Here is a 144,179-nt window from a genome sequence, read left to right as displayed (position 1 = left end):
TTTTTTTTTTTAGTACAAAAATTATTTAAAATATTTTGGCATATCCATCAAAAGTAATCCTTAATCAATTATAATGTACAAAGGAGAATCAGATTTATATCAGATACCCATTATAAGAAAATATATTTCTAGATGATGATGAGGTTTTTTCTGTATTAAAGTGTAGGTTATATATGTTATTACATTAGTTCATTTATATGCATTACAATACGACCACCATGGTAATCTAGCTACCGTCCATCACCATGCAGAGTTGTTATATTATTATTAACTGTATTCCCTATGCTGTTCATTAAATCCCTAGGTCTTACTTATTTTATGAACGGAAGCTTCTATTTTTTAATCTCCCCCCATTTCTTCCTTTTTTCTACTTTCTTGACCCACCCCCCCCTCTAGCAACTACCTTATTGTTTTTGTATCTATGAGTCTCTTTCTGTTTTATTTGTTCACTTATTTTTTTATTAAAGATCCCACATAAAGTGAAATCATACAGTATTTGTTTTTTCCCATCTAACTGATTTCACTTTGCATATAACCCAATGATCCATCCATATTGTCACAAGTCGCAAGATTTTGTTCTTATTTTATGTTAAAGAGTTTACTGCTTATGTTTTCTTGTAGGAGTTTTATGGTTTCCAGCATTATACTTCAGTTTTTAATCCATTTTGAGTTTATTTTCATATCTGGTGTAAGTAATGATCCAGTTTCATTCTTTTGCACATAGCAATCTAGTTTTCCCAAGACCATATTGAGAAGAGTGTCTTTCCCCATTGCATATTCTTGCTTCCTTCATCAAAGATTAATTGACCATATATGTGTGGATTTATTTTGGAATCTCTATTCTGTTACACTGATTTATATGTCTATTTTTATGTCACTATTATACTGTTTTGATTACTATAGCTTTCTAGTATAGTTTGAAATTAGGGAACATGTTACCTCAAGCGTTGTTCTTTTTAAGATTGCTTTGGCTATTTGAGATGTTTTGTGGTTTCATACAAATTTTAGAATTGTTTGTTCTTGTTTTGTAAAAAAAAATACCATCGGTGTTTTGGTAGGGATTGCATTGAATAAGTATAGATTGCTTTGGATAGTATGGACATTTTAACAATTAGGATTCTTCCAATCCATGAGCACTGTATATCTTTCCATTTGTTTTGTGTTATCTTCAATTTCTTTCATCAGTGACTTACAGTTTTTAGAGTACAGTTCTTTTGCCTCCTTGGTTAAATTAATTCATAGGTATTTTATTCTTTTTGATGCAACGGTAAATGGAATTGTTTTCTTAACTCCTTTTTCTGATAGTTCCTTATTAGTGTATATAAATGCAACAGATATATGTATATTAATTTTGCATTCTACAAATTCACTGAATTTATTTATTGCTTCTGTTAATTTTTAAGTAAAGTTAAGGGTTCTCTATGTGTAATATCATGTTGTCTGCACAGTGACAATTTATTTTACTTTTCCTTTTCCAATTTAGAGTCCCTTTATTTCTTTTCTTCTTGTCAGATTTCTGTGGCTAGCACATCTAATTCTGTGTTGAGGAAAGGTGGCAAGAGTGGGCATCCTTACCTTGTTCCTGATATTAGAGTAAAAACTTTCAGCTTTTCAACATTGAGTATGGTGTTACCTATGGGTTTGTTATATATGAGCTTTATTATGTTGTGTTATGTCTTTTCTATATCCACTGTTGAGAATTTTTAACATAAGAAGATGTTGAAATTTATCAAATGTTTTTCTGCATATGATGGGTATTGTTGATGGTTTAATAATCTCTTAGAAAAATAGTAAACATGCTCATGCTCACTTGTTCTTTCAAATAAATCTTTTATTATTATGATGATGTTTTATTTATTTGGGAGGGAGCAAGCATGAGCAGGGGCGGAGAGAGAAGCAGGCTTCCTGCTGAACAGGGAGCCCAAATGCAGGGGCTCAATCCCAGGAGCCTGGGATCATGACCTGAGCCAAAGGTTTAACCAACTGAGCCACCTAGGTGCCTTTAAAATCTATAAAAACAAACAAGCAAAAACCTTAAAACAACCTAAGTCTTTGATGAAATTAACAGAACCAAGCCAGACATATCAGCAAGATGAACCTCACAAACACAAACCTGAGAATTTAAAAGGTTGTAAATAAAACCATGGCATATTAAACTATTTGAATAAGCCATTAAATGTCTAATACATCACCATCCCTTTAAAAAGGTACCTATGATATAAAAAACAGATGTGTATATATCATTAAATATATAATTTAGCTCCAACTCAATGAAAATAATTAAGAATTTAATAATTTAATAATTGTGCTTATTTCCCACCCTCCCTCTCTCTCTCTTTCTCGCTCTTTTCTAGTTATGGAAAGTACATGCTAAGAAGCATTGAGTTTAGAGAAATATAATTTTGCATTGAATACCAAGTCAAAAACTTCATAAATGTGTAGTGTTAGGCTAATTACATGACCTCCATGAACTGTAATTCCTTCATCTGTTTCTTCAAAAGTACTGTGGAGTTTAAAGGAGAAAATGAATTTGAAGCTGCTAATATAGTGTCAATCTAAGGGCAGATATGTCTCTTTCAGATATCTATTTTTATTCCATAAAAATAATCTTTGGTTATTAGTTGTAAAAATATAATTAAGCAAGCTCTAGAAATTCTACATCTTAATATTTAATTTAAATACATTAATTAAAAACTGACAATATGAATTGCCTGCTTTTAAACAGTTATTCACTGCTAAAATTTGGATATATGATTGTTGCTAATTCAATTTATTTCCTAGTCTGAACTTTTATTTCACTTATTATCTCTTTGTTATTCTCGCAGGCAGAGAGTTTCTGTTTTGTATCTTTTAACTGCAATTTAAATAAAACTGGTTCTCTCTGCTTTCTTTGTTGAATGAATGTGGATTAAAAATAAAAGGGCAAGTACATTAAAAAGCCTATTTCTTCATAGCTTTTGAAAGATTTCTTGAAAGTTATTATTTCACATATTCTTTCATTAAGGAACTGATAATATAAAGGGTTTCTACTCTGTTACTTTGTTAAATGCCATAGGAGATACAAAGCTGGGTAATTCAACTCCTGTCCTCAAAAAACTCAAGCTCCAATTTGATCAGCAGTGGACACAGCTAGGAATTCACACCACCAAGCCATGTTCTCAAATGACTAGTAGGTCACTTTGCATATAAAATAGCGATTATTATAGCCAAACTCACTGCCCTTTTAAATTTTTCCATTCTAAATGTCTGTTCCATTCAGGAATTTTTATCTGTTCTGTTACTGTTTTATCTCTCTATAGTGCCAATGAAAATGACTGTTATAGATTTGATGGATTAATGAACAAATGAATGAAGAGTGAATGAATATGTTTATTTCTGTTCAAGGACAATTTACATCTTTTGGTGCTTTTTAGTATATTTTGCTAACAAAAGTACAGATTTTTTTTTCTTCTCAAAAGGCTGCTGACTCTTCTTTTATACTTATTAAAAAACCTTCAAAATCTTTACCAAAAGTTTACCTTCAAAAACTTTGTCCAAAAGTTTACACTTTTATTTCAAATGAAATTTTACTATGTTTTAAGATCAATAGGAAGCTATGTGCTCTTTTAAGTACATTTGTTAGTTTTTTAACTACTCAGAACAAACCTGTGGAATAGGTTACTGTTTTTTCCCTCTGTGTTATATATGAGAACATTGGGGCATGTGAAAGTTAAATAATTTCTCTCTTAGAATAGATTGACTCTGTGATCTGAACCATGAAGTTTCTCTTCAAACTTTATATTCATAACAGCTGCACTATTTTTTCTCCATACAAGATTATGTGTCTCTCTATAAAGCTGATATATACATATGTATTATAAAAACGGAATAAATAAAATTAAAAATGGGTGTACAGAACACATATATGACATAAAAACTTAAAGGTGCACAAAAATATGTACATGTATGTGTTATATTTATTTTTAAGTTTTTACATTTTTATTAAATTGTTCTAATTGCAAAAGAAATCTTGCATTGCTGTCGACCTTAAGAGAGATTATCCAGGGAGACTACATCTAATCAAGGAGCCTCTTTAACAGCAGAATTTTCTCTGGCTGGTAGCAGAAGAAAAAGTCAAAGAGATCCAAAGCTCAAAACTAATTCACGTACAGATGTTAGTTTGATGCTGGAGGAGGCAGGTGAGAAAGAATGTAGGCATCCTTTAGAGGCAGAGTGGCCCGGCTGACAGGAAGGAACGGGACTTATAGCTTCCTGTTACAAAATCTGGATTTTGCCAACAACTGGTAAGCTTGGAAGAATTCCAAGTCCCAGATGAGAACTGCAGCCTTTGCCTACACATTGTGATATGTTGAACAAAGCAGCCAGCCAGCCATGCCACCCCAGGTCTGCCGTAAAGAACTGTGAAATCATAAGTGAATCTTGTTTACGCCCTATAATTATGGGGATTGGTAAGCAGGTGTAGAACACTGTGCATTCACTTTACCTTTGTGGTTATTTCTAAAATAAATGAAAATCACAGAACAGGTACTAGCCTCTTAGACTGATTTGAATATTTGTTTAGTTAAGTAGATTCTCTTGTTTCTACCTGTGGATATTGATTATGTCTCTTCTGTATCTCTAACTCCTTTTCATTGTCTTAAGAAGTTAGTTCCTGTGGGCACTTGGTGGCTTGGTTGGGGGGGTGGTTAAGCCTCTGCCTTTGGCTCAGGTCATGATCCCAGGATCCTGGGATGGAACCCTATATTGGGCTGCCTGCTCTGCAGGGAGCCTGTTTCTCCCTCTGTCTCTGCCTGTCTCCCTGCCTACTTGTGATCTCTCTCTCTCTCTGTCAAATAAATTAAATAAAATCTTAAAAAAAAAAAAAGAATTTAGTTCCTGAAGAACAATACAAAAAATAGCAGTAATGAAAGGGGGCTTCGCAATTTTTTTCTTCACATTAGTAGTGATACTTTTATCACTTTATTATGTTAAGTATTGATATTGAGGGATGTATGTTATCAATAAAATCATGATACATTTGCCTCCTTTTCAAGAATTTAATCACAATTGCTTATTAAACATTATCAAATGCATTTTAGTATCTTTTGAAATATGTAAATGGTCTTCCTTCTTTTAGTCATTTTTAGAATTGAATTATGTTACTAGTTTTCTTAAGAGTAAAACACCCTCATCTTCCTTTAATGACACAACCATTATTATACTGTTTTCTGTTTTGTCACTGTATTTGTCATACTTAATATCTTATTAAGTAACTGTGTGTCTATATTTGCATAAATGAAATGAATCCATTGTGTTCTTTGAGGGAGCAATGATGTCTGATAAAGTTGTAAATTTTATGCTACATAAAAAGAATTATAAAATATTTTCTATTTTTCTCTGTTTTGGAACACATAGAACTCTTTTTCTTTTCTTTTCTTTTTCTTTTTTTTTAAGATTTTATTTATTTATTTTCGAGAGAGAGAAACAGCCTCCCTGCCAAGCAAGGAGCCCACTGCAGGACTCAATCCAGGGTCATGATCTAAGCTGAAGGAAGGTGCTTAACCATCCGAGACACCGAGGTGCCCCAGAACTTTTTTTCTTTTTAAAATATGTTCTAAGCTTCATTTCATTTAAAGCCTATTCGTGTTCAGTAATTCTTGTGATTGAACATTAGCAATTTTTTCTTTAAAATTTACATCCTTGGGGGCAACTGGGTGGCTCAGTCATTAAGTGTCTGCCTTTGGCTCAGGTCATGATCTCAGGGTTCTGGGATAGAGCCCTAAATCGGGCTCCCTGCTCAGCTTCTCCCTCCCCCATTCCCCCTGCTTGTGTTCCCTCTCTCTCTGTGTCTCTCTCTGTCAAATAAATAAAAAATCTTAAAAAAAAAAAATAAAATTTACATCCTCCATTCAGTTTCTTTCAAATTTGTTGATAAAAGTTTCTGTTGTTTATAAAATTTGCTTATGTTTAATCACCTCTGAATCTGTCAGTGTACTCTTTTTAATTTCTACTGCTTAATATTTAGGCTCAATTATCTTCTAACATATGCCCTGATCATGTTACACTTGAACACAGTCTTCCTTTTAATTATCTACAGGCTTTTGTTTTTCATCTAACTACTGTGGTTTTCTTAATTTTTTATGTTCACTTTCTTTGAAAGTTGATATTCTAGCTTCTTAGTTGGAAATCGAATTAATTCATTCTTAGACATGCTTGCATATATATATATACAGCTTTAAATTCTCCCAGCATTGCTTTGAACCCACCCATTAATTGTGACAGGGTACTTTTGGTCGTTCAAGTTTTACTGTCTTTGTGCAGTAACGTATCACCTGGGTGCATGCTAGTCACATCTCAGATGTTAACTTCTGTGACAGCGTGTGAGGAAATAGTCTTTGGTCTTCCAGTAAAGTCTTGGAGCAGAAGAGGCAAGCCCCTTTCTAAGTCAACCTATATTAGCACAGATAGCTGATAATGGCCACACAGACCTACCTGTGGCTACATGTTGTCCTTGGTGTTCTCCGAGATCCTCTTGAATGCTCTCTGGGGATCTCTTGAGATTTTTTTTTTTTTTAAGATTTTATTTATTTATTTGACACAGAAATCACAAGTAGGCTGAGAGGCAGGCAGAGAGAGGGGAAAGCAGGCTCTCCACGGAGCAGAGAGCCCTATGTGGGACTAGATTTCAGGACCCTGGGATCATGACTTGAGCCGAAGGCAGAGGCTTAACCCACTGAGCCACCAGACACCCCTCTTGAGATCTCTTTCTCCAGGGGATCCTTCTTTCTTACACGACTGGATTCTCACTATTGGTTTCCTGTGGCCAAAACCCATCAAGCAAATGGGTGTGCTATATAATAGCAATTTCCCCAGATTCGTAACCAGGGCTTAGGCTACTGAGTTTCAAAGTTTACATTACATATTATTTTTATTAAATAAAAATAATGGCAGGCATCTGAGTGGCTCAGTCAAGTAAGCATCTGCTTTCAGCTCAGGTAATGACCTTGGGGTCCTAGGATTGAGTCCCTCATCTGGTTCCCTGCTCAGTGGGAAGCCTGCTTTTCCTTCAACCCCTCCCCCTGCTCCTGATCTCTCTCTCGCCGAAAAATGAACAAAATCTTTAAGAAAAATTTTTAAAAAGCAATGTGTTGGTCATTGAATCCCACTACCAGAGCAATTCTTATACTTTCCCTACTCATTTGTTTTTTTCTTCTTTCCTTTTCAAGATGACACTGTTCAGGGTCATCTAACACTGTTGAAATGGGGTGATCCCCTTCAGTTTTGCTTTTCCCAAATTCAGTAATACAATAATATTGTCTGAACTATCATACCATTAAAATACATTACCTTGGGGAGTAAACACCTTTTCTTATTTTGCATAAATACCACTTTGGGCCAGTTAGCATCCCTAGGTTTTTAAACACAAATTATTTCAGTTTATAATTTTAGCTTTGAAATCTTCCGTAAGAAAGCTATGATATGAAAAAGAAATTGTGTGTGTTGGCTTTGTGGTCATTCTGGTATTATTATTTTAGAAAGTTTTTTTTTTTTTAAGATTTTATTTATTTATTTGACACAGAGAGAGAGAGAGAGAGGCAGCGAGAGAGGGACAATACAAGCAGGGTGAGTGGGAGCGGGAGAAGGCTTCCCGCTGAGTGGAAAGCCTGATGTGGGACTCAATCCCAGGACCCTGGGATCATGACCTGAGCGGAAGGCAGATGCTTAACAACTGAGCCACCCAAGCGTCCCCCCCCTTTTTTTTAAGATTCTATTTATTTATTTGACACAGAGAGAGATCACAAGGAGGCAGAGAGGCAGGTGGGTGGGGGGAGGAGAAGCTGGCTCCCTGCTGCACAGAGAGCTCAATGTGGGGCTTGATCTCAGGACCCTGAGATCATGACCTGAGCTGAAGGCAGAGGCTTAACTCACTGAGCCACCCAGGTGCCCCTGTTTTATTTTTATTTTTATTATTAAAGTATGCTTGCCATGCATTGTTTAGTTTCAGGTGCACACAGAGTGATTCAACAATTCCATACATTACACAGTGCCCACCACAATAAGTCACCATCTGTCACCATACAGCATTATTACAATATTGACAATAGTTCCTATGCTGTACTTTTTATCTCCATGAGTCGATTGTTTATAACTGGTTTGTACCTCCTTTTTTTAAAATTTATTTTATTTAAATTCAATTAGTTAACACATAGGTAGAATTCAGTTATTCATCAGTTGTATATAACATTCAGTGCTCATTACATCACATGCCCTCCTTAATGTCCATCACCCAGTTATCCCATTCCCTGACTTACCTCCACTCCAGTAAACCACAGTTTGATTCCTGAAGTTTGTACCTCTTAACCCCTTCATCTATTTCATTCATCAAGTTGTTTTCATTTATATTATCATATAAATGATATATATAAATGATATTATATTATATTTCATTTATATTATCATAATTTCCTTTTTGTAAATGTCACAGTCTTCTGCAAAACTTCTACCCTATAAAGTAATAAGTGAACGGATATGTATGCATATGTGTATACTGATTATAGTTCTTTGCCTATTAGAAAGAAGAAATCGGAGGTGGATATGAGGCCAGGCAATAATTCCTTTTGGATATATGGAAACTTGATTTCTGGGTTTAAGAGTTTATGCGTTGAGGAAGACCACATATTACCTGGAGGCACTGCTTCATTTCTCCCAGCAAGCCCTCAATCTGGCAGCTTCCTCTGGTAGATTCTTCTGTCAACTTGCCTTGGGCTTTGAGTTTAAAACAAACACTGAAGTCAGCATTCTGAGAATCAGGAACAAGAGCAACAAAGTAATTTAGTAACTGTATTAAAGACCCATTCCCTTCCCTTTTACCAGATTCTTTAGCCTCTGACAGTATAGATACTCAAAAATTCTGCTGTGGAATCTGGATTTTCTGTCATCCTGATTCTCACCTATATGTCTTTGAAAGATGTTCAACACTTTTATCCTTTTATATTAATTTGATTTCACCTGCTTTATGTTTTAATTTCTCACTGTTTTGTTCCATTATTAACAAATGTCCTGATCTGCCTTACACGATAAGCACTCTTATTTTACATTCCTTCAATTGTTTCAGTTGGATTTGATGAAGGAATGGAAGGAAACATTCATTTACACTTCATGAACTAGATTTCTATTCATTTGTAAGACATCTTAATGGAAAAGAAAGTATTGTAATTATACATAAAATTATGGATGTTTAATTATGATTATGCAAGTTATCCTGACAGGTGTCAAAGAAACTTATGACAGATTTAAAGATACTAATAATAGAAACATAGCTGTTAAAATTAAATTTCAAATCTTTTTATCACCAGCAACATGACACCCAGAGTAAAAGAGCTGTCTAAAAATCAGCAGAGTGAACCACACTGAGGCAGAGTCATGCACTCATATTTTAATTTAGAAATTATCCCACACTCTATTTTTCCAGTCCCACTGAAACAAACTCATCAGTTAAAGATGTAAAGCTTTAGTCTCTCTTACTGGCCATCCTGGGGTTTTCTTTGTTTTATTATTTATGTTTTTGTTGGTTGTTTGGTTAGTTGGTTCTTGATTCATTAACCCAAAAAGAAGTTAAGAAGGATTTTATTAGTATGTGTGATTTGGTACTCAAATGAAACATTTCTAAATCATTTTATAACCATCCTGAAGAGAGTGGTCCCAAAAGTCTGTCCTTTAAACCATGCATGATCATCAGAGATGAGTATCCTGGTAGAAGTAACATCTCATGTAAGGAAGGAGGCTATTTATATGGATACCATGTGTCAAATCTTTCTTGGAAGAGAAATATTGGTCCCTATTGTTGTAAGGACTTTTGTTAGCGTTTCAGTGGAGCCATGTTCTAGACAGAGGATGGGAGTCATTTCTCTGTAATGTATTGAATTGTTGATGAACATCAACCAAAGCTTGAGCTGCCTTTTTCAGACATCTGTGAAGCCCGTGGGACTCATGTGCAATGTCAACAAGCACAAAGATGCCTGTCAGGGTACTTATGATTTTTCTTTCTTCCCCTTCTTGTCTGATGTGGTCTTTAACTATATTTCATTTAAACTAAGAATTTTTCTTTAAGATTGTGGGGTTTCATTCTGATCCTTATGAAGCATATTTGCCACAATAGAATTCTTCATGAACGTTTCAACTAAAAAAAATATAATTACTGAGAACAGAGACCGGACTTTGGTTAAGAATTGTGTAATCTCACAGACCTGTACCCCTGGGGATAAAAATATATTATATGTTTATAAAAAAAAATTTAAAAAGAAATAATGTTTATGATTCACAACAAAAAAAATACATAATTGTGTTTTTATGTGACTAAAAGTCAGCAAAATTTAAAAGACAACTATATGTATATGTTATTGTACATACCTGAGTAATTTGTTAATGGATCAGCAATTAGATGAGTAATAAAGTAAAAAACATGTATAATTCAAAAAAAAAAAAAAGAATTGTGTAATCTGACTAGAATCATCGCCTGCCTTCCAATATTCTTGGACATAGCTACCTCACCACTATATTCAGTAATTCTCTCAACACATCTGACATCATCTATGGGCAGTTTTTGACATGGTAGAACATTTCTTCCTCGTTAGCAAGCTTTTCCCACTTGACTTCTAGGGTGGCCCTTTCTTTTTTCCTTACTGGTTTTTCTTTCTTCTTTGCTTCCTTTGGACATATCCCTAAACTTTTAACTTTCGCATGTCCCCAGAGCTCTCAGTTTTTAGATCTCTTTTAGTTGCCATCTGTAGTCATCTCTATGGCAAGCTTTTATGGCTTTAAAATTCATGTAGATACTGAACACTCCCAAACTTGTATCTCAGACACTAGCCTCTTCTCAGAACTCCAAGTGTATATCCAAATGCCTATCAGATATGTCTTCTTATATCTTTAATAAATATTGCACTCAACTGATCTGATCTTTCCCTGAAACTTGCTCTATCACCTTACTCCTCACTTTCAGTTGAAGACTCCACTCTTCAATTTGTTCTGTTGGAACATCTCCAAGTCTTCTTTGATTCAGTTTTTCTCTCAATTTTCATTCAGTTATTACATACAAATCTTGTTGCCTGTAGCTTCTGAAAACTTGCCAGTACTTTGCTCAAACTCTTTCAGTTCTTTCTTTGCTCAAACTACCTCATTTCTTTTAAAGAACTGATGACCTCAAGTCATACAAGTTATGTATATCCTACATGGTATATACTTTCACTCTCCCCATAACTCTTGGCTTTAAACCCATGATATTTTTTCCTCTCATTCCTCTGTGGTCATGCTGGGCTATTCTCTGAGTCTTATATGTACTAGACATTCTTCCATCCCTGGTCTACGTTACCAAATTCTCCCTCTGCCTAGAGTGTTCCTCTATAGATAACCAGACGGCTTATTCTTTCATTTCCTTCAAGTGTTGCTGATATGTCACTTTTTAGTCTAGGGCCGCCTTGGCCATCCCAATTTAAATTACTATCCCAATATTCTTCACTCTATGGAAATATTTGCTGTAACTTTATTTGTTATAACTTTTTCCCATACTTTCACTTTCTAATATGCTATATCACATATTTTTAAGATGTGTTTCTTTCCTCATTAAAAATGGTCCTAGCTGGGCACCTGGGTGGTTCAGTTGGTTGAGCAGCTGCCTTTGGCCCAGGTCATGATCCCGGACTTCCAGGATCGAGTCCCGCATCGGGCTCCTAGCTTCTTGGGGAGTCTGCTTCTCCCTCTGACCTTCTCCTCTCTCATACTCTCTCTCATTCATTCTCTCTCAAATAAATAAATAAAATCTTAAAAAAAAATGGTCCTAGCTCTAAGAAAATCACTTTTTCACTGGTATATCCCAGTGCTTAGAGGACTGGATATGATATATTTGTTAAGTGAATGAATGAAGGAATTGATAAATGAATAAAAATAAACTACATATAGCTATATGGTGCCTAATTTTATTTTATTTCCTTCATAGATTTACTCACCTGGAATAATCCATTCAATCTTTGTTTCCTTGCTAAACTTTAGCCATAATTCAAATATAAATATATATTACACACACAATTTCTCTGGTTTTACTTTTTTAGGTTAAATAATTCTGTACTGAAGTGTGCAGTAATGAATTTTTGATTAACTAAAGAAGTGATGATGAATTTTTGATTTGATGAAGTTTTACAACCCAAATACCCCCATGAAATTACAATCTTGGTGAGGGGGATGTGGGAGTAGTAACAGTTTTCCAAAAACCTCTCTCATGCTTTACTCCAGTAATTATTACTTCAAGAAAATTAACCTCTGACATCATAAATTAGTTTCTTGTTTTAAAACTTTATAAAATTGAAATTCTTCTTAATGTACTCTTTTATCTCTGGATTCCTTTTATTTCTCCAGATCTTTTGTGAGATTCATCAGTGTTGTTGCATGTCATAATAATAGTTCTTTTGATTGTTCTATAGTAATATATTATAAATTATGTCTATTCTAATTGTTCATAAGCATTCAATTTTTTCTCATTTTGAGATGTTGTAAAATGCTTCATAGATGCTGCTTTGAATATTTTGTTCATTTTTTTGGTGCAAATATTCATATGATTAGGGGAGTAATAACTGAGTCACAGAGTAGAAATGTGTTCTGCTTTAGTAAACAATTATGAACCCAGGTAGATATGGCTATTAATACTTCCATCAGTAATATCTAATAATTTTTAGTTACTTTAAATGTTTGTCAAATATGGCCTTATTAGTTTGCTGTTAGTGATGATGTTGCTGCAATTTTACTTATTTACTTATTACTTTTCATTGTTTTTATTTTTGTTGGGAAGGAGGCTGTTTATAGTTCTTTTTGTATTTTTCAGAAAGCTAATGATGTTGAGAAATTTTCCATAAATGTATATGTTATCTGGATTTTTTTTTCATTCTCTATTCAAACACTAAATTGAATTTCTGGCTTTTTAAAATTAATCTCTATGTTCTCCACAAACTTTTATATATATATATATATATATATATATAATCTTATGTATCATATATATTTTATATATCAGGTATATAATATGTATTAATATAATATTTATGATATGTAACATTTAATACATACCACATATGTAACATATAATATATAATAATATATATTTATATATCACATATATCATATAAATACCAAATACTTCTATTTTGAGACTATGTTTTCTGTACTTAGATGAAAAAATAATATATATATATTCTTAATTATAATGAGGTCTAATTCATCAATCTTTATTTCATTTTGGTTAGTACTTTGTATCCAGTTTAGGAAATAATTTCCTCCCTAGTGTGAAAATGATTCTTTTTTTTTTTTTTAAGATTTTATTTATTTATTTGTCAGACAGAGATCACAAGCAGGCAGAGAAGCAGGCAGAGGGAGAGGGAGAAGCAGGCTCCCCGCTGAGCAGGGATTCCCAGGACTCTGGGATCATGACCTAAACCGAAGGCAGAAGCTTTAACCCACTGAGCCACCCAGGTGTCCCATGAATGATTCTTGATATCTACCACATGCCATAAACAAAAATTAATTCCAGTGAATCATAAACTGGGTGTAACTGGCAAGATTAGCTTTTAAAAGATAAACACTAAGATATTTTTAAATATATCAAATATTCTATGTAACATATTGTACATATTATACATAATGTGCAATATATGATATGCTGTATGACAATATATGATACATAATATGTTATGCATATGTATAATGATACATAAAATATATTTAAAGATTTTCTAGTGTTTATCTTTTATTTATTTTTAAAATTTTATTTATTTATTTGTCAGAGGTGGAGGAAGAGAGAGAGAGACAGTGGCAGGCAGAGGAAGAAGCAGGCTTCCTGTTGAGCAGGGAGCCCAATGTGAGACTCAAACCCAGGAACCTGGGATAATGACCTGAGCCAAAGGCAGACACTTAAATGACTGAGCCACCCAGGCATACCTAGTGTTTATCTTTTAAATGCCTTATTTTCCCATCCAAATATAGGTCTATTCTATAAATCATTATAAATTATAAATATGTATATTATGTATTATATGTTATTATAAACCATATTATAAATAAAGCAATAATATAGATTTTATATGACATAAATCATGATATACTATATATATTGCACATTATGCACTATGTATATTATATATTATAGTTATAATGTATTATTCAGCTCATTTATTATTACATTATACAATATATTATGTTCACCTATCATTTTCAGTTAGTTTCTTAATACATTTTTTAGTTTTTAATTTTGTTTTAAATATGTACTTTTACTACTTCTAAAAAAATGCAAGGTTCCTGCATAACTTAACCTCTCTTTACTGTATTCCACATATTTCCATTGTTTTGATAAATTTTAATTTTTCATACATTTAAATCTCAAAAGGTTATGGTTTTAAAAATTGTATAGACCTTAATATTTACCAACACAATGTTGTCTAATGCTTTTAATTTTTTCTTATACTGGTGTAACTCAGTTAACATCATATACCTTGGTTTACTTTAGTATTTCTTTTAGTCCAGGCCTCTGTCAGAAAATATCTGTTTCTATTTGCTGAATTTTATTTTATTTATTTATTTATTTTAAAGATTTTATTTATTTATTTGACAGAGAGAGATCACAAGTAGGCAGAGAGGCAGGCAGAGTTGGGGGAGGGGAAGCAGGCTCACTGCTGAGCAGAGAGCCCGATGTGGGGCTCGATACCTGGACCCTGGGATCATGACCTGAGCCGAAGGCAGAGGCTTTAACCCACTGAGTCCCCCAGGTGCCCCAAAGGTTGTACTAATATTTGCTGAATTTTAAAAAATAATTTCATTGATGGCAGAATTCTAGGATGACATTTGTTTTATTTCAACACTAAAAGGTAATATTCTTTTGTTTTTATGCTTTCATGGTTTCTTTTGAGAAATGAAGTCTCAACTTCTTTAAAAAGAAGGTGTGGTTGTTCCCATATAGCAGTTATTAGTATTTTTTGTTTGTCTTTGATTTTCAGCAGTTTACTAGTTGTACTCAACATGCTTTTCTTTGTATTTATCATGCTTGGGTTTTATAGAGTTGTTTAAATATGTAGTCTGATCTCTTTCAACAGTTTTTAAAAATTCTCTGCCTAGGTCTTTTCTTCTGTAATTTGAATTATGTATATATACTGTACTTTTCTATTTTGTTCTATAGTGGTATTCCTGCATTTACAATCTTGTTTTCATTTTAATTCTTTAATCTGGCTGTTTTGTACTGATCTTTCACTTCACTAATCCTCTTTTCTGTTGTGTCTATTCTTTTTTTTAATCCCATGTATGTAGTACTTAACCTTAGTATCTTTAAGTTCTATGATGTCTTTTTTTTTTTTTTTTTTAGGAGATTCAAGTTCTCTGGTAAGATTCTCAATGTTTATCTACTATACTTAATATATTAATCATAGTTATTATTATAATCATAATTTTTTCCTTCCATAGTTAGTAAGTTTATATTATCTGCTTTCCAATTTGGTTTTATGCTATTTGGTACTCTTTGCTAGCCAAAATTCATAACTAAATATTTTAGGTAATTTTTGATGAAATGCTTGTCATCATGTATGGTAGCTTGTACAGTCTGTGGCTTTCCCTGCAGAGGATTGAATAGTTTTGTAACAGTCATAGGCTTTAAGTTGCAGCTTTGTATCAGTCCTCTAAGCCTCTGACACAGAAGTGAAAATACGGGTTTGAGGTTAGGGCTCATTTCACTGCATTTGTCTTTTACCTGACATCTTAACATATCATAGTCTATTTGGTTGATTTCTATTGTCTTTTGTTTGTTTCTGTTGAGGTAAATGGACATATAATATTAGTTTCATGTGTACAATACAGGGATTCAGTATGTGTATATGCTGCAAAAATGATCACCATAGTAAGTCTAGTTAACATCCTTCAACACATATTTACAAAAAATTTTGTGTGTGTAATGGTGACATTTAAGATTTACTTCCTGGGACGCCTGGGTGGCTCAGTTGGTTAAGTGGCTGCCTTCGGCTCAGGTCAAGATCCCAGCGTCCTGGGATTGAGTCCCACATCTGGCTCCTTGCTTGGCAGGGAGCCTGCTTCTCCCTCTGCCTCTGCCTGCCACTCTGTCTTCCTGTGCTTGCTCTCACTTCTCTCTCTATGACAAATAAATAAATAAAATCTTTAAAAAAAAAAAAGATTTACTTCCTTAGCAATTTTCACATATGTATTACAGTATGATTAACTACAGTCACCATGCTGCATATTATGTACATGTAACTTCATTTTGTATCTGAAATTTTATGACTTTTGACCCCCTTAACCCATTTTGCCCACCCCATCATCCTGATCTCTGGCAACCACCAATCTATTCTCTATCTTTGAGCTATATTTTAAGTTATTCCTATTGTGTTTTATGCATTCTGCATGTTATCTTTGTTGCAAAAATAAGCTTTAAAAAAAAAAAAGCTTTAAAGCTGCTACCCAGCCATTTTTTCATATACATAAGTTGAACCACACTCTATTTGCACATTTTCCTGATCTATACCTACTTCCATGGTGTTTTGAGGGAGTATGACATAATGCGCGTAAATCTCTCAACACTTTTCTCAGATACACTGACTCTCAGTGAAGAGTTGCTAGCATTGTTATCACCATTTTCATGAAGATAATAGTGGTCACCATGTTAATAATCATTATCACATACAAACTTTACAAACTTTAACAAAGATTAAGACTTTACCCTTTGGAAATATTCTGCAGAAGTCTCAACTTACTGGTTTGTAAAACAGGAATAGTGATGCAACTATAGTGGAAATTTAGTGAATGTCACTGATCATCATTTTTTACCCTGATTCTGATTATGATACTCATTTCCTTGAGCTATTGATGTGTTTCATTTCTGAACATTCAGCACCTCACACGGGAGCAGAACCATTATAACTGTTTACTTAGAAATATTTTAGAATAATTGCACATGTATATTAAAAATTACTGCATTTTATTAAAAATTTACCATGTCAAGTATGCTCATTCAAAATCAAATTATTTATTACTTCCTTAAAATTTAAGAGGGATGCCTGGGGGACTCAGTTGGTTAAGCATTTGGCTTTGGCTCAGGTCATGATTCCAGAGTCCTTAGGATCAGCCCCACATTGGTTGGGCTCCCTACTCAGCAGGGAGACTGTTTCTCCCTCTCCTTCTGCCTCCTGTTCCCCCTGCTTGTGCTCTCTATCAGATAAGTAAATATTAAAAAATAATAATAATAAAATAAAATTTAAGAGCATATATAATATATAATAGATACCCAAATAGAGCAAAGCACAACAGAATGGGTTTATGCTAAGAACTGATGAAACATTGGATGTGTAATTCAAAACTGATAAGCACATGTAAGTCCGGATGCTTATCTGAGGTGTACCAACACTCTCTTTAGGTTTTATGATCATGTTGACAACCACCTCCTTCCTGTGACATTTTCCTATTTCAGGAGAGTCAAAGAATGCAATTTCTCAGAGCCAGTTAAACTGGAAAGGGCAATGTTCCAAAAAATAAAATTTAGGAAATAAATCTCTTCCAATAAAATATTAATCAAGGGATTTCTTTGAAGTAAAATATTTTGTAGAAGCAGATATAAAATTGCTTTGACCTTTCAGGTACAATACAGAACAACCATTTGCATTTACAACAATAAAATACCTCACCCATCTTAGACAGAGGGGTTTGGAAATCAGGAGAAAGTTCAATTAAAGTTTCTCTTAGGTCTCAGTCCTGAATGCTAATTCTAGTTATTGTTAGTAGGTGTTCCACATTATATATTTTTATTAATATAAAATGGTAGATTTCTAACACAGATATTCAGTAATGAGAAGCAAAAATGACCCTTCCTGCTATTCAGTTATTGAAGTTATAAACAAGAGGACATTTTGGTTTTGTTTGGTTTTATTTCATTTTGTTTTTATTTTATTTGGGTTTTTGATGAGTAGAGGGGTTGGGTGTGGAGCAGAAATCTGAGGTGGCAGAGAGGAGGAAGGACAGCAGAAACAACATTTTTATAGTTTTATAGCCTTGCCTAGGACTGGTCTTTGTCTCACATAGTTACTTCAATTTTCTAGTAATTTATAGGTGTGCTGTTATTGTAGACATTAACCTTAAATTTCCAGAGGAAAATAATGAAGCAAGAGAAGTTAGTGAAAATAGGTTAGTGGCTAGACATAAACGTGGCTTCTGCATTTTATGCTCACACCAGTGTATTCTACTTTAAATTTCTGTAATTTCCCCCCACATTTCAACGTGGTGGAAATTATTGGCTGTCCTTCTGTGTAGTTAGTACATTTCTTTTGTGGGGAAAAAAGTTTTTTTATTTTATTTAATTTTCTATATGATATAAATCATATATTACATTGTGTAAGTTTAAGGTACACAATATGTTGATTTGATACATGTGTATATTGCAGTTAGATTGGCACTGTAGCATTAGCTAACACCTCTACCACTTCCTACAATTATTTCTTTTTCTTGTGGGAAAATTTAATATCTAGTCTTTTCACAACTTTCAGGTATATAATAATATAGTATCTCTTACTATAATCAAAATGCTGCTTGAATCTCCAGAACTTACACATGTTCTAATTACCAGTTTGTACCCTTTGAACAATATCTTCCAAGTTCCCCCACACTGCAGCCCCTGAAAACCAGCATTCTACTCTGTCTCTGAATCTGACTTTTCAGAAGCTGCTATAGATGATAAAATACAGCATTTGTAGTTCTCTGATGTATCTCACGTAGCATAATGCCCTCAAGGTTCATCCATGTTGTCACAAATGGAAGGATTTCCTCCATTTTTATGGCTGAATATTTTCCTATTCTCAATCTCTCTCTCTCTCTTTATATATATGTGTGTGTATATATATATATATATATATATATATAGGAAAAGACATATGAAAGGGCATATATATATATATATATATATAGAGAGAGAGAGAGAGATCTTTTTTTTTAAGATTTATTTATTTATTTATTTTATAGAGATCACAAGTAGGCAGAGAGGCAGGCAGAGAGAGAGAGAAGAGGAAGCAGGCTCCCTGTGGAGCAGACAGCCTGATGTGGGGCTCAATCCCAGGACCCTGGGATCATGACCTGAGCCAAAGGCAGAGGCTTTAACCCACTGAGCCACCCAGGTGCCCCTGAAAATATATTTTATGCTGAAAGTAATTTGTAGACTCTGAGAATGAGCAGCCAACCAAACAATAAAACCTCCATTGATAAATTACAACTGAAAACCTGGTAAGAATATATCAGTAATGAAAATGACAATGTGAACTGAATACAATTAAAATTTTCTTAACCTTAAAGCCTGATTGTATACATCCAGATAGCTCTATACCCAGGGGAGGGGCAGAATATAGGGATAGTGAAAAACATATACAAATTGGGTAGAATAATACTCTTCTCTATTGATTCAGTTATGTTTGTGTGTGTGTTTGTGTATGTGCAAGTATGTGTATATATTTATATAGTGTTTGTGCATATTTTATATGGGTATGTAGAAGTTGAGTGCATCCCTTAGGTTTATTCCTTAAGAATAACCTTAATAATATTAAGAGTCAACTCAGGACCAAGCTTAGACTTTTTGACATTTTGAAAGTCTTGTAATTGAACTAGGTGGAAATACCAATATTTAAATAAAAAGAAAGGATATTGCCTCACAGGATCATTAAAACTTTACTTAGGAGCTCTCCAGTTATTCAATGTCAAGTTCATAAAACTGAGCTATTTTCAACCCAACCTTTCAACCTAACGTTCTAAATAAGATTAAACATTTTGTAGTGTATTTCTTGGTGAACTAATGAATGGAAAAGTCAGGATCCAATTCCTGTTTATTTTTCTTATTTCACGGTGTCACAATATTTATATAATAATTCCATAGTCACTACTTGTTTCTTTATCTGATACTTACTTCTATCCTAAGTATCTTCTATTTAAAATAATAATTACTTTAATTCAACATTGAATAGAAGGATCCAACACAATGTAGTGGAAAGAGCATAGGGATGAGAGACGGGAAAACTTAGGATTAATCCTCTATCCAATTCTAAAAATGTTGATTAGTCTTTCTCATGTAATACACACAGTTTCCTAGACTTAATCCCTCCAATTAGAAAATAAGGGTTTATTTTGCCATTAGGATATTGTTATGTACTATTTCTGTCATCTCTAAAAATTTTATACAAAATTGCATCCTTATTTATTTATTTATTTGTCTATTTATTTATTTAATGGTTCAAGTTTTTATTTAAATTCTAGTTAGTTAACATATAGTGTAATATTGGTTTCAGGAGTAGAATTTAGTGATTCGTCACTTACATACAATACCCCATGCTCATAAAAAGTGTTCTCTTCAGGAAAGAATATTAGAACTGCGGAGAGTCTAGAATATAATGTTCAGAGATCACTTACCTTGCTTTAGAACTTTATGGTACTGAGGAAAAGGCACTGAATTAAACTCTATGTAAGATATTCCTAGAAAGCTACTTATCATTCTCCGATCATCATCACAGGGAAGGATCTATAGGACTTAAAGAATATTTCCCTTCTAAAATTAAAACTAGATCTTGAGTGACAAAAATGTAGTTCCTTCAGCTATAAGGCACTTTCTCGTGGCTTCTTTTTAATTTCTGTTCTATCGTTAAGTCATGAACAGTTTACAATTGCAAATTAAATTAATATAAACTTATTATGTAACAAAAATTTAAAAGAAGCTGTATAATACAACCATAAAAGATAATACAAATCTGTTACATGATTTTTCAAATATACTAAAACAGCTGTCATCATTTAAACTTTAGAACTGAATGAAACTCAATGTGAATACTACACATTTTGTTTTCCTTTAAATCTAACAATTGATGAGTCTCTGATTTAGAGTTTACAGGTCAAAAATGCTGCATTTTATTTGTGTTGCTGTTGTTGTTTTGTTTTGTTTTGTTCTTTTAGTAATTAGAATTCAATTTTCCTCCAATAAAGAGAATTAATTGCTCATGGAAATTTAAAAAAATCTATATTTCTTTCACTGCAGTTTCCTCAACTTAAATACTTAAGTGAGAATGCCTTACTTAAAGTAACATTTTTCATTTTGATAAGATAGATTAAAAAAAAAAAAAACCAGAGATTCAGGTATAATGCTGTTTATTCTCTGAAATGATAAAACTATAGTTGCATAATAATAAATATTTTAATGAAAGTTAGAAAAAAGTCAGCTAATTATTATTTAGATAGCATTTATTTTCAAATATTTGGAAATGAAATGCTTACTATTCTTAACATGGTATATCTCCCTGGATTTTATTTTCATGCTTCTAAAGAGACCTTTATTTTTTACACTTTGCTGTTATTGAGGAAAAAAAAAAAAGATTACATTCTAGAGAGGAAATAAAATAGACCCCCTTTTGTAAAGGGGGTGCATGTTCTAAGATGTCGAGCGGATGCCTGAAACTGTAAATAGCACCAAAACATATATATATAGTGGTTTTTTTTCTTATATGTATGTACCTACTTGTGACTTTACAAATTAGGTACAGTAAGAGATTGAAAATAATAATAATAAAATAGAACAATTATAACAATATCCTACAACAAAAGTTATATTTCTCTCTCTCTCTCTCTTCCCCAAAATCTCTCACTGTACTGTGCTCATCTTTCTTGTGACAATGGGAGATGATAAAAGGCCTACATGGTGAGATCTAGTAAGGTGAATGACATAGGTGTCGGGACGTAGTGTTAGGCTATTATGGACCTTCTGACTATTTGTCCAAGGTTCATCTTCTTCCCCCATCCTTGAAGGCAGGTAACTGAAATCACAGAAAGGGCCGGAGCAGATAAAGGAGGATTACTGTAAACCGCTAGGTCATCCTTCCTCCATGTCTCAGGCCCAAGGTAAAATGTTTCTTTTCCAAGAATTGAAAAAAGCAAAACAAAAAACACATATACACACATACAAACATTGAATCACATAAGAATCAAGTGGTAGAGTTATTCCAACTAATCTTTAAAACTTATTTTACTGGGGCGCCTGGGTGGCTCAGTGGGTTAAAGCCTCTGCCTTTGGCTCAGGTCATGATGCCAGGGTCCTGAGATCGAGCCCCACATCGGGCTCTTTGCTCAGCAGGGAGCCTGCTTCCTCCTCTCTCTCTGCCTGCCTCTCTGCCTACTTGTGATCTCTGTCTGTCAAATAAATAAGTAAAATCTTAAAAAAAAAAAAACAAAACTTATTTTACTATTTGTGCCGTCTCCTCTTACTAAATACAGAGCTATCCAGATGTTCAGGCTGAGTCTTTAAGAAAATTTCTACCAAAAAAAAAAAGAAGAAGAAGAAGGAGAAGAAAAATAAAAAATAAAATATACACACAAAAAGAAAATTTTTTCATTATATTAAGTTGATATTCAGAATCATTTTTTTTGTATGTCCTAAATTTCCAGTCATAAGGAGTTGAGAAGAGGATCTACAAATCTTTTAAAAGTAATGATAAACTCTACCACCTACACATTGAGGCACAATTATGACTGATATTTTTGCTTGACCTTAAAAAACACAATTTGTTATATTTTTTATAACTCCTATTAATTTTTCCTTCCATAATGACACATAATAACAGTTGAAAATTAAATGAGTAAACCATCGTAACTTAACATATTGACAGTACAAACTTACATATATTACTGTATTTGGTTTTTTTCCTCAAAGAAGTTAGCATTTCACTCCAAAAAGCCTTAATTATTGATAGACTCTCACTTTTACCAGTTAGTTATTTATTTTTATTATGTTATTTTTGTCACCATACAGTACATCATTAATTTTTGATGTAGCGTTAACATGATTCATTGTTTTCATATAACACCCAGTGCTCCATGCAATCCATGCTTTCCTTAATACCCACCACCAGATTTACCCATTCCCCCACCCCACTCCCTTCTAAAACCCTCTGTTGGTTTCCCAGGGTCCATAGTCTCTCACGGTTCGTCTCCCCCTCCAATGACTCCCTTCATTTTTCCTTTCCTTTTCCTAATGTCCTCCATGCTAAACCTTATGTTCCACAAATAAGCAAAACCATATGATAATTGACTCTCTGTGTTTGACTTATTTCACTCAGCATAATCTCTTCCAGTACCATCCATGTTGATGCAAAAGTTGAGTATTTATCCTTTCTGATATTCCATTGTGTATATGGACCACATCTTCTTTATCCATTTTTCTGCTGAAGGGCATCTCCTTCCTTTCCACTTTGGCTATTATGGATATGGCTGCTCTGAACATTGGGGTACATATGTCCTTCTTCTCACTACATCTGTATCTTTGACATAAATACCCATAGTGCAATTGATGGGTCATGGAGAAGCTCTATTTTTTTTTTTCAGTAGTTCTATTTTTAATTTTTTGAGGATCTTCCACACTGTTATCCAAAGTGGTTACACCAACTTGCATTCCCACCAACAATTAATAATTGAAAACTAAGTTATTGGGGCATCTAGGTGGCTCAGTCATTAAGCATTTGTCTTCACGATCCCAGGGTCCTGGGACTGACCCCCGCATCAGGCTCCCTACTCAGCTGGAATCCTGCTTCTCCCACTCCCACTTCCCCTGATTGTGTTCCCTCTATCACTGTGTCTCTATCAAAAAAATATATAAAACCTTAAAAAAATTAAGATTTTTTATGTTTGGTAATTTTACATTTTGAAAAACCTTTCACATATGTTATACTTTTAGGCTTCAATTCTGCTAGTGGAAAAATACATATGAGTTTTTCTTTCTAGAATACGGCAGCCAAGGGGCGCCTGGGTGGCTCAGTGGTTTAAAGCCTCTGCTTTTGGCTCAGGTCATGGTCCCAGGGTCCTGGGATCGAGCCCCACATTGGGCTCTCTGCTCAGCGGGGAGCCTGCTTCCCTCTCTCTCTGCCTGCCTCTCTGCCTACTTGTGATCTCTGACTCTCGAATAAATAAAATCTTTAAAAAATAAATAAATAAACAAATAAATAAATAAATAGAATATGGCGGCCAAATAAAATCTCCAGAAACAACTGAAATATATTAATGATATCATATGAATAAAATAGTTTATAAATTTAAAATATCATGGATATGATATTTTAGAGAGCTAAGAGTTCTCAGTACTGATAATTCTTCACAAGCTTTTCTCTATAACAGAGATCTGCACAATGTTCTGCATGTTATTAATATGATACTCCAAGTAACTTAGTACAGAGTGGAAGGATTTGATCTTACAAAATAGAATACACAAAAAATGAAATATATGTCTCTCTTTGTCAATTAATAAAGTATTGAAAATTATCCTTATATTTTGAAATGTTTCTTTTTGTATCACTCATAATTAAACAATTAGTCAAGTTCTTTCTTCATCAAACTGAGTCCCATTGCAAGAATTTTTGGAGGTTTAACATCAAGGAGAATATAGAAGCCCAGCAGCCAAGATTTTCACTATGAATCTTTTAGAAAATCAGTTTCTTGACCTGTATGCACTCATCTGTTTCCCTGATGAGTTTATGTGTAATTTCTGGAACTCTCAGTGATACATAAACAGGCTTACAGGATCTAAGTTATTCTTAAGATATTAAACACAGTTATAGTTACAGTATAATTGTTATTAATACATTGACAACATGATTAAAATGCTTGTGGGTATAATATTTAAGACGCAATTATTTAACATTTTATTAGATTATGGTTCTGTCTGAAAATGTTTAAAAATGTATTTTTCCTTCAGATAACTGAAAATAAAATAGATTCAACCTGATACAGACCTGTTAATGTTTGCTATTTTGGTCTCTTTTATGTGGAAAAATATTAAGGTATGAGTTTTTTGCCTGAACTATTTTAATGGATTAGATCTTTGGATATTAAAACACAAGAACAACATTAGAGTAGTAGGCATTCTATGCTAAGCACATTCTTACTCTGTAACAGCTTGTCACCCTTGCAAATTACCCATGTTATCAAGTGGTCTTCTCTGTAAAAAAATAGAAAATAAAATCACTTAATTTTTCTCAGAGACTTATAATTTTTGAAGTTTTTAAAAAAAATTTTAAAGATTTTATTTATTTATTTTACAGACAGATCATAAGTAGGCAGAGAGGCAGGTAGAGAGAGTGAGTGGAAGCAGGCTCCGTGCTGAGCAGAGAGCCCGATGTGGGGTTCAATCCCAGGACCCTGGAATCATGGCCTGAGCAGAAGGCAGAGGCTTAACCTACTGAGCCACCCAGGTGCCCCTGAAGTTTATTTTTAAGTTGAATCATGAGATTTAACTGGTTGCTCTATGGAAGTGATCCTATGGATCTCTATGGAAAGTGATCCTGAGAACTCTGAGACAGAAGTCAGGTCGTATCAGGATTGTGAGAGGATGACAGAAAGAGAACTACTCCCTCGTACAACCTTTTAAGTCAGTGCTCCATGGGCCTCTGGTCATGTTTTACTTTTACATTATGAGTAAAGATCATTATTAACAACGAAAATATCACTAATTTATTCTTTTCTTAGTGTGTAGCTAATGAAGAATCTATCCTTTTTACAGAATAAATCAATGATTTTGGAGAATTTACAGGCCAGCGCTTCTGTTAAGGTGCTAATATCCAGGTCCATTAATTCTGTTGCACCAAGTTTTGCAGCAACCCCCAAGCTGTGAGTCATTCTGAAGACTCCAAATGACAGAGAAGATCAAAGAGCTATATGAAAAAACTCCTTCAGAAATTTTTAAAGGTTAAGTTTTCATAAAGAGTGGAAATATTATAACATTTTATTTAGGGGAAATATATTTATATACTTGAGGAAGGAATGGGAGACTCTGAGGTTTAAGAAATGTCCCTGAGATGATCAATCAAGAAGGCACACTGAACAGACTTAAAATATTCTCTGTCCCCCTTCTCAAAAAAATAACATTCGAAATTAATCATGGGGGGGAACTCTGTCTACTAAAATTAGAAGGGAACTTGAAGCTATGCCTTGCTTCTCTTGGTTTTTATTCCTTCTTCTAGCATAGTGACATATATATTTATAGACAAATAATAAATACTTGTGGATAAGTAAATTAATGGAGACTCTGCTTCTCCACTGGTAAAATAAGGGTAGGGTAGGAAGCAGAATTAAATGGAACCTGAAAGTTTTTTTCTTCTCTATACTCTTATATTCTAAAATACAATTTCTATAGCTAAAAATAAATTATGGCTATCAATATTTTAAGATTTAACATAAAGTTTAAGGGAAGTATGTAATTAATTAAATCCTACTAAAGTTTTTATTCTCTTGGCTTACATCCCTTACAAAATGTTAAGCAAAACCTATCAACCTTCAAGTAAGGAAGATTTTAATCCTCATTTCATCCTCTGAATCTTAATGCCTGGTCATATTCCAGCATTAATTGCTTTATCTCCAAACTAATGAGCTAATTTGCATTTTTTACACAGTGTACTTGCTGTCAAAACATCTATATGAAACTGAAATTTAGTCAATCATCCATATATGTATCCTCATGCTTCCAAACATCTGGCTATTTAGAAACTGCAGGATGTTTGAAATAGCATCTTAGCATTCATCTGGAGTATTGTTCATAAACTTTTGGGGTCAAAGGACTGTTTGGCAATAGATGATAGCTATCAGCCTAATCACTGAGGAGAAATTGCTTATTCACACACTCAGAAGATTTTGCATGCAATTTCAGAGACTTAAATCATTTGAAGCCTGCCCATAATCTCAAGGCTAATTATCCCTGATCTTGAAGTTTACTGTTTTACAGTCAATATTTTAGGATAGATTATGTTGGTGTTAGGAGAATTTCAACCCCATCTTGTTCTGTACTCAAATCTTTTCAAATGTCTATAAACTATTACATATTTAAAGTATCTTTACATCATTATTTGCTTAATATCTACCTACCAACTCCCTGAGGTCAGTTATTCTTAATCTTGCTTAACCATTTACCATCATCACCTAAGATATTTCTTATTCCAACAGAGAGTGGTTGTTGAACTAACCGAATGGTTTATGAGTGGTTCAATTATCTATGCTTGATAATATTTATATATTTGGTAATATATTGATAATATTAAACAACAGTTTCAATGCAAGAACAACTTTTCTTTCTCTGTCTCTGTTCCTCTGTCATTCTCTCTCTTTGTCCTATTTTAAAATCCACAGTTTCAAACGCAGCCTAGTAGATATCTGTCACAGAAGAAAAGCAGAAATAATTTAAAATCTCTGTTTATACTGTGAAGATTCAACTGAAGCTGTTTTAGAGAATATGAAGAGGCTGAGATGGAGAAATTGACATGCGTCCTCTGCATCTTCTCCATATATTAGATTTTCTTTCTGTACACAGACACCATCTATTTAGGTTACTAAGATGACAGGAGGCATCTTGATCCAAATCCTGGTTAAGGTAAATGTTTCTTAGCATTTGAAACAACATATTACTCCTTTCTGATATATTCCCTTTGCTAGGTGTTTTGGATCTCACATCCTCCTGTCTCACTGCTAGCTCTTTTGCTGCTTCCTGCTTTTATCCATGAATGTTAATGTTGAAGTGCATCAGAATTGAGTTCTTATTTTCCCTCTTCTTTATCTATACTCACTCTTTTGGTAATCTCTTTCTGACCAAGAGGGTTTTTTTGTGTGTTTAGTATTGCTTTGTTTTGTTTTAAGATTTATGTATTTATTTGGGAGAGAGTGTGTGTGTGTATGTGCAAGCAAGGGGTGAGTGGGATGGGGGGAAAGGGGCAGATGAAGAGGAAGAAAGAAAGAATCTCCAGCAGACTCCCCACTGAGCTCAGAGCCCAACATGGGGCTTGATCTACACTAGAATCAAGAGTTGGGTGCTTAACTGACTGAGCCACCCTGGTGCCCCTAAATGTTTTTAATTACTGCCTGCAAAAGAAAAAAATAATCTGAAATGTATGTCTCTACCCTTCTCCTTCCCAAACTCCAAACTCAAACTGAGTAATTAAGATATCAAATGTAATACATTCAAGATTAAATTCCTGATTTTCTGTTAGTCTCTTCCCGACCTCATCTTTTCCTTTCCCTACCGGTAACTTCATTAGGTCAAAAATATTGGATTCCTATAGGACTCTTCTTCTCCTTTCATACTTGATGCTTTAAACCCCACACTCAATCCACTGTAGAAAAAGAAAATGTTGGTTCTACCTTTATAATATATGCAGTATCTGAGCACTTGGCATTGCCTCTGCTGCCAACACCGTGGTCTGTACTAATAATCTCTAACTTGGATGGCTGGAATAAGCAGATCCTGCTTTCATACCTAAAGTCTGCACTTTATACTGAGGATGGAGTCATTCTTTTAAATAGAAGCAACATGATGACATTCCATTTCTGTAATCTTGCATAACGTAGTGTAAATGTCAAAAATCTAAATGATGGCTAAATCCCCACATGAGCTGGCTTCACACCCCCTGTCTGAATGTTTCTCTTTTTACTTTTTCCTTGGTTTGCTCCACTTCAGTCAGTCTGGTCTTCTTCTTGTTTCTCAGATACTCTGGGCACATTTCTGCTTAGGGTTTTTATTTCATCTACTTATAATCTACATCTACTTCTTGGTTATCTCTCAAAGTTTTTGCTCAAATCTTAACTTTTCAATCATTGGCCTATTTAAAAATCTCAAATATTTGCCTAGATACTCCGCCAAAATATTCCTTATTTTCTTTATCTTGTTTTTTTTTTTTTTTTTTTTTCATTTTCTTCTCCCATAACACCATTACTTTCTGGCATATTAGACAATTTGCTCACAACATTTAGTTCAGCACATAATCATCTTTGCATGAGTAGACTTTGAGAATACATTTTTTGATCTCTGACGGACTACTTCTTAGAAATTTTGTCATTTGGGACCCAAAAAAGTGATTAAATCAAGGTACACATAGTTGTGTAGACATTGAAGCATCAACCAGAATTAAAGGATGATTTGTTTTTACTGGAAAATAATGTAGTGACTTATTTATAAACATAATCACAAAACTGTCAAATTGGATGTAAATATAAAATTGCAAGGAAAAGACATAGTGATTTTAAAAAAATCTATGTTAGTATATAGGAAAGAAGATCAAGAGTAACAGGATATTAAGGTTTTAATTATGTTTAATTTATCATGCTTAAATGAATACTGGAAAAATGCTTGTAGTTGTGCATTTTATACAGTTATTCCCAAGATATCCATATGCTTAAGGAAATAAATTTCCCCCTCTATAGGATTGAGTCCATTTGTTATACTGAAAAAGAAACTGTAGGAGTGAGGTATGACATGAAGAAAAATGAAAACTTTTTTAAAAAGGACTACTAATCTAAGGGCAAAACTGCCTTTATTTTTCCTTGATTTGTGCCAAGATAAAGAGGCCTAATGGAGTCAATGGTTGGTCAGACATTTGGGAACCACCATTATCCTATGCATTAATAAATTTCCTTTATTATATAAAACTTCCATTATTTCCAACAAAAGCCCTATTTTCCTCTAAGAAATAGATTATAGAAAGAATAACAACATAAACACACAGACACACACATACACGATTTTCCTACCAATGATGTTGGCTTATTTTTACTTAAAAAAATAAATTATTGCCATGAAGATGTTTTAAAAAATGAATTTAAAATAATACTCTAGTTTATAGAGAAAACTTGAAAGTGTAATGAAAACATTGTTTTTAAAGGTGAAATGTTTCATTTAAAGAATTCACATAGGTATCTACTTGATATAATAAAGAATAGAAATATAACGTCTTCCAAAGTAAAATTTCCTTTAGAGTTTTGTACCAGCTTTGTCAAATCTGAATCTCAGGGGGATGATAAACTTAGAATCTTTTGGGTTGTTTTAAGAGCCTTCACAAATGGGCCATGGGTGTAAGGATCAAACAGTACATAATAGAACAGTACATTTTAAAATCTCAACATTGAAAAAAAAATAAAATCTCAACATTTCATGTATGTAAATATTGTATCAATTAAAAAAAATAGAGAAATGATAAGAAAAACATATTTGGTGAATACTATGTTTGACTCATAGTAGGCTCTTATTTACTACTAGTTAATTGAATATGCCTCATACATCATAATCCACAATATAGCAGCTTTCTAAATGCTTCGGGAGTAAACATGGGGTACAAAAACTTGGTAAGATGTGGCTTTCTAAATTACCAAGATAGTTGCAATAACAATGCATAACAATCTTGCAATTATATTTGAGTGACTTATGAAAGAATGTGCTAATAGAAGACTACATACTAGATGAATGATTTGACAGGAGAATCTTGCCAACTGCTCCTATTGTCACTATTTCCCCCAAAGCCAATCTACTTTGCAGAGTTCTCACTAAATCCTATTTGATCGGCTAGTATATGTGAGTAGGTATTAAACTCATTCTTCTGTGCCTGGAACTCACTGTCTTGAAGGACTGTGGATGACCCGTTGCTTCCTCATTTGGAACCAAGTCTATACTTCCATTTTGGTTTGTCTTTGATTTTCCTTCCTGTTTATCCCTCAGACATATTAGGTGGTTGAATTCCTGCATCAGAATCACCACACACCTATTTCTGATGCGAGAGTGGCTGACCGCTTCCTATCCTAAATTTTACGGTGTAAAGTTAGTGTATTTCCATCTTCGGTAAAGTCCAATAAGGGTATTGACTTAATTTCAACACCTTACACAATAAATATACCCTAGGATGTTCATTCAGCATGTACACCGTAAAATTTTTACAATATAGACCATTTTTAGTCCTTATTAGCAACTTTTCTAAAAATTCCCTAGTTTTCAATTTCTCAAAGACTTTTCCAAAGAAACCTCATCAATGTCTGGGATACACCCAGAATTAGAATCCTTCTGAACCGAGCAGGGATATTCTATATTTCAGGTAGAAGTATAAGCTAAGGAAACACTATTTAACTAGAGAGAAGAAAACAAATGAAAATCATGATCCATAAGAATAATAGAGCAATGTCTTCTGGGTAACATATGTACAATCTATCCATTGATGAGGTAGATAATTGTATGTGTTAGACTAATTTTGTATTTCTAGAATTCTCTGGTTTTCTTGCCATTATTTGTTCTTTCTTTGATTATATATAAAAATGATATATAAGAATGTAGATGCCTTTCTACATTGATTTTAGTCCATATAGAATATAAAATTTGAAGAAACCGAGCAACGGAAAAATGCCTCATTGAAAACAGACATATTTTTAAAGGACGGTTTTTAAATGTGATTAATAAGTTCTTTCTCATATAAGCTGTAGTTTGTACATGGTGTATTATAACTTTCATTAAATCACTTTTAATCAACATGGTTTTAATCAGAACATTTGTTGATGAATCTGTGAGTGGGTGTAGCAGAGGAAACAAGCAAAAGGATATGATGAGAAAAAAGTAAAAGGTTAAAACACATTTAATCTAAATTTCATGATTTATTATCTTTGGTTTATTATTCTTTCTTAACGTTATATTCTAAAGAATATTTTAACCTTAGAAGAACAAGTGTAATAATTTCATCATTTAAATTGTTATTAAAATCAATAAAATTGCTTTATTATACTTTATAAAATTACTAATTGTTTTTAAGTAGGATATAGTATATGAAACACATTGGAAAAAATAAAAGGCATACAAAATAGAGATTTATCTCAATAACCCCATTTAAATACATAAGAATTATTGACATGTCATGTATTCCATCTGTCCATGATCTATCTATTATCACTCATCTATCCATCCACCTCCCTGTCTACCTAAATATCTAGTTGTATAGTTACTATCTCTAAATAATTATATTTTTATGCATTTGTTCTTGTTTAATATTCCTTGGATTCTTTTGTAACATTATGGAAATAGACATCAAGGGCATTATCATTAACAGTTTTAAAGATACCTTCCTTACCATCAAAAATATGAAACTTCATGATTGTGTAATAATATATAATAGGCTTACAACTTTTGCCTGAACTGGTAGTATGAAGATATACTGGGACAGAATTATAATTGTGGAGTTATATTGCGCTACACAAAGGCACCACATTCAACAGGTGTCATTCACATCAGTGATTATTTTATTTATAATGATAATTTTCCAAATGATAAGAATAAAATATCTTGAGGAATTGTTGTTTCTGTTGTTTTTTGTTATTTTCTTTTCTTTTAAAATTTTATTTCTTTTTAATTTTCACAAAATTTTCTTGGGCTAGCAATGACCTTTAGACATTTTGTTTGCTTAGACACCTACATGAAAACTATCACTGAATACTTCAGATGTAATACTTCAGGACACTAGCTGGTCCTTTTATGCACCTTGTCTAAGTTATTTAGTGGAAAAGTAGTGCGTCTTGATCATTTGCATCTTCTCTACACTTACTTAGAAATTATGAAAGCTGTAAACTATGACTACTTCATTAATGCCACAGGAGTGGTATGGTAAAGAAAGAAGGATATAGCTATATTTTCATGATGCCATGCAAGAGTGACATGATGTAAGATCAAAAGCCTTACAAGAGTTTTATAGAAAAACAAAAGATCAGTACAAAATGCATCTCTTTGGTATTATCTCAGGCAAGATTGCTTCTTTGGAAGTGAGTTATTTTTAAGTGATCAAAAGGTTAAAATATAAAAATCACAATTAGACTAAATACTAATTTTTACTTTCTTGTGTTTTTCTTCTTAAAAAGTTAATAGTATCATCTGTAACCTATATCTTAATGAACATGACATTTGTTAAATCTAGAAAATAAGTAATTTTAATAATTTCAAAAGATTTCTCCTTGTTTTATCTTTCCTAATTAAACAACTTAATCTTCTTTAAAATAGTAATACAGATAAATCCTAGAGTTACTAGAGTTAATAATTAGTAGCAGTTAATAAACATTAACTCTTAAATATCAAATTTAAGGAACAAGGAAGTTTTTTGGATATTGCAAACATCAGTCTACATGGTGAGCATAGTGAACAAACCAATATGTGAGCATAATCTCAACACCTGTTGCACTTTTGGGAGGGAGTAAATGGAATTAAAACTAAAAGTCCTTCTGTATTTGACATTTGTCTTCCAGAGTGACAGTCAAATATGCTCTATACTGAGTTAACTTGACATTTTTGTTGTTCTTTTGGATGTAGCTAATCTGTAGTAATGCAGAGTACCTAGTGCTAAATATTCAATATTTGTAGGAAATTTTTCTGGCTCATAATATATTAAAAAATGAGTCATTTGCCTACTAGCACACTAGAAGTATATATATATATATATGCCTGTGTGTTTATGTGTGTGTATATATATATTTTTTTTTTTACTCAAACTCTGACTAAATTTGCACTCTGCTCAACCTTCCCACACAGAGTCCTGAATAAATTTTAAGAACATAAGAAAATGAGAACAACCTCCCCTTCATATATTTAAAGATCGTTAAATTTCCTAAATGAAATAACAAAGCTTTTGAGTACTTTTAAAGGAACTGCTGAAAAGAGGCTTGACAAACTGGTAAAAAATTAAAACAAATGAATGGGCAGCAATAATAGCATACTGTATAGTGTATTTTTGTATACACTTGCATAGTGTATAGTGTATTTTTCACTGATGATCAATTACTGAATGGTACACATGTTATAGTTTTCAAAATCATACACATACATGGAGAAGCAATACCTTTTTTTTGTAGTGAAAATAGCCAACATTTGTTGAGAACCTACTATTCTCTCAATTTTATGAAATCAGTACTCTTTCTTCTCCAAAGTATAAACATTAAGTAAATTGGCTAAGGTATTTAAGCTTCAGAGTCCATCTGTAGGAAAAAGATTTTATAGTTCACTTGCTGTGTTATATCATGTTTCAGTACAGCATAATGGTGTCAAACATCTCAAAATCAATGTTATAAAGTCAATGAAAGAAAATAGAACACATATAATAGGATCTCTACATGTCATCTGAACATTTGCATTAATGTCTTTCATTTTTTACCATATTGTTAAATTAATAACTGAATGTTAATTATTTGCTAAAATTAATTAAGCCTTACTCTTATGATTAAACAGTAGGATCTAGGAAATATACCAAAGGGCCTCTGAACCAAGAATTAGTCAAAAGAATTTCTAATCAAATCCTAGTTCATCAATAAAAATAATGTTAAAACACATTTCTAATTACTTTTGACTTTATATAAATAAATTCACATGAAAACGTTTTAAAATTTTGAATTATGGCAAAATATTCACATACTTTTAAAGTTTTCTCTATATATATATATATATTTTTAATTTCTATTAACAAAACTACATTGGATTCAGTTGTATTTGTAGACCTAAAGGCAGGAGAAAAAAAGCAAAAATAAGCAAATGGGACTACATCAAACTAAAAGGCGTTATGAGATCTAGTAGTTTGAGGGTGGAGTATTTTGGGTTTTTCATATAAAGTATCATGTCATCTGTGAAGAGAGAGAGTTTGATTTCTTTGCCAATTCAAAAAATTTTATTTCTTTTTGTTGTCTGATTGCTGTTGCTAGGAATTCTAGTGCTGTGTTGAACAACAATGGTGAGAGTGGACATCCTTGTTGTGTTCCTGATCTCAAAGGGAAGGATTTTAGTTTTTCCCCATTTAGGATGATATTCACAATGGGTTTTTCATGGATAGATTTTATGAAGTTGAGGAATGTTCCTTCTATCCCTATACTTTGAAACGTTTTAATCAGGAACAGATGCTGTATCTCGCCAAATGCTTTTTCTGCATCATTTGAGAGGACCGTGGTTCTTCTCTTTTTGATTTGTTCTATCACGTTGATTTATGAATGTTGAATCACCCTTTCATCCCATGGATAAATCCCACCTGGTCATGGCAGATAATCTTTCTAATGGACTGTTGAATCCTATCAGCTAGGATCTTGTTGAGAATCTTGGCATCCATATTCATCAGGGATATAGGTCTGAAATTCTCCTTTTTGGTGGGGCCTTTGCCTAGTTTGGGGATCAGGGTAATAATGGATTCATAAAAAGAGCCTGTAAGTTGTCCTTTATTTCTATTTTTTGAAACAGCTTCAGGAGAATAGATATTATTTCTTCTTTGAATGTTTGGTAGAATTATCCAGGGAATCCATCAGGACCTGGGCTCTTATTTTCTGGGAGGTTTTTGACCTCTGCTTCAATCTCATTACTAAATATTTATCTATTCAGGTTGTCAACTTCCTGATTCAGTTTGGGAAGTTTATTGGTTTCTAGGAATGTATCCATTTCATCTAAGTTGCTTAATTTATTGGCATATGACTGTTGATAATAATTTCTGATGATTATTTCTATTTCCTTAGTCATGATCTCTCCCTTTTCATTCATAATTTTATTAATTTGGGTTCTCTCTCTTTCTTTTGGATTAGTTTGGCCAATGGTTTATCGATCTTATTGATTCTTTCAAAAAACCAGCTTCTAGTTTCATTGATATGTTCTACTGTATCTCTAGTTTCTATCTCATATAGCAATTCAGTAGTGTGGCAGGATACAAAATCAATGTACAGAACTCAGTTTCTTTCTTATACACTAATAATGGAAATATAGAAAAGGAAATTAGAGAATCAATTCCATTTACTGTAGCACCAAGAACCATAAGATACCTGGGAATAAACCTAAACAAAGAGGTAAAGGATCTGTACTCAAGGAACTACAGAACATTCATGAAAGAAATTGAAGAAGACACAAAAAAATGGAAGAGCATTCCATGCTCATGGATCAGAAGAACAAACATTGTTAAAATGTCTATGCTGCCTAGAACCAGCTATACTTTCAATCCATCCCAATCAAAATTCCACCAGCATTTTTCAAAGAGCTGGAACAAACAATCCTAAAATGTGTATGGAACCAGAAGAGACCCCATATAACTAAGGAAATGTTGAAAAAGAAAAACAAAACTGGGGCATCACATTGTTTGAATTCAAGCTTTACTACAAAGCTGTGATCACCAAGACAGCATGGTACTGGCACAAAAACAGACACACAGACCAGTGGAACAGAGTAGAGAGCCCAGATATAGACCTTCAACTCTATGGTCAAATAATCTTTGACAAAGCAGGAAAAAATATACAGTGGAAAAAAGACAGTCTCTTCAATAAATGGTGCTGGGAAAACTGGACAGCTATGTATAGAAGAATGAAACTTGACCATTCTCTTACACCATATGCAAAGATAAACTCGCAATGGATAAAAGATCTCAACGTGAATCACGAATCTATCAAAAGCCTAGAAGAGAACATAGGCAGTATCCTCTTCAACATCGGCCACAGCAACTTTTCAAGACATATCTCCAAAGGCAAAGGAAATAAAAGTGAAATCAAGCTTTTGGGACTTCATAAAGATCAAAAGCTTCTGCACAGCAAAGGAAACAGTCAACAAAACAAAGAGGCAATCCACAGAATGGGAGAAGATATTTGCAACTGACATTACAGACAAAGGTCTGATACCCAAGATCTATAAAGAACTCCTCAAACTCAACAGTCAAAAAACAGATAATCACATCAAAAAATGGGCTGAAGACATTATCAGACACTTCTCCAAAGAAGACACATTGAGTTATCATGAATCCTAAGTATTTGACCTCTTGTCTACATAACTGAGCCTTTTTCCAAAATGCTCAATATCCTCTTTTTGATAAGTGATGTAGGAAGTCGAGTGTTGCTCTGTGGCAGGTTTCCTTAGTTGGGCTGGAGACAAGAAGGTCATCAACATACTGGAGTACCATGCAGCCAGTTCGTTCCCTGGGGAAGTCAGCCAAGTCACAGTACAGGGCTTCATTAAATATTGTTGGTGAGTGTTTAAACCCCTGCAGAAATCTGGTCCAGGTGAGTTGCATCTGGCATCCTGAGTTGATATCAGTCCATTCAAAGGCAAAGAGAGGTTGACTTATAGGGGCTAGGCAAATACAGAAAAAAGTGTCCTTTATATCGAGGCAGGTAAACCAGGCAGCGTCCAGTGGGATCTGGCTTAAGAGGGTATAGGGGTTTGGAACCACCGGGTGTAGAGTCTGAGCAACCCAGTTTATGACACACAAGTCCTGGATAAGTCATCATTGGGCTTTTTGACTGGGAGCAATAGAGTGTTCTAGGGAGATTGGCATTTGACTAGAATGCCTGTTTCTTTTAGTCGCTCTGAGTGGGCCTGTATGCCTACTTGGGCTTTCCCAAGTGCAATTGGATACTGCCTTTGCTGTTGCAGCTGTGTTCCAGCCTTTAGTTCTATAATGACTGCAGTTCTTCAGATGGCAAGTCCAGGAGGGTTATCTTCTGTCCATACATTGGGAACTGCAGTCCAGTAGCCCTCAAGGTGTTCTTGTTCATATGATCTCCATTCTTCATCCTGGGCTGTGCTGAGGGACAAGATGAGTTGAGGTACATCAGGGTTTAGACTCACGGTGGCCTGTTCAGAAGATTTGAAAGAGATTTGTGCTCCTAATTTTGAAAGCAAATCTCTTCCCAGTAAAGGGAGTGGGCAGTCTGGAACATACAGAAATTCCTGGGACACAATGTGTCCACCTAGCTTACAAGTTCAAGACTGGCAAAAGGGTTGGCTTGTGGCTTGATCCCCTGTGGCACCCATGATGGTTACAGTTCATCCTGTAAGGGTGTCACTGGTGCAGTTACTACCAAGTGTTCTGCCCTGGTGTCCACTATGAAAGTGATCTTCTGGCCCCCCACATTTACATTAACCATGGGCTCCTGGGGGCCTAACATTAACAAGCCCAGTCCCCATCAGTCAGAGTCTATGTTGGCTAGTTTGATAAAGTCTGGATCCTGGTCTGCCTGGGTTTCAGGTCGGGTGGAGGATGTGGATGGTTTTGGCCTTCGATTTGGGCATTCATTCTTCCAGTGCCCCATTTCCTTGCAGTATGCTCGTTGGCCCTTTTTGCAGGTTCTGCATTGTTGAGGCTGTTCTCTTAACTGTTCTGTCAGTCCTTGTAGTTGAGAGTTTTGTTGAAGGGCTGCGGCCAGCAGGGTGACTTTTTGTTTCATCTTCTTTTCAGCCTTGTGTTTTGCTACAGTCTCTCAGTTTTAATAGACCTTATTGGCCATTTTTAGTAGCTGGGTGATGTTCATCCCGGCAAAACCCTCAAGTTTTTGGAGTTTGTGATGCATATCAGGACCTGACTGTGCCATGAAGGCTGCATTTACCACCCATTGGTTCTCGGGTGCTTCTGGATCAAATGGAGTATATATGCAGGAAGCCTCACAAAGCTGCTCTTAGTAATTACCAGGAGTTTCTTCCCCATCCTGAGTCACATCAGCTGTCTTTGACCTGTCGGTAGGTTTCTTGGCACCTTGTCAGAGACCTCACAGGATGGCTTCCTGGTAATGCTTGATAGCATTACGGCCTTCTTCTGTGTTGAAGTCCCAGTTGGGCTGATTATCTGGTACAGACTCCTCAGCCCATCCCTCGGCATTCATAACGCCTCCTGGAGCCACCTCCTCGAGCCACTTATACATCTCCTGAAGGGTTATTCTCTCCTTGGTGTTGAACAGGGTGCAAAAGAGCTGTTGACAGTCTTCCCACATTGGTCACTGGGTTTGGAAGATGGATTCCATGAGATCAGTCATTGCCTGTGGTTTCTCTGAATAAGTGGGAGTATGATGTTTCCAGTTTAAGAGGTTGGTAGTGGTGAAAGGCTAATAATAGATGATGGGCCAACGTGGTTGGGGGGTGTCATCTGCACCAATCGTATTAGGACCTCAGGTCTCAGGGAAGGGCATTTGGTAAGTTGAGATCTCCCATGTTCAGAGACGACATGTGGTGTTTCAGGGTTCAGGTTCTGGGGAGGAATCCCCATCATGAGTAGTTGGTGGCGGTGCAGAGGCTGGTAGTAAAACCATGGACTTTTGGGGAACCTGAAGTGGCAGGGAGACTTTGGCTGTTGGTGGAATCAGGTGTTGGAGAGGCTGCAGTTGGTGCTGGAATGGGGGGAGGCAGGGATGGAGCCAAAGGCAGCGGGGAGACTGAAGGTGGCAGGGTGCTAGATCCCACTTCAGAAGCAGTCGGGGGGCCAAAAAAACATACAGTGGTGGGAGCTCTTCCTCTGAGTCCCCCTGATGTATGGCTTTATTCTGAGTATTTCTGGTTGGTTGAGCAACGAAGATCCTACATTGTCCCTTACTATAAACACAGAACAGTACTCATGGGGGAAGTGTTCTAGCTATTTCTAATCAGGAGTCAATATATGGAAACTGATCTGGGTGCCCTGGGTTTCCTGTGACCACGCAATAAACACGTCTGATGGTGGGCAAATCTAAGGTTCGTTCTGAGGGCCATCCAACATCAAAACTAGGCCATTCTAGCTCGCAGAGGGTCCTGAGTTGTCCCAGGGTCATAAGAACCCCATAGTCACCGCTGAAGCCCTTTTTAAAGTTTTTAAGCACGCGGTCTAAGGCAGTGGGTTTACTGGCTTTCCCTCCCATTGGGAATGATGTCACAGACAAAGGGAGGGGATTCTTTCAGGTGCTGCCCTGCTCGTGTCCCTCACGGGAACTAGGAATGTCTTAGCTAAGGTCTATCCGAATAAGCCCCAGACCAGGCTACTCCATGGAGTAGATGACCGTTATGACATATGATGCTCCACAAGACTCAAGGTGCAACCCACTCCGTAGCTGAAGCAGCGGATCCGTACAGACAGATTCACAGAGTCAGGCACTCTTCATATTCAATCAGGTTGGACGCCCCCTTCTCTGGGTATTCCTCACTAATGGGAGGTGATCAGTCTCCCTTTCCATCCTCAATGGACGGGTCTGATTTTTGGTGTCATTTGAAGAAAAAAGCTTTGAAAGAAAAATAATAGAAGGGCACCTGGGTGGCTCAGTGGGTTAAGTCTCTTGTCTTTGGCTCAGGTCATGATCTCAGGGTTCTGGGATCTGGTCCCACATCAGGCTCTCTGCTCAGCGGGCGGCCTGTTTCCTCCTCTCTCTCTCTCTGCCTGCCTCTCTGCCTACTTGTGATCTCCCTCTGTCAAATAAATAAATAAAATCTTTAAAAAAAGAAGACTTAAAAAAATATTTTGTCTTTGGTTGCATGTGCTTTTGGTATGACATGTAAAAGCTTTTTCCTAGCCAGGTTTACTAGGAGATGCTCTTTCTTCTAAGTCTTATAGTTTTAGCTCTTACATGCTTTCATGCTTTTATATTTTTGTCTTTCTGGCAGTATGACAATGTGCTCATTAAGAAAACTTTATAAATAACTCCTAACTTCTGGAGATATAGTTTCTTTTTACATTCTTTGTTAGATTCCTGCACATCTTTTAAAATATTTACTCACACATAATGGGTACTTTTTATGCTATCATACTTGACATTGTACTTTTAAGATACTTTCTAGCTGTGTGATGCTAAAATATAATTTTCTATATTGTACATGTATCCATAAACTTACTAAATGTACTTATTGTAATAACTTTCCTTTAGGTTCCTTTATATTTTCTATATACAAAATCATTTCAACTGAAAATAATGATCTTTCTTTCTTTCTACTCATTAATCATTTTATTTCTTATTCTGGACTAATTTTGTGAGCTAAATCCTGCAGTACAATGATGAATGGAAATGGTGGTAGTGACCTTTCTTGTTTCCAATTTCAATATTTCACAATTCTGTAGAGATTGGCAGAAACTCTTAAGTAATTAAGTTTCATTCTCTTCTAAATGAGCATTGAGCTTTTCAAATACTTATTATATTGATAAGATCACATTTTTTTTCTGTTTCAATCTCTTAATGTGGTGAATTATATTTTATGATTATAAAATGCTAAAACAAATATGCTTCCTTAGTATAAACGTCATTTGGTTATGTAAGGTATCTTCCTTCCTGCATAATGCTGATTTATTAACTGCTTCAGGTTATGTTTATGAGGGAGATCAGCCAGTAATTATATTATAGCATACAATTGCAATATCTTATAAAAGGGAAGAATGTGAGAAGAGAAGGTGTTTAAAACATATTTTAGGGTAGGAGCAGATGAAAAGTTGTTTTTTTTTTTTTGAGAAGTTTGTTTATTTAGAAGCCTATTAAATCAAAGATTCTTATTTTTTATCCAAGAGAAGATGCCAAGTAAGAAATTGGATGTATAAGTCCAAAGTTCAGAAGTGGTGTGAGCATTAATGTTTGAAACTGGAAATTTGACAGTTGTAGGTATTTATGGTATTTAATGCCAGGAGACTGTTCACTCACAACACAGACAAAGAAAAAAGTCCAAGGACACATCCCCAATAAGATAACCCTTTAAAGTTCAATGAAAGGATAAGGGAACCGTTTTGTTCTAACTGTAAGGAGAAAAATGGTGAATTGTCTAAAGGGGATCTAGAGATAACAGGAGACCTTGTTTTCAATTTGCTTTAGTTAATATAGCCTATTTGCATGCCAATTACTCCATAAAGAGGGAAAATTACAAGATTAGTGACAAAAGGGGATCATTGTTGATTTGTAATCCCTGTGTGCTCAAGAGTAGATGGGATCCAGGATCCAGTGAATGAGGTGGCTAAAAAGTCAATTTTACAAAGTATTCAACACCTACCTAAATTTTGCATTAATTAAGCTTTGTTCAATATTATACAAATGGTCCAGGATTTATGATATTCTGACTTACAGCTTTTTGACTTTATAATGGTGCAAAATGATGGGTTTTCAGGAGAAACCATATTTCAAATTTCAAATTTTTATCTTTTCCTGGAGTAGCGATATACAATACCATCCTCTCTCCTGATGCTCGGCAGAGAGAGAGAGCCAGAGCTCCTAGCCATCCCTGTGACCATGAGGGTAAACCACCAATGCTCTTACAACCATTCTGTGCTAGGACAAGCATGCTGATGTTCACTTTCAGTAGAGTCTTCAATAAATTACTTGGGATATCAAGATGTTATTATAAAACGGGTTTTGTGTTAGATGCTTTTGCCCAACTGTAGGCTAATGTAAGAGTTTTATAATGTAAGCTTTGAGGAATGAAAAGATAAATAAGGGAAAATGAGTATAAGTCACAAAGAAAATGTCTCTATATCTCCTCAAAACAAGTATCTCATAATTAAAGTTGTTTTAATCAAGCATTCATGTTATAAATAGAGGCATAAAAGAACCTAAAATTAATTTTGTGATCTTAAGTATATATTAAATATACATAACTACAGCTTAATCATTGGAAATTGCGTAGAGATTGTAAGAAAAATTTGAGGGAATAAATAGCTCCTAAAAGAATACAGGCATTGCATAAGATGACAGTGGTATTTAGAAAATGTTTATAAATATACAAAAAACTGGGGCACCGGGGTGGCTCAGTTGGTTAGATGTCAGGCTTTTGATTTTGGCTCAGGTCATGATCTCAGGGTAATGCTGTTTATAAAATATACTGAATTATCATGTTTGGCCATCATCATATGTAATTAATAGTAATTATTTTTCCTTGAAAAAATCCATATAGATTTAGAGATTTTAAAAACCTATTTTAAAATAAAAACTATCTTTTTAAAATAAAAGTAAGCATTTAAAAATGTTTAATCTCATGCAAAACTCCTTTTATGATTCTTTATTATAATTTTATTATAATTATTTGTTAAGTACCTGATAATGCATGCCCAGGTAAGATGCTAGATGTGCAAAGTATATGGAAATGAATAAGACAATTGCTTATAAGGAGTTTTAAAGAACTATAGTGTGTGTTTGTGTGAGTGTGTATAAGTATATGAGCATGCACATAAGGAAAACTCACAGGCATATAGTATATTCATTAATAGATTCTTCTGGTGATAAATACCCACCATCCTTTTGGGTATTCATAGAGGAAAAGTACAGCAAGTTGTAGATAAATTCAGAAGAGGCTTCATAACAAAAAAATAATTTGAGACTGATACTTTCGATTTGATCTTGACAACCAATGACGGGGGTAGGGAGTAGAGGAAAAGGCATTCTGAGTCATGTGATTAAAGTCACAGAGGTAGAGTTGGACAGGTGTCTTTGGCAAGCAGACAATCCAGTTTTCATGATAATTAAATCATGTGGATTGTCAAGTTTGTAATCCCTCTCCCATATACACTGTACTTCTATTCACTTCCTAATTCCACAAGCAGGTATTGATCTTCTATTATATTCGAGAAGAAGCAGTACAATCTAAGAATACAAAGGTAGAGAAAACCTAACTTACCACAAAGAAATAGGATTTAGTAGGCAAAAATGATTCATTAACAATGTATTGGCATTTTGTGTGACAACTACCATTACAACCACAATATTGCAGTTAGAATGGCAGCATAACTAGAGGAATAAGGAGGGTGGTAAAATACATCCTGATTTTTGGTCCTGAAATTGAGTAACACCTTGTACTATTCTAAATATAGAATCACCAGCTCTCTGTTAACTATGGGAGTATCCTTGAAAGCACACTGAACGGGGATTTACAAATCCACAATTCAAATCACAGCTTGTTTATTTATTAGTTAAATGAACTCACCCAAGTGACTGAGAGGTCAAATTGTCCAAGAACAATTTCTGGGTTATTAAATCAGATCCAAGAAGAATTTTACTTGTTTTATTAAATCTGCCTTATTAAATCAGAGGTTAAAAAGTCCAGAAAGAATTTCTGTTTTATTGAATCAACAATTGGAATTTTAGGGCTCTGGAGTTAACAAAGTCACACTTTACACAAACTAGTTCTATTTAACCCATTCACAGACTCTCTGAGGGCATAGTAAGTACCATCCAGAAATGTGTGTCCTTTCATTTATGGTTTTGGAGGTTTTACAGGGCCTCATTTTTAATCTCTGTAGTTATAAATTAGTGTAAGAAAATCAATAGAGCTATTTTCATGACAGTTCAAAATTTTAGCTCTGGAATTAAATTTTAAGATGGCTTTATGAATTTTAATACTAATTAATACTAGAAAAAACACATTTATCTTTATGTCCAAGACCATAATATCATACCAGAATTTTTATATGTTTGCTAAGAGCTCAAATATTAACACAAATAGAATTTTAAAAATCTTATATCTGGTAAGATTCTATAACATAATTGGAGTCTAATGTTCTTCAATTAATTTTGTATTTCAAATTTATGTCTTAAAAATACCATTGTAGGAAGTCCTTTTTTGTTAAAATTTTGTCTACCTTCTATTTTATTTTATTTATTATTTTTTAAAGATTTTGTTTATTTATTTAACTCAGAGAGAGTTCACAAGTAGGCAGAGAGGCAGGCAGAAATGGGCGGGGGGATGGGGAGCAGGCTTCTTGCTGAGCAGAAAGCCTGGTGTGGGGCTTGATCCCAGGACCCTGAGATCATGACCTGAGCCGAAGGCAGAGGCTTAACCCACTGAGCCATGCAGGTGCGCCTCGACCTTTTATTTTCAGCCTATGAAATTTGTATTTTATTCAAGAACAAATGGTTACATTGAAAAATTATCTTTTCTATAGAATACAGGTGTTTGTATCTCCAAATTATCATGTCAATTATGTATATTTTACTCCTTTTCATTCAAATTTGTGTGCTATTTCCCCAGTACACTTTAGATCAAGTCATTAATATTGATGATTAAGAAGGCACAGGCACAGTCATCTATGTAGTCTCAAACTATGTAGACACACAAAAAATATTAACTAGAACTGTATCTAACTTCACCAACTCTTGAAAAAATAATATATTTTTGTCAGTCTTTAATTTGTCTTTAGTAACATAATTAATGATATTTAAAAACTGGAATCAAAATGAATTCTAGTTATTACTTTTGTGTTAAAACATGAATTCTGTTTAGCTCTTCATGATAGTGAATTATTTTACTGTTTTCAGTACCTTTCTCTAAAAGAGGTTACATTCTAAATGACTTCTTTTGACTTTCAAAGTTTTCTATCTGGTGAAAAAAAAAAAATTTACATCTCTCTATTTCTGTGCATATGTCCCTAGAGGTCCCCTGCAGCATTTCATGCACTCAGTCCCTAACCAAAAGGTGACATGAAATACATTTTTGTTGTTACTTCACTTTTTCACTCATGTGGCTTGGAAAGAACAGTACAAATCCCATTCCTAACTTTATTCAGTTGTGAGAATCAAATGAAATAGTATCTGAAAGTACTTTGAAAACTATAGAGCATTGTGAAAATATAAGGCATTGTTATGGGTATTAAGGGAAGGACATTTTTCAGCCTTTATTATTTTCCCCTTCATCTTGGAAAGTAATTACTTCCACTTGTATTCTTACTACCTCTGATTTGTATTTGTCATTGAAAATGTGCATTGGATTGAGAGCAAATTTGGGGAAAAAAAATCTATGGCTCTTTTATTTTCTGTTTCATGTGCAGTGCTTACAGAGTTTTGTAAATTGCAGTAGAGAAAATTGAGCAGAAGTTTAATGAACTTTCCTCAGTTTGATCTATTTGATTTAGCAATCTTTACAGAATGTGTGTATTTGTGTCACCTGAGTGTTTGGTCTAATATAGAATCCTGGGATCCCTAGGATCTACTGAAACAAATTCTTAGGAGTATATGTTTCTTAAGGTTCCCAAGTGGTTTTTTTGTTTTGTTTTGTTTTGTTTTGTTTGTTTGTTTGTTTTAGGTTAAGTGCGAGAAATTTTGTGCTGGGGAGTTAGCGTTGAATAGTGTGAAAATAAGCATTTAGTACAAGCCCAGGTTTTAAATAACCTGTAGGTACTTTCTGATTAAACATATTTTTAATGGCAAAATATGTTGAAGTATGTTTTGTAATATCAAAATGAAGGAGTTAAAACTATGTTTATTGAAAATAGATTTTAGCAAATTAAACTAAATAAAGGCATTACAAAAATTCCCTGGATCTTAGCATGATTGTTTTCATTTGAAATATAGTCATCGGTTTGGTCAATGGTAATCATATTTGGAGGTCATATTTTAAGGATTGCCTAAATAACAAGGGATACAGAATGGCAAAGTAGTAAAACGCAGGATGCTACAGCCAGAGGGATGTTCCATATCACTTTAATAGTAATATTATAATAGCCATGAGTACAGAATGATATAGACTCACTGTGGAATGATAGACTCATTCTTTCCCTAAAAACTAGAGCAGAATCAATCGTTATGTTTCCTATTCTTTTCTACCCAAAGGCACAGCTATATAATTCAGAGCTGAGATGCTATAGAAAACTGATAAGAGTTTTGAACTGGGGATATTGGTATTTGATTAGAGAGAATCAGAATGACTCTGAACAAAAGAGAATAAGGAATGTATTGCACATGCAATGCCTTATGTGGATATTGTTTAAGTATCTATGTAAGAGTGTTTTTTCTGTATCTGGTGTTGGACTTGAACCAAGCAGAGCCAGAAGTTGAAAAGGCCATAAAAACTGCAAGACTAATGACACAGTGAAACTCACAATGACAATCTGGAAACAAAAGAACACATTGTAATATGCATCTATCTCTCACTATTTCAACTCTTGTGGTACAAATGATGCATAAACTGGTACCCTTCCCATTGAGCTGCCCATGTACTTGGCCCACAATTTTAAAGAAGCCAAATCTGGTGGGAGCTACCAATTTGTGAATATGGCTGTTACCAATAGTTGAGTTGGCAGATGAGTGACTGCATGGAACTGCAATAGGCTATTACAATCTTCAGAATGTAAAAAGATGCTACTTCCCTTTCACATTCCAAACCTCACACCAATTTCTACTGGACCAATTCTAACATAGGGACATGTGAGGAAGGGAATTCTGGGAAATACAATTTTAGCATAGCTAACTGGATGATGTTCAAACCCACTAACATCCTTGTCAATCTGACACCAATACCCAGCACTTTCATCCATACCTTAATGTTCGAATCAGGAAATAGAAAAATTATACTTCTGCTAACAAGACACAGTTTGGCTACATCTAAACAAAGATGCAGTAATCCACTCCCCAAGAAGATACAAAATTTTGTTCTTCTCTCTAAGGGACATTCAGATGTTCATTCCTTTGCTGAGTTATACTCTCTACTAATAGCCTATAAATTAAATGCTGGACATAAAATTACCTAAAATTTACAGCTCTAAGTGACTTGGTAGAAGGAAAGAAAATAAAAATAGGGTTTAGAATATAAGTATACATATGTATAATATATGTTCTGATCAGAATACGGAGAAATGTTCCTAACAATTACAGTCATTTCTGCAACTGGGCACAGGATCATAGCTGATATTATTACATTCTTTTTTTACTACTCAATATATATTCCTTTGCCCTCAGCAAGTAACTCAGTTGTCATAAATACTTGCTTAGTGGACTGATCCAAAACTCCCTTCCTAAAGAGTCTGGGCCATTATCTGCACTCCTCATAGTGGGTTGTTGCACTTTCCATTTTCTCTAACCACAGGATATAGTATTATTTAGAGACACCCCGTGGATCATCTGCATTCCAGACATCCTTCTCATCTTCAGTGTGTAGTAGCAACTCAGCTTCTTTTCAGTTAAATAAGTTGCTCTGTCTAGTACAGTGGCCAACATTTTGCCTGTTGGAAAGGGGATGTGGTCAGAATGTATCTTGTCTTTAAGTTTAATGGAACTCTTGCTGAATCTCCTGATGGAATCATTTGGGAAACTAAGATCTTTAGACCAACAGACTTAAAATGAAAAGATCCATTTAAAGAGTGGTGAAAAGATATGCTCTAATTTCTACTTCTTGACTCATTGTCATCTGAATTCTGGCTCTAAGAAAAACATCACATATATTAGTGCTAATTTTTTTACAACATCCTAGAGGATCTTACTTCATGCTACTTAGGTTTTTGCCACCCAGCTGGTATGTATGAGAAAAGCTGTTTGATTATTTTATCAGGATAGCTACTTTATGGTAATGGGAACATAATAAGACCAGTGAACTCCAGAGTTATCAACCCCATTACCATGCTTCACTTGCTGGGAGATTATTTTCTTGGTCAGAAGTCATACTGTGTGTAATACTAAGACAGTGAATACGGTATATTGTAAGTCCACCGATTTTGCTTTCAGCAGAAGGAATAAGTAAGAGAATGCAAATCTATAACCAGAGTAAGTGCCCATTTCAGAAAGAACGATGCTCTGTCTCTTCCATGATAAAACCACTGTTATCAACCTGCCACAGAAGCTGGCTGATTTTACTGGGGGACATCAGAGTATGGGAACTTGTTATTGTTTTCTGATATTGGCTAGTTGGTCATGAGGCTGTGGTTGTAGCTGAGTAGGCCTTGGTGATTAGGACTCATTTTGCTCAGTCCTTATGTAACATCCATCTTTGCCTCATTGGCCATTTTCTTTTTCCTTTTTTTTTTCTTTTTTTAAAAGATTTTATTTATTTACTTGATAGAGACAGAGAGATCACAAGTAGTCAGAGAGGCAGACAGAGAGAGAGGAGGAAGCAGAGCTGAGAAGCTCTCCCTGCTGAGCAGAGAGCCTGACACGGGGCTCCATCCCAAGACCCTGAGATCATGACCTGAGCCAAAGGCAAAGGCTTTAACCCACTGAGCCACCCAGGTATCCCTCACTGGCCATTTTCTATGTGAGTCTACTAGGCAAAGAAAAAGGATAGCTGGAGAAAATCTGATTGTCATCCACAGGGTGATTTATTTTATTTAATTGTTAATCCTTCTTGATCATTTACCTGGAACACAAATATCTTTATCGTTTCTGCCCCTTCTGAAAGGGCTATGTACATATCTCTTTGCCAGAACTCCTTGTTACCAAGTTTCTACCAATTTACTGCCAAACAATTAGACCTATACCTCTGGCCATCTCTCCTTCTAGGTAAAATGAACAACCAGATACACTGCCCAAACTTGTCCACTAAGAGGGGAGAAGCTGGTACTCTTCATTATGGAGCTTCACGCATGCTTAGTTCAGGGTTAAAGGGGCTGATGGAAAAGACCTGGCCATTTCTGGAGAATGTACACACCAGCTGCTGACCCACACCAACAAGAACTAGCAGATCAGTTATACTGTGTAAGTCACAAGCACTTGGCATAACACTGGCCTTCAGTGCATAAAAATAGATGTTTAACTGTTTCTGATTTCCAAATCTCACAGAAATTGTGCTTGTAGGCAAAAGTTACTTGTAAACATTCAGTGAAGAGAATTTTGGGAAACAAAGTTCAGTTTAGCTACTTGACAAGCAAAAAGCTATCACCTAGGGCAAGGATATTATGGATGAGGAGATGGAACACATTTGAAAAATGTAAATAAATTGGAAGTGGTGATAAGGAAGGTAGCTGTCAATTGTGATTTTAGCTCATATCATTGGGTGAATGGTCATATCACCAACTGAAATAATAAAGAGGAGAGAAATCCCTATCTTATCTCTTATAGGTTACATTTCCAATATAACCTAAAAATCCAATTCTTCCAACTGAAATCAGAGAATAGTTCCATTGTAGCATCACCACTATCTTCTCTACTATAGAAGGGTAGCCCTTGCAGAGATTTGGAAGTGTGCCAGTGTTCCTATGACTAGTTCAGTTTTAATATCTTGGTCAAAGGAATGTCCTAGGGGGCCCACCCATTGTGGTAAAAGGGTAGTTGAGCTATTTGCTTATAATAGATTTAGTCCAAAAATTTCATCTAGAGCATTCAGACTCCATCCTCTACATAGGATGTCAAGAGTATTAGAAATGTACACTCAAATGGAACATTTGTAGATAGTTTAAGAAAGCTATTTTTACATAGCTCTGTGGATGGCTTAAGGAAACCAAAACATTTTGGAACACCAGTGCCAATATCTGAGAAGAACAATTACCAGCCTATGATGGTTACTTTTAAGTGTCAGTTTGATGAAGCTAAAAGGATGCCAAGACAGCTGGTAAAACATTGTTTCTGGGTGTGTCTGTGATGGCATTTGTGAAAGAAATTAGCATTTGTGTAAAGATTATATTCACCAACACAGGTAGGCATCATCCAATGTGCCCAGGGCCTGAGTAGAACAAAAGTGTGGAAGAAGGGCAGATTTGTTCTGTGCTTAACCTGAGACATCAATCTCTGCTCTCAGACATCAGTACTTCTGGTTCTTGAGCCTTTGGACTTTGACTGGGATTTGGGCTTAGATTGGGACCTGTATCATCAACTCCCCTAGTTCTTGGGTCTTTGGACTTGGACTGAGTTATACCCCTCACTTCTCAGCTTGCAAATCACAGACAGTAGGATTCCTTAGCCTCCAAATTGTGTGAGCCAATTCTTATAATAAATCTTATATATATGAAACTGATATATACACAGATACGAAACTGATACATACATATATAGCTACTTATATCTATCTCTGTCTTCTATCTCTTTACTTACCTACCTACCTATCATCTATCTATCTGTCTATCTATCTATCTATCTATCTATCTCCTATTGGTTTTGTTTCTCTCAAACCATAATACACAGTCATAGGCCTAAAACAGTGGTTCTTGGAAGGGAAAGCTTTTGGCACCAGGGGACATGTGGCATCTGGAGATATTTTTGATCATACAGCTGGGGCGGGGGGTTGCTCTTGGTATATAATGTGTAGAGGCCAGGTACGCTGCTGAACATGCGGCAATACACAGAATAGCCTTCTCCCAGAGCAAAGAAGTATGTATTCCCAAGTGTCCATAATGCCAAGTTTGAAATACTGTGCCTCAAGATGTAAAAGGTAGGGGAGATTACTTTAAGTAAGGGTAACCTAGAGTTATTTGAAGAGTAACTCTAGAGAGGAATGCCTGAAAAGATCAGTCATTCCAAAACAACCCAACATTTTAAGAGCCCAGAAGATAAAAACCTGATAAGACTGCTTTCGTGCTTTTTTATACCCTGCCTATGCTTCCAGTGAGATGAATCCGGCTGCATATCTGCTGACAAATGGGCTATATGACACTGACTGGAAAATTTAGCTCCTTAGGGCATCGAGAAAAGAGAAGTTAGGTAAAGCGTGCATCTGGAATGGCAAATGGAGGATACCTACGTGATGTGTATAACTTGAGAATATACATGACTATCTAGGAGAAGACTGTATATAGAAAAAATATATATATAGGATAGGACACTGAAGAACCATATATAAATGACGAGGAGAGGAAATGAAACGTTCTAAATATCAAATAATGAAGAAAAGAGATAGGAGAATATATGAATAGCTTTCTTCTTCTTCTTTTTAAAGATTTTTATTTATTTATTTAAGAGAGAAAGTGAGATAGAGCATGAGCAGGGGTGGGAAGAGGGAGAAACTTGGAGCTCAATCCCAGGACCCTGGGATCATGACCTGAACTGAAGGCAGACACTTAACTGACTGAGCCCCTCAAGTGGCCCCAAATGGCTTCTTTAAATGACATCACAAATTCAGATCTGTAGTCCAAATGGAAAGAAATGTATTTCAGTTTTCTCTTACTTTCTTTTCTTTAAGTTTGGCTGCATATATTACCCAGTAGTCATCACATGTTGCCTTGTTCAGATATTTGGCTTCTTATTAGTCAGTAGCTTTCAAAGTGTTTTCACTAGATAGCAAAGCACTTTGTATTGAAGACTCAAATCATACTTTCTCCTAAAACAAATCAAAACATTATCAAACAAGCTCTACTTTAATTTGTAAGATTTTTATGGGAAGAAATATCTCAAGGCTAAATTTTAAAAAATAGAACATCCACATTATTTTTGTTTGTTTGTTTCACTCTTTGGCTAAAAGTTTTAAAACCATAAAGAGACATCATTTGGATGATATCTATGTAGAGCACTTGTGGTTTTTGAATTTAATATTCCTGGAAGCATTGGATATGCCATAAATATAGGAAGAAAGAAAAGAGCTGTTTGCAAAACAAATTTTGTTTCTATATTCACACCTTGAGAGTAATAAGGCAACTTTCAAAAGTCAAAATTTAAGGACCGTTAGATCATTTTAAAAAATGTGTGACAATAATAAAACATATTTTCAATATCTTTGGAAATTAAAGGCACTCTGCAAAATCAACTTTATTAACTTTTTAGTAGTATTGATTTTGTGTTTGTACACACTTTGCATTTGCTTATGACTTTGGGCAATTTTAGTAAAATGGTCTCATTTATATGCATGTCCACCATTTACTTGCAAATGTGAACTAAGGAATCTCATAAACATCTGAACTCTGTATTCAGGGGAAAATAACATCTGTTTTAAAGAAAAAGGTTTCACAACTGTTTCAAGGGATTTAAGGTTATATCGTCTTGTGGTACTTCACAGAGTCAACAGTTAAATTACATGTGTGTCAATGGGAGATAGTTTTGTAGATACTCAATATTATAGAAGGAGAGACAGAGAGAGAAAAGAGATGAAAGAAGGGCACTTGCATAAAAAAGCAAAACCATTATATTAACACAGTATTTTATTTTGTTTTTATTAAGTATGATAATGGGGGAAGCACTGAGACATAAAAGGAGTACTGAGATTTCTAGAATTAACTAATCACTATAAATTATTTAGCTATGACTTCAGATGTGTGTAGAATTCTTTAATAATATTAATTCACCATGGAAAATTCTCTCTATAATTTTGATTATGCTGAGAATTTAAGCTGTCTATGGAACATGATGCTAGTATTTTTTTCCAAGAGATTCTTGTCCAGGAGGATTAGACTATAAACCAGTAAACAAGTTCATTGCTCACTTTGGGAATTTCCTAAAATCAATTTATCTGACTGTTTAAATAGCAACATTCTCAGGGCAAAAGGTTGATGGTGTGCACAAATAGCATACTTCTCAGAACAACAGATCACTTAAGTGGGCAAACCATTGACTTATCAAAAACAGTTTATTCAAACAAGAGTCACAACCCTGTGTCCATTAGTCCTAAACTCTGTGGCAAACTTTATTCAAATTACAATTGCATCTCAGCATGAAAATACCTAACTACAGCTGCCATCATGCAGAACAGTATAACCCTAGAATGTATCCTGCGAATGTTTCTCTTCTGAATCATTTTAACATTCTGTCAAATTGATGTTCCTCCTTATGGTAGGAAATAAACTCAGTTTTTCTTGATCAATAAGTTATTCTTGTCAACTTTTAGGGAGTCAGCAGTTGAAAAAGTCAAGGTGTAAATGGTACAGCAGTGTAGTATTTTTACTTATTTGTCTCTGTGGTCATCTATTATTTTTTGCTTATGGTTTATCAATGCTTTAGAAATATGCTATATAATTATCAGCTACACATCATTGAGTTATTTGTTTTTAGCGCAAAAATTGGGAATGAATTTCCCTTACTCAGAGTAAATTTCAAAATTGCCAAGATTATTCAGGTAGCTGTGTATGCTCAAGGAAATCAAACAAATGTTATCTAAATTTGAGCATAATTAGGACTACAAAACTGTTACCGGAAAAGTCAAATGAAAGTCTTGTGGATTTTGACCCATTTCAGATTTTGCAGGAAACTTTCACCTCCTTCCACTGTGTGGGAAAATTCTGCCTTGTACCTAGTTTCTGGGAAAAATGTGAAGGTTCAGAAATCATGAAGCAAACAGTAATGGAAAGTATGAAAGCAAAGATATTGAAAAACACCTCTATAAAAATGCAACATAAGAAGCAGTTTGGTATGTGTAAATCACCTTAGTTATTGCCTGAACTTATCAATTTGAACTTAAAATGTGTTAACAAAATCAGAATACAGAATGTTCCCCAGGCATCTGACAGAGACAGCCTTAAAGTTCCCCTCAGCTTGATTAAATTTCAGACGAGCTTCTTCCAGACCACAGGCCCCTGATCTTCCTTTTCTGTAAAGCACTTACTTGAGAAAACTTTGAATAGTAAATTCTTTCTTTGTGCTTCAAAGGTAGAAATCTTCTCCTAGACCCTTGTCAGTTCAAAATCCCTTGTCTTTCTCATTAGCCTGGAAGTCATCCCTTTGAAATGTAATCAACAACCTGTGGGAGGGTAGCAACCTACTTTCCATAAGCAACAAATTGCAAATATGGTTGGCCTTAATCACAGAGAAAAACATTTACAAACTCAGGCATAATGACAAGATTAACTGCAAGTCAGTGTTTTTCTTTTGTTGAGTTGATAACATTCTACAAGAGGAAATTTTCTAAAACAAACAGTAGAAAGTTAAGACTCTTCTAGGCATGGTGAACATTCAAAGAAACCCAACCTGATGAAGTTCTAGAATGTAGGTGAGGTTCGATGGGGTGAGGTCCGGAGCCGATGACCAAGAAAGAATTCTTGAGACATCTTTGGTGCAGAATGGTGGTTTATTAAAGCAGGGGGACAGGACCCATGGGCAGGAAGAGCTGCTTCCCAGGGATGTGAGGAGTGATCTATTATACACCTGTAAATTAGGGAGGGGATTGATGGTGTAAGTCTCTAAGGAATTTTGGAAGCAAGGTTTCTAGGACTTTGAGGGGCTAGTTATTGTCTGGGGAAAAGGTTATTCATTACCAGTAATAAAACCTTCTCGTGAGACCCTTTAGAGGTGTATCAGTGGGCCATAGGCTTGGGAATGATTGTTGACACTATCTTGGAGGTTTAGAGATAAAGTTTCTTAAAGGAATTGTTAAAGTAGACTTACAGGATCCTGGTTGGGAGTAGGTGGTTGATCAGGCTAGGAGTGTCCTTTGCCCTTAGCAAAGCCTTAAGGTGGAGGTCACTCTGCCTGCTTTTAAGGGCTTGTCAGTAGGTAAGGAAATTTAATAATTATTCTTCTGCCTCTGTGTCCCACATCCAAACCCATATCCAAAATATTCTAAAAAAATGGAGATTGTTCATTAATCAGTACATGCCATGGTGACAGTAGATGAAGGAATTGGATTGTATACCTTTTATAAAAGTCCACCATAAATATATTTCCCTCTTTACATCTTTTTCTAAAAACTATTTTAATTCTCTCCTGCCTGGCATTCTTTCTAACTCCTGTACCCCCCACCCTCAGCTCCTTAAGAATAATTATTTAAGGCATGCTAGTCCTTTCGTACGTAAATTTAACAATTTGCCACTTTGCCTTTCCTTTATTTTACTGATCAGATCAACATGATATAAAAGTGAAACAAAACATCCATCTTGGAATACTTTGGACTCATAGCACAGCAAATAGTTTTTCTTAATATTTCTTCTTAATAGTTTTTTACTTTATCAAATGATTAATTTCTCCGTCCTGAATGTTCACGAAATCAGTTCTCATAAATAATATTATTTATATTCACAATTATTACATTATAATAAGCTTAATTAGTGGTTTATAATCCTACCATCTCTTTTATAGTATAGTGACAATATGGAGATACCAAAATTAGGAAGGAATTCTGGCAGTAAGAAAAAAAATGGTAATTAAAACTACTATGAGGAAATAAATATGGACACACTTGGGTGCTGTATTTTTTAACCATTTAGAACCTGATCCACCATTATACCCAAGCTTCTAGTGATCTCAATTCCAAAAGCCTTTCCTTATTGCAGGACATCTTCCTCATTGAGACTACTGAATTTGGTGCCAGTGATATTTTCAAAGCACAGCCCACAAACCATGATTTCCCATTAAAAATAAGTTATGATGCATCAAGGTAATAGAATATAATAAAATACTTTAAAACCCACATTTAACAGAATACTTAACAACAGGAAACATGCTACTAATATTTCAGTAATTTAAAAAAGTAAGATGACAATAATGTAGTTGATGCAATGACAGTTTCTGTTGGAAGAAATGTCTGTAAAATGTACACAAAAATAAATAGCCCTTCCTGTGCTTTTAAGTGGTATTTATTTTACTCTGTATTCTCAAATATGCTTTCCAATTTGTCCAGTAATCATGTATCTTACAACCAGAGCCTTCATTTTTTTCCTGCAATAAAAATCTCAATACACACTAATAAAAATTAAGCAATGCGCAAAAAAAAAAAGAAGAAGGGAAGAAGAAAAAGAAAGAAAGAAAAAGAAAAGAAAAAAATAAAAGAACTAACAAAGGAAACTAAACCAAACACAAACTTTGGTGACCACAGAAAAATAAATAATAAAACATTAGTGTTTATAAAAACATTATTATTATTATTTTTTGTATTCATACAGAATGTATACTTCTAACTTGGTTTTTAAAACTCACACTGGGCTTCAGCTATAAATAGGGCCATGTCAAAAAGAGTTGCATGTATATGAGTTGTGGAAATAAATGAAGATAGCTGAATTGAGGAAAAAAAAAAAAAAAAAAACCAGAAACTGTTTATTCAGTTTGCTATAGTGAGGTCATCAGCCACAACCACTATCACTTGCATTTGGCAGAGACTCAAAGGCAAGCAGGAGAGTGGAATAGTTTATAGTGAAAAAATTAAAAAAGGGAATGGCTTCAGATATATTCTGATTAGAGGTGATTGGCAACGAGTAGCCAAAGATGGGTTAACTAGAAATGGGGCATCTTAGGTGATTAGTTTTAAGAGGCTATGTGGCTTTCTCTGGTTAGTCCTGACTTGGAAGCTATCTCCAAATGAAGTCACAATGAGAGTTGAGGTTTTCAAAAACATGAATTTTGGGAGGTTGGCTACATCTCAGTTCACAACCCTGGGTGTATGTTTACTCTCTATTGTTTAGAGAGTTTACAGTCTCTGATAAGTGCTATGAATTCTTCCTTGTAGGTGGCCCTTACCTCAGGTGGAGGATTGTATTCTAAATGACAGTTTAAATGAGCATATTCTGCTTGATAACCTCCAGTTTCAGTTTTGAGGTAGGATCCGTACATAAATAATACTAGATCGGGATTCTTAACGAGAGTCTGTAATAAAACTAGATTAGGTGCAAAAAGTTTCCTGAGGTCAATCATATATTTCCCCAACTTCTGATTTAGGGGAAAGCTAGTGTCAGCATTCAGGGTGTTGGGGTGGTGAATAATAATGAGAGAGGGAAAAAGTAACAGAATATTCTAAGAGGTTAATTGGCTGGCTAAAAAACTGTTGTGGGGGGGCACCTGGGTGGCTCAGTGGGTTAAGCCTCTGCCTTCGGCTCAGGTCATGATCCCAGGGTCCTGGGATCAAGCCCCACATCGGGCTCTCTGCTCTGCAGGGAGCCTGCTTTCTCCTCTCTCTCTGCCTGCCTCTCTCTGCCTACTTGTGATCTCTGTCAGATAAATAAAGAAAAAATCTTAAAAAAAAAAAATGTTGTGGGTTCTCAGTCAGTAGTAATGTCTGTACTGAATGACGAACCATGAGATGAAGCGGGGAGCCTAGAACTAGTTCAGCAGAAGTACCAGGAAGTCTTACAATGGCAACTATTGCCCAAAGAAAAGGATGTAAGTCTTTGCAATCAGGTCAATGGTGAGGCTACAGTAAGTGATGGGTATTAGATGGTTTAATTAAAGTTGAGTTGAAACTCCAAGGGCTTACCATATTTCTAAAACACAAATGACTAAGGGGCTTCCTATTGTTTATGATGGCTAAGGAAGTTTTCTTTGGGAATTAGAAGCCCTGATCTTGTTTTTCTTATCAGAGGAAAAGTTGTCTAACTGAAGACTGTTGATTCATAAAGTGGCATTGCCATCTTTGAAAAATTTGCTACTCATTGTCTGTAATATACAGTTAAACCCATAAATCTTACTAACTAGTATTTTATGAGGGATCTAAGATACATTTGGACAAGCTTTAGTCTGATGAGAGAATGCTTTTCCCTCCTTAGATATGTCATACACTAAAAAGTAGACTATGTTTTGGCTAAGTTATAATTTGTTTTGAAAGTTTCATGTCCCTTTTCTGCTAAGGCTGAAAGCAAAGTTAATGGAAAGCTTTTTAAGACTACCTTGTTTTCTGAACAAACTAGAAAATCATCTACATATTATATCAGAGCTGCCTCACAAGGGAAATTTAGATGCTTTGATTTTTGATAGGAGTCCTAGGTAAAATAAGAGGATATTTCAGTGAACCCTATAGTCGCGATTGTCCAAGTGCATTGCTGTCCTCCCCAAGTAATGGCAAAAGATATTAATTGTCTTCTTCTAGAGACACACTGCCAAAGTCGAGAAAAAATCAGAGTGAAGCAGTAGCTTCATACGTAATTGTTTTCAGGATGGTATTTGGTTTAGGTACTGCCAGTGAACAGGAGAGAATGATTTTGTTGATGGCCCTGAAGTCTTGGGAAAAAAAAAAAAATTAGTATCCTCCTCTATTTGGTTTCTTTCCAGGCAAGACAGGAGTACAACCAGGACTAATGCAACATAGGAAAAGATCATTGGATATAAGGCTTTTAACTTTTTAATACGGTTTAAGCCCTTCCTTTGCTTCTTTCTTCAATGGATATGAGAAAAGCTTTGGTAAGAGCACCTGGGTGGCTCACCTGACCTCTGCCTTCAGCTGAGGTCATGATCTCCAGGTCCTGGGACGGAGCCCCACGTGGCTCCCAGCTCACCTGGTTGTTTGCTTCTCCTTCTCCCTCTGCTCCCCCTGCTTGTGATCTGTCTCTCTCTCAAATGAATAAGTTTTAAAAAATTTAAAAAGGTAAGTTTCAGTAATAGTTTCATAAGATCTATCTAACCTTTAATAGATCCTGCTTCAATTATTTTTCCTATGTCATTAATTCCTATGTCAATAATTTTTTTTAAATGTGATTTTAGAACACTTTTAGGTTTACAATAAAATTAAGAGGAAAGTACAGATTTTCTTATATACCCCCTGCTCTTATGTGCATAGGTTTCTCCATTATCAACACCGTTCACCAGAATTATTTATATATATATGTATATATATATATAATTATTATTATTATTACTAAAAATGAACTTGCATTGTCACATCAGAAGCATTCCATAGTCCATAATTTATCGTAGGGTTTACTCTCAGTGTTTTACATTCTGTGGGTTTGGACAAAAGTATAATGATCAACATCCGTTATTATAATTCATGCAGAGTATTTGCAGTGTCCTAAAATCCTCTGCATTCTGCCTATCCATCCCCAAACCCACACCCATAGCAAACACTGATCTCTTTATGTTTCCATTGTTTGCTCTTTTCCGGAATGTCACGTCATTGGAATCATACAGCATGGACCTTTTCAGACTGTTCTTTCACTTAAGCCTTTCCATTTTCTCTTAGTCTTTTCATGACTCAACAATGCGTTTTTGTTTTAGTTTCTGTTTTTTTAAGCACTGAAAAATATTCCATTGTCTCAATGTACTGTGGTATATTTGTCTGTTCACCATACCAAAGCCTACTCTTGGTGCTTTCCATGGTTTGGAGATTATGAATAAAACTGCTATAAATATAATTGTTCAGGTTTTTATGTGAACATATGTTTCCCTTTCCTTTAGGTAAATACCAAGGAGCACAACTGGTAGATCATATCTTGTTTACCCTTGTGAGAAACAGCCTAATTGTCTTCTGATGTGGCTATCCCATTTCTGCCTTTCTACCACCGTTATATAAGAATTCCTATTGCTCCATAGCCTTGCCAGCATTTGGTGGTGTCCGTGTTTCAGATTTTGGTCAATCTAATGGTGTATATGGTATCTTATTGTTTCAGTTTGCATTTTCCTGATGACATATCACATGGAGCATCTTTTCATTATTTGACTAATAGTCCTTTCTCAGCTGTGTCTTTTGCAAGTATTTTCTCCCCAGATGTGGCTCATCTTCTAATGTTCTTGATTTTTGTCTTTGCATAGTAGAAATTTCCAATTTTAATGAAGTCCAGATTGGCAATTATTTCTTTAGTGAATCATGCCTCTAAAAGTCATCATCCTATCCAAGGTAATCTAGATTTTCTCCTATGTTATTTTCTAAAAGTTTTATAGGTTTGCATTTCATATTTAGGTCTGTGATCCATTTTGAGTTGCTGTTTTGTGAAAAGCATCAGGTCTATGTCTGGTTTCACTTTTTTTGCCAGCGGATGTTCAATTTCTCCACCACCATTTGTCATAGAGCTTTTCCTTTGAAATTAGAATAAAATACGAACTTTTACTTTGCTACCAAATTCCTGTATGATTTCAGCCTTTTTCCTTTTCAGATTTCACATCCTACTCTTCCCTCCCTGTTCACTAATATTCAACCACACTAATTTATTTCTCTTTCTAGATCAAACCAAATTCATTCCTACTTCACGATCTTGGCACTTTGTACCCCATGACTGTTAATGAGCTAGTCTTTTTCGCTACTCCAGTTTTACTGCCATAGAGAACATACTTTTGGCCAACCCATGGGTTATTTTCTATCACATTTAGCTGTTCATTTCATTTGTGGCCTTGATCAAAATTTGAAATTATCATTTTAGTTTTGTGTTTTCATTTTTATTGTGTGTTTCTTAAGAACACATTGACAAATTTATGAGGGAACTTGCATTATTTTTTATAGTTCTGTTCTCAGTATAACACCTCAATAAGTTTTTATTTAATAAAAGAATGATCATTGTTGTCAATAGCGTGAAAAACAAATCTCACAACGTCCCAAATAACTACATTATGTAACAATGACTAATGTTTAGCAGATAGCAAAAATTGCTATATCTATTATTTTCACTTCCAATAGAAATTTGAGCAAGTCACACTTTTACTAAAGTCACACTTGTGAGAAACAATTGAATAGGTATTAGCAGAGACAAGTGAGATAGAAACTAGCAACCCTGAAATCTATACACAACATTGATTTTTAAATGGTGCCTAAACTACATGCAATTCTCCTTCACAGGATAATTATTCAGACTGAATGATTGATTGTTCACTGAATCAAAGTCTATTCATATGTTCCAAATGCAATGGCTTTAGAAATGATTTTGAACATAGTTACCGAGAGTCAAGAAAGGGAAAAGGAAAGCAGGATTTCTGTCATAATGTTCAAAGCATTTCTAGCTCTACTGCTGCCCACCCCTCCTCCTAGCCTAGGCTGAGTTTAGAAAGAAAAGAAAAAGGATTCACAGAGTTAACAAATACACATTTTCATCATTCTATAGCAACCAAGTGAAACGTGTAAAGATCAATTGTGGTTGATTTTTTTTTTTTTTCTGCACAAAAGAAGTTGATAAATTTTATAGATTGCTTTTTGTATTGCTTTTGAATAATTCACAGTGGCAATATGGAGTAGAGCCACCATATATTTAAGGTTTACTCTGGGCCACTAACTTTTCTCATTTAATCCTGACAATTATTTAATGACATTGATTAGAATAATCAGTTTTACAAATGAGACCCTGAAGTATAGAAAAGTTAGGCAACTCATTCAAGGTTACACAAGTCTGAGTAATAATGATGGAATATATTTTCAGATCTGACCAGATAAAGCCAGTGTCTTTTCCACAAACAATTATCTCATATTTTCTCACCTACTGACACATACCTTTTTGTCCTTATTTATCAAATCCTTTTCTCTTTCTAGTATTAACATCACTATTTTATCTTATTATTTTAACAGAGGCTTTTATCATTCAGTTTCACAAACCTTTATTTTAGAATAAAATAATGTTAGAAATGAAAATGGACCTTCAAGTTACTCTCATTATAATCTGCTCATGGGTGAGTACACTGGTGGGCTCTAACTGGAAAAAAATACATTTTAAAACTTTAAAATATATTAACTGTCACAGAATATCAACTTCTAGAAATACCATCTTAATGAAAACAATCCTAGGGACAAATGAAATATAATCATATGGTATCCCAATATATGAAACAAGAATTATGAAAATCCAAGAATAATAAACTAAGTAATAGAGGGTTTGTTAAATAAATGAGGACATGTTATGGTGCCATGGAAATTGTGTTTTTGAGGAATATTTATTAACATGGAAAAAAGTTCACAAAATATTTGATTACATGGGAATGCAATCAAATTCCCAATCTCTGTAGAATATGTGGAACTGTATATTAGAATGGAAAGAAATCATTATTAAAGATGAATTCTCTAGTCCAAAAGAAGAATATAGATCTGTGAGTAGTTTTTGTGCTTTTTTCTTGGATGAAGAACCTTTACACAAAATCACAGAGTAACAGAGTTTCTAAGAAACCTAAGTAAGCATTAATGTTGCCTCAACTCTGCTGAGACAAAGTGGGAATGTCCTGGGTGGATCCTCGGCCAAAGAGAAGAGCTGAGTTACTACTTCGAAGCTAAGCAGAATCTAATGCCTTCCTGAGCTGAGAAGGGGCATGGGGATTGGTGTTAAGTTTCATAGGTATCTTTAGAAAGATGAATTCTATCTGTCTGATTAAATCAAGGGCGAGCAACTCCATCAGGACATTTTAGCAAAGGCTGCTCCAGATGAAAGGAAAGGAACCATGTTCTCAACCTATTCTCTTTTTTCCCCAAACACAAAGTGACCTAAATGGACCAGTTGAGCATCTCTCTCTGACCCTTTTCATAACACTAAGGCATGTAGGGGGCAAACACCTTTTACCTTATAGAGGATGAGCATTTTAAAAAAGATATATGTATGCATAGAAATACATAGGGAATCTAAATATCTCCTAAACTCTATCTATCTACACACACACACACACACACACACGATAGGGACTATGCCTCTATTCAATGTTAGTTAGGTTCTGATGATGACAAGACATAACACAGTGATTCTAGGATTGATAAAAAAATTATTATTATTTACAGCTTTGGAGGAGGGAAGGCTGCCACACTGGGTCATAGGGGGTTTGCTCTGAAGAAAGGGCTAAGAGCAGGCTGGAATTGTAAGAGGTGGTTTAGGTGTGACAAGCTGGTTTCCTACAGATTGGGTGTTCTGTGTATTTCCATGGGCCTAACAAAGGAGTGCCTGTCCCTAGATGTTTGGCATCTAGAATTTATGGCAGCTGGGTATGTGTGTTGTAACCCAGGAGTTGAAGTCTATAAGGGAAGTGGCTGACAGGCAAGCTTAGCAAACTCATTCAAAGTGGAATTGAGACTCGTTTTTTAGCCATGATCTCAAAACTGGATCAAGACAGCCCCCATGAAATATGGTAGTATTTGTCTCTCCTAGAACCTATATTTTTTAAAACACAGTCAGTAATATACCAAACATAGGTCTGATTCCTAAATTCAAACTGTTTTATTGCAAGCAAGTTGCATCTGTGAATCTGTAAGTGTGCGTGAGTGAGAGAGAGAGCGCGCGCGAGAGATCCTTCATTCTTTAAGCTGCTTTAGAGGCAATTATCAAAAAGAAGCGAGTTGTTTTTTCAAAGAAGCTATCGGGAAGAAATAGGCTAGGCCCCAGCAATTGATTATTTCAAAGTCTTTTTATAAGGACACTCACTGATAATGTAATGTTAAACTTAAAAATGAAACAGCCAGTTATTTTACTAGCAAAATGAGTTTGTTCCAGAATATCAGAGGAATTACAATTTGGTTCAAGCAAAGTATGGTGAACCATAGCAAAGTCCAAAGAGATGAATGGAAGGTCAATTTTGGTTAGGTGTTAGGTGGGAATTGGAGAGAGTTTGAACAAAAGTTCATTGGAGAACAAGAGTTAAGAAATTGTGATGGTTTCTCATCGACTTCAAGCAGTGGTTAGTGCATTTGTTGCTGGAGCAGGGAGAGACCTTCCTTCTTTTTCTAAAAAGCAGGAGATAATATTTCTTTGTGGGAAAAAAAATTTTCTTGGTCAAATTATTCTGATTTTCCCTTTTTCCTGCTGGTTTTGCAGGCTATAAGTGGTATGTGCATCAGAGCACCCCCTGCAGGACCTTCGGCCCTTTTTTTTTTTTTTTTTTTAAAGGTTTTGTTAATTTGAGAGAGAGAGAAAGTGACCTGAGGGGAGGGGGAGAGGCAAAGGAAGAGAGAGAATCTAGGGGCACCTTTGTGCTCATTTGGTTAAGCATCTGCCTTTGGCTCAGGTCATGATCCTAGAGTCCCCATATGGAGCCCCACATTGGGCTGCCTGCTCTGCAAGGGAGTGGGCTTCTCCCTCTCCCGCACTTCCTCCTTACTTGCCTCCCCACCCCACAGCTCATGCTCTTGCTCTCTCTTGCTCATTATCTTTACTAAATAAATAAATAAATACATCTAAAGGCGGGGAGGGGGGGGTAGACTCTGAAGCAGTGTTTATGCTGAGCATGGAGCCTTGCCCAGAGCACGATTCCATGACCAGAGATCATGACCTGAGCTGGAATCAAGAGTCAGCCACTTAATGGACTGAGCCACCCAAACAACCCCTGAATCCATTTTTAATGAGGCTTCCTGTACTCATTTTCACAGTAAAAATATTCCATTGACTGTCTTGTATGGGTTTTATTTTATTTTTATACATACTTATTTTTATGACTTTTTTGCAAGGTACATGTTTATCTTTTATAAAAAGCCAAAATAATCATTATAGAAAGTATCATCAAACTTAAAAGATTATTAAATTCAGACATTTCTGGATAAAGATCTAATAATTTTTAGCTTTCTGATATCACATTAAAATGTTAATGTCTTATGAGTGACCATTCTCATTTTTAAATGAGATTATTTGACATCTCAATCATCTTTATTATTGTACTGTTTATTAAACCTTTCCCATTGTCATAAACCCTGTTCATAGGGACAGAAAATTTAAAAAAAAAAAATTCTTGGGGAGCTTACTTTCGAAGAACTTTGACTTTTTTGACATAAGTTTTATTATTTGGACTTCCCATGTTATTTTTTCAGTTGTTTTGATTGTGTGATGACCTTTAAGATTTTGTTGACTATATATCCTATCTCTTCACCATTTTGTAAGCTTTCTTTCCACAGGAGAAGCACAAATATAAGTAAAGCAAAAGGATATAAGGAGAGTAGTGAGTTTTTGCTGTTCTTTCATAAAATAAGGGAGAAGATTAGAAATCTATAGGTGGTTGTCAAAATGAGGCAAATTTAAGTTCAGCAAAAAGAAATTGTGATAACTAGAGAATTTGAAACACAGAATGGATTGACTTGGAAAATTTTAAACTCTTCCATGCACAGAATGGAGTAGAAATTGGATGATTATCTTCAGGTATATTTCATAAGGAACTTTTATCTTGAAAGAGAAGAATCATGACTTTTAAGTTGAATTCCAATTATGCTATTTTGAATTTTTAAAAATTAAGACAGAGACACCTGTGGCTCAGTTGGTTAAGTGTCTGACTCTGATTTTTGACTCCGGTCATGATCTCAGGGTTGTTAGATGGAGCCAAGTTTCAGGCTCATGCTCAGTGGGGAGTCTGCTTGAGATTCTCTGTCTTTCTCCTTCTCCCTCTTCCCCTCCCCCCTGCTCTCTCTCTTTCTTTCTCTAAAATAAATAAAAATAGATCTATTTTTGAAAATGTTTAGATAATCTAGAATAAACTAAAATGAAATCACTCATAACGGGGACAGAGTGGAGATGGTCAATGCAAAGTATAAAGGAAAATGAAACTTGGCCTCACCTAACAGGAATTTACAGTGATTCTAGAGATCAGTAGGAGACTGACAGTCTATCTTCAAATGCCAAGTCTATTCATTACATCTCTGGATTGCCTTATTTCCCTACTCAGCTCCCCTGATCCAAATAAGGAAGACCATGAGGCAAGCAATCAAATGAATAAAAACAAATAACTTTCATATTTATCCCATAAAAATCTGTCAGTCTGTAAGCAACCTGCTCATAGCCCATTGCTCCCATAACCTTGTGTTTCACAGCTTGTAGGTTGAAACCCTTGTAATAAACTCATTTTTCTGCTTTGTTTTACTCAAGTGTATAGAGTTTGGTTTCTGACACATGGTAAAATGTTTATACTTTGAAAATAGTGACTCTTTCATTAAGACCAGGCAATGATTGAGCTAATTGGGCTCTTTGTTTTTTAAATATTTCTATCCAGATTATAAAGGCAATGATTAGATCCAGAACAGTAATAATAACACTTCAATTGCATTGATATAAGCTCATAATTATATCATTTTAAGATAAGCCTCAGGAAACTTAATGTGAATTCCATATCGATCCTGCCACCAGGTTTATTTTTAGTTTTGTGTTGTTATTGTTTTTGTTGTTGTTAGGTTGGTAGTTTTCTTATATATTCATATGACCTATTTGTATACTGAGGTTAAACACAGTGATCTTAAGGTCTAATATAAATATTGTGCAAACCACTGATTTGCAGACCTATAGACATCATTATGATCTCACTAATATTGGACTGTGGTCCACTTACCATGCTTTTTCTATGGGGAAATCATGAAGGATTATAACATCAGGTCAAGCATCCATCTTACTGACCTCTATCTTTTTCTTGTCCAATAGGATTTGGGGGAAGAAAAGCAAAAGATTCAAAGTGTATCATCTCTAACTGCTGGATGAAGATTTTGCAGGTATGTGTGCTGGGCTGGTTTTGCTGTCGAAAACAAAAGCTGACTAGTGGCAACTTGAACTGTGCAAAGTGTCTTTTGCAGTTCTTCATAATGGTGGTATAAGTTACCACATCATAACACTTCCATGGAAGATATTAAGATTTTTTTTTTCAAAGATTTTATTCATTTATTTGACAGACAGAGATCACAAGCAGGCAGAGAGGCAGGCAGAGAGAGAACAGGAAGCAGGCTCCCTGTGGAGCAGAGAGCTCCATGCGGGGCTCAATCCCAGGACCCTGAGATCATGACCTGCGTGGAAGGCAGAGGTTTTAACCCACTGAGCCACACAGGTGCCCCTTACATGTATTTTAATTTTTTAATTTCAGTCTTTGACTTTTATTGTATGTTGCCTCATAGATGGGCTTTTAAAATTCATGTTTTTACTAACATGTTTTTTGCCTGTTTAAGAAAGTTCTTCCCTCCCCCAAAGTCATAATAATATCCTTATATATATTCTAACAAATAAAGAATTATTACTTTTTGCAATTAGGTCTTTAATCCAAATAGAATTGATCTCTTTGTGTGAAGAAAAGGAAATTTATTTTATTTTACTTTCCATATGGATAGCCAGTTGTCTCATTTACTGAATTGTCCATCCATATCTACTTATTTACAATGACATGCCTGTAATATATCAAATTTCCATAAAAGCATGTGTTTGTTTCTGAATTCTCCATTTTGTTCTGTTAGGCCATTTATTACATCTTTTCCAATACTAGACTGTCTTATTATTCATAATGTTTATAATAATTGTTGAAATCTGATAGGGCAATAAGCTCACTTTTTCTTTTTTGAAATTTTCTTGCATATTTTCTTCCTTAGGGTTTTTTACATGAGTTTAGAGTTATTTTGTTCAGTTCTACAAAAAAGCCTGTTAGGAATTTGTCCAGAATTATAATGATATTTTATATTGATTTAGAAAGAGTGAACATTTTTATATTTTGGACTCATAGACATTATGAAATTCTCATTTCAAGGACTCTTCTTTAATGTCTTTAATAAAATGTTATACCTTTTTTCATAAAGATAATGTAGATACATTCTCAAAAAATTATAGGCTTTGCCAGTATTTCAAATAATGTGTTTTAACATATTCCATTTTTACAACTGTCTTACCCTTGTATAAATCAAGCAAACCAGCTGAACTTATTACTACTAGTGTATATTTACAGATTTTCTCAGGTTTTGAGGAAAAAGGTTCTATTGCAAATAATGACAAAATTGGTTCTGTTTAAGTCCTAATTAGATTTAATGATTTTTCTTGATTCTCTGCCCTAGATAGGAACTCCAGCAAAGTTTTGGGAAAATGTAGTAATTCTTTCTCTGCTCATAGCTTTAAAAGAAATATTCCTTATGTTTCTTTATTATGAATGATGTCTACTGTAGTTTTGTGTATTTATTTTGTTGTTATTTGCATTACTGTTCAATTGCTGTGTAGCAAATTACCACAAACTCAGCAGCCTAAACAAAACATATTCATTATCTCATAGTTTCTGTGGATCAGGAGTGTAGCATGTTTTTACTGCGTTCTCTGTTCAGGGTCTCACAAGGCTAAAATTAAAGTATGAGCTAGTCATGTCCTCACCTGTAGACACCACTGGAGAAACGTCTTCCATGGACACTCAGGTCACTGGCAAAATTCAGTTCATAACCATTGTAGATCTGAAGACCCCATTTTCTTGCTGGATGTCTGCTGGACAGGCCTCCTGGTGTGGGTGTCAGGTCCTTGCTATACACTCTGCTAATTCGAATCTCTTCCTACAGCAAAGGTCCAATCTCCTTTTCAAAAACTCACTTGAAACCTTCAGGCTCCTCAGTGTCATCTCTTTTTCCTTAACTCAAAGTAGTGAATTTTGAACCTAAATTACATCTAAATCTATGGGATTCCTTCACCTTTGTCATATAGGTAAAACTAATCACAGGAGTAATTTTTTTTTTTTTTTAAGTATTCAATATCCTACCCACATTCAAGAATAGGGGATTATACAGGGTGTGTGCACAGAGGGCGGGATTCTTGGGGACCAACTTAGATTTCTGTTATCATATTATTCTTTACCAAATTAATATCATCCTTTTCAATTCTTGGTTTACTAAGACATTGTGTTTTTAAATATACTTATCCTTATACCTCGTTCACAAGAATCAGGGCTAGCCTGAAAGTAAATTTTTAAATCGGGTAGTTCAAACTTCAATTTTTTTTTTCCAATTTTATTTTGACTATTCTAAGTCCAATGTATGTTAATATAGATTTTAGAGACAACTAACTATTTTTTTAAACAGAGAGACCTGATATTCTCTGGGCTTACTTATTTCTAGCATCTTTATGGTGGAATTATTAGAATTTTCTATGTACATAATCACGTCATCTGAGATAAAGATGACTTTTCTTCTTCCTTTCCAATTTGTATAGCTTTTAGTCATTTTTTTCCACCTAATACATGGTTTAGATTTGCCAATGTTTAATAGGAGAGGTAAGAACAGAAAACTCTGTCTTGTTCACAATCTTAGAGAAAAAACGTTCTGTCTTTACACATTGATGAAGTCATCTGTAGGTTTTTCATAGAGTTTTTTTTTTTTTTAATCAGTTTGAGGAATTTCTCTTCCATCTCAGCTTCTTAAAATTTTTTATCATGAGTGGTACTGAATTCCATCATATATGCGTTCTGTATCTCATGAGATGATTGTGTGTGTGTGTGTGTGTTTTCTCTTTTAAATTGTTTCATTTTTCCATGGTAAACCAACCTCTCAATGCTGTTACAAACCCTGTTTTTTCATAGTGTTATCTTTGTTTATATTGCTGAATTTGATTTGCTACATTTCGTAGGAATTAAGATATAATGCATCAGTGTTTGAGAGGAATAGTTGGCTGTAACTTCCTTATAATTTCTTGTCTGATCACATAATACTGTCACCAGATGACTTTGGGGTATTCATTCCTCTTTATTTTCTGAAAGGGTTTGTATTGAATGAGTATTATTTCATTTTTAAATCTTTGGTAAAACTTGCAAGTGAAATCATCTGAGCTCAGTGATTTCTTTAAAGGAAGATGACACGCAGCTTGGAAATTGGAGAACTTAGTTCAATTTTGCTGTGGATATTGACATTTTTGGTGCAATTCAGTAATTATTTACTGAGAATTCTAGTGTATCTAGGCATTTAGCCTAGTATTGGGCAAATAAAAGAGGCAGTCCTTGTTCTTTAGGGATGTTAGAGGCATAAGAGAGATAACATTTAGAATAGTATTGATAAAAGGTGATGTTTACAGGTAACCAAATAACTTAAGTTTTAGAAGTAAGAAAGCATGGAGAATATACAATGGACAGAAAGTAAGTAAGTTTCTAGGAATGAGTAGTCCTTGGCAACAATTACTACACATAATCTGAAATCTGAGTATCATATTAGGTGGCCATATTTTGGGTGTGTGTGTGAAAGTTTATTTATTTATTTTGCAGAGAGAGAGAGAGAGAGAGAGAGAGAGAGATCATGTGCACTTGGGGAGAGGGGCAAAGGGAGAGAGAGAGAGATAAAATCCCAAGCAAACTCCCTATTGAATATAGGGCCCTATGCAGGGCTCAATCCCAGGACCCTGAGATCATGACCTGAGCTGAAATCAAGAGTCCTATACTTAACAGACTGAGCCACCTAGGTGTCCCTAGGTGGTCATATTTTTATAACACCTGTATCAAAATCTACTTAATAGTTTTCTTTAGTCAATCTTTACATATGTGACTTAACATATATACAAAATTTCTTTACACATGTACATGTATATATATATATATATATGTGTGTGTGTGTAAATAAAAATTTTTATGTGAACATAACCTAAAATTAATGTACCCACCATCAGTGACACAGCCAATAGCATCTTTATGACGCATTGTGATATGTTGAGGGTAATTATTAGAGACAAATATGAAGTACATTTTAATTATACTGTAGGCAAACTTAAATGCCATACTAAGAACTAGTTATTATTTCAGCAACCTGTATATACCCACAGGGCTTTTCTTGACTGGAAATTGCCATAATCAGAAGTATGCTTTAGAATGACTGATCATAAAAGAACATATAGAAGAGTAACTGGATAATGAGGATGCTAGCGAACATGCAGGTAGGAAGCTGTTATAATGGACCCTCTGATTTTAAATCTCCATTAGCTTTTGTCCTTTAATCATACCAATTTAGGTAAATTTGTTGATTATATGATCAGAAAAAAATTGTTGGTTTAGATTTGGTTTTGTTTACTTCAGGACAGAAAATTTAATAGTGGATTATTATATGGTTTGTACAACATTCATTATAGACTTAACATGACTTAAGGAAGGAAATGAATAGCTAAAATAGGTATCACAAACCCTCATTTTAGAAAGACAATTTTCTGTGAATTTTCCTGAATGGGAAAGTAAATGTGCCTATTCATTCTGTCAAGGAATCATTTCCTAAAATATAGTTAAATGCCATTTCTAAATTTTAAAGTTACAGAATCAAAATATTCTTGATTGGAATAACATGTAGTTAAACTAAAAGAGTAAGCGATTTACAGCAAAACGTAATTTATAAAATAACTGGAAATGATTTTTAAGATATGTACAATATTTACATAAGGAAAGTAGACAAGTTTTCAGAAGATCGTAAAAAAGAAACATGAATAATTATATTTCTCGACTTTAAAGTGCACCTGTTCTAAAGGTATCATTTACCCTTAATTAAGATATAATTTTATGACATTTCAATAATAATGCTTAATGGAAACTTCTTACAAGCATAATAACTCATGAGAATGTTTTATACAAATATTTTAAGTCATTTTAAATCTGGCATAATTAAAACCATGTGTTCTTGGCAACATGAAAAAATACAAGTTTCAGTAATAAACCAAAAAAATTACATGTAATAACTTTATTGATCATAAAATGGCATGTAAACTTGGTAAAACTAAGTAGAATATTAAGTACATGGTATTGACATAAGGGGCTAAGCTTTGGGTAAAATATTATATTCACGTCTCATTCCACAAATCAAAATAGTCTCACTACATAAAATAATATATGTAAGACAAAAAAAAAAAAAGAAAGAAAAGAAAACAGGAGTGCCTGGGTGGCCAGTTAGTTACACATCTGACTTTGGCTCAGGTCAAGATCTCAGGGTCCTGGGGTAGAGCCCTGGGTCAGGCTCTCCAGGGAGTCTGCTTGTCTCTCTCCCTCTGCCCCTCCCTCTTTCATGCTCTCTTTGTCTCTCTGAAATTAATAAATAAAATCTTTTAAGAAAAGGAACCATAAGAACGTTAGAATTCTCTCATAATATAAAATAGTGAATTCTCTTGTAATATAAAAATACAGGGCTTTCTATTAAGAAGGCACATTCTGTCAGAAACCACTAGGACCACAACCCAACAACAATCTTAGACTTCAGGTAATTTTCTTAATTTCTCTGTGCTTCATTTTCCTTATCTAAAAATTGGGCATTCTAATACCTGCTTTGCAAGTTTTTTGAACGTTAGATGCATTTAAAGACAACTTATTCCAATGTCCAGCTTTTAGTAAACACTCAGTGTTGAATCTTGCTAATAGTGAATATCCCCTAAATCAGTGGTATTGCCTCAATCAGCTTGGTTGGATTTTTTGTTTATCACTTATTTACAAAAGAATAATAAAATATTTAGAACTTAATACTTGGAGTTAAGGTGGAGTAATTAAAGACAAAAAGGTAGAAACGCTGGAATGAGAGAATGAACACCAGCTCTGGTGAGGTGAGAAGGTAGTGAGCTTTGTCATGTGGGCCTACAACGTCCAAACCACAACTCACTTGAATGCGTGACTTAGGTGATTTCTTACTTAGTTGGCATCAGTGGAAAAGATGGTAAGAAAAACAAACAAACAACTGCTTTTTACCACTTTCAAAGATGGCACAACATTGAAACTTGAGTCTAGGCTGAAATGGGTTCCATGAAAGCAGAGAATAAGGAAGATTTCGTTGATAGGAATTTTTTTTCTTTTGTGTTCGGTCATAAAGTAGCGCCTGCAGGGATTGGAAGAAGTGGATTATCATTTTATCGCCATTAGAAACAATTGTGAGCCAAAGCAAAACACAAGCAAAGTGTAAGAAGTAAGATGGGGGTCTGGGAGAATCTCGTCCCCCAGGCCCGTCCTAAGTGCTTACTGTTAATGAACTTCAGGATGACAAATGTGACAAAATTCTTCATCGCAAAGCTGCTGTTGAGCCATAGGCTAGGTCCGGAAGCAGTTTCCAAGGGCCTGCCCATTCGGATAGTGTTTTAAACTGTGCTAAGGTAAAGAACAATTTGGGGGCCATTAAAGATGAAATTTAGAGAGAGAACAGAACATAAAAGCTTATTTCTAAGACAGAAATTCCCAAGCTGGTTTCCCAACTAAAGGGGAAAATAAACAAACTATAGATCAATATGAACTCTTGTTTTAGCCATTAGATCATGAGAGGAGCCTGAAGTAAATTTAGCAAAAGCCAGTCACATATTTGGTGAATTGTTTCCAATGTGAGGCGAGCTCTAGAGTAGAGAGTTTCCACAAAGCCCATCTCATACATACCCTTAAACCTGGACAAGGTCTGATGCACAGGACCCGGTGTTTTGACTTATCACAAACACAGGACCACAAAGACAGTTTGTCGCTGTTTCATAAAAGTTTCCTCCCCGCTCCCAAAGTTTTAACGTGGCTCGCCATACAGGAGTATGGGATGTGATCAGGTTGGGGCTGAACAGGCACAGGCCAGAGGAGAGGGACTCATGAGCCTATGGTGTGTTGGGAAGAATCATCACGCTTTCTGCTCGGGGAAAGTAGAGCAAGAATTGCTGTTTTTGTCTTGAGTTAGCCACCCTAGCACACCCTAAATACATGTTCAGGCTGACCTTGTTTCCAAACTAATTGTGTCCTCTTCCTCACCTCCTTTGGGGGTTTTTGGGTTGCATGTGCTTGCGATGCACTTAGAATTGACTGGGAATCCTGCATGAAAAATGGAGCTCGAAGGTGAAGTCTTGGCCTGAGGAGGCTTTCAGAGTCCCTCCTTGGGCTAAGGAGTGGAAAGTGATGGCAAGGAGGGTGTTTAAATTGATCTTTGTATCAAATCAGATTTTATAGTTAATCATGGGATTTATTTGTATGGTCAGCCTAGAATATACCTATATGATATAAAATCAGAAAAAAAAATACAGAACTGAATATTCTTAAATCCTTCAATTTTAATTAGTATCCATCCTCTTTTTAAAAAATGCATCCCATTTGTTTATTTTGTTTTGACAATTTTTTAAAAAGATTTTATTTATTTATTTCAGAGAGAGATCAGAAGTGGGTAGAGAGGCAGGCAGAGAAGGGAAACAGGCTCCCTGCTGAGCAGAGAGCCCAATGCAGGGCTTTATCCCAGGTCCCTAAGACCATGACCTGAGCCGAAGGCAGAGAAGTAATCTACTGAGCCACCCAGGCACCCCATTGTTTAAACATTTTTATTCTTCCATTTCTAAAGTGGTGTACTTGGAATTGAATTGAAATGTGTCAACTCTGAACATACATTAGACTTGGGAAAGTTTCCCAGTTCTGCCACTAACTGGTTTTGTGATCTAAGCTGCTATCACCCAGGCCTTCTAGCCATCAGTGTCATCATCTGTAAAGTAAAAGAATTGTACTAGGATATATCTTAACATAAATGGAACCCTCATAATCAGAGGCTTTAAGGGGAAGGTGCTAGCAAATGACACAGAGAAGAATGGTGATTGTATCTTACCCTTCTAAACATTTGTAAGCCAATCAGTAAAACAAATAAAAAGCAAAATTCATTATCCAAATAATTGGGCATTATACTCATTCTGCTAGTTTATTATTTTATAATAAATTATCACAAGTGATAATGAAAACATGTGGTGTATTTTAGTTTAAGTTAGGTTGTTATGTGCTAATTTCTATAAAATCATAATTTAGTATTTCATAAATAAAACTACTGTTTATTCAATTTGTAAAACTGAAACTGTAAATAATGTCCAAAGTTGTACCTTATTTTTAGGCCACCATCATTTACCAAGAATCCTTCAATTTAGCTCTCATTTCCACAAAATATTTCATTGGAATGGGTATTTATGAGGACAAAAGAAAATATTTATAGTATTTTTATTTATATAAATAAAATTTATTTTATAACAACATGGAGGATAAGGGGAGATGGAGAGGAGAAGGGAGTTGAGGGAAATTGGAAAGGGAAGTGAACTATGACAGACTATGGACTCTGAAAAACAATCTGAGGGTTTTGAAGGGGGGGTGGGAGGTTGGGGTACCAGGTGGTGGGTATTAAGGAGGGCACGGATTGCATGGAGCACTGGGTGTGGTGCATAAACAATGAATTATGTTACACAGAAAAGAAAAAAAAAAGAAACACACACACACACAAATTTATTTTATAATAAAATTTATTTTTTAAATTTATTTTCAGCATAACAGTATTCATTGTTTTTGTACCACACCCAGTGCTCCATGCAATCTGTGCCCTCTCTAATACCCACCACCTGGTTCCCCCAACCTCCCACCGCCACCACTTCAAACCCCTGATTGTTTTTCAGAGTCCATAGTCTCTCATGGTTCACCTCCCCTTCCAATTTCCCCCAACTCCCTTCTCCTCTCTAACTCCCCATGTCCTCCATGCTATTTGTTATGCTCTACAAATAAGTGAAACCATATGATAATTGACTGTCTCTGCCTGACTTATTTCACTCAGCATAATCTTTTCCAGTCCCGTCCATGTTGCTACAGAAGTTGGGTATTCATCCTTTCTGATGGAGGCATGATACTCCATAGTGTATATGGATCACATCTTCCTTATCCATTCGTCTGTTGAAGGGCATCTTGGTTCTTTCCACAGTTTGGCGACCGTGGCCATTGCTGCTATAAACATTGGGGTACAGATGGCCCTTCTTTTCACTACATCTGTATCTTTGGGGTAAATACCCAGTAGTGCAATTGCAGGGTCATAGGGAAGCTCTATTTTTAATTTCTTGAGGAATCTCCACACTGTTCTCCAAAGAGGCTGCACCAACTTGCATTCCCACCAACAGTGTAAGAGGGTTCCCCTTTCTCCACATCCCCTCCAACACATGTTGTTTCCTGTCTTGCTAATTTTGGCCATTCTGGCTGGTGTAAGGTGATATCTCAATGTGGTTTTAATTTGAATCTCCCTGATGGCTAGTGATGATGAACATTTTTCATGTGTCTGATAGCCATTTGTATGTCTTCATTGGAGGTGTCTGTTCATATCTTCTGCTCATTTTTTATATGATTATCTGTTTTGTGTGTGTTGAGTTTGAGTTCTTTATAGATCCTGGATATCAACCTTTTGTCTGTACTGTCATTTGCAAATATCTTCTCCCATTCCGTGGGTGTTTTCTTGACAGTTTCCTTTGCTGTGCAGAAGCTTTTGATTTTGATAAAATTTATTTTTAATGAAATAAATAAAATTTAATTTATAATATTAACTTATACAGTAAAATATATTCATTTATGACATACATTTGAACAATTTCTTCTATGTGAACTTCCCTACATCTTTCAGGATTATTTACTGAAGGATCCTAAAACTGAATTGGAATACTTGAGACTCTATTATTTAAATAATATCTCAAAGTCTCAAATGTATTTTCAATATCTATTACATCTTCATGGAACTGTGATTTTTCAAATATGATATTGTTTTAATTAAATATTCCAAATTATAAATACCTCAGTAGTTGACATTTCCTTTTACTGGCTCTTTTGCTTATGTATATTATAACATCAGTGACAATGCTAGAGCAACCAAAATGCAATTCACTACTCACAACATCTATCTTTAAAGAATCAAGCACCAATGAACTGTTAAATGGTACATCCTGTAATTGGCTTAACTTTTAAAAATGTATACAGTAGCAATGTAAATAATGGATGTATGGAAAACATAAATATCAGTACAAGTGGATTTTTTTTAATTTCAGTTAGCCAGCATATAGTACATAGTTAATTTTTCATATAGTGTTCAACGATTCACTAGTTGTCTGTAACACCCAGTGCTCATCACAACACGTGCCCTCCTTAACATCCATCACCCTGTTACCCTCTCCCCCACCCCCGTACCCTCTCTATCCTTCGGTTTCTTTCCCAGAGTCCAGAGTCCAAGTGGATTTAGACATAATTTTAAGGGTTTCCTTCTGTATCAGGACTTAATATGAATCCTCCTTTTTAAATAGAAAGTTTTATTTTGGAGTATGTTGTTATTTAATCACTGTCTTTTAATTGTTCTAAGGGTTAAATAGAGGCTTACTGAAATACACTGCAAATCATATTTAAAATGATGGTTTTCTTTCTTTCTATTTTTTCTTTTTCTTGGAAAACATTTTTCAAGCACATGGGCTTCCCGGCAATGTATTCAGAACTTTGAACATAGACAAAGAAAGCTATTGACTAGCTGTCATTTAGAAAGGGCTTAAAAGTGTGTTCACAGTCTCAAACACATTAATCAAAAATATCCTACTGTATTCTAGAAATGAAATAGAAGAAAACCGGCCAAACTACTTTGTTTCTCTAAATGATTATCATACAGCAATCCATTTAATGATGTCACTTTCAAAATGTGTAATTGTGGAATATTTTAAATAATTATTGTACATTTCTGAAGCAGAAAATTGCATGCCTGTTGATAATTTGCTTAGTAACAGAATGAACCCCTGAAGCCAAGGTATTCCTTCAAAAAATGCTTCCAGAAAATACGGAAAATATGTTTGTTTTCATTTGGGAAATGAAGAGTGATCTTAAATTTTCAAAATAGTTATAGCAGAATGAAGCACAAAATTTAAACAGATTCTCAAAGAAATAGTATAGAGAACATCGCATGTACTAAGGAGAGGGAAGTTTAGATATTTTCATTTAGCATGAAAAATAATGGCGTTTTATTGTAAAGACATCATTCCTTTCCCCATAAGTATTGTTACCAGGATATTTGGAGTTTAGAGGAAGAAAACACACAGCTTTTAAACAATTCTCACATCATTAATTTTATTTACTCTGAAGTATATTTATATACTGCATACAACTGATTAAAGTAATAAATTCTATAATATTAATACATTCTTGTAATCTTCCTTCTTGATATTTGATATTCAAAATGACCTCAATGATAAATCTCAGTTCACCTGAGACAACACATTATAAATAATATAAATAATAAGATATTATAACATCATATCTATGGGGAAATAAAGTTCATCATGATATTTATTCAACTGTTCCTCTATTGGGGGAACAGGATATAGACAAATAGTTATGAAAGCCTGCCTACCAGTTGCCAGTGCATCACCTGTCTAAAACAATGTCTTCAGGAAGAAGAGTTTCTTGAGAAAGTCTTCTAGTCATGCATTTAAATTGCTTTTTAAAGTCCATAAGACACCTTCTTAGTAGAATAAGCTTATCCACATTTTAAGTGTTAGTACAATGTGGGTTTCGTCCTTATGTTCCATACACTACTCTACATGAGGAAAAAAGAAATTTTGGGGGGACAGTGTATGAATCTGTTTCAACTCATGTAAGTTTGCACTCTTTAAAGCATTTGCATTGTACAGATGGTTTTCAGGGATACTTGGTAGAGCCCCCATGAAGACCATGGTTAGCTAAAACAATGAAATATTTTTTATATCTACTTTTATTTCATAGGCACAGATTAAGACTCTAGTAAGTTTAATTCATGATTTGATCAAGTTTAAGAAAATATTTATACTTTTCAAGCAATGCTAGCAAAGTACTCCTAGTTTTCATTTGCTTTATTTTGCAATCGACCTATGTGGTTCTATTATATCACTGTTTGATGGTTTTAGTTACTTAATTTTTAGATATGCCCATAGTTACATAATAGAACAGCAGTCATAAATCAGTGTTAATAAACAAACACCTTTACTAACTTTTGACATTGATTTGTCATTAATTATTTCCTTTGAGAATCACTTAGTTTTCATTCTTGCCAACCAGTATGAATAGTAAATTTGAGAGAGAATGTATGCAACTGTTAAATTTTCTTGGTGAACCTATAATTAATTTTAATCCTGTGGAGCAATAATTTGTTGTGAAAAGGATCAGACATAGCCGAAGCAGACAGAATCAGTTTACTTTGTGTCACAGATATAGACACATTTTCCTGATTTGCATAATGGGGTAAAAAGTTGGAGTGAAATATGAAAATTTAAAAAAAGTATAAATGCCAATATTCTTTTTTTTTTCTCTTTAAGATCAACTTTGGCATCATGTAAGAGTCCCATTTCATTCAGATTTCAACCAATACCAAATAAATGAAATGCCCACTATATTAATATATTCATTCATTGTTGATGGATATATCAAGAGTAGATTATAAGGGATTTATAATCCCTTATCATTTAGGTGACAGGGTAGGTGAATACACACACATACATACATCATATATTATATACGTGTCACATATATGTTGTATGTCATATATGCCATATATATGACAAGGTAGGGGAATATATATGTCATATATATGATAATGACAGGGTAGTGGAATATATATATCGTATGTGTGTGTCATATGTCACGTGTCAAAAGTAGATTATAAGGGATTTATAATCCCTTAGGTGATAGGGTAGGGGAATACATGAACACATGCACACCGTGTCATATGTCATATATCATATGTCATACATGTGTCATATGTATGGCATATGTCAGACATATGCCATATATATGACAAGGTAGGGGAATATTTATTTCATATATATGATAATGACAGGGTAGGGGAATATATATATCATGTGTGTGTGTGTGTGTATGTGTGTGTGTGTGATATTTCTCCTCAGTAAAGTATCATAAAATCTTAATTTTATTCAAATATATGACATTTAGGCTTGTGCAGAGCAATTCAAATTTGTGTTAGAATCATCTTCTTAAATGAAGAATATCTTGAATATGAAAAGTGCACTCAAAATTATTTTCTTTGATTCTCTTCACCTGCTTGGTCTACAGAGCTTTGCCAATGTACTCCACATTGAAATCTTCAGGTCACATTAGACCTTTCTCTTTCCTTAAAGCTATGTAATTGAGCATGAGTCCTGCTGAGTCTAGCTCTGAACCATAATTCTAATCTCTTTCCTCCTAACTACATCATTAAAATAGTTAAATTCTAGTTTTATCCATCTCTTCTTCTTTTTTTAATCCATCTTTTCACAAGATAATTTTAGTAATTGCTAATCCTTCTTCATTCTATTTTTTTATTCCTTCAGTGTATACCCCATACATTTAAAAAACGTCGTGGACTATAAGATTTAGAACAGCCTGACTCACCTGTCTGGCTTTGAGCAGGCCATTCTGGGTTTTATCTCATGGCTTCAGTCACAAGATTCTGAAAGCAATCGAGAAAGCTATCTGTAATAGTGTAAGCAGTTTTCAAGAATGTATCAATTTTGCCAATTTTTCTTTTCAGTAAAATTAAGTCATAGGGCCAACCTAAATATAAGGGGTAGGAAATGAAAAACTTGGATGAAAGAGAAGTCTACCATCACTTTCTTTTTTGAAAGTAACTGCTCGTTGCCCCAGTAAGCTCCGAAGATTTTAGCATGGCGTACAAGGACCTTGTCTCCAGCTCCTACATTCAACCATTTCAATCTGTTCACCAGCTTTATTGCCCCTCTCTGCATGGGTTTTCTCTGTCAAAGAGGACTTAATTTTCATGCCATTCTTACTCTGCCATGCACACCCTACCCACACCTATTTTTTTTCTAAATGACTAATTCTTTTGTGCTAATTAAAGATCAGGTCACGAGACAGAGAAAGGTAAATACCATATGATTTCTCTCATATGTGAAATCTGAAATAGACCACAGAAGAACAAATAAAACAAAACAGAAACACAGCCGCCTAGATACAGAGAACAATTTGGTGATTGCCAGACAGAATGGGGTGGGAGGATGCTCAAAATAAGAGAAAGGGATCAAAAGGTACGAAGACTGATGATTCACAGACCTGTACCCCTGAAACAAATGATACATTTTATGTTTAAAATACATACATACATACATACATAGATATGGGGGATACAATGTCCAGTATGTGGAATATAGTTAATAATATGTAATAGCTTTGCATGGTGACAGATAGTAGCTAGATCTATTGTGGCAATTACAAATGTCAATGCTAAATCACTATATGGTACACTTGAAACTAACATGATATTGTGTGTAAAGTATGTTTAAATTTGGGAAAAAAAAATCATCAGGTCACTTTCTCTGAATGATCTCTAAAGTTTCAAAGAGAGTTCCAGTAAAAATGGCTAACTTCACTTTTATAGATTTTTATATTTAAAACACCATTTAGTATTAGGGTTATTTATTTGCTTTAACTTTTTTCTTTACTGTCACAGTCCCAAATCCAGAATACCAACTACTTAGGACAGGGATGCTAATGTCTCTTTGTCCTCAAATCCTAGAATGGTGCCTCTGATGTTATAAAATGAATGTTGTGGGACTTGATGTATTGAGGCATTATTAGTCCCTTCTGTGTTATAATTATAAATGATTATATGCTACCTCAGTTTTATTTTAAACTAATGGAGCTATATATGTTATATACACATTCTTTTGTGTAACATTTTCTCTTACAACGGTGTAAACTCCTTCAAGGAGAAATGAACCTTTTTATTTTTGTGTGTGGTTTATGTAAGTGTAGAAACAAAGTAAGTATTATAATAATAGTTTTGAATTGAGTAGAAAATTCCTTCTTGCAAATTAAAATTATACATTAAATATCAGTTTTAAGTCTCGTATCTGGTGACTAATCAATTTTACTGGGTTTTTAAAACTGTAAAGAGAATTTTATTTTTTCACTGTTACAAATATTTGACCTTAGCTCTATCCAGTTTATACAACTCTGTGGAGCTCAGACCACTTATAAAAAGCCTTACACATTTTTTTCCCCCAAATACAGAAATAAATACATGGCAGAAAACATTTATAAAGCTTTTTCTTAGAATTAGTAGTGCCTTGTAGTCCAGTTCTAAGAATAATGAAAAATCTCAGCTCAGTTTATTTAAAGAAACAGCTGTAATCTGAACATTTTGAATAAATGTTAATTTTTGTAAGAGGGCTTTATTTAGGTCCTTGACCCCATTTATTTAGCTAAAGCTTGTGAAGAATTTAGTTGCTCAGACCAATAACTTGTGAGTGAAAGACACCAGTAAAGTGTTTTGGTTGAGTGAACTTTGGGCTGCAAGCTAACACAAGGCTTGACAAGATATCTCTGATAGTTTAGCCACGTTTTCTGCACTGCTTTCTTAGTTCTTAGTTTTGACCCATGGTGAAAAAGCCATGCCCTAAAACACACAAATGGTATGTGCTCTTGCCATTCAAAATATTATAATTAAGAGTCATATCCATGGAGAGCATTATTATTTTCACATGTTAAACAACATAATTCTGGAGCTTGTTATATGTAGTTGCCTATATTAAAGTCACAAATCAATAACAAATAAAAACTGGTAAGCCTAAGAATCTATACAAACTGCATTTAAGATCAGACTCACATTTAAAATCACTATTGTTTGCTCCTTAGTTTTTTAGTTCATGTGACTTGAATTTTTCATTTGGAAGTCAAGCAAACCTGTCATACTGTGGTACTGCACCGAAACTGATAAGACATGATTATTTTTTTGATTGTTCCCAGGGTTTCCAGAAAAAATTTTTGCATGTCACCTAATTTAGCCTAATATATATTTAAATCAGAGTAATACAAATATTCACAAAATGTTTTGTTGAAATCTTCCTGCATTCTCAACCTTTCTTTTATATATATATAACTTTAAAAAAATTTTTTTATAAACATTATGTATCATTAGCCCCAGGGGTATAGGTCTGTGAATCGCCAAGCCCACGCACTTCACAGCACCCACCCCAGCACATACCCTCCCCAATGTCCACAACCCCACCACACTTTCCTGCCTCCCTCCCCTGACAACCCTCTGCTGTTCTCAGCCTTTCTTAAGAAAGATTCTGTATTTTTGAGATGCTTCCTCAAACTATGCAATGAATATATTTATATTTACGTGATATACAATATTGAAAGTCACACCAACTCAAATACATCCTTCTAACTTGGTGAAAATGTTTCCTGTTTCCCCTGCCCTAGAGAAAAACTTCTCATTTCTTAGAGATATTTTCCAGGAGACCCAAAGTGAATTTTGTAATTATCGCAAGATTTATAGTTTCAGAAAAAATATTCCTAAAATTCAATCTTCAAAATGGTCCTAAAAGCACCTACCTATTTACATTGTTGTGGAATTTATTTTTATTATGTAAACACAGGTTTTATTTTAGATTATTGTCTAAATTGAGAGTTTAAGTGTAAAACTGAGCAGAAAATCCTCTCAAAGCACCTGAGGAGATGAGATTACATTACAAAAATACCTGGGAGGCTCAGTTAGTTAAACATCCTGCTGAATAGTATTTTATATTTTATTTATTTATTTTACTATTTTATTTATTTTATTTTACTATTTAATTTATTTATTTATTTAACTATTTTACTATTTTACTAAAACATCTGCTAGAAGGCACCTGGGTGGCATCCTGCTGAATAATATTTTTTTCTTTGGGTGTACCACAGTCTGTTTATTCAATCAGATGCTATTGAATTGGTTTCCTCATATTTAATTGTGGACTATTTCATTTATATTCATAAGGGATATTGCTCTGTAATTTTTTTTCCTTGTGGTATCTTTAACTGGCTTTGGTTTCAGGGTAATGTTGGTCTCATAGAATGACTTAGGAAGTGTCCCTGATTTTGCAGGGTTGGGTGTTAATTCTTCTTTAAATATTCCGTAGAGTTCACCAAAAAAAGACATACCATCCTAGACTTTTCTTCATTGGAAGGTTTTTGATTAGTGATGTAATCTTTTTATTTGTATATATCTACTAAGACTTTCTGTGTTTTCCTGAATTGGTTTAAATAATTTGTGTGTTTCCAGGAATTTGTTCATCTATGTTATCTAATTTTTTACTGTACAGCTCTTCATAAAATTTACTAATAATCCTTTATTATTTCTGTAAGATCACTTCTAATGTTTCCACTTTCATTTCTGATTATAGTGATTCGTATCTTCTCTTTTTCCTTTTTTCAGTCCATCTAAAGGTTTGTTGATTTTATTTTTTTCCAGAGGAAACGACTTTTGATTTCATTGATTCTCTTTATTGTTTTTCTATTTATTACTGCATTTATCTCAATTCTAGTTTTTATTATTTCCTTTCTTCTGCTAGTTTTGAGTTGGTTGCTTTTCTTTTCTCCCTCTTCAAAACTATTGTTCTAATTTTTTTTTCTTATTTGATGTAGATGTCTGCAGTTATGTTCCTTTACAGTTATCATATACCTTATTTTAATTTTCATTTGTCTCTAAGTATTTTTTTATTTTCCTTATGATTTCTTCTTTGACTCATTGGTTGTTTAAGAATTTGTTGCTTTATTTCCACGTATTTGTGGATTTTTCCGTTTTTTTCCTATTTTCAATTTCATTGTGATTAGAAAGATACTTCATATTATTTTAATCTTTTAAAATTTATTGAGACTTGTTTTCTGGCTCAACATATGGTATTAACCTGGAAAATCTTCCATGTGTACTTGAGAAGAATGTTTATTCTGCTCTTCTGGTGTTGAGTGTTCTATTTTGTCTATTATATCTACTTAGATTATAATGTTGTTCTCTGTTTCCTTACAGACTTTCTGTCTAGATTATCCATTATTCAAAGTAGTGTCTTGGGGTGCCTGGGTGGCTCAGTGGTTAAGCCGCTGCCTTCGGCTCAGGTCATGATCTCAGGGTCCTGGGATCGAGTCCCACATCGGGCTCTCTGCTCAGCAGGGAGCCTGCTTCCCTCTCTCTCTCTCTCTGCCTGCCTCTCTGACTACTTGTGATCTCTCTCTGTCAAAATAAATAAATAAAATCTTAAAAAAAAAACAAAAACAAAGTAGTGTCTTGAAGTTCCCAACTATCATTGTGGAATTACATATTTCTCCCTTTAATTCTGTCAGTGTTTTCTTCTATATTTTGGGCTCCATTGTTTTCCATGTATGTTGATAAATGTTACATCTTCTTGATGAATTAATCCTGTTAGGGTATAATGGCATTTTGTTTCTTAAAACAGTTTTGGACTTAAAATCTACTTCGTCTGATATTAATATAGCTACTTCTTTTCCTTTTGGTTACTATTAGCATGAAATATATATTTTCATTCCTCCACTTAGTTTTATCTTTGGATTGGAAGTGTGTCTTTGTAGATAGCATATAGATGGATCATTTAAAAAAAAAACCCATTCTGCCAATCACAAGTTCCAGAATTTGGAGAATTTTATCTATTTACACTACTGTAAGACTTGTGCCATTTTGCTGCATTTTTTGGTTTATCTTATACTCTAGATTCTTGGTTCCTCCATTTCTGTCTTCTCTTATATTTATTTGAATTTTTTGTAGGGAACTCTTTGAATGCCCATTTCATATCCTTTTTCTTGGTACATTTTTGAGATGTTTTCTATGCCTACCATAGAAATTTTATTTAACACCCTAAGTTTATAAAATCAAGTTTGAATTTGAATTTATACTGAATTAAGTGACATACAAAATTCTACTTCTAGGCAACTCCACACTCTTCTCATGTGGAGTTATGTACAGTGAACTTAACTAAGGCCTCGAGTTACTCAGCTGAAAGTAGCTGAATCACCTCCAGACCATAGCACAGGCACTGTCTATGATTACTTACACATAAACCCAGTTATCTATGTAGAAGTTAGCCTTTTCACAAATGTTTAAGCCTTTTCACAAATCTCACTGTCTCCAATTGTTAGTGTTTTGAAAAAGAAATCTTAATTAGTTTTCCTTGTTTATGCTTTTATACTTCATTTTCTCTTAGTTCTCATTTTGTTCTGATAACATGACACTATTAAAACTATAATATATTAATCTGTGGATCTTAAAATGTCATAAAATCATTAACTGATTTTTTCTGCTATAGTGACCATCAAACCATATAGCTCAGGAAAAAACAATGTGTTTAGGTTAAATAATGTGAATATTTCCAGGTCTTTACAATGTAACAAAACAAAGAAACTATCTATATAGTTCTACTGGTTGCTTTAAAAAATATTTCCTAAAATCAAAAAGAAGCATGTTTCATAAATGAAACCTATCTTTTTAGTCTGTGCATGTAAATTAAACATTAGTATGCAATAGAATTTAAAGCTGGGATAAATATTCAGTATCAACTGCATTCAATTCATGTTAGAGCTTTTTAGCATTCCTGCTATCCATCATTGCTAGAGTAGTTGGCCAGCACTTAAACATGTTTGGCCAAGATCAGTTGGCAAGAGCATGACATTGTCAGTTAAATGCATTTTAGTGACTTTTGTATTATGATTCAAGTCCAACATATCTTTTTTTAATCTTACTTTTTACATTTTCATGAATTTGAGTAATTTGTACAGTCAAAAATATATTGCATTCCTAGAAAAAACTTTTGTTTTCTTTATTACATTTGATTTTATGTATGCCACACACACACACACCATCATTACCACCACTGCCACCAAAAGCAGAAATCTAAATAACTGTTCTTTATGTTTAAGTTTCTACAGTTCAAGCTTTTCCATTACTTATTAATTAAGTATCTATTTGTTATTTATTAAATACTTCAAGTACATTATATTATTGTTCATTTCCAAAGGTTTTACTAAACCCAATTTTGAATGAAATTATTGAATACAATTTTTTGAATACTACAATTATGAAAGAACAGTATACCTTCTTTTTAATATAGCTGTTCTCTAAACATATTCCTCCAAAACGGGATCCTTAAGTATATATGAATATGATGTCCATTTGATAAATAACTATATATTAAGAAAATTAAAATTTCAATAATAATCTATTTTATAACTATGCTAAGATATAACTGAGTCTAATAGTTCCCCACACAATGATATTATAATGAGCTATCTCACTAAAAATGCTATATGATGCCATATTGGATCATTCAAGATACAATATCACAAAATAGTTAAAAGTTACAAAAATATTCTAAAAATTGAAATGAAACTCTACAAGGTATCTTAAAACAAAACTGATGAGAGGGGCGCCTAGGTAGCTCAGTGGGTTAAAGCCTCTGCCTTCAGCTCGGGTCATGATTCCAGGGTCCTGGGATGGAGCCCTGCATTGGGCTCTCTGCTCAGCAAGGAGCCTGCTTCCTCCTCTCTCTTTTCCTGCCTCTCTGCCTACTTGTGATCTTTGTCTGTCAAATAAATAAATAAAATCTTAAAACAAAAACAAAAACACCCTGATGAAGAGCTGAGATTTTGATTTCTTAAAGGTCTAGATAGTTTCATACAATTATATTGCTACATAATGGCAAGAATATTTGCTAATTTTATATACTTTAAATGTTCTACACCAAAAATTAAGTAGGTGAACTTCAATGTTTTATATTTTAGATCCTATAACCTCAATCTAATAAAATTGTGTTGTGAAGTTATGTAAGAAGTAATTTTCTAATTCATATTTAAAATTCACTGTGGTTAGTACACTTCAAATGACAATCATGGAAACCAACAAAAATAAGCTTAAAAATAAAGGTGTACAGATTTTTTATATGAACTGTAAATGTAAACATAAAGTTGTACCTAAAAAAGGCACTAGAACCAGAAGAGGAAAAAGGATGTTTTTCAGACTCTTGCCTCTTTTTCTGTCTTCAAATGACTTACTCTTTCCTCTCAGTACACTTTTTTTTTTTTTTCTGTATAGTTCAAAAAACATGGTATGGCTTTCCCTATCTTTTAATTCAGCCTAGATTCCTATTTGCACAAAGAAAATAAATTTACGGGAAAGAGATTGGGTTCTTTGTGGAAGCTTCGGGGATTGTTTTGGGAGACTTTAAAAACAAGCAAGAACAAACACGCATACATGCAGTTAACAGTGGGGCTGAGCTGATCGATGGGGTTGATCTGAGGAAGCTATCGTGGCTACTGCCACTTAATATTAATTCCATATCTTGCAATCTGGCACCACCAGTGTTAACTGGATAGGGCCACACCCTTTCCTATTTTGCTTCTGGTAATGGTTGTGACAACTTCATTGTTACAATAACCCTTAGTTCCAGGTTCAAAAATTGTGTAAAGGTATCTCTTCCTAGTTGAGCATCACCTGTGTAATAGGTATATTTGGGCTCAAAAAGTCTACCAAGAATGCATGTATTTGTTCACCCTTAAGAATTCAAAGTGAGCTCTTTCTCCCAAGGGGACTTATAATTTGTGGAGATGTCTAATCAAGAAATAGGGCACAGAGGGGTGCCTGGGTGGCTCAGTTGGTTAAGCGATTGCCTTCGGCTCAGGTCATGATCCTGGAGTCCTGGGATCGAGTCCCACATCAGACTCCCTGCAAGGAGTCTGCTTCTCTCGCTAATGCTCTCTCTCTCTCTCAAATAAATAAATAAAATCATTAAAAAAAAAAAAAGAAAGAAATAGGGCACAGAAATTCTTCTAAACTAAGTGGTATCATATTTGTCTCTGTTATCTTGTTCACATGATAAATATATAAGTTAACAGAAAAATTGTAAGATAGTTACCTAACTCCTCTGCCAAATTTTTAGGGGAACAGTGTCTCACTAGGGCAAATTTGATCAGGTAGTCTTTCCTGTCACATTTTATTTTAAGATTTATTTATTTATTTGAGAGAGAGAGAGAGAGAGTAGGAGGAGGGACAGGGAGAGAATTTTCCAGCAGAATCTACTCTGAGCATGGAGCCCAATTTGTGGCTCAGTCTCATTACCCATTTGATCATGATCTGAGACAAAACCAAAAGTCAGATGCTAACTGACTGAACCACCCACGTACCCCCCTTCTTGTCGCATTTGTGGACTGATAGGACATAGGCAACAGAAATTTGGACAGGCCTTCCTCTGTATTGGGTTGTTATGACTCCTATAATAAATTATCACAAATTTGGTGATTTAAAACAACAAAAATTTATTTTCTCATGGTTCTAGAGGCTAGAAGTTCAATATTAGTTTTACTGTGCTGAAATCTGGTGGCGGCAGGGTCACAGGCTCTAGAGAAGTGTTCCTAACCTCTTCAATCTTCAATCTTCTGATAACTGCTGGCTTTTCTTAACTTGTGGCCATATCACTCCAATCTCTACCTCTGTGGTCACATTACCTTCTCTTTTTCATCTGTGCATGTCAAATTTTTTACTCCTCCCCCTTAAAAATGATACATGTGATTGCATTTAGGACCCACACAGATAATCTAGGATAAGATTATTGCAAGAGTTAATTCAATCACATCTGGAAATTCTTTTCTCTTTCTTTCTTTCTTTCTTTCTTTCTTTCTTTCATTCTTCTTCATGTAAAATAATATACACAGACAGCTTCTAAGGATTAAGGCACGAATATCATTTGCAGGGAATGGCATTCATTAAGCAACTGCAGTCTGCCCTCAGCCTTTACTTATTTTTTTTAAACATTTTATTTATTTATTTGACAGACAGGGAGAGAGAGAGCAGAAGCAGGGGGAACCACAGGTTACCTGGTGAGCAGGGAGCCCTATTTGAGGCTCGATCCCAGGAACCCCAGGATCATGACCTGAGCCAAAGGCAGCCACTTCACTGACTGAGCCACCCACGTGCCCCTGCCCTTAGCCTTTAAAGATTCATGTCTACCCTATGCACAAAATACATTCAGCCCAAAGTGTTTAAGAACCTCAATGCATTAGAACATGAACTCAGAGTCCAAAATCCAGCCTGTTGGCACAGACATTCCCAATGTCACCACCTAAATTAAGTATGGGTAAGTCTCTGCGTATGATCTATCTTGGGGCAAATTTGTGTCCATTTGTGGACCTGAGAAGCTACAAAAGAAGTTACCTACTTCCAAAATGCAACAGTGGAACAGGCATAGAATAATAGTTATAGGGATTCTCATCCCCTAAAGGAGAAAATATTTTCCAAGGAAGGAACTGATCTTATTTATTTTTTTAAAGATTTTTTTAAAAAGAGTTTTTATTTATCTATTAGACAGAAAGATCACAAGTAAGCAGAGAGACATGCAAAGGAGGAGGGGGAAGCAGGCTCCCCGCTAAGCAGAGAGCCCTATGTGGGGCTCAATCCCAGAATCCTGGGATCATGACCTGAGCCAAAGGCAGAGGCCCAACCCACTGAGCCACCCTGGTGCCCCAATCTTAAGTTATTTTTAACACCAGCAGGAAAAATTTCATTAGGTTTCAAGGAATGGAAAAAAATCCTCCTTGACTTGATATTCTGCTCTCTGGATTCACAGAGGTAGAATAATTTTGTACAGAAAGACCAGATTCCAGACAAGTTGCTACAATTTGGAAGAAATATCAAATATATATATAACTACAAAAGGAACTGCTGGCAAACTTAAAAAATATCCTTGGAAACATATTGGCTACTCTTAAGTTGTCTTATCAAGGAAAGTACTAATAAAGCATACTAGTAAAATGTCTTTCAAATCCAGATCTATTCAATAACTCATTATATGAGAAATTCAGAAAATAGTCTTATGTTGTGACCTTTTTTAAAAAATGTATATGCTTTTGGAAATTAACCGTGCATTTGTAAAAGTAAACAGGTAAACATAGGTAAACATAAACAAACTAAAACATTTCCTACAATCATGACTTTCTTGAAAATTTATCATAGCTTCTGTTTGCGTCTCTTTATAATAAAAAATATTCTTCCCTCTCTATTTAAAATCCATTGATCTAGCTGTGCTATTTAAAGTGACAAATAGAGTCTTTTGCTATGAAAAGGAGTTAAGCAACCAAACAATGAGTCAAATAACTTGTTTTTGTAACTTTGCATTTGCAAGATTGCCTGGTTAATGACTTGAAAAAAAATGTTCCACTGCCCCATTTGACCTGGTGAAATGAAGCAACATTGTTATACTTCATTGCATTTAGGCCTCACAACATGTCACTTTTTTTTTTTTTTTTTTTGAGATAAACCACAAACCATTCACTGATCCCCCACCACCACCACCACCCGGCCAGGCAAACCTTATTTTGGAAACAATTTCCTGATATCTCCTATCCTTCTCATGAAAGGAAGAGACAATTTTTGCACAACAAAATAATTCTGGACCATAGATATAAAATTATCAGTTTCTAGCATATTGCATGTTTATTTTGTTCTTGTTTTTTATTTTTTTTTTCTTTTAGCACTAATCTAATCTCATATCAGGGTATATTTGATTTTTATAATTACAAAAAAAATTTCCCTTTCAGATAAAGAAATTGAAGCTGAACAAATTAATTTTCAAAACGCATACTGTTATTAATGGGAAACAGAAAATAAAATATTGTAATTCTCTGGCTTCAAAATCTATGATCATTCCATTGCAATTCATGACCTTTGTAACAATGGATAAACATGAAAATGGATTTTATCTGTTCACATTTTTACCTGTATTTCTTATTTACAAGCAATATAGAGTTAATTTAAGAGTAAACTTATTTGAGGGTTAAATGGAAGAATCTTTTTGGATCTTTTTGTGCAGCAGGAACTCTAACACCTTTGCCTTTGGGCACAATAAGTTTATTAAAAGCAGACATAAAAACAATCAACAGTAGTCCTGTGGCTCTTGGTCGTTGTCCACTAGCCAAATCACACCCCTGTCTGTAAACATGAAACCAATCCAATTCTCTAACCAAGCCTTGTGGGAAGCTGAATGAAAAAGTCTCTTTAAGAGCTACAAGACTTGTAGCTATAAGACCTCCAGCTCACTGTAGACTGACCTGGAACATTTTTGTACTGGAACAGATAACACCTTGGCTGATTAACTTCACTCTAACTAAATGTCATGAGCTTCTAGCTACTATTTGCAACTCGTAATTTTCTGCAGTCCTCTTTATGTATATTTTAGGACCAGGGACAGTGCTCCATTGTTCTGCCCTATTGGGCAATACACACTTTACCCAAGAAGCTAGGGGCACACTGCTTTATGCATATGGGAATATATAGATTCTCATCAATGAGTTGGCTGAGACATTTTTACTAATGACAAATGGTAAGGGAGAAAAATTTCCCACATTGGTCCCCAAATTAAACCAAAAGTGGTAGCCTTTTTGATCTCTACTTCTCTGAGTTAATTTCTATGCTCACACATTCTAACTTTTATTCTAACCCTTCCTAGATTTCCCTTAACTTCACTTTTTAAAATTAGTGCTTTTTTGCTACTTTGGAAATTGTTCCATGCATAAAACAAATCTAATATGTTAGTTTTAAATAAAAGAGAGACATAGAAAAAGGAAACAGTCTATTGGAAACACAGATTGTTGACGGAGGAAATTTCATAGAGAAATAGTATAATACGAAGTTTAAAAGTAGAGGGTTTTGCTTGTTTGCTTCTTATTGTATGCAAGAACAGTATTCAGCTCACGAGATTATTTGAAGTTTCAATGATATAACTTTTAAAAATCCCCATTTCTAAAATAAGGCATAAAAATAGATATTATAATTACATTCATGATTATGTTAACAATTATGTCACTAATATGGAAGCTAAAACCACATATGGATCTTATTATGGCAAGAAACAACAGGCATTTCAGGGATAATGAGAGCTTCCTAAGAAACTCTTTAATCTTTTAAGTAATTTTTATTTTGGTTTACAAAAATCAATAGCAACATCAGTAAGCTTTCCAATAAGCAGCCATGTTTTCCAAGATAGCTCATTCTTGAAGTTCTTGTCTTCTTTAACTTCCATTGTCTGCTGGCAGAAGATCAAACTGGACACTTGCCAACTGGATTATTATCATCTGTTTTCTGGAAATATTTTCTATTTTCTATCTGATCCCTCAGTCAGCCAGTGCCGAACACAGCAGTTGCACCATCTTCAATTACAAAAGGTGCTTCTCATATCAGTGATCAAGCATGTATGTTCCATTCAAATTTGCTATTATTGAAGCAGTTGTATGTAAAATATATATATATATATATATATATATATATATATATATATAATTCCAATTTTAAAAGTAACACAAGTGTCCTCTTGAAATTTTAGAAAAATACACATGTATGAAATAAATTAAAAGTCTCTGTTACCATAATAATCAGTTTTAACATTTTTCTTTATTCTATGTGGGTGTATTTAATACATATTTAAATAAAAATTTCCCTAACCTCACGCCAACTATAAGAAAATTCAAAATGGTGATTAAACATAAGCCTAATTTTGTAAAAAATAAATATATATATGTATATATACTTTTTTAAAAAAGATTTTATTTGACAGAGAGTGAAATCACAGGTAGGCAGAGAGGCAAGCAGAGAGAGAGAGAGGGAGGCAGGCTTCCTTCTCAGCAGGGAGCCTGATGTGGGGCTCAATCCCAGGACCCTGAGATTGTGACCTGATCTGAAGACAGTGGCTTAACCCATTGAGCAACCCAGATGCCCCATATATATATATACTCTTGTGTTTGTTTTTGTTTTCATTTTTACTAAGTTTTTAATTTTTATTCCAGTCTAATTAACATATAATGTTATATTAGTTTCAGGTGTGTAATGTTTCGATACATTACTCAGAACTAAGAAGACTTCTTATCCCCCTCCTATGCAAGAGGTGATTCCATAGGCTATAGAAAGAAAAAAATATAAAATATAAAATATGACAAATTTGAGCATTTTTAACATTCAATTTTGAATCCTTATATTGTTAAGTTTTAAGAAACTTTACCCAAATAATGTAATTAGAATACCTATGAATGGAGAAATGAACATAATCAACAGTAGTCCTGTGGCTCTTGGTTATTGTCCACTAGCCAGATCACACCCCTAGAGAAATAGTATAATAGTATAGTATAGTATAGTATAATACGAAGTTTGAGAGTAGAGGTGAAATGGTGAAAGTATAAGAAAACTTAAACATTTATAATAGTGAAAGTATGAGCTTTTATTTTTTTTTAATTTTTTTTAGGGTTGTATTTATTTATTTGAGAGAATGAGTGAGAGAGAGCATGAGAGAGGAGAAGGTCAGAGGGAGAAGCAGACTCCCCAAGGAGCTGGGAGCCCGATGCAGGACTTGATCCTGGAAGTCCGGGATCATGACCTGAGCCCAAGGCAGTTGCTCAACCAACTGAGCCATCCAGGCACCCCAAGCATGAGCTTTTAAAGCTGACCTGAAAATTTCAGTTCGTGCACTTTCTATGCCCTGAATTATCATGGCCAATTTGCTTCTTTGATCTCAGTTTCCCCACTGTAAAGTAAGAGTAATAATAGTACCTTACTCAATGGAGTTTTAGAAGTTTCATGAACTGTGTATGTTCTCAATAAATGTTGGCAATTATTATGCAAAATAAACAAATCAGGCAATTTTTCTATACCCTGCAATTCCAAATTACCTAGAAATTTTAAAGTGAGAAAAACAGAAACATAAAAATATAGAGCAAAGAAACAAAAAGCCTTCCATTAGCCATGGGAGAGCTTTATTCTCTCATGATAATAAAACATATTTTTCATTTAGAGTTTTTATATTTTGGGGGAGGGAGGCTGTTATGGTTCCATATAATATGACATCCTACATTATCTTTGATGTCAAGTTAGCAAATTAAATGTGTTGAGTATTATATGCCCAGAAATTATTTGTAAGTTTTAAAATGTATTTTTGTTTTCATATATTAATAGACAACTAGGAAAATTTAAATATATATTTGGATTTGAGTAAATTTTATGTCATTCAGAACACAGTATTTTTTATAAATGTTTTGTGATAGATATAGACTGAAAATAGTTTGCATAATATTCTTGCTTCTTTTTATTTTCAACATTAAAAATAACAGCAATCACCTTATCAATTTCCTTTCTGTAAATGAATGTCATCATTGTACTTATTTTCTGTTTTCTCAGTCTTAATGATTTCTACCTTAAAACTGTTTTGAAGTAAAAATAAATAACAGTTTCCTGTTAGCTCTTTAGAGGATCGCTTTGACTACTACATTGCTGAAAATATAATAACATTTATTTTGGCTCTGCTGAACAATTCAATTCAATGGATTCATGAATATAAATCAGTTATTTAGTGCTTGCTTAGCAGGTAGTAAATTCATATATATCTGTTTATACATTGGTTTGCAAACCTCAAGTCCATATCTTATTACATTTTTCAGATAATCCCATCTCTATTTACATAATGCAGTTCCAGTTTCAAAATTTAGACATTTATTTTGGTTGTACATGATCTAATCACATGCTTATGAAAGAGAGCTGTTCAATTGCTGCAGATTTGTTGTTTTCCTTTGCATAATACAAAATGCAATATTGGATTGACGATCATCGTCTGCATTATAGTTGTAGTCAGTGTCCTAAGTTTGTCCAGTCAACACTTGCTTTTATAACTCAACAAAATGTGGCAATATTAGTATTAATATTATAAATGGATGTGCAGATATTTTTACTAGGTATGGTGAATTTTCAACAGAATCAGTTATTAGTTCATTTATTTCTCTTAGTTGGGAACTTGCTTTCTCCTTTATATGTTTCTTTAGCTGACATCATAGTTTTACTATTTGTCTCTGGGCATCACATTTTAAAAAGCTTATCATTTATTTTCTAGTAGAAATACTGGCTAAATGAGTTGCTCTGTATTTCAAAAGGAAGCAAGTACAAAATAGCAGCCTACTACATTAGCAATGTTTCATTTTTTTTTTAATCATTTATCAAAAGGATCTCTTTTCTTAATCTCCAAAGTTTGGGGGCCCATTAGTAAAAAAAATGATGTTTTACTTCTAGAGTATACTCCATCATATTTTTACCACATGAATCCCTTTGAAAAGAATAAAATATTATGTTTTCCTTAATTTTAGAGTCAAAATAAAATTAATAAACTGATTGAAAACAAATTCAGAAATTGAGACAAGCTATGGTTTGTTTTCACACCACATTTTTATTTGTCTAGATTTTTATGTTATTGAAAATGATTATGTTATTTTTACAAGTTAAATACTAAACATTGAGATTTCAAACTCTACTAAGTAGTAAGTAGTCTGCAGAAGACGAAACACAAGACAGTTTTACATGGCTCACCCTAACTCATAGAATAAAAGTAAGTGCCCTAAATAAGGTAGATATGCAGTGAATGTCTTTTAATTTAATAGGTTATGGCTCTATTTTGACTATAAACTATTAAGTAAAAAATGTGTCCCTAAAGATTGTGGTTGAAAGGAACACATTTATGCTGACATTTCAGGAGGTGAATTGTATAGAACTTTTTTTTTCTCTTCAAGATTTTATTTATTTGACAGAGAGAAACACAGCTTGAGAGGGGACACAAACAGGGGTGGTAGAAGAGGGAGAAGCAGGCTTCCCACCACTGTGGCGCTCCATGTGGGGCTCAATCCAGGACCCTGGGATAATGATCTGAGCCAAAGGCAGACGCTTAACGACTAAGCCACCCAGGCACCCTCAAACTTAGATTTTAATCTTCATACCCAAGTCATACTAAAGAAATAATTCAATGCCTTTAGTATTTCTTAGCCTTTTATAAATCTTTAGTAATTTTGAGAATTACACAATAAACTCATCATATTAGTCTCTAATTTCAATATTATTCTGACAAGTTTGAAAAAAAAACCTAAAAGATAACAACTATAAGATATTTATGTTCAAGTGACAGGGCATCCTCTTACAGAGATAAAGAAGACACTGACCCCTTAGTAGATAAGCAATATATGGGCTTAAAGAGGAAATAAAATTGGCCTGGGAATCAAAAGTTCTGGGTCTTAGGAATCTATGGTAATTTAGTAATGCATTTAAGAGTGGTAGATAGTGGGGCACCTGGGTGGCTCAGTGGGTTAAGCCTCTGCCTTCGGCTCAGGTCATGATCTCAGGGTCCTGGGATCGAGCCCCACATTGGGCTCCCCACTCAGCGGAGAGCCTGCTCCCCCGCCCCCAGCCTGCCTCTCTGCCTACTTGTGATCCCTCTCTCTGTCAAATAAATAAATATTAAAAAAAAAAAAAAAAGAGAGAGTCGTAGATAGTTGTAGATATTCTCAGCTGTGAAATGAAGAGATTAGATTACGGTTGCCTAAACTCATTCAGGGTGTCAGTGTCTGCAGAATACAAGATGGATAAGCTTGTGTTTGCAACTGGTTAACTCTATGAGGAGAGGGGGAATGATTGAATTGTTTACTTTTGTGTTTAGCAGAGTGCCTGACATATAAGTACTCAATAAATATGTTATGACTAAATAAATGAGCTGAATATGAGTTAGTAGTACATTGCTACTGCAAAAGAAAGCTTGATGGCACTAAACTGATATCAAACTACCTCTTACAATTTTTTTAAAAGATTTTTATTTATTTATTTAAAGATTTTGTTTATTCATTTGACAGACAGAGATCATAGGCAGGCAGAGAGGCAGGCAGAGAGAGAGAGGGGCGGAAACAGGCTCCCTGATGAGCAGAGAGCCCAATGTGGGGCTGGATCCCAGGACCCTGAGATCATGACCTGAGCTGAAGGCAGAGGCTTAAACCACTGAGCCACTCCAGCACCCCTATCAAACTACCTCTTAAGACATGATATTTCCACTCTGTGTTCTCCACTTACTAGAACATGTGTTTATTTGGTCTAATGTGCGCTAAAAGGATCTTGTGAAAGTAGAGTTGGAAAGGGATAATCAGAAAAATCCTAGTTTGTTTTCAAATCTCACTTCTCATTATTTGTTCTCTTGTTTATGGAAATTGAAATGGAGATGATGGACAGAATGTATATTCATTTATTATATAAAGATAAAATTTAGAACTGCACACACTTGGGTTTAAACATAGAAGTTATGTCACCATAGACCAAATAAAGTCAAAAAGTTAGCCATGGGCCAATTATTTATGCTTAGCAATAAAATCTTATCTCTAAAATGGAAATACAAAGCTACCTATTCCATAGATTTATTTTAATAGAGTTCTTCAATAAATGCTCATTTCTTCTAAAGTCATGCCTTAATTATTTTCTCAGAATGCATGAAGCTCTTGATGTAGAGGACAATTAGCAAACATAAATTAGTGTATTTGATTCTGGAAATTCAACTCAAAGAATATGAAGCAGGAGTGGCTGGGTGGTTCAATTGGGTAAGTGTCTACCTTCTGCTCAGATCATGATCTCAGGGTCCTGGGACTGAGCCCAGTTTTGGTCTTCCAGCCTAACAGGGAGCCTGCTTCTAACCCCCCTCCCTCTGCCTCTTCCCTCTACCAGTGCACTCTCTCACTCTCCCTTACTCTCTCAAATAAATAATTTTTTTAAATAAAAATAAAATGAAAGAAGAATATGGAGCATCAGATGTTTGGTTAAAGTTAACATGTATATATCAATTCTCTTCATTTTTTTTTGTTTTAGATTATATTTATCAATATTATGATTTAGGGATCAGATTCAAATACATTTTCTGTCTCATCCCACAAGGTGGTCTATTCAACTAAACTAGATTTCTTATGGATTCCAAATTGCTCTCTCATTTCCCACCTCTCTTCTCTCATGCTTACTCTTTTATTCTGACAAGATTGCACCATATTTGCCAGACTTTAAGTTTGTATTTGTTATTTCAAATCAAAAGATCTAAAAGCACGTCTTTATTAAAGCCTTTCTTGACTTCACCAAGAGATTTCAGAATTCTAAATAAAATATTCATTTTGATTACAAATTTTATAATCACCTTTTTAGCAGTTGTTGTCTTCTAGTTACTTACCTTCATCTTTATTTCTCTCACTAAGCCAAGAACTTAATGAAGAATGAGCTTAGTGTTGTTTTACTTGCTATAACAATGGATCTATCAGCAAGGCTGATATGGGTACCCAGAAATATTTACTGAAGAACTTAAAAAAATGAGTAAATGAGACTTTATTAGCATTTGCTTTTGCTTTCTTTTATAGATAGCTGCATATAAAGCAAAGTTGGTATTGGTCACCAAATTTGAGAATCAAAACACTTTGATATGACAGGTTACACATACACAAAGTAAGAGGGATATTATGCACTAGGGTCCTTAGTCAATAATTGTTTTTAAGGGTTTGGTTTATTCATTGAGATGTCCTAATATTTGCTTATTAGCTTGTGTGAGTAAATATAGATATTTGCTTAACATAAAAGTCATCACTACTGTATACTAAGAAACATTTTACTGGTGAGACAATGTAGACATGGGGAAGCATGAATCTTGGCTAAGATGGCAGATAAAACTGATCATTGATATAGCAGAGAAATTTACAAGGTAGTACTTTATGATCAAGGTATTACCACTCCTTATCTGCTGTATAGAATAGATGCATTCTAACCTGTATGTGTATACATCTATAAAGTAGAATATTACTTACTTAAGCAGAACAAATATATCTTAATGAAATACTTAAGAGTATGTTTCAGGTTAAGATTAACTTCATAAAATTTATTTGATTTTCACAAAAACTTATGGTTAAATAAACCCTAATTTAGATAATATGCTTTAGAATATTAGGATATGACACTCTGAAGATAAAATATTAATAACAGTTTTTTTTTTTAAATAAAGCAATTTATTTGTTTTATAGTGGCATATTCAGGGAGGGAGAGAGAAGGAGAGAGAGAGGTTCATTCTAGTTTTGTCTAATAATAATACTTCGTGTTGGGGAAGCTTGGCCTTAAAACTCAAGTTTATGGCCTATACCTTACAAGCCCAGTGTGGTATTTAATTTATTTTAAACAGTATTATAAACAATAATTGAAACATTAAAAAAATTAATGTGTGAAGATAAGCAAAATCTTATGAGAAAGCAGCTTATCTTACTTTATAAATATTGCTTCATTTTTTAATTTTTAATTTCTTTTTCAAAGATTTTATGTATTCATTTGAGAGAGAGAGAGAGAATGTAGGAGCATAAGCTGAGGGAGGGGTAGAAGAGTGGGAAGAAGCAGACTCCCCGCTGAGCAGGGAACCTGACTTGGGGCTCCGTCCCAGAACCTGAGCTGAAGGCAGAGGCTTAAATAACTAAGCCATATAGGCACCTATATATTGCTTTAAATCTCTTAATTTTGGATATTGTAACTAACAATGAGAACACACATCTTCAGTATCTTTTTGGTTAAATTATGATACAGCATAATTGAAACAGTTATATTGATCATGATTAGCTTTGAGCAGATGAATACTATGTATCTTGGCATCAGAACTCTATATTTGTTTTATTAATTAATAATAAGAAAATTAGTCCAGATGAGGTATGACAAGTTAAAATATTTTGTATTTATTCAAATAAGACAAAAAGCAGCATGGCATAGTTCATAGTATAGGAAAATTTAGAAAAAAATATTTCTACATTTTAGCATAAATCTCCCTGAGAACATGATTAAGCACTTGCGGGACCTTCAAGCAGTTTAGATATCCTCATCTCTGGGGAGGCTTTGTGAATCTAACCTTTTCAGAGAGAAGCATAGGCTCTTTGAAGACCTTCCTTGCCATTTTACTGGAACTAATTTCACCTATTATTTGTTGCAACCCCTAAAGATAAAAACCTGAGAAATTAATAAAAATGAACAAATCTGTAATGAAAATATTATTGCTATTACTTGTTCAGTGGAAGAAGAGAAGTGAAGAAAAAAAATGGAAAATGGCTTTTGAAAATTCTTTTAAGAAAGGTTTCAGTAATGAAGAACTCTACAAACCATTGATGCTTTGGGTAAAACTTCAGGCTGTAAATAGTCTTGATCATCACAGACAATGTGTCCTTGTCCAGGATCAAATTGAAGGATTGTTTTGCTAGAGGACTGAAAAATACTGCAGAGATATTTAAAAGCACAGCATTTTTGGCAGATGGAAGTGAATCATTTTCTTTTAGATTTGGGATTAAAACTTTTGTTTTTCCCTCTTACAAGGCCTTTATAAAATATGTATAGAATTTTAAGGGATTATTTTATATATATATTTATTATGTATGCCTAATTCTTAGACATTGGATTTTTTTTTTCTGTACTTCAACACATTTAGACCCCAAAATATACAATAAACTGCATGGAGCATGAAATGATTTTCTAATTTTAGAATGTTTGGAACATTCCATTGTTTGGTGCAATAAAAACCTTTTATTTCAGAAAAAGAGAATATTAATGCAATAATTGGTTGACATTCAACTATGTACTAACTAGTGTCATTTGTATCAGGAGTATATGAAAATCAATACACTTAGTATTTGGTTTATTTACAGCTACTTTTATCATGTCCCATATACTTCTTGTAGTTCTCTCGTCTCATCCTCTTCTTCTTCCTCAACAACTCCATCTAAATACAGTTTACATAACAAAGGTAGAGTAATGTATAATAATACAGCTTAATACAGTTTATAAAATGAATACTCTTGTGTAACCAACACAAAAATCTAGACTTAAAATATTTCTACCATCCCCAAAATTTCATAGCCGCAAACTTAGTACAACAAACTTAGTACATAACCACAAACTTAGTACAACAGATTATATTTATTTATTTTAGAATTCCATAGGGATAAAGTTACGTAGTGTGTATGACTTTTTGAACTTTTCACTTACCAAAATGGCTTTGAGATTCACCAATGGCTTTAGTGTGCACCATTTCTATTACTGAGTAATATTTCTTTATGTGGATATACCCCAGTTTGTATTTCCGTCCAGTTGTTGCTGAACATTTGGATTGTTCCAGGTTTGCATCTTTTTAGAAAAGCTCCTAAGGACATGTGACTGGAAAGAACACAGTCAAATTGATATGAAGGGTGAATCATATTATATTTCCTATAGAAGTAGAGAAGTTTTCTGTTCACTCCTCATCCTCTTAAATACTTGGTATTATCACTCTTCAAATTTTAACCATTCTAATGCTGTGCCATAGTATCCCATTGTGGTTTTAATTTACTTCCCCTGATATTTACTATTTACTTTTCATGTGTTTATTTGCCATTCATGTATCTGATGCATACCATAGATCTCATGCAACTCCCCCATCTCATAGTCTACTTTTTTTTTTTTGGACTATTTTTAGTTGGGTTATCTGTTTGCCTTATTTTTTACTTTTATTTTTATTTCACATTATTTTGATGATTTGATTATTAACACTCTCATATTTTTTTTACTTGTTTATATATCCACATTTTGTGAGGAGTGCTGAACTTGCATCTATGATGGTTCATTTGTTGACTTATCATTTTAGTTCTACTAGAATTTGCCTCAAGTGATTGGAAGCTCTGTTATAAGGTGAGGAAGTGAGAATTTTTACCTCTTTTTGAAGATTTGACCCTTAGTCATGAAATGCTCCTTGTTATGGGTTGAAATGAGTACTTCCAAGAAGATATTTAAGTCCTAACTTGTATACCTCAGAATGTGACCTTATTTGGACATGGCATCTTTACAGAGATAACCACAATAAAAGGAGGTAATTAAGACAAGCCCTGCCCCAGTATGACTACAGTTCCTTGCAGAAAGAAGAAATTTGAACATAGAGACATATACAGAGAGAAGATGATATGGGAGCACCAGGTAAATGCCATTTGAACATGGCAGTTATGCTGTCACAGGTCCAAGAATGCCAGATTTGCCGGAGGACTACTAGAAATTTGGAGAGAGTCATGCAACAAATTCTTCCTCACGGCCCTCCAAACTAATAGATCCTTCTGACACCTTGATTTCAGACTTTTAGACTCTAAAGCTACGGAACAATAAATTTCTGCTGCTGAAGCCATTCTACTTCATTAGACAGTCAGGAAACTAATACACTTTCTGTATCTCTGTCAACATTCTTTCCCTGAATTCTATCATCTTATATTAAAGTAGTCAGTATGGTTTGTTTAAGATTATTTTTGCATAGTATATCATTTCCTATCTTTTAACTTTCAATCGGTCTATTTCTTTATATTTTTCTTATGGATAAGATATAAATGTTTTTCACTTATTTAAGTTCACTGTAATTCTCTGCCTTAGAGTGTTATTATTATTTACACTTAATCAAATTTTAATACAGTACAGTTAGACCTACCAATTGCTTTTTGTGTTCTACTTGTCATATCTGTTCCCCCACTTTTTCTTCTTTTTCTAATTTATTTTGGATAGTATTATTTTTCCTTTTATTTCACATTATTTTGATTATTTGATTATTAACACTCTCAATTTTGACTATGGTTAAGTACATACCCTTTTTTTTTATCACACTCTACTCTCAAATAATATTACAACACTCTACATATGATAGAATAAGTGCATACTGATGTGCTTGATTCCTTTCATCTTCATATTTAAATATACTGACCAAACTTCGTTTAACAAAAGTGTATTTGTGTATGTTGTACCCTCTGTCAGCACACTCCTCCCCTCCCCCGCACACATACGTTGTTAACTGATGGATAGAACATATGTTTACTGCAACTATTCCACAGACTGTTCTAGTTAGAGATGATGGATGAAGATATGGGTGTATTTATTGTTTTTATTGTTGTTTTCATTTCTTGGAATTATATAAAATGTCAAAAGAAAAGAGCACAAATAATAATGCTTTATTGAAGGAGATACCTAAACTCCCCTTCTTCCTATGGAATAGAACATGTTTTTAAAGACTATGGTGATATCTTTAATGTGCCAAAAGATTAAGAGCAATTTTAATTGATAGCTTCTAAATTAGATTCCCTGGAAATGATGTTCCAACTATATTCCAAAAATTTGTGTGTGTGACTGTGTGTGTGTGTGTGTGTGTGTGTGTAAACATACAAGGTAGCCTCTAAATTACATTTATTTCCCATAGGTAATCATATTCTGGAGTGTCCTTGTTTTTCCTTTAATTTCCATAAAGATTGTATAAGGAAGAATTTCTTCTTCTTAACCCATTGTTTCTTTTCTTTTCTTTTCTTTTCTTTTCTTAAGAGAGAGTGAGTGGAGGGCAGAGGGAGAGTATCCCAAGCAGGCTCCATGCTGAGCTCAGAGCCCAACATGGGGGTCTGTCTCAGAAGCCTAAGATGATGACCTCAGCTGAAAACAAGAGTCACATGCTTAATGGACTAAGCCACTGAGGTGCCCCTTAACCTACTGTTCCTTGTTGTTAGGTCTAGAATTAATGGAAGAGTTTGACAGAGATTCCAACTCATCTTCCTTTCCCTCCTCATTTATAATACAGTCCCCTCCAAAGTTTAGTAAGTTACATGGACACCAAAATTGAGATTATTCTTCACCAACCCCTAAATGGGGCCAAATGACTAATTTATGGCCAGTGGGATGGGAGAGGCTTTGAAATATGTAATTTCTCAATCATGTCCTTAATATTATTAGATGCCTGCTTCTTTTACTTTATTTGTGTTTTCCATGGGCTAGCATATAGCAATAGAGTGTCAGAACCCACTATGCAGAGAATTGTAACTTAGAAAAAAAATATAGAGCAGCTGTGGAGGATATTACAGGGCTAAATCCCTACCCTCCCTAAACTGCTTCTCTGCATCGAGTTCACTACATAAGAGATCAGTCTCACGACTGCAGTGTATAATTATGGTTACTTTTATCAATATGGCTTGGTCTGTTCTCCATTACAAACACTTATCCTGTATTTGATTTTTATTTGTAAAAAGCTGGAAATAAAATGCCAAACATTATAAACGTCAAACACAGAATGAACACATCTTTTATACAAACAAATCACTTACTTGTATTTCCACTTTGCTATTTTATTTTATTTTATGTTTTTAAAGATTTTATTTATTTATTTGACAGAGAGAGATCACAAGTAGGCAGAGAGGCAGGCAGAGAGAGAGGAAGGGAAGCAGGCACCCTGCAGAGCAGAGAGCCCAATGCGGGACTCAATCCCAGGACCCTGAGATCATGACCCGAGCTGAAGGCAGTGGCTTAACCCACTGAGCCACCCAGGTGCCCTGCTATTTTAGTATATATTTTGGGAAATCCTTCCTGCTCACTGCTAAGAACTATAGATAGAAGATATTATTATGCTTTAAAATTCCTTTTTATAGAAAAATCACCTATTTAATGATTATAATAAAATGTTTTATTCTTGAAAAACATTTTTTTACTAAGAAGTAGATAAAATATACTTTGTGGCATTTTTGTCATTTTATTTTTATACTTTTGACTACAATTATAAACCAAAACTGTCAGGATGAATTATGAACTGAACTTGGTTGTCATGAAACCTGTTTTTTAAGAGGACAAGTTTATAAAATTTTATTTCATCTGTGGCAGAGAATTTATAATTTACACATTTAAGAATCAAAACCCATATATTTTAACATGTTTTGAAGTACATTTAATTACAAATATAGATTGATGTTTTGTTTTTTCAAGAGATAAATTTGTAATCATATAAATACATATCACTTTTCTTCCATACATAAAGTAATGTGAATATTTTATAAAGAGATTTATAAAAAATAATATATTTTTAATGCAAGCATGTTGCTTTTAACAGTATATCACATATTGGGAGGAATCTGAGATCTATAGGCAGTCCGATTGTATTGTTCTCCATTATTTTGTGGATTACTGAGAGCTTTTATTGTAACATGGTAGGATCATGATGTGCATTTAATTGTGAAATGAAGTAATTATTTTATTACCTCTTTTCTTTTAACTTCCCTTCTTGCCATGATCATATACCATACCTCTGAAGACAGCTACATCCACCAGAAGCTGTTCAACTAATTTAATGTTGGTTTTATCAGCCCCTAGCTAATGTATTTTCTCCTGAGGATTAATAAAGGCATGCTCATTCCTCAAAGGGTGATAAAGTCTGGATCTCTTCTAATTATTTATAGGTAATGGAGGACACAAACACAGCTTTAACAATCAATGTGAAAGTAGTTTCTAGTAAGAAAATGAGTATAAATGTCAAGAGTTCATCTGCCTACATTTCATATACAGTTGGCTTCTTTCACCCTTATTAATTCTTAACCATTTTAATTACATGTATTGACTAGAATTCTTAACCCTTAGGATCCTTAATTCCTACTAAATACTAAGAAGTAAGCAATTGTGAACTGGTAAATTCACAACTTTTAAAAAGATTTTATTTATTTGAAAGAAAGAGAGAGAGAGAGCAAGTGAAGGGAGGAGCAGAGGGAAACGGACAAGCCGACTCAGTGGTGAGCAAAGAGCCTGAAACAGGGTTCAGTCCCACAACCCTGAGATCAGGACCTGGGAAGAAATCAAGAGTTGGATGATTAACCAACTGAGCCATCCAGGCACCCCAATTCACAGACTGTAGTTACAGGTTGTCTTTGCAAGAGTTTGTCCTTTTTTTTTTTTTTTTTTTTTTTGGTGGGTATTTATAGCTTCTGAGACCACTGTTCTTAGATATAAAATAAGCAGTTGTGCTGGAAAGTGGCATGTTCAATCCTTTAAGACTCAAGGATCCCATTTCTTTAGCTAAACTTTGGATCTTTTAGAGTCAAATTACTACCTAGGAAGAAATTGCCATTGGGGTGAAGATTGTATGGTGTTCACAGGGTACTATTTGCAAGGACATCTTCTTGATGTTGGTGGGTGATCGAGTGTTAATCTAACCCTTACAATGACCAATTTATCCTAATGTGGGAGTCTTAGAGATAAATCGCAAGCACTTTAACAGCTTTTAAGTGATCGATTCATACCCACCAATTTTGTGGTTTTGGCTCCTGAAATTCCCATTAACAAGAAACCTATTATTTTATTTATTTATTTTTTTTTGCCTCATGTACACATTAAGAGAAACCAACAGTAGCTAAGGAAACAGAACTGCGGACACCAGCAGTAGCCAAAGAGATGGTACTGCAGACTGACTGAAAGAATGTCTTAGGTGCATACAACCAGCAGTTCCCAAAGTAGCTGTATAATTTTGGATCCTTCTGATTCCAGTTTACTACAAGGAAAAACAAATTTACTGAGCTCAAAAGATCCCAAAGTGGTCATTAGTTTTTCAAACTGTCTTTTGTTAGATTGTGCCATCGAGACAAAAATAGACATGAGCCAGACTTCTGGAGGGAACAGCAGCCTCTTCAGTGTGGCTAGACTTCATGATTGCAGAATGCACCAGGTATAAACAAACTTGCATTCAAACTCAGTAAACTGTAAACACATAGAAGCACAACCCAGAATCCAAGAAAGCTTACCTCCAGCAAATCCTGATTCACCGCAGAGACTGTGAGCCTAAAGGGCTTGGTGGGTACCATTTCCCATGTCGGACGTCTGGAGGGAATTAACTGGGGTTGCTACTTTCAGTGCCACTTCAAGAAATGTCAGAAAACAAACTCTACATTCTGAATAAAACAAAGCAGAAAGATGAATTTATTGTAAGGCCTTCAATCAACAAGCTGGGAAACTCAAGGCTACCAAGCCACTCCCAGACTGAGGGACTTCTATGAGATAAATATGGAAGTAACTTGTTTTGTTCGTTTGTTTGTTTGTTTTTGTAAGAGACATAAATTCCTCCAAGATCAGGTTAAATTTCCTTTATGCACCTGCATTGACCATCTCCATTTGGTCTTTTTCATAAGTGACTCCATCTTGGTTTGGAGGTCTAACATAAAAAGTCTGCCTTAGCAAAATCAAATGCAAATCCCATAATTTACATAAACTGCAAGTAATTACAAATATCTCCTAGGAAAATGCATGTTATTTGCATTCTTTATTAGTAAAGGGAAAATAATCAGAACATCTTGTAATTTGGTATTTGAAAATATCTTGAAAAACTATTTTTCACCAAAATGCAAATGTGGCATAACTGTAAGCCTTTCTATTGAAGACATATTTTGGGCCTCAATTATTCTTTCATATTACGATCTAATTACTTGATACTTGTTCCCCATATATAAGGATGTCCAAGATGGCAGAGTATTTTGCATGAAAAATTGATGCGTCAAAAAACAGAAAACAATAGGCATTTTTGTGTATTAAAAATGTCATTTTCATTTTTTCAAGAATACCTATTCTTGGTATATGCCCCCTCACCTCAATAAAATGTCAGAATTCATCAAATAGTGGCTTTTCCTGAATAAGCATTTATAAAAGAAAATCTCTTCCAGTTCTGCCCTTCATTTCTCTTGTGCCAAATTCCAAGTTCTGGCATCATTTTTAATTCCTTATATTGTGAGTACCAGAATTCCCACATCATAACAAAAAATTTTCTGTATCTGAAACAATTCACTGAATGTTCCCCATAATTTTATGACTTAATAAAAACGGGTCTCACCTATAAGGTGGTAATGTCCTCTTCAGTTCTCTTAGATGTAAAATGTTAATTTTACTGAACCTCTGGTTTTGTTGTTGTTGTTTTCTTGTTTATTTATTTGTTTATCAGAGAGAGAGAAACAAAGTGAGTGCACAAGCAGGGGGAGCAGCAGGTAAAGGGAGAAGCAGGCTCCCTGGAGCCAGATATGGAACTGGATCCCAGGACTCTGGGATCTTGACCTGAGCCGAAGCAGATGCTTCATTAACTGAACCACCCAGGCATCCCTGAACCTCTGATTCTTCTGGAAACTCATCAGTTCTACCTCCAGACAATAACTATCTCACTATTTAAAAAATTACTCTTCTTTTTGGTTCTCTGTTTTCTTCTTATATTCTCTATCCCTCCGCATTGCTAAATTCTGAAAACTGACAAAACAACCTTCCATTCATTGATTTTTGTCTGTTAATTCAGTAACTCCTCTCTCACTCTGTGATATGGTTCTTCCTTCATCCTGGGCAAATTCAACATCCATGGCTGACCAATCATATAATAGCCTCTAATCTGTGACCTACAGTCAGAGATCCTGGGATCAGATTGAAAGATCATATTCTCCCTCTTTATTGGTTAACATTCCCATGGTTGACCTCATCCTGGAATCTATCGTTGGCAAGTACTGTTTAACTTCTGGCACCTCTATGTCGGATGCCTCACTGTCTGAGGAGAATCTCCTGTCCTTATTGCTTCCATATTCAACCACCCCATGATGAGTTAGCAAGTTAATCCATGTTTTCCTGTCCATTAGGCCCCTTTGATCTCATTCAGTTAAGAATTAATGGTTTACCTGAATGTATCCTTTGATGATCTACTAAATTTCCTTTGCCCTTTATCCTTTTTATTATACCTACAAGGCAAAAGCCTCAATTCTGGATCAATATACCTGGTTTTTCCTATCCTGTTTTGAACTTTTTCTACTCTTAACCAATCTGGCATTCTTATTCTTTCTCCAGTCTCAGATGATGGTCTCCTTACCTAGTTAAAATTAAAGAAAATAAAGTCGGGGAGAAGGCATTAGAAAAGAACCCCTTTAGCTTTCTCCCACCAGGTTATGACAAGCTACAAATGAATCACATTGATCTTTTCTTCTCTCTGAGGTGAATTCCAGTGGGTAAAATGACAACATTTCCTGAATTTCTTCATCATCTTTGGCTAATGCCCTTTACTCCCCCCACCCCCCGGCTTCTCTACCCAGCCATTATTTGTTGGAGTTCTTCAGTAATCTCTTCTGTGTATATTCCCTTCACAATGTATACATCATCTGTACGTGACTACGTCAACTCTTGTGACCCCAGGTGTCTCAGTTTTGATCCCCTATCTCATTCTCAGACTTACATGTCTGGCTTGCCACTGGGTGTCTCAACTTGAATGGCTATGAGGCATTTCATGGTTGACAGACTCAAAGACAATATTAAATTAAATTAAATATTAAATTAGCAAATTTGCTTATTTCTTGGTCTTCCTGACCACTAAACATGCTTATGGGGAAAAAAAAAAAAAAAAAAAAAGACAGCACCCTTTTCAAAATCGAATCTCTTTGTAAATCGAAGTAGTCAGGTTCCAAATTTGGTCAGTTCTACTCCTCATAGATCCCTTTTGCATCTCTCATTCTATCTCCAATGTCACTACTGCAATCCATGTAAGAACCATCCCACTCCTGGACTACTGAAGGTAAGTTACTTTCTGGTCTCTCAATTATTCACCAATGCCAACTATTTCCCATTGAAACAGGATATCATTTTGAAATTCAAAGTGCATTACTCAATTCACTTAAATGTGTTTGCTTCGTGTTTTCCTTAAGGTAGTGTTCAGAATCTTTGCTATGACCCGTGATACCCTGTATAGTTTTGTACATCTGTTTATGCCTGGTATCAACAAGAGCTGCAATCCTTCAAGCTTGTGTTGCTTCAGCCATGTGAAACTACATTTATTATTTGAAGATTATGTTCTGTCCTGCTTAGAGCCTTCACAATGCTAGCACTGCTCTCTTTCCCCTCACCTCCAATTTGCCACTTAATTTCTATGTGTCTTTTCTGGCTCCTCTAGAATGCTGCTACTCTATAATGGGCTCATTCTATCACTTGGCGCTCCACAGCTCTCTGTATTTCCATTTATTTTGTTGATCATGCTTATGTTACTGGTTTTTCTTCCAGGTGATGAATATCTTGTTGGAATGGAATGCATTTGTCTTATTCATTTCATTACCTGACATTTCTTAAAATAAGTTGTTGTGGAAATGGTGCATTGCTTGGAATAATTCTAATGGTGATTTTTCTTTGTTTACTTGTGTTTTTCTTTTTCATGGTAAATTTGTGTGTATTTGTTTGTGTGTGGATGTGTGTGTAGTCTAATGTATGTATGTATTATTTTCCTTTTCCCCATATATTGGAGTCATAGCAAATGGTGGTCTAATTTAGCTCCCTGGCTATGGCCAAATATATCCTCTTGCTTCTAATCAGTTCCCCATTATTTACATTCATGGAGATAACTTTTAAAACATCCATTTGAACAATTTATTATTTAAAGTAAAATTCTTGGTAAGAAATTTATACTTACCTTTCTAGATTTGTGTTGACTTGAACATACCAGGTACTAAATGGATTTTTGAGTAATTCAATAATTGGAATTATGTATTTTGACTGGTTTGCTAAATTGTATTTCCCCAGGCCCTTTAAACCTACCTTATAATGCTAGTTATATATATATTGATATAAGAAAATGAAATGTTAAAGTAAATTATATGTGGCATGATGTATACTTAATTGTATGCAATAGCAAAGTTTGCAATTTTTAATTCATCTGCAGATCATTCTGATGATATGTGTGTAGCCAGAACAGTATATCTAACCTCATGTCAGGTAAAACAGCAATATTAAATAAGCTCCTCTGAAGCAAATGAACCACTTATTTCCCACCTGTTTGGTTAATTCTTCTTTATTTTATTTTTTTAATATTTTATTTATTTTTGAGAGAGAGATGGAGAGAGAGCATGAGTAGGTGGGGAGGGACAGAGGGAGAAATAGACTCTTCCCTGAGCAGAACCCCTGACATGGGGCTTGATCCCCGCACCTTGGGATCATGACCTGAGCCAAAGGCCGATGCTTAACTGCCTGAGCCATCTAGGTGCCCTCGTTAATTCACCTTTAAATAGAAGTGGCTAAAAATATGTTTTCCCCCAATATATTACAGATTCTTTTAAGGATAATCTTTAGAACCATTTAACATATTATCTATTTTCTTATAAAAGGAATAAAAATGTGGATTCTTAAAGTACTGTTAATTCCTTAAACTTTAAAGTGTTATTTTAAATAGATTAAATGGCAAATCCAGGGTATGATTTTTAGGACAAATATATATAACTATATATAAAATTATATATAAACTTTACAAAACATTAAAATAATTTTTTTCTTTCCAAAAAGATTTGGAAATAGGGGAGGGAGAAAGATGAAGGGGAGGGGGAAGGGAAGGGGAGAGGAAGGGGGGGAGGAGCGGGGGTTGTTGCCTGTCACATAACAGGTGCTGAAAAAATGTTTAGCAAATTATCTGTCCCTGCCATTAATCCTTAAATAGGCTTAATGCTCAATAAACATTGGTTAAAATAATAAATGAGGGTAAGAACACTGGTAAAGCTTCTCTTAATAAACTTACAGTGCCTCTGGAAATACACAAGTTAAAAGTAAGTATGTATAGATTTAATTTTTCTGTTAAAATAAAGTGTCTTGGTTTTAAGTATACTAATTAGCCTATAAATATATATACTACAAAATTTAAGTCAGTTAAAACTATTTTTAAATTTAAAAACCTTGTATACATTTAAATAATTTATTCATATAACTTGTTAATTACATTGCTTTCAACAGTTTTTTTGTGCAGTTCTTAAAATTTTGATATTTAAATTAATATTCAAACATTTATAGCTATCCAGCAATTCATTATTACTCTAAATTATTTAGTGTAATATCTAGAATATTATGTGTTTATATACCCTAATTTCAAAAACATAATATATCATTATTTTTACAATCCTAAACAGTAGTTTCTTGAAGGTTGTAATTTAATTGTGTGTTCTTAATATATGAATTGTTAAAATGAAGCTTGGAAGTAAAAAAAAAAAAAAATCCTGAAATGATCTAAAAATCATTAAATCGAATCACTGAATTTTAGAACTAAAACAGAATGTAGACATAAGATGTTGTATCCATAGAAGTAAAGCTGAAATGGTTAGAATGACTCAGGAAAATGAGGATCCCAAACTACACAGTCTAGTTGAAATACTAAACTATATTTACCAACACGGAGAAAGAAAACTTGCAGGGTCAATTATACAGTTTAGATTAAGAAACGAACATCTACTAATGTAAGTAAAGGTTAATAGGAAGCATTATACTTTAGTAACAAGAAGAATGATATGTGCTACTTTGTTCAGGAGCAGCTTGTGAAGAAGGAGGAAGACGACAAAAACAAAAGTTATACTCAGTCTTGGATATCTTTTCACAATAACTCACAGGTAAGTAATATGCTTGTGGAATATTCTCAGCTATGGAGCCTTTAATACAAGGGGAATTTTTGATTGTCTTTATTGCTCAACTCATCTCTTTGGGTAAAAACATTGAACACACGCACACACAAACACTCAAAAGTAAATTTATTTTCCAGCCTATATAAGAAATCAAATCTCATTGTTCAGTGTATCAGAATATGTCTATAAATGAAGTTTGTAATAAACTTGATATACATTGAACATATTTATAATCTAGTGTACTAGTCAACTATTGATAATATTTTAGTTTTCATTTGTAATACAAATACTGTGTTAACAAGTATGGTTCACCTTTCAATTCTCAGATTAATCCATATTTCCTCAGTGGAGGCATTTCACTCAGCAAATATGACTGATCAGTTTCAATAAAAATTTAATATGCCTTCATCACTGTTTTTGCACTAACTTGTAGTTGCTTTTGGGGAAGGGTGAATGGGGGTGCTTATGTTTTTAATGGGTTGTAAAATTTAGTAGAAAGTGTATAATATACTAAGCTTTAAAATTATATGGAGTGATTGAAAGAATAGATAGGAAGTGGAATAACAGAGTAACATTTACAGATGATAGGTATAAATGCCAAATGCTACAGAGAGTATTACAGGAAAGTTGTTAAATCAGTGAAAGATTATATGTGGGAAAGTTACAGAGAATAGGCTAATTTATCTACAGAAGACTATGGACTTTATTTGAATTACTCTTTTAATTTATCTTGTAAGATTATTTAATGCACCTTCTATCCCTTTATCCTCACCTACTTCCTGACTCCTTCTCTTCCCAATTCATGAGAAAGTATTAACACTAAATATATAAGAATCGCCTGAAACTTTGTACATTTCATTGGCACAGACGGATGCTTACAGAGTGTTACAATACAGTGATTTGACTTGAAAGTTCTCCTCTGTCCTTAAATCAGGATACAATCTCTAGAGATCTTGGGGACAAAGAGTTTAAATGGGCTTTTAGAAAGCTGCAGGGGTTGCGGGTGGGGGAGGCATCATGCTTGCAGTAACACACACAGACTCAGAGTCACTTCTTTTGACCTTAGAAAAATCTTTGGTGGTTGCATAATGAAGTCTATTGTAACATGAACAACAGTTAAAAGGGCACTTATGATCCCAAATGACTTCTTTTGTGAAGGGGATTCCATTGTCTATTCTATATTAATTACCCTTTGATTTGCTTCCTACATGGATGTGCTTTTTATTCTGTAGAATTTCTATGCTTGATATGGAACATTTAAAAAATATCTGGGCTTCAGATATATTTGAATTAAAGTAAAACTGTTTAAAAAGGAGAAATTCATTATGTGATGAATGTTAATGAATAAAGACTATGGCTATTTTCTATTTAACCAGATATTTGATTGGTGTAGTTAAATGTAAGTCTTTGTTTCCCAGACTGCCCCCTATTGGATTTATACTAAATAAGATCTCATTTTATGTACCTAGTAATGGAACTGCCTCCAATCTATTAATATTACTTTGTTCTTAGGGAGTATCTTTGGGTTCCCTGGAAAATAGAACTTGAAACATGCTTTATTTATTGTACAAGATAATCTCAGGTCAGAAGAAAGGGGGGAAGGAAGTAAAGCAGAAAGAAAGTGATTGGTTTCCGAGCTGTTAATTAGCAAGGCAGGCTGGTTCTGAAGTTGTAATTGATAACCATCATCTAGTTTTTCTACCACTTAGCATAGTACCCTTTTCTTTAACCAGTAATTTGGCTGGTGTGGGCTGTTTGATGGTGGTGTTGTAAGGACCTATTTTATATTTTTACTTTAGCCATTGGCTTCCATTGAGGTTAAACAATAACTTTGTTGTTTAACCCTTAAACTGTCCCTGCTCCCTTTCCCCCAGGGGACTTAAAACACGTCCCAGAAACCAGTTCCAGGTGTGGAAGCCAAGAGAAACAAGGCTGTACCCATCTCGAGTCTAGCCCTGACATAAGTACAGCCATCTTGGCAAAGCAAAAGCTGGCACCTTGCACTGTAAGAGTGGGTTCGCATAAGAATGGCCATTCTGAAGGCCGGGAAGCCATTTTACTGAGCGCCCCTAACTGGCTGACACTGTGTACATGACTTAAGAGGAACTAGCTAAAACTTGAAAAAACAACTTAATCATACCACCAGGTTGGTTAGGCGGTGGTGCCACAGGGACCAGATGTTAATGAAAAACAAATAGTTAACTTGCAGAGATCACAATCCTGCAAGACAGGAGTCTCCCTTGGTTTGCAAATGTCCTAGTGATTTACCCACCATAAAACTGAAGGAGGCTGAGGCAGAAGGAAATGTAAATAAAGTTAAATTTCTTCTAAACCTAAATCTCACTTAACCTCCAGGGTGACGCTGGGGTGGCAAAAAAAACAAAGTTAAACTGTCAAAGTGGGGTACAAGATATGTATGTAGCTATGAAAAAGTGCCTTGAAAATGCTATATAAACTCTTGGCTTTGAGTGTTCGGGATCCTTGTAGAAACCCGCTGCGCTGGGCAGATACTTGGACCCCAGCTAGCTGCAAATAAACCTTGCTGTGTGACTTGCATTATTGAGAGTGTTCTCTGTCTAATTGAGGGGTGGTCGACTCCGTACCTTAACAGTGTAACCCGGAATTTCAACCCTGAATGGTCCTGCTTTTGTTGGATTATGTGTAATGTAATTGGTCATTGGCGGTTATTACTGAGCATGACATACTAAGTCAGGTCCCAAGCTATCTACTGGGTTCCAGCCCTATCACCCTTGCCCTGTTTTGTGATTAAAACCCTAGACCCATATTGTAATTCAGGATGAATATCCCAGCCAATGATGTAACTTTTTTTTTAACCTATGGATAATTGAAGTTTGATTAAAGTTAAATCAATCATAGCTTAGTAGTTGCAACTTACAGGCAGTGTCCTTTTCCTGTGTCTCTTTTCAGAAATGTTCACTTCTAATCTAGTATAACCTAATCTTGTAGGATAAAATTGCAAATAGAGATGTGAGTCAATGGATGATGGGGTCCTCTCCTTTGATACTCTTTCCAGGAAACATATTCTACATTCTAGATACTCCAGCCCTGTATAGTGATATTCAAAGGTGATATCTTGGCTGAGTTTTCAATAAGGCTTTCCATCATTCTATCAGGGTTGCTGCTTCTGGATAAGATGAAAGAATACCATCTCATGAACCAACGTTCATGCTTTGTTTTCATTACTCTAATTAAAATGTTTGTGTCAGTGTAATTCTGGGGAGTCTGTACTCTCCCATTTACTTTATACTTGCCTCATATAAAGTTTTTAATGTGAAACTGATGCTCAAAACATGCTTGTCATATGGTGTCCTTAGTCTTCTAGTCCTTATCATTCCCACAAAAAAATAATCTTTCAAAGCTTTCAGAAGCTTCTCACAAATCTACCAAAAAAAAAAAAAAATTGCACTGTTCTATTTTTTTCAACAGTTTGCTATGTATCAGTGATTTTGATAGTCTTAGGAATGAATTTTCAAATTCAACAAATATTTTTTTTCCTACCCTGGAAATAAATTAAGTGTTCAGTTTTTGTTCTTTTTAAAAAAAGATTTTATTTATTTATTTGACACAGAGATCACAAGTAGGTAGAGAGGCAGGCAGAGAGAGAGAGGTGGGGGGAAGCCGGCTCCCCACTGAACAGAGAGACTGACATGGGGCTTGATCCCAGGACCCTGAGATCATGACCTGAGCAAAAGGCAGAGGCTTAACCCACTGAGTCACCCAGGTGCCCCTGGTTTTGTTTTTCTTATTCCAAAAATGATTCATATGTTTTCTATTTCTTATACTCACCCTCACCTACATATTACATCACATCTTCTTGAATCAGCTAGGAATTTGAGTTTCACACTCTGGCTAAAAGTACTACCCATCTCAATGTTTTCATTTTAATCAGAATCAAATCCTTAACTTAGAAGTGACAAAGCAATGATAATGGGACTTTTCTCTTTCCTAATACATTTAAATAAAATGTCTCTTTGTTTAGGTTTCTCTTAATTCCTACAGGTAAACTCCAGTCTTTATATAATTCAAAACCTTACACAGATTCAATCTGAATTAAATTAACTAAAATGTTTTGTATCAGGAATAATTAATAAATTTCTAAAACTATCAAGGGATAAGAATGTAGTATGTGTCCTAAAAGACATGTTCTTATTTATTATGAGAAGTAGCTATGAAGTTAGTTTTATAAATATTAAAAATGCTGATTGTATATTAATATCTAGAAGACTAATATGTTTGTGTTCTAAGAACTTACATTTTAAATAAGACAATACTAGAAATCATCTAATTTTTATTTAATGAACTTTTTTTATGTAATTGAACCTTTCTTCTAAGATTTATGAAGCTTGAGTATTTAATCAAAAGAAATACTTGAGAAACTTTTTGGGAAAATATTTTCATAAGAAATCAAATTATGAATCTGTTGCTAATATAAGACTTAATGAATAATTTCATTAATTTTAAAAAACTGCTTTGAAGCAACCAGTGTTGCTTCTAGAGAAGTCATAGAGCATTTAAGAATTATATACACTTATATTAAAATGATAAAAAAATATTTTTCTATATTATTTTAGTATATGCATACACTTTAATGAAACTGGAATAAATGCAGAAGAAATATTTTATTTTTATTTTCTGCAAAAAATTTCCCAATATTCATGCCTAACTAGAAGTAATTATACATGGCTATGATGAAAAAGGAAAGGTTACATATCAAAGACTCCTATGAAAAATTTAAAATAACTATGTAAATATATAATCCAAATATTTACAAGTTACAGAAAAATGAGAGTGATGTAAAGCACCGAAGTGCTCTTTCTGAACCTCTGCTTTTATTGAAGCATTGTTTTCATTATGAAAAAGAAGTCAGTTTACCCCTTTGTTGTGATTGCCCAACTGGGGCTAAGGTGATTGTATTCAAGCCTTTTGTTGTATCTGCAGGATTAACAGGGAGTTAGGCAAAATTAAGTTGACAAGAACATCCTAACTATATGCAGCAAATTAATGGTATTGATTTCAGTTGTGTCTGAATTCTGTCTCGGGATTAGCAATATAGAGCTAGGGCCCCCGTTAACCGTTAAATATAAATTCGTGGCTCCTTTCTCCCTATATTTCTTGTAATTCCTACTGTGCAGTCATGACTCCACTAGTTCCTTATGCTTAGTTATTTCTATTGAACATAAGAAGCAGATATCTCAAGGACATACTGGACTTATTTAATGGAGGTTAAATGTAATATTCAGGGTCAGAGAAACATAGCTCTGCCTTCTCTGCATATACCTAAACTGCATGATTCAGGGTATATCTCAGGAAGCCTGGGACAAATGAACTTTCTTTGTATGACTTCAAGGTTATTCTGTTAAACTGACCTGAGTCAATTTAATATTAATAGGGGTAGCCTGTGTTTAGAGTTATAGTTCTCCATAATCTCCTCTGGATACTAACAAATGAAAGTTGAAGACCAAATCCATCTACCATGCTGATATTTGTTTAGCACACATTAACCTTTTTAGCACGCTGGTATTAAATTTTATATACATTCTGTTCCAGAGGCGTGATTAAAACAACAATAACAGTAACAACAAAACAAATAACAAAACAACTTATTCTTTCTTTAATGTGCTTATATCAAAACTTAATAGTCTATTCTAAGAAAAGGAAAAATATTCTATAGGCAGAATATTCTTATACTTAGGATCAGTATCAAGCCACTAATACTTAGATCCACTGTTAGACACAGAAACAAACAAGTCATCATCAAGCCTTGGGTTTCATCCCTAAAGTTGCATGCACGTGGCTTGCAAGTTGCTTAAGGTCTGCTCATTCAGAAATAAGGAAAATATCTAAATATTTTAAATAATTCACCTCTACTACTAATCTCAACAAAGAGATCTCATTTTTATAGCCCATATCAGTATTTAGCGGACTATTAATTTCATAACTGAACATTCGCTTATTATGCTGAGCATATTAGCAAATCTTTTAATTTCCATCAAATAAAAACACAACTAAAGCACATGAAGCAGCCATATCCAAAATATGAACTGGCTGCTTAACCTTGGCAGACACTCCAGGAATCAGATTGACCTGGTACACATTTGAATGCACTACATTCACAACAGAGACATGGTTTTTGTAATTGAATATTTGACCATTTGTGATTCACTCAGAACAAAGCACAAATGGAAACCTGTTGTTCTTCTTTTTACTTGAACTGCATGAGGGAAAAACAGTTATGGGATGTGAAAATTCAGTGTATTTCAACCACGTAATTGAACGCAATAGGAAGAAGTATATATTCTAGTTATGCTAAATTTGGAAAACAGCTTCTTCCATTTTGTATTTCAGAATAAGATAATTATGAAACTGATCATTTAAAATGAAGAGTCTCTGATGTAAGCAGAACTGGAGCTGAAATTTTATATTTAAGGCTTTTCAGGTAAAGAGAAGTCTTGTAAGGGAGACACAGATAGCTCCTTCTTGGAAAGTGTATTTTTCTCTGTATTTCTATCAGAGGTCAAGGCAGAACTCACAGTAAAAGGTGAAGGGAAATTGACATTTTGACCCTGTAAGCATGAAATACTGGGTTTCTTTTTATCTCGGTGGTCTAGTTTATGAGTTTAATGAAGCAATCACTACTTTAGGTTCCAAACACTTTTAAAGAAATACATAGGTGTGTGTGACTGTAATAGCCAATTTTGTGTATTATTTCAGAAGTAAAGAATGCCATCTTTATGAGTCATCACAGGAGCAGAAGAGAAGAAAGTCCTTTACAAGGCAATGATATCGATTCATTTTTATAAAATAAAAATGCACATTACATATGTGTATATATATATACATGCCTATGTATATACACACAGAGACACAACTATGTGCATATACATATGGACATATGTATTTTATATATCATGAACACATATATAATATATACCATTCTTTCTGAAAATTGAAGATGTGTTTAAGAAATACTGCAAGGAGACACCAGAGTCCTGATGACATTACCTGACCTTGCCAATGACTGTGTATTTTATATTTTACCTCAAGCAAGATATGCAGGATTCAATTTCCATTCAGTAAGACTGTAGGAGAGGAAGGCGCGGGTCTTAGGTCACTCGGGTTCTAGTATTCTTTGATTCTCCTTATCTTCAATTTAAAACTGAATTTTTCTTTTAAAACATTGTGCTGTCTGTAGATTATCATCAATGACTAAAACTCTGAGAAAAATAAAGTTTGGAAAGCTGAAATTCCTTGATAGTTTTGAAAGCGTTTGCTTCTTGAAGAGTTGTTTCCAGAAAGGAGACTATTGTCCTCTAGGCCCTGCCTTAAAGCAAGATAAAACTTTGCCACTCAAAGAAGGTAGGAAAATGAAATATGGAGGTGATATGTGATTTTTCTTATCAAATACTGTTCATATCCTCATTGACAAATGTAATTTTTATGTGATAATACTTTAAAGTAGCTGGACATTTTTTATGACAACAGATTGAGCCTGCATCTTACTTGTATTTGCAATTTATGAGGTTATTTTTACTAAAAATTATCATTAATATCTTGGATCATTAAGGAGTAAAAAAATTACAATTCACTAATAAAGAGGAATACTCCCAATTTGGCCTATAATTGCAATTTTTCTTGACATTTGTTACTTTTTGCTTAACATTTTAAAGGGGTTCATAGGAGTTGTCTGTCTGTTTTTTTTTTTTTTTTTTAATTTAAAGTCGATTAACCAACACATAGTACATACTTAGTTTCCGATGTCATGCTCAATAATTTATCAGTTGTGTATAGCACCGAGTACTCAACACATCCCATGCCCTCCTTAATGCCCATCACCTAGTTCCCCATCCCTTCACCCTCCTCCCCTCCAGCGACTCTCCGTTTGTTTCCTATAGTTAAGAGTCTCTCATGGGGGCACCTGGGTAGCTCAGTGGGTTACGCCTTTGCCTTTGGCTCAGGTCATGATCTCAGGGTCCTGGGATCAAGCCCCACATCAGGGCCTCAGGGAGCCTGCTTCCGCCCCCCCACCCCCGGTCTGCCTCTCTGCCTCCTTGTGATCTCTATCATATAAATAAACAAAATCTTTAAAAAAAAAAAAAAAAAAGTCTCTCATAGTTTTTCTCCTGCTCTGATGACTTCCCCTTCAGTTTTTCCCTCTCTTCCCCCTATGATTCTCTGTGCTGTTTTTTATATTCCGCATATGAGGGAAGCCATATGATAATTGTCTTTCTCTGATTGACTTATTTCGCTCAGCTTAATACCCTCCAGTCCCGTCCACCTTCATGTAAATGTTAACTATTCATCCTTTTTGATGGAGGGCCTTAGTTTTTATGGAGAGGTGAATTTAGTGAAACAGGCACTTTAACATCTACCAGTATCATTTCTTCCTTAAAGAAATTATGTTACTGACATAATTTCTGGCTTTCCTTTACCTTTGTGCGTGTATGTTATGAAGGAGCCTGCAAAGCCTACAGGATTTATAACACAGCATTCTAGATTATAACACTGTATGTTAAAGATGGAGTTGTTTAGCACACCGAAATTATCCTTTGATTCAGATATTATATTTCTGCTTGAAGATACAATCTAAGCAGGGTATAATAATAATAGTTTTCTAAGAAATGAAATGAAGGTGGAACTCAAATGGACATTTAAGTATCAAGCAACTGTGGTTAAGAATGCATTCATACATTTGTATACTTCATATTAAATTATGAGTTATTTAATCATTCATCCTTTATAAAATATATTTAGATAATTTTTCATATTCAAAATGATAGAATGCTTTCCGTTTTATGCTCAAGTCTGTGTATGTAAATTTTGAAAACTTACCTCTGTCAATTTGCTTTGACTTAATTCTAACATAAACTTTCCATGATTATCACAACTCAGTATTACTTTTTGCAGCTCTTTTAAAAGACTCTTTCTGTCCTTTTTATCCCAATAATTTTATTAGCTCAGAAACCATCTTACAATAGATCTTTTGGAGATAAAATATAGTTTGTGATTTGAAGGAAAACTTTATCTACATGAAGAGATGTCATTGGCAATTATAACTTTGTTGTTAATTTTTAAAAAATATTTATTTATTTGAGAGAGAGAGAGAAAAAAAGAGGACAAGAGACAGAGCATGAACAGGGGGAGTGGCAGAGGGAAAGGGAGAAGCAGACTCTCTGCTGAGGAAGGAGCCAGATGCAGGGCTCCATCCCAGGACTGGCTGGGATGTTTAACTGATGTTTAACACACAGTTACCCCTGTTGTTAAAAATGTTTAATGATTTCATTTTGTAAAGGTAACCATTAACGTGGTGATATAAATTTACATTTTATTATTAGTAGCATAGTGCGAGTTATAAAATAGTATAAATATTATTTTTGAATTTTAAAAAAATATCTGATACACACTGGCACACAATTCCAGAAAGTTATTGTAATTTTTCTCCCTATATTTTCCTAATTCTCTTATTTTTTCTCTGTAATTTTTACTTCTAACTTTGTATGATACACATATTTAAAAATGAATAATTATTCAATGTATTATATCAAATGTTAAAATTAAAAATGCCCTATTTAACACTAGAAAAGAAGTCACTATGATTCTATACGGTGAGTTGCTTCAGATTTTCAAATCTGAAATCATTTCCAATATCTGAGGGAAAGTTCAATTCCTAGTTCCAGCATAGTCAGAGATATTGTTATCTTTTTTACTTAAAAGTAAAAAACTTTTTTACTTAAAAGTAAAAAACTTTTTTACTTTACTTTTTTACTTAGTTAATCTTTTTACTTACTATTTGGCTACCTATCCATAGTAATATTAACTATAAAAATTCCAAAGTTATACTGTTTTATATTAATATCATACCCTGATATTATATAATCATGCATCTAGCATAGTATCATTACCTATTTTAATCATGACTTAAAATTTTATTGTTATAATACAGGCATACCTCAGAGACATTGCAGATTTGGTACCAGACTACAATAAAAAAAAGTGAATATTGCAAGAAAATAAGCAAATGAATTTTTGGTGTTTTAGTGCATATAAAAGTTATGTTTATACTATACTGTAGTCTATGAAGTGTGCAATAGAATTATAGCTAAAAACAAGTCAGGCCTTAATTAATTATTGCTAAAGTGATAGTCATCTTACTCCTTATAAATATGAATACTTGATATTTTGTCATAAATCCACTGAAAGTTTAATACTGTCCTGAAAATATTACATCTCACTCTGTTTATGATTGTTAATAATGTATATAACACATGATTTTCTGACTATATCAAAGGACAGTTTATGATTAATTCAATTAGTTTTTATTGTTGTTGGCAATGTGATGGTGGAAAAGGAATAAAAAGACCCATGCTAAAAGTTGTGTAAGTATATAGATTAGAAAACTGAACTCTTTATTAGAGCAATGACTTTTTTTACTATATATCATTTTTGGTATAGAACTGTGTCGTATATTGTGCCAAAATGAAGCAAACATACTGAATTATACCAATTTCCAAAGTATCTGCTTTGTCTAGTGTAGTTTATGCAAATAGTGAGACTTGAAGTAAATAAAACAGAATTTTCTTAAACATGTTTCTTAAATAATTCAGGTCAAAAATTCTCATTTATAATTCTGATTGCACTTTGAATTTAGAATCTTGCCTGTTGTTATTTTTTAAATAAATCTATACTTATTATATGCACAACTTTCATTCATTGTCAGCCATGATAGATAATGTTTGGTATCTTAAAAATTCTCCTCAATAAAGATAACTCATGATATTTTTGAAAAATACCATTTGGTGGAGTTGCCTGGGTAGCTCAGTCATTTAAGCCTCTGACCCTTAATTTCAGCTCAGATCATGATCTTGGGGTGGCATGACCTCAGGGTTGTGGGATTGAGCCCCACATTGGTCTCCACCCTGGGGGTGGAGCCTGCTTGGTATTCTCTCTCCCTTTCCATCTGCCCTTCCTTCCCATTCTCTCTCTCTCATAAAAAGAAAGAAAGAAAGAAAGAAAGAAAGAAAGAAAGAAAGAAAGAAAGAAAGAGAAATTTAAAAAAAAAAGAAAAAAGAAAAATATTTTTGGTGAACTGTGGCCCAAATCTCTAGAATTGGAGAAATAAAACTATTTATAACCATATTGTTACACAAAAAGAAAGAGTATCCATATGTGACTTAAAATGTATCTGAACATACTAAAAGCATTTGCATTTTCTGGAAAAATTTTTGGTCTCTATGGATAATGACAAAAACCAGAAGAAGGTAGAGATAATTTAGATTCCTCAAGTATGTGTCCTTCTAATTCTTAGTGTTTATTTTTGTATGTCACATATTAATCAGAAGAAGATATTGAGTTAACCTTATACCAGAGGAAAATTGACATGCACCAGTTTCTTACATCTATAAATCATGGGAGTGGAATCCACAATAAAATTAAGCTTCCTGATCATATTATGTTCTAGTTCATTATCTTCTCATATACCCCTATTCTTACAAATGGACTGTAATTTTGTCAAGCGTTAGGATCTTCCAAATTATTTTTGATGATTTGGAGCAACAAGCAAAACAAGATAAAGGCAAAGACTAGAAGTAACCATTGAAACTATAAAAAAGTACAATGCAGAGATAAGATTATATGCAGAAGGTCAGAAACAGAGTTTAAGAATTGAGCCTTAAATCATAAAATTCCTGATGGATTTGGGCTGAAATGAGCTTGACTTTATATTCTATAGCTATCTTCTTATCCTGCAGCTACAGAGAGAGGAAGTTTTGATTAAAAAGTTATGCATACCAACTGTTGAATATTTGGAAATTACAAGAATTCGTATAAAAATAAAAGCATACACAAGCAATGCAGAAGACTAAATATATTTTTCACGCTCCCGGGATTAAATTATTTTTAAGGCATTTTCCCTGAATGTAACATTCACTAAAGATTTTACCATATATAAATTGTATTGTAATAGTGCTGTATGATAACTACACTTGTGTTGAGCATAGCATAACACAGACTTGTTGAATCACTATATTGTACACCTGAAACTAATGTAACATTTTGTGTCATCTATAATTCAATTAAAAATTTACATACACTTATTTTGCATCATGTGGTTGTAAGAACGTCTGCTACATGCTAATACCTGTATGAAGTTAGTGGAATTATCCTCCATACTTTACTAAACCATATCACTAGTGCAAATATTTAAGTTGTTTCCAACTGAATCATATGCAATTATGATCACTTGAGATGTGAAAGTAGTTTTCAATTCCAGATTCCAATTGCTTATATTATCAAAGAGCCCTTCCACCCAAAAAGAGATTATAATAATTTACACTTTCACACTCTGAATATAATCCATGACTGAATAATTCATTGCAATTTTCATATCTAAGAAAAACTCCCATATGTAAACTAGAAAATTTCAATAAGAAAATCCATAGCAGTATTGTTTATAAGAGCAAAAATGAGAAACATTCAATTACTCTTCAACCAGTGGGTATATAATAAATTCACACAGTGTCATATTATAAAACAGAAAAATGAAAAAACTATAGCTATGTACAGAAAGCCACATAAAATTCTGAGTGATAAAAAGTATGCCCTAGAAGACTATTGTATCATTCAGGGCAGTAACAAGAAACAGAAAGCACTCTCATATGAGAATCATTGTAGGCAGATACACATGGGAAGCTGGGGAAGAGGGTAATTTAATGGGAGACATGATCATTTGGGAGGTAGCAGGCACCAGGTAGCTAGTGCTCTTGGGGACAAAGACTCTGCTACCTGTATACAGCTTGTGTCTTGAAATTTAGTGGTAAGTTTAAACTTTTTTGTAATTAAGTAAATTGGTAGTTTAAACAATAACTAAGCTCACAGTTTTTATTTTGATTTAAAGATATATTTTATGGGCACCTGGGTGACTCAGTCGTGAAGCGTCTGCCTTTGGCTCAGGTCATGATCCCTGGGTCCTGGGATCAAGCCCCTCATCAGGCTCCCTGCTCAGCGGGAAATCTGCTTCTCCCTCTCCAGGCCCCCCTGCTTGTGTTCCCCTGCTCCTGTCCCCTCTCGCTGGGTCTCTCTCTGTCAAATATATATATATATTCAAGTATATATGTATATGTATGTGTATATATATGTATATTTATGTATATGTGTATGTATGTGTGCATATATGTATGTATGTATGTATATGTATATATACATATATATTACATATATATTTTTTAGAAGATACATTATAAAAATTGCAAAGACTGCTTTGGAAAGAAGTCAATGAAGAATTATTTTATAGATGTGGAATATGAAAAGCTGACATAAAGACCTGAGCTGTTCATATGACATACAACAAGAAGTGAGATTTAAATTAGGTTTTCTTTTCATTATGACATCAGTATTCAGTCTGCATACCATCATCAGCAAAATTTAAGAAACAATCTTTTAACCAAGTTCTGATATTGAAAAATTATTCTTAATACGTTATTTTGATAAATATGCTCGGATTCAGAGGCAATCAGATTCACTTTTTTCATGGTATAAGCATACCTTAGTCATTCTTATGTAACAAGTAACTCATAGTTTTGTGAACTTAAAAATAAGGAATTCAATACATGGAGGCAATGAAATCAAACTTGTGATTTTATGTTTCAGTGTAACTATGCTACATGCGGAGTTTACAGTCTCATAAGAAAATGGGATTTTTATGATAAATATTTGTTTAATTAGGATAGTTCAAGAAATATTCTTTTCTCCTTCATTCTATACATTTTAATCTTTCTTTGAAAAAAGTATCTTTGAGGATATATAAATTGAATCAGTCATTATTTACCAGTTTAATTAATTTCCTCAGTATAGTTAATATTTACTCATCCCCAATCCATAGCCTATGTTTTTTAAATATATCCATAACCAATGATTCATTAATACACGTGGTGTTGGGGCACCTGGGTGGCTCAGTGGGCTAAAGCCTCTGCCTTCGACTAGGGTCATGATCCCAGGTCGTGGGATCGAGCCCCACATCGGGCTCTCTGCTCAGCAGGGAACCTGCTTCCTCCTCTCTCTCTGCCTGCCTGCCTATTTGTGATATCTGTCTGTCAAATAAATAAATAAAATCTTAAAAAAAAAAAATACACGTGATGTTACTCCTTAGAACTCAGGACTACCAGCCCAGATTTATCTGTGCACAGAGTATAGTTTCTGGAATAATGACACAGATAAAAATGTTCAATTAGCTAATGAACTTTCAGAATATTTTGTCACAGGGAATCTGATTCTTTGGATTCAATTAGATTTCACTTTACTCTGACCAGTTGAATGAACAAAAAATATCTGTTTTACTTTTTCACAAATAAGGGTACTCTAGAATGGTTATTTTGTTGGTCTAAATAAATATTTTAAAATTATCATCCTGCTGACAATTAAGTCTTTTCCCAGGTCATAACCCCCAAAGATAAAAGACCTACAAATAGTCTCTACTTCAAAACTGACAGTGAAGAAATGACTTTTAATATATTTATATAATCACCATAAATTATGTACATATGTACATATTTATTTACATGTAGTCTTCAGTCTGTTCATTTACTCCCTCCTAAGTCTTCTTAAATACATATTCATAATTCATGCTTCTTTATTTATATTTACTCATTTTCAGCATTTTCATAAGATATACAATGTTGTATATATGTATGTTAAGCATATACGATGTGTCATGAAATGTGCTAACTTAATATATTAAAGATACTGTATAAAATGCTGTTACTGAATAAAATGTAAAGTTCCTGAATAAAATGCTGTTTTTGTATGTAATATAGCAGGCAGATAAATAATTACAAGGGGGCTTGTAAGTATTGTATTGGATGCTTAGCATGGGTAAAATGGATGCTGAAGAAAAACGGTCTTTTTTGATGGCTTTTCCCGTACTAAAAGCTACCCCTACCTTTTGGGTATTTGTTAATTAATGGCATAAAACAATACCCATTTATTATATCAGTTTCTGCAGGACAGAAACCTGGACATGGCTTAGATGGATTCTCTGCTCGTGGCCTCATGTGCTGAAATCAAAGTGCTGGCAAAACTGTACTCGCATCTGGAGATAAATAGATTATTATAGATATTATTATAGATATATAAATAGATTATTATAGATTATTCAGGTTGTTCACAAAATTAATATTTTGTGGTTGTAGTTCTGAGATCCCCGTTTTTTTTTTTTTTTTTTTTTTTTTACTGGTTATTGCTTGGGAGTTGTTCTCAGTTCCTAGTGGCTCTGCTCAGGTCCTAGCCAAGGACTCATGGTCTTACCATTGTGGCCCTTTTCACAAGGTTCCAGCTTATTCCAAAGACAACAGGAGATCCCCTCCAGCCGGCTACAGGTCAATGTTATAAAACGTATCCTAATCTTGAAAGAGATTTCTCTATCACCTTTGCCATATGCTATAACTAAATGCAGGGAATGACAATTCCATCATATTCATAGGTTCCACACAAGTTCAAGAGGGGAAAATTTTACATGTAGTTAAATGTATTAGCATTTTCCTTTATGACCTTTAAAAATGTACTCTGCTTTTATTGATTTTTTTTCTGTTCTAAATGTATCATTTTAATATTCATTTATATATTCTATACTTAAATAAATAAGACAATTGGAAAAAATCTACCATGGCGAGTAGAAGCAATGATCATATTAAGTTTTTTCTTTAATTTTTGTTTGCTTGTTTAAGACAGACAGAGATCACAAGTAGGCAGAGAGGCAGGTAGAGAGAGAGGAAGGGAAGCAGGGTCCCTGCTGAGCAGAGAGCCCGATGTGGGACTTGATCCCAAGACCCTGGGATCATGACCTGAGCCAAAGGCAGAGGCTTTAACCCACTGAGCCACCCAGGCGCCCCTGTTTAAGAAATTCTTCTCATTCACCTCTACTTAATATTGCATGACATTTTCTCCTCCTGTTTCAGGTGCCAGACTCACATTAAATATTATTCAGTTTGCTTTGTGTATAGTGTGTGGTAACGGTTAATTTTTTACCGTGTACATAATTTTTTTTATTATTATTGTTAGTTTTTTTCTCCAACATTTGTTGAATAATCACTTTTTTCCTATTTATAGTTTTAGCTCTTTCATATATGAAAGCTCACATATATGTGAGCGCCATATTCAGTTTCATTCCTCTGTATCCCTACTCCCTTACTAAAAACATGTCTTTATTGCCATAGGCTTGTTAAAAAAAAAAAAAAAAAATGGTACGTAACAGAATTGTCCACAATCATGTTTTATTTTTCAGTGTTTTGTGTATCTTTGGGTTTTAACAAATATATTTTATAAATAAATTGTCGTGTTCTACAAAAGACACTGTGATTTTGATGAGATTCACAGACTCTATAAGCTAACTACAACAGAACTGACATCTTCGCACAGTTCCCTTCTCATCCATAACACTGTTGGCCTCTCCACTTATTAAACTTCCTTAAATGTACTTCAATATCCAATTAATACTTCTTTATGTAAATTCTTTGTACATTCTTTATGATTATTTCTGCTAGATTTCCTTCCTACAATGTTCTCCTGAAATTGGTATGCAGGTTGGACTACTGTGTTCTACAGTGGAAGCAAGGGAATCACTTAATTAAAAGGCTATGATAATAATCCTGTTAGAAATAGTGATGGATTTAAGTATTATCAATTTTGAAGAGATTTAAAAAATTAAAACGTGTTTTCGAAACAAAGCACTTTCCTTTCCAAAATTTTCTTTCACTTGCCAATGTTATTAATCCTAGATTTTTCTTAACAAACATTGACAACTCAATTTTTCAGGCTTATTAACAATATATGGGAAGGAGACAGATCAAAATATCAACATGCTTGTGATGTGTGTATAATTGATATATCATGAAATCAGAATGTATGTTAAACTTACAAAAATTTAATTAAATGTTCCTATGTAGTTAATCATACAAAAGAATATTATAGATCATTATAGATCATTCCATAACAATGGAAAATTTATATTAGATCAGAAACCAGCAGAGAAAAAACTTTTTCATAAAGACAGTAGGTTTTAGAAGATAAGCCTCATCTATTTTAGTTGGTTAAGTCCCTGAAAAAACAATAATAACTACAGTCAGGCAAATTTAACCTAGGCAAGAGGTATCAGAAGCTGCAGGGTGATCTGTGGACATTTACTCAAGTATTTTAACATCTAAAGGTTTGTTCCCACCATAGTTTATAAATTTTAAAACAAATAATATTATATGAAATATATTACATGACTAAATACAAATATGTTTATATATTTTTAATATGATAGCGCATTAGGATAACAGAATAATATCCAGAAAAGTGGTTAACAGCAGCCTAATAATAATGATGGTGATAAAGTAGCAATAGCAAATGTGTCTATCCTGTTGAGTGCTTAGCCCATGTAAGATACTGTATGAAGTGTATTCTGTCTACAATATAAAAATGGCTTGATATAACATCTCGTTCTTTGCTCAAAATAAAGTACATTGTTTTATCTCAACTCTTTATACAAAGAGTTTATACTCTTTATACAAAGAAGGTAAATAAGAGTCAGAGATGTGTGATTTTGTTAAGTTCTCATACTATAATGTACTTGCTTAGATTATGTACTTTCTGGCCAAAGGAATTTCAGTTCTAATTTTCACAAATGTAAGATGGAGCTAAAAATAATCTGTATCTCACTGAATTTTAGAATTTTTTAAAAAACATAATGATGATAAATTTTATATTTCACAAAATATAGGGAATCAACAAATACTCATTTTATAATATTTTAACATACAATAAGATACTATATCATCCATATATTACTGAATTAATATAAAATATTTAATGTATATAATTATAGTATATTCTATCATAAATAGCAATATACTTATGAATATGTAAGTATGTAAATATGGAGATATATGGTATATTCACATTGTAGTTCATGGTATATTATCTAATATTACTTATTAATTGAATATTAATCAGAGATGAAATATAATCTTTATAACTCCTTAACACCTACTATTTTTATAATGACATTATAACTCAAGAAATCTAGCACATATTTTAAGCATTCTTTTAGTTACTCTTTTCTGTTGTTAACATGAGAGAGATTAATTATATTGCTCTTAAAGTTATATTTTGCTATTAAATTTGATGGAATTTTAAAATGCAGAATGTATCTAATGTTTTGACCTGTCCTTATACCCAGAATTTTTTTAAAGTTTTCCACATACTTCCATTTAAATTTTGAATACAAAATGCTATTTAAGTAACTTTAAAAATCTTAATTTTTGGTATAAACATTTTACATCTACACTGTTTTTTGGAAAAAATTATGTGAAAAATTATCTTGGCTATTCATAAATCACTGTATTTTTAATATTCTACTCTCCCTTTTTATTCAACTTGAGGAATATATCATGAATCCAGCATTCTATGTTGAGACTTGGTGGTTTTTTATAATGTTGAGTCAATGAAAATATAAATTTCCAATTCACTTGTGCATTATTAAAGCTAACTTTTTAACCTCTACAATGTGGTAAGGGATTAAGTTTTCTGATGAGAAATATAGTTTATGTCTCAAAGGTTTAATCTTCTATCCTGAACTTATTTTTATTCAAGGCAACTAGGCAAAATCTAAATGTTCTTTTCATGAGTTGTCCATCATTTGCATTACATGAATAGATAAATAAACATAAATCTGGAAGAATGTACAAAAAATCAATTAACCAAACAAATCATGCATAGAACCCAAAAGATGTAAATTCTAAATGCTAAAAATATATTCAACCAAAAGTTCTCGCAGTTAGCTAACATAATAATTATTTATTTTTATATAATATAATGTATTTTTATTATGGCCTTTTAACCTGGGAGTCAGTTAGTTCGAGTAACCAGGGAGATAAATGTAAGAATTCTGGTTTAGAATTATTCTTTAGTTTTTAAAAGTTAGAAAGTATAAGACTTTCTTAGAACAATGTTTATACTAATATATAACTCAAACTTCTCAAATAAAGGAGGAAGTTCACTCTAACATAATGAAATATAAATGGAATATTTTGTGCTTTTCATCTTTATGATTCTCAAGTACAACACACAGAGGGTTGCTGGAGAGGTGGTGCATTGGGGGAGGGGTAAACAGCTGGCCAGTCTTAAGGAGGGCACTTGAGGTAATGAGCACTGGGTGTTATATGCAAATGATGTAGCACTAAATTCTCCCCCTTGAAACTAATTTTACAGTATATGTTAATTAAATTGAATTTAAATAATTAAAAAAATTAAATGGAACTTAAAACTTTATCAAACACCTATACCTTTGAAACTACTTAATACAAATAGCATGGTTGCTGGTAAAAAAGAGTTTTTCTCGGCTCTTCAAATCTTTATTAATAAAATAAATTATTTACCATAATTTTCTGTACAGCATGGTATTTTTAAAACTAGAAATTTTGATTGCTCTAAAATTTAATATCAGTGTGTGTATTTATATGGTAAATATGCCTTTGCCTTTGTACTATTATCTTGTCTCAGGCATTTAGCTGTTAAACTTTATAAATGAATGGATTAAGGTAAATCAACTCTGATGTCCTCATTTAACAAACAGTGACTATAGCACAGTCAGTAGAGGAGGCAATTTGAATATTTAAGACTTTCTTGAGCCTTTTCTTCAGTGATTTCTTAGTCTATCTCCACCATGACTGCAAGTTTACTATCATACACTGTATGAATCAGGGCCTTGAATAAGTATTTTTTATTTTAGCTCTCCTCTGAGGTACTTGCTTTGCAATTAGGAAGTGGCCTCTGCCTCCAGTTGAGTTACAGAAGTTGTTAAGTGGTGATGAATCTACCAAGTTGCCAACCCAAATCCCCAATACGCTCTTGAGAATTTGCTCCTCCACAGAACTGGGATTTGAGTTTCTGAATAATACAGTAAGCTCTCAGTTCAATCAATTATTAAGAAGGACATCTTATTAATAAGACTATCTTGTATTTGAGACCTCTTTCAGCCAACACAGAAATAAGTTTCCACTTAAAAAAAGAGAGAGAGAAAAAGAAAAAGGAAGTTTCCTTAGCCATGTCTTCCATATTATTTCATTTAACCTTTGCAACATTTTATAGAAGACTGATTCAGAATGACTACCTTTCATTCCCTTCAATATAATGATTAAATCAGCCAGTTTTAATGGCTGAAACTAATTCCTTTATATTGTTTTCCTATCCCCTTCTTTATTGTTTTCTTGGGATTAACAGATTTGTTTCACTCCCTATCATGCAATATTCTTGCTTCACGTCTTCATTATGTTCAAGGCCCATGGTTGAAAATCTTGGAATATCACCTGACAGATTAATCCCACTGCAAGTTCTAATCTGAGTCCTTAAATGGAGGTAAAACTGCCAGAGCCAAGAAGAAATAGGCATCTGAACCTATGATTTATTTATTTGAATATTTTTAGTTCTGTTGTATGTTGCTGATATTATTTATTTCAAAATTATAACCAGTTGTGCACACTTACTTGTTTCTTTTTTATCAAATCTCTGCCATATGCATTTAGCATAAATCAAGCTGTGTGATAATTTATCAATGGTTTACATCAGCAACTGCTGGTCGTGTGATTTCAGATGTTTTTGGTACCATTTTTGATTAATTTACTTTGTGATTCAATTATTCCAAAATCCAGGAGTAATTGCTGGCCCAAACTTTACCAAATGAAAGTAAGATTATACCTCATTGAGTTTTATATATGTGTTTCTATTTTCTGGGACTTTCTTTGATGTTCGGTCCAGCTATTGTTCTGTTCATTTAATTGCATTTTATCACATATTATTTGTAAATATACAAAACTGGAAATATAATATTTAAGTACCAATAACTCAAGTGGAGGGGCGATAATCCTAGTGAGAGGATTATGAAGTATTATATGGATATATGTTAAAATCGTCTCGGAAATTAATATATCTTTTGGGAGAGTTACTTTGCAACTAAGCAAATATGTTCCTCCTAAAATATTTCTTCACAAATTTTATTATTCATCATTGCTCTTACCTACAGGAACTACTATTGTGCTATTCTAATGGTGATTTTCTTTATTCTTTTTTTTTTTAAGATTTTATTTATTTATTTGAGAGAGAGAGAAAGAGAGCTAGCACAAGCCAGAGGAGGGGGAGGAGAAGGAGAGGGAAAAGCAGACTTCCCACTGATCAGGGAGCCCATTGTGGGCTGGATCCCAGGACCCCAGGGTCATGAATCACCTGAGCGGAAGACCGACAAAGCCCTCCCAGGCATCCTCTAACGGTAATTTTCTGTTCCTGACATTCCCTGTATATTTGTTGTTTGGAATTGTTCAAGATTTGTTCTTTATCCCTTTATTTAAATTAGATGGATACTTTGTTATTTATTCATTTTCTTCTGAAACCTAAAAAAAAAATATTGCACAAACTTGGCAGCTAAAACAGCATTCATTTATAATCTCATAGTTTCTATGCATCAGGAGTCTGGGCCATAGTGCAGTTCAGTTAGTTCCTTTGCTTTCAGACTCACAGGACAGAAAATAAGGTGTATTCAGGGCTGGATTCCTTTCTAGGATCACTTCCAAGTCGACGTTGTTGGCAGGACTCAGTTGCCTGTGATTGTAGAGCTGAAGTTTACTTACTGGATGTCAGTCAAGCATCATACTCAGTTTTTGGAGGTCCCTTGCATTCCTTGATTCAGTCTATTTCTAAGCCAGCAATGGTGTTATAGACCTTCTCATGCTTTGAATCTCTCCTTTGCCACCTCCTCTCGTGCATCTTTCTGACTAAGCCCAGCTGGAGAGAAATCTCTGCTTTTAGGGTCTTATGTGACTAGATTGGGCTTATCTGGAGAATTGAGGATAATCTCCTTATTTTAAGTCTCATAACTTTAATTATATTTGCAAAGCTATTTTTGCTATGCAATATAATCTATTCTAGGCAACCAAGATCAAGAAAGCCCAAATTCCATCATAGTTATATATTATTTTCTTTGGTTTATAAGCAAATGATTTGGTATTGTGTTTTGTTGCTCACCTTCTTCTAGCTTTGATCACTGAGGGCTCTTTCAGATTAGTTCCTATATTCATGATCCTCCTCTTTTTTTTTTTTTTTTTTTAATTTTTAAAGCATTTTCTTATTTCGTGGCACACTACTGAATGTCCCAGGCTCATCTAGTATTTTCCTTATCCCAGGAATTATATTACAATTATATATACAATTTCTGTAAGAACCCCCGATTTCTTTTATTCTGAATTCCTTAACACATTAAAGAATAAGTTGTGTTGGGCACCTGGGTGGCTCAGTGGGTTAAGCCGCTGCCTTCGGCTCGGGTCATGATCTCAGGGTCCTGGGATCGAGGCCCGCATCGGGCTCTCTGCTCAGCAGGGAGCCTGCTTCCCTCCCTCTCTCTCTGCCTGCCTCTCTGTCTACTTGTGATCTCTCTCTGTCAAATAAATAAATAAAATCTTTTAAAAAATTAATTAATTAATTAATTTAAAAAAAAAAGAATAAGTTCAGTGTTAAAATTAGTATTCAAGTCCCCTGGTAATGTGATCATGGAATCTATGCCCTTAACTACTATTACTATCTCCATTGTAATGTCTAAATACTGAGTTTTAGCTAAATTTTGTATCACGTAGAAAGCCATTTTTGTCCAAGGGAGAACACAAGAAGGTAAAACATATTATACCTGCCTTTGCAGAATTTGTACCCTATTTAGAATATTGCTGGCAAAGGCTAATTAACTTATTGAATCAAACTGTATTATAGAAGACCAAATACAAGACCTGTACCACACTGTATGGACAATACAAAGATGAAATCAATGTCCATTACTATCAAGAATTTTACACTTGGCAGATTATGGCTGTATTTAAGAAATAAAAATATGATGCAGAATGGAATAGTGGTTAAAGAGAGTGATACAGTGTGCTTCTATACTTTTTCAAGTATCCATTTAATACGCCTTTAGACCTTTTTTCCCTGAAACATTCTCTGGTATTTGTGTGTATATAAAACTCAATTTGTATTCCAGCACCTATCAACTTCTCAAACTGCTTATCAAAGTTATGTTAATTGTAGGGAGGTCTGAGTAATGTCTATTCTCCCAACTACACATGAGCTTGATGACAGCAGGAACCACATTTGCTGAAATATCAATTTTTATATCTTTTCTCATGACATTTAGATGCTAATAATATGATCGTTTCAAAAAATAAAATTAAAAACTCTTTTCCTTAAAACACAATTTAGTCAGTGTCACATCAGAAAAACTGAATACACTATAATTTTTAAATCATGCTTTCCCCCACTTTTCCATGTGAGCTCTGTTTTATGTAATTTGTCATGCTCCTTATATTCATTCAATAAAGAATAAGAATCTTTTATTAACCCAGAATATTAATTTGAAGATAATGATTCCCTAATTTAGAGTCGTCATCCTATGTCTTCCCTAATCAAAAACTTGTTTTTTAGTATTAAGGGATAAATTCCATTTTTATTAATATAAGTGAAATGGTAGAATATTGGGATGCATGAAGCTGTTCTTATATTCAGGATTATTTTCTTGGGCTAGATTCCCAGCATTGTAATTGCAAGAGCTGAGAGGGAACATTGGCATATTGAAATAGGATGATTTTCAGATTATGTAAAATGTTTCCTGAAGGCACCTCACATGTAATATTAATAAGGCAGATAAGGTTTATAATTATAGTATTTTGCCATAGGAAACATGGAAATGCTGTATGAGAGAAATTATATCTTTTAAATTATATTTTTATTGCTATACTTTCTTGTATCTGAATGTAGCATACATGAATTTTTGACTGAGTCTCGTATTTGCAAAAGCAGTTCTTTCCAAGGGAAACCATTTGTGCTTATATGGAGAACCATACGTGTAATCATGAAATGAATAGCCATTCAGGTTTCTATCACTGTATCCCTTGTATTTTTTTTTTTCAAAGCACATCAAAGTTTAGATTGGAAGAAACCTGATGAATTTGTGGGTTCAAGAGTTTTATACTTAAAATTCATAGGTTGTTTACTCTATTTATATGAGCTTTTCCTTTGTGTAAGTATAAAAAAGTGATAGTAAACAGAAATATTCTAGGTACAAAAAGCAGAAAGATCATCAATGAAGGCAGTATGAAGTCTTACAAATCAACAGATGGAGTGACAATCAAGATTCATCACTGGAATTAATGAATTCAGGAAGAAATAGTCACAGAACTATGGAGACAATAAAAAGATTAGTGCCTGCTATGGGTGGGAGTGGGGGAGATGAATTAGCAAATCACAGAAGATTTTTAGGACAGTGGAAATAGCCTGTATCCTAAAATGATGGCTCTAATGACAGATATATCATACTTTTGTCCGAACCCAGGTATACAATGCTAACAGTGTCAAAGTCTTAAAAAGATTCTTAAATGGAAAAGAAAATGGAATTAATTTTTTTAATGAAAAAACAAAACAAAACAAACAAATAAAAAACCCAAAAGGTCATTGTTATGAGCCAAGGATCATAGTCTCAGCAGCTATTTGGAAATGGACTAGTAGGTGGCCACTAAAATGCCGGCTTGTTGCCAAAAGAAACAATCAGCAGAAGATGGCTCCATTTCCTCTTAAACATCTTTTAGGATATCAAACAAATGTTTCTTACTCTAGAATGTAACTGCTGCCCAGATGCAACCACAAGGAGTAGAAAAGAAGTAATTATGAACATTCAGTCTCTACTCTTCCGGAGAGCACCCTAGGAGAGCATGAGAATAGATACTGAGAATTAATAAGCCCATACCTCATACTGGTTTGCTACTGAAGATCTATACGGTGTACCTCCTAACCATAAAATTTCCCATAATAATAAGAGAAAGAACAATTATTCCCACCTAATGTATCACACTTATTCCTGGCATGTGCATACATGCACATACACCATGCATTAGACATTTCCTCAAGAGACATCTGAGTATCCTTTTAGTTGCCTTATCCATCTTGGGGTGATTACATTACTATAATTTAAAGTCCATCAAACAACCTCTAGCACCAACCTCTTTATATGTGCTGTGCATGGAGAGGGAAGGTGGGAGTGGAGATAACTATTGCTACAGTCCTCATTTACACAACTGATTATAGTTAATATTATGGACTCCTTTTTTCCCACCATACTTTGTGTGCTCCGTTAGTTTTCCAAATGGCTTGCGTTTTTGGGGGGGAGATAGAAGAGACCAGAATTTCTATTCTTGAAGTCTAGCTGTCTTGATATTATGCCTGTATTAGGGTTTGTAATCACTCATTTTCTTTTATCATTGGACATAGCAGTTATCAGGAAATGCCTTAGGATTGTGGTCACCGAGCATCATTGTCCGGGTACACTGTAGGGAAAATTTCAAGTAAAATGCATTTCCAAATGTGTATGTCATTTTGAATTTGACATCTGAAGCTTTTCATAATTAGAATAGTTTTAAAGTATGTAGTTTTGAGATACTGTAATTATTGACCTTCAAAAACAAAACTTCTGCTTTTGTTTTAGGATAGAGTCACAAGACAACTCTCTTGCATCCTAACAACATGAACATAACATCTGAGAGCTTAGTGGGCAAAGAGTCAAATTAACTACAATCCAAAAAGTGACAAGTCTATTTTGGGGAAGGAGGAACCCACAGCAGCTTTCATTCTTGGCAACGCAGCAGGAAGCAAAACGTACTGCCACAGACGCAAGAAAGAACACTGATGAAATTGATCAAATTTGTAAAACCTGAGGGTGGTCTGGCATGATAGTTTAGAATCCCTGGGAGGCCCAGACACAACAGGAATCTCCATGCAATTTCCACTTTTTAACACAGATTCCCCAGAGCGCTCCTGCCGTGATTGGCAGAAAAGCAGGAGGTGGAAAGAGACCTCCTCTGAGGAATAAGTGCTGAAGTTTGAGGGTGGAACAGAAGAACCCAGAGACAGTCTCCAGGCACTTCCATCTTCACACTGAGTAGGAGGCAACAGCTGTCTCCCATTTGGGAGGGGCTGTGGAGGAAAGCTGAGAGTCCTCCATGGGTGCATGCTGAAGAATTTTGCAAAAATCTGGTATTAGGCAAGTGAGAGAAACCCATGATCAGTCTAAGCCATCTGCAGATGAAAGATGGTTAAGGAAGTTGAAAAAAATTTTTTTTTTACCCACTAAAGATTAAGCACAAAGGGTCTGCTAAGGTCGACAGGTAGAGAAGAGCAAAGAAAGAAACCTCATAGGCAACCACCTTACATTGAGAACCAAGCTGTGGCACCATATACTGGTGTGTGCAGATGGCCTGAAAAGGACCTTTGAGTTGCAGGTACAGGGGCCTGCTGCTGTCTGAGCGTAGGGAAGAAGATCTGCAGTTTAAATCACTTGAGGGAAGCTTCTGTTCCCAAACTGCAAAGCCCAGACCCAACTTAGCTCCAGGCCAAATTGACTTTATGACACATGTTGATGGCCTGACAGATAGCCAGTGATCTTTTCTGGGGATCATATTATTGTTATAAATAATATATTGGTATTGGGGCACCTTGTGGCTCAGTTATTAAGTGTCTGACTCTTGGTTTCAGCTCAGGTCATGATCTTATAGGTCCTGATATCGAGCCCCATGCTGAGCTCCATGCTCAGCCGGGAGTCAGTTGAAGATTCTCTCCTCTGCCCCTCCCTGCTTTCACACGTGCACTCTCTCTTTCTCTAAAATAAATAATCTTAAGAAAATAATGTATTGGTACTATTTACTTTAGTGTTCGTTCTTCCTTTACTATGAAACCTTACATTCAAGACAAATATTAGAGAATTTACTTAAAAAATAATGGGGGCCACTGGATGGCTCAGTTGTTTAAGCAACTGCCTTTGGCTCAGGTCATGATCCCAGGGTCCTGGGTTCAAGTCCCACATCGGGCTCCCCCTGCTCTGCGGGAAGCCTGTTTCTCCTTCCCTCTCTGCCTGCCACTCCCCCTACTTGTGCTTTCTCTCTCTCTCTGTCAAACAAGTGAATAAAATCTTTAAATGAATAAATTAAGTGAATAAAATCTTTAAAAGAAATTAATGAAAATGTGACACAGTATCAAGAGAGGAAAAAGTCAATGGAACCCAATTCAGAAATGGAACACAGTTTGAAATTTGAAAGGGGAACAACAAATGTGTACAGATAAACAAGTCCATAAATAATATAGAACAGAATAAGCCAATTATAATGCTCATAATGAAAACATTATTGGAGATGAGTAATACTTTGGTGGGTTTATCAGTGGGCTGAACAAAATAGAAGGAAGAAGAAGCATAAGCAATCAATAGAAATTATTCCAACTGAAACAGAAATAGAAAATGGTAGAAAAATAAATGTAAAAAAATATCCAAGGTATTGAGGTGAAGTAAAAGAAGTAAAATATTCTAATATATATGTAATTGGAGTACCTGATGAGAAGAGAAAGAAAATGGGACAGAAAAAAATAGTGAAGAGATAATGTCCAACAATTTCCTCAAGTTAAAAGCATAAACCCATTAATCTCAGTAGTTTAGAAAAACACAAGAATAGAAATTCTCTCTCTCTCTCTCTCACACACACACATACACACACACACACACACCCCTAAGTGCATCCTTATCAAACTGTTGAAAAGCAATATGACAGAAAAAAATGTTAAAGCAACTAGTAAAAATAGATGAATTACATACAGAAAACCAATAAGAATGGTGTCAGAGTTCTCACCAAAAATAATGGAGATCAATTAAAATTAAGGAGGGCACATATTGCATGGAGCAGTGGTTGTTATATGTAAACAATGAATCATGGAACACTACATCAAAAACTAATGATGTATGGTGACTAACATAACACAATAAAAAAAAAAAAGAAGGCAGCAAAGGGAAACATATTTAAAGTACTAGAAGAGAAAGTAAGAACTATCAGTCTAGAATTCTTTGAAAATATCCTTCAGAAAAAGACATAAAAAAAAATACTATAGATAGACAAATGTTGAAAGAATTCATTTTCAGCTATAAGAAATACCAATAGTTCTTTATAACAAAGGTAAATAAATGTTACTAGATGATCTTGCCAATGAAATGAAGATTTTCAGAAAACTCACACACAGTTTATAATTACTCTAAATATATTCAATACATATAATTAAATTGCTTTAATGGCTATGTTGATTGCTTGATATAAAAATAAATAGCTATTCATGAGTTGACATCGCTATTTCCCAGCTCTGTTCATTGACAAGGTTTAAAAGCAGCAAAACCTCACTAAAAATGAATCCACCTTATGCTCAAATCTTTGTTTTAATTAACAATCTCCAAGGAAAGGAATCAGGGCTACTTGAAGAAATAGCAGATTCTAGGACTCGAACCTAGGAAATAGAAGATAAACATGGAGCATCTTATAGAACACAGGGAGTTTTGTAAAAGAGAAAAATGGATGGAGCACATTAAAAAGACGAGGGAAGTCAATTTGGAAACCTCCCAGTGGTGAAAGTCAGAATAATTTGAACAAAATAAAAAATTTTAATATTGGATTATAGCCCTAAGAATGACATATTTGCACTTCATAATTGTTTAAAATATTGCCTTTATATACATGGAGAAAATCTGACAGTATTCTATTTTTTTTTTCTTTAGCCATCAAACATAACTGAAAACACTCAAGAGGAAAAAGGAGACTATTGCACATTTACCATATTTTTAAACTTTTTGACCCATCAGTTATATATAGATGTATTATTTAGTTTCTACTTATATTTGAATTTTCCAAATTCCTCTATAACTGTTTTGTTGAAAAAATTTTCAGCTTTATTGAGATATAATTGACATATAACATTGTGTAAATTTAAGATATGCTGTCTGATGATTTGATACATCTAATGCAAAATGATTACCACCGTAGTATTAACTAATACCTCCATTTTGTCACAAAATTCCTGTTTCTTTTTATGGTGAGAACATTTACAATCTTCTCCCTTGCAAACATTCAAGGATATAAAACCTTATTATTAGCTATAATAACCATGTTGTAATATTAGATCCCCAGAACTTGCTAATCTCTTTGACTTGAAGTTTAATCCCTTTGACCAGTGTCTGTCCATTTCCCCCAATTCCAGCTCCTGGTAACCATCATTCTACTCTCTGTTTCTCTGAGTTTAGCTCTTTTGAATCCATACCCCAGTGTTATTATATAGTATTTGTCTTTCTCCTATCTGACTTTTTTCTTTTATTATAATGCCCTTAAGGTTCATCTAAATTGTCACAAATGCCAGGATTTCCTTCTTTCTATTGCTGAATAATATTCCATTATACATCTATTTTTTTATCTATTCATCCACTGATGGACACTTACCTTGTTTCCATGCCTTGACTAGTATGACTAGCACAGCAGGGAACATGGGGATGCAGATATACCTCTTCAAGGTCATGCTTTCAATTCCTTTGGATATATCCCTGGAAGTGGGATTACTGAACATCGGATAGATCTATTTTCAGTTTTTTGAGAAAACTGCATACTGTTTTCTATAGTGGTTACCTCATCAGTAGTGCTAGCTCATCAGTAGTGCACAAGGGTTCCCTTTTGTCCACACCCTCACCAATACTTGTTGGCCCTTGTCTTCTTGATGACAGCCATTCTAACATGCGTGAGATGATATCGCTCCATGATTTTGATTTGCATTTCCCTGATAAATAGTGATGTCAAACACCTTCTTATATGTACCTGTTGTCCATTTGTAGGTCTTCTTTGGAAAACGGTCTATTTTTTGTTTAACTGTGTTGCTAAAACCTCCTCAGTGGTCTAGAGGTCTCAGAGCTGTTTTCGTTCATGGATAGCTTGCCTAACCATTGCTTCTTTATGGGGAAATGAAAGCTGGTTTCTTGTTGCCATTTTTCCACCGTCCCCCCATTATTTATTTCTAATTTCATTCTATTGTTTGCAGAATATACTTTATTTTATTTCGTCTCTTCTGAATATATTGTGACTTATCTTGTGGTCTTGCATGTGATCTTAGAGTGTATTCCATATGTGCAAGAGAAGAAAGTGAACTTGCGATGGTTGTATGGAATGTTCTAGAGACATATGTTGGATCTACTTAGTTTAGAGTGTTTTCAAGTTTTCTGTACGTTGTTGAAATGCCTGGTAGCACTATTTATTATGGACTATAGGTATTTAAGTCCCCAAATCTTATAACTAAATTGTCTATTTCTCCTTTCAATTCTATCAGTTTTGCTTCATGAGCTTTAGGACACTATTATTAGGTTAGTATATGTTTATACTTGTTTTTCATCTTGATTGATTGACACTTTAATTATTATAAAATATGTCTATGCAAATAATCTTTTATGTCTATCCTGTTTAATATTAGTACAGCCATTTCAGTTCTTATGGTTTCTGCCTGCATGATTCCTGTGTGCATGGTTCAATACTTTTACTTCAATCTATTTGTAACTTTGAATCTAAAGTGTATCTCTGGGAGACAGTATGTAGTTGTCCTCTTGACTATGCTGCCTGAAATTGTTTCTGCAACCTAGAACTGCAGGTGTGAGTAAAGATACGGGGGCCTAGACCCCCTAGAACAAACATGTAACCTTCGAGTGGGAGCTAGTGGCTTGGTGGAAGTTCTGTGTTCTTAGCTGCATCCTCCTGGAGGATATCATTCTAAGCTGGGGATGGGACCTAAGGAAAGAACATGTGTGGTTCTCACTGTTGTTGCTGACATTTAGTCAGTTTCTGTAAATATGTTTTTCTATTTGCTATATGCTCTTAAGACAATTTCCAGAGACTTCAATGTTATATATGTGTATTTTTGAACATAAATGTTCATTTCCCTGGAGAGAGGGTTTGTTGAGCACCTCACACTGCCATTGTGAAAATCTCTGTTGTTTTCACGGTAATGATGGTCGGACCGCTGCAATCTGCCCCAGCCTATCCAAGAGCACAGCTATTGCTTATCTTTTCATTTTCTTACCTATCATACTTTGCTTCCTTTATTATACTCTTGACCAACAAAGATGAGAAAATGACAAAAGCTTAAGGAGAAAGTTAAGACGCCATATCAAACTCACCTTGCAGAGGCTGCATTTCCTTTGGCGTCTTGACCTCTGAAGTCCAGGGCACCTTCATATCCCTGATCTCCAGTGCTTGGCCAGCTACATGAGACCGCTGTAGTTCTGATCTTCTTTTTCTTGACCTCCAAACTGAATACCAATTAAGAAACAGAAAGTGTCTCAAGGAAAAGGCAGCAGAGAATATCGGGCTCATCTCACTGCATTTCTTTTGTGGTACATTGACCCTTAAATGTCAGCTGTCTTGGATGCTTTCTAAGACTTTCAAATGTCAGCATGTTTTTATTTCACTGAGCTTTTACAGCTGTTCTCGTTGTGATGCTTGTATGCTACTCAGTCATAGCCTGGGTTCACTTAACTGTCTAAAAATTCTCAAGTTAAAAAGGGTACCTTGAAGCATGCCTAGGGAGAAGTTATAAATAGTGATGTCAACTCTGTTAATGTACCTATTATCTTTAGACCACATTTTTTTTTTTTAGTGTCATTTTATAATTATACTGATGCTTGATGTATTGTGGGAAGTTGTTTCAGTGGTCACTTTCTGTTTTTGGTAATATTTCCAGATGTGTGGCTGTTGGTGTTATTTTTAGTGTTTGGAGAATATCAGAATTTGGGAAAGAGATGTACCTAGCAGGAAACAGATATTGTGTCCTTTGGTTTTATTTTACATTTAAAAAAAACATAAGGCTCATGTGTGGGTATGGTCATAGCTCTTCATACTGACCTCACTTTAGTTGAACTATATGTGTGATTGTCAATCAACTGAATTCCCACTCAAGTCTTCAATAAGATTGGGCTATTTTAGCGTTGTCATAGAAAGCTGTTGCATAAAAAGTTAGGAAAAGCCAAGCAGAGAAGCATAATTTGATAGAAAGAAGCAAACATTCATTCCTAAAAGGATGACTAGATTCCTCCCACCCCTTTCTTTTTGAAAAGCAACCAGCAACAGCTTTATAGTGACTAAGGAAAACACTCAGAGAGGTAGATGGAACTGGGTTATGTTTTGTGACTGAAGTACATGCACAAAAGTTGCCTATGACATGTTAAAAATGCAAATGAAGCAAGATGATTAGGAAGTCCAGTTAGATAG

This window comes from Mustela lutreola, chromosome 14 (genome assembly GCF_030435805.1).
Source record: "Mustela lutreola isolate mMusLut2 chromosome 14, mMusLut2.pri, whole genome shotgun sequence".
NCBI classification, from domain to species: domain Eukaryota; kingdom Metazoa; phylum Chordata; class Mammalia; order Carnivora; family Mustelidae; genus Mustela; species Mustela lutreola.
Note: the sequence above shows the minus strand (reverse complement) of the source record.